General features: G+C 33.2%; 9 protein-coding genes across 18 annotated transcripts in view; 7 read left to right on the top strand and 2 right to left on the bottom strand.

Annotated features, from left to right (window-relative positions):
• The first annotated feature begins 9,335 nt into the window (after positions 1-9,335).
• LOC109167576 (probable helicase MAGATAMA 3) lies at positions 9,336-36,945 on the top strand. 9 transcript variants are annotated; one of them, XM_019316605.1, is made up of 10 exons: positions 9,336-9,558; positions 9,737-9,846; positions 10,194-10,754; positions 10,840-10,908; positions 20,259-21,596; positions 21,679-22,003; positions 22,080-22,341; positions 22,416-22,640; positions 22,733-22,805; positions 36,759-36,945. In XM_019316605.1, exons 2-9 carry the CDS (start codon positions 9,742-9,744, stop codon positions 22,791-22,793), a joined length of 2,946 nt encoding a protein of 981 aa, XP_019172150.1. In that variant the 5' UTR covers positions 9,336-9,558; positions 9,737-9,741; the 3' UTR covers positions 22,794-22,805; positions 36,759-36,945. The 9 variants fall into 9 exon arrangements, with proteins under 9 accessions (XP_019172150.1, XP_019172149.1, XP_019172155.1 ...); XM_019316604.1 differs by having other exon boundaries at positions 9,337-9,558; positions 9,652-9,846; XM_019316607.1 differs by lacking the exon at positions 9,336-9,558 and adding an exon at positions 9,581-9,655.
• Positions 36,946-50,922: 13,977 nt separating this feature from the next.
• On the top strand, positions 50,923-52,544 carry LOC109167515 (probable helicase MAGATAMA 3). Its single transcript, XM_019316537.1, has 5 exons — positions 50,923-51,351; positions 51,452-51,776; positions 51,846-52,065; positions 52,202-52,421; positions 52,521-52,544. The coding sequence occupies exons 1-5, from the start codon at positions 51,208-51,210 to the stop codon at positions 52,542-52,544; spliced, it is 933 nt and encodes a 310-aa protein (XP_019172082.1). The 5' UTR covers positions 50,923-51,207.
• Positions 52,545-52,632: 88 nt separating this feature from the next.
• On the bottom strand, positions 52,633-55,391 carry LOC109167514. The gene is made up of 8 exons (XM_019316536.1): positions 55,290-55,391; positions 54,414-55,193; positions 54,249-54,355; positions 53,870-54,188; positions 53,445-53,769; positions 53,089-53,350; positions 52,783-53,002; positions 52,633-52,683 (listed from the first exon to the last, which is right to left on the bottom strand). Exons 1-8 carry the CDS (start codon positions 55,389-55,391, stop codon positions 52,642-52,644), a joined length of 2,157 nt encoding a protein of 718 aa, XP_019172081.1. The 3' UTR covers positions 52,633-52,641.
• Positions 55,392-56,956: 1,565 nt separating this feature from the next.
• LOC109167513 (probable helicase MAGATAMA 3) lies at positions 56,957-60,379 on the bottom strand. The gene is made up of 8 exons (XM_019316535.1): positions 60,278-60,379; positions 59,559-60,107; positions 58,705-59,450; positions 58,163-58,571; positions 57,754-58,078; positions 57,416-57,677; positions 57,098-57,317; positions 56,957-56,998 (listed from the first exon to the last, which is right to left on the bottom strand). Exons 1-8 carry the CDS (start codon positions 60,377-60,379, stop codon positions 56,957-56,959), a joined length of 2,655 nt encoding a protein of 884 aa, XP_019172080.1.
• LOC109167512 lies at positions 60,378-67,925 on the top strand. The gene is made up of 12 exons (XM_019316533.1): positions 60,378-60,439; positions 63,860-63,989; positions 64,071-64,180; positions 64,227-64,461; positions 65,432-65,545; positions 65,639-65,965; positions 66,121-66,254; positions 66,315-66,633; positions 66,728-67,052; positions 67,147-67,408; positions 67,495-67,714; positions 67,814-67,925. Exons 1-12 carry the CDS (start codon positions 60,378-60,380, stop codon positions 67,853-67,855), a joined length of 2,280 nt encoding a protein of 759 aa, XP_019172078.1. The 3' UTR covers positions 67,856-67,925.
• Positions 67,926-71,305: 3,380 nt separating this feature from the next.
• On the top strand, positions 71,306-81,659 carry LOC109167575 (probable helicase MAGATAMA 3). Its single transcript, XM_019316603.1, has 6 exons — positions 71,306-71,458; positions 78,182-78,742; positions 78,854-80,017; positions 80,100-80,424; positions 80,503-80,764; positions 80,847-81,659. The coding sequence occupies exons 1-6, from the start codon at positions 71,342-71,344 to the stop codon at positions 81,466-81,468; spliced, it is 3,051 nt and encodes a 1,016-aa protein (XP_019172148.1). The 5' UTR covers positions 71,306-71,341; the 3' UTR covers positions 81,469-81,659.
• A 327-nt stretch (positions 81,660-81,986) lies between these two features.
• LOC109167511 lies at positions 81,987-85,810 on the top strand. Its single transcript, XM_019316532.1, has 7 exons — positions 81,987-82,200; positions 82,592-82,689; positions 82,892-83,467; positions 83,587-84,831; positions 84,909-85,233; positions 85,444-85,705; positions 85,804-85,810. The coding sequence occupies exons 2-7, from the start codon at positions 82,594-82,596 to the stop codon at positions 85,808-85,810; spliced, it is 2,511 nt and encodes an 836-aa protein (XP_019172077.1). The 5' UTR covers positions 81,987-82,200; positions 82,592-82,593.
• A 2,436-nt stretch (positions 85,811-88,246) lies between these two features.
• Positions 88,247-90,475, top strand: LOC109167578 (protein DJ-1 homolog D). Its single transcript, XM_019316617.1, has 5 exons — positions 88,247-88,357; positions 88,448-88,564; positions 89,067-89,507; positions 89,597-89,962; positions 90,055-90,475. The coding sequence occupies exons 1-5, from the start codon at positions 88,301-88,303 to the stop codon at positions 90,241-90,243; spliced, it is 1,170 nt and encodes a 389-aa protein (XP_019172162.1). The 5' UTR covers positions 88,247-88,300; the 3' UTR covers positions 90,244-90,475.
• Positions 90,476-119,600: 29,125 nt separating this feature from the next.
• LOC109167577 (probable polyamine oxidase 4) overlaps positions 119,601-123,560 on the top strand; it is a 5,125-nt gene continuing 1,165 nt past the window's right edge. The window contains exons 1-7 of one of the 2 annotated variants that reach the window (XM_019316614.1): positions 119,601-120,138; positions 121,067-121,182; positions 121,278-121,366; positions 121,584-121,697; positions 122,140-122,227; positions 122,330-122,518; positions 123,158-123,255. In XM_019316614.1, the coding sequence (XP_019172159.1) occupies positions 120,090-120,138; positions 121,067-121,182; positions 121,278-121,366; positions 121,584-121,697; positions 122,140-122,227; positions 122,330-122,518; positions 123,158-123,255 (743 nt within the window). In that variant the 5' untranslated portion in view covers positions 119,601-120,089. The remainder of the gene's footprint in view (positions 120,139-121,066; positions 121,183-121,277; positions 121,367-121,583; positions 121,698-122,139; positions 122,228-122,329; positions 122,519-123,157; positions 123,256-123,560) is intronic. The other variant, XM_019316615.1, reaches the window with a different exon arrangement.

Genomic DNA, 123,560 nt, shown 5'->3' with positions numbered 1-123,560 from the left:
TTGAGGGACCGGTGGATCCGCCGTACAGTTCTACGATTTGCAAGACCGTTTGGGGTACGATCAGCCCAACAAGGCGGTGGAGTGGTTGCGCAAGGCGGTTGGCTCCTGTTGGGAAAAATTCACTTCCTGTGATAAATGAAAATTACATAAACGAATGAACAAATACGAGATAATACACCATAGCTCAAAAATAAATATAACACATGGGACACACGATTTACGTGAAAAACTCTAAAATCACAGGACTCCAAAACTACAGGACCATCACCAACAAAGTTTCACTATAACAAATCTTGAGTATAAAGTTTTAGGTTACCACAGGAGCCAAACGTCCAAAAAAACATCAAATATATAACTCTAGACCAAATACATTTTTTGACATTCACATACTAAAAACAAATAATATCTCGTACTCAAAATATTCAACTATCACAAATAATATGAAAATGAATACAAATATCACGAGATTATTCCAGAGATGTCAATAACTTCAGTAAACGCATGGCAAAATGTACCAATAATGAAGAAGAGATAAAATGGATGTGTTTCTCTTCTCTCTGCACTGCCGAATGAGCCACCAAAAGGAAAAAAAATAGTTTTCCTTCCTTTTATATTGCTTACTGTCGAAATGGGAATTGAAGGAGGAAATTAGTTTTTTCACTTTTCACATGTTGCAGCTGAAATGCAAAAAGTGAAGATAAAAGAAAATTGATTTTGTTTCTGCCAAAAGGAATGTGAAAGCAAAGAAAATTTATCCCTTCTCTAGTTCTCTTCTCTCTGTGCCGAAGCAGTCTACACTCTACACTATACTGCCAACATCCAACCATTTCTCATCCCAATGCATTTGTATTAAATGCCATACTTCTTCTACAAGCTAAAAAGGATCAACATATTATATGGTTCAGAGATTAGAAATTGCAGACCAAACAAATATATTATAATGAATACAAATACAATTGATCCAAATTAAGCTATTTATCACATAGAAAAGAATCCCAACCCAACAGCCACATTATGCTATGCAACCGAATGCACCTTGCAAAGTACATACGGTTGCAAAACGGTGCCGTTTTAGTTAAAAAAACGAGCGTCCCACTTAAAGAAGAAATCAGGTTCGATTCCCGGCAGTAACATTTTTATATATCCAGAAATTCATAACTATATATCCAGAAATTCATAACTATATATCCACAAATCCATAACTATATATCCACAGTGAATGAATGAAGTAAAAATCCACAATGAATGAATGAATGAAGTAAAAATCCACAATGAATGAACTAAATATCCACAATGATTGAACTAAATATCCACAAATTTATAACTATATATTCAGAAATTCATAACTATATATCCACAAATTTATAACTATATATCCAGAAATTCATAACTATATATCCACAATAATACTATTGCCGAAAATCAAACCTGAATTTCTTTTTTTTTTTAAAGTGGGACGCACGTTTTTAATCAAAACAACGTCGTTTTGCATCGTATGCACCATGCGCATGGTACATTCGGTTGCACAGCATAACTATTGCCCAACAGCTTCCTCCCTTCACAGATGGGCAGCAGCTGAGCGACAAGAAGTCCAGCGGCGGCCTGTTGTCATAACAGAAACATTTAACGTCGTCATTTTACTCTACACATGATTAAAAGAGAAAAAAATATATTAAGTATAATAAGAATAATTCATGAACTAAATCTATAAAAGTCTTTAAAATTTTTGTTTGAATAGACCCCTAGCGTTTTGTATTTCCTTATATATATATTAAACTTTCTAGTGATTATATAAAAATTTGTAACTTATGATGCAATCTCACATCAATTCATTAAAAAGCATAAAATTAAAAGTGGTATTTTAATTTGGATCACACCGTCATTCATCTTTTAATTAACTTTGTACGATAAAATTAAGGTTTTGCAATGTTCTGAATGACAACGGTAATGAATTGTATTAAGAGTAATAAATGACAAGAATATAAGACTTAGGTGAGACTTAGGAAGACTAGGATTGTAAGACTTAGAGAGACTAGATTGAGAATCATAAGTAGACTCAAATACATAGACACAGTTCTAATACTCCCCCTCAAGCACAGGGTACAGATGTGACCTGTAGCTTGTCTCTAAGAAAAAAAAATCTAGGACCTGCTAAAGTTTTTGTAAATATGTCAGGAAGTTGATCTTTGGTAGAGATAAAGTTTACTTGAAACTCTCCCTTGGCAACTTTGTCTCTCACAAAATGATAGTCAATTTCAACATGTTTAGTGCGAGAATGAAAAATAGGATTAGCACACAGATATGTAGCTCCAAGATTATCACACCACATCCTTGGAACTGAAATCCCAGTGATGCTAATCTCACGTAAGAGGGAGAGAACCCAGATCATTCAGCACAAACACAGCTAACCCCTTGTATTCAGCCTTCGTATTCTTGCATACCCAAGACACAAGATTTAACCCAAGAAAACAGCATAACCACTGGTTGACTTACGATCATCATGGCAGCCAGCCCAGTCTGAGTCAGAGAAGACATGTAATTCTCTGGATTCAGATTTCCGGATACGTAAACCATAAGATAGAGTCCCTTTGACATACCTCAATACACGCTTGACTTGTTCCCAATGAGTGATCGTAGATTCGTAGGAGTATGCATGTGTTGACAAAGTTGATTGACTACAAAGGATAAATCTGGTTTGGTGATAGTAAGATACTGAAGAGTTCCAGCCAGACTTCGATATTGCGTAGGATCATCATATAAATCTGTAGAGTTAGCAAGAGATTTCGAAACAGGTATTGGAGTGGATAGAGGTTTGCAATAAGTCATACCAACACGTTTCAAAATATCCAGCATATACCGTTGTTGAGATAAAAGAATTCCATCACTACATTTAATGGTTTCAATGCCAAGAAAGAAACATGGTTCACCAAGATCCCTAATCTTGAAAGTAGTAGATAATTTTGACAATAAATAACTCACAAGATTCGGATCACTGCCCATCCATCACCAGAATGTCATCAACATAGACAAGAAGATAAACATAAGTAGAATTCTGAGAGTAATAAAATAGTGACACATCTGTTTTCGATGCCTGGAATCCAACAGATAATAAAAATGCATGAAGACGGTTAAATCAAGCTCTTGGGGCATGTTTCAACCCATACAATGATCTCTTCAACAAGCAGACATGATTGGGAAATTGAACATCAATATATCCAGGTGGTTGCCGCATGAAAACAGTTTCAGTCAAATTACCATTAAGAAAAGCATTATGAACCTCTAGTTGTCTCACAGTCCAACCAGAAGATATAGCTAAAGAAAGAAGCAACCTGACTATGGTTGGTTTTACAACTGGACTGAACGTGTCAAAAAAGTCTTGACTAGGAACCTGATTAAACCCCTTTGCTACCAACCTGGCTTTGTATCTCTCAATTGAACCATCCGCTTTTCTCTTGGTTTGAAAAACCCATTTACATCCAATCACATTTTGATCAGGTTTAGACGGAACCAGACACCATGTCTGATTCTGCAATAAAGCATTAAATTCCTCATCCATGGCATGGCGTCATTCCAAGTGTTTGACAACCTGTGTGTAACAAGTGGGATCAATGGTGCAAACCCAAGCTGTCAAAACTGTAGCAGGTGCGCGAGACCGGCTTCGTGTTTTCATGTCATGGGTGCAGACATTCGGCCGAGTCGACCGGCCCCGTGGGCGCCCGTGCGGACGAGTAGCCACCGAGATAGCTTGCTGCGCTGTCTCGGCTTCAATAGGCGCCGCTGGTCTGTTCAAGGGCTACCGGCAGCACTTGTTCGGTCCGAACCGGTGCAGTTGGCTGTGCTGGTTCGAATTGAGTATGAGTAGCGTGAGTGGTTACCATGGGATGAAGAATAGATGCAACCCATGGTTTATCATGCGAATATGAAATTTTCTGCACAGAAATTTTAGTAGCAAAGGGAAAAACAGCTTCATCAAATCTGACATGCCTGCACACGAACACCTTATTAGTCTGTAAGTGCATACATCTATACCCCTAAAAGACTCAGGATAACCAATAAAGACATATGGAGAGGACCTATAGGACATTTCGTGACGATTATAGGGACGAAGATGAGGATAACACAGACAACCAAAGACACAAAGAAAAGACAATGAAAGAGGAGATTTATGCAATAGAGAATGAGGACCGGAGTTATTTAAAATAGCATATGACATTCTGTTAATTAAATAAACCGCAGTTTCAAATGCAAAATTCCAAAACCTAGATGGAACAGACGCACGAGCCATGAGAGTAAGACTGGTTTCGATAATATGTCTATGTTTTCGCTCTACACAGCCATTTTGTTCGTGAGTATATGCACAAAACTGTCTATGATAGATCTCTAATTTTGTGAGAGAGGAATGCAACTTTTTGTACTCGGAACCTAAATCAGATTGGATAGATTTGATTTTATGAATAAAGAGTCTTTCAACAAGAACACGAAACTTCTCAAAGATATCATAGAGATCAGATTTCTGTTTCATTGGAAAATACCAAGTAAACCGAGAGAGATCATCAACAAAGAGAACAAAGTATCTATAACCATCAGAAGATAAGAGAGGAGCTGGACCCCAAATATCAGTATAGACTAAATCAAGAATGTTGGAACTAGAAGTATCAATACGTGGTAATGGAAAACGAGCAGATTTACCCATTTAACACGCATTACATAGACTATAACTACAATGAATAGCACTATTAGACCCACTAACCGTACAAAAGGGAAGAACACGATGGTGTGGATGGCCCAAACGATCATGCCAAACAGAAGGAGACGCACAAGCTGGAAGAAACGCGGAAGGTGACGAACTAGGAACTGGTAGTGTGTATAACCCACCAGAACTATTGCCCCGAAGAAGAATCTCCTTGGCGTTGATGTCCTTCACGACAAAAAAGGATGGGTGAAACTCAAAGAATACTTTATTATCAGCTGCAAATTTTTGAACCGATAATAAAGAGGTAGATAAAGTGGGAACATGAAGTATATTAGACAAATGAAACGACCTAGAGGGGTTATGAAAAGATGCATGACCAATATGACTAATAGGCAAACCTGTACCATCACTAACACGGAGTGTGTCATTGCCATTATATTCGTATGAGATAGAGAGTGCCGCTATATCCGGAGTCGCATGATTCGTTGCACCCGTGTCTGGGAACCAAGTATGAGAGTCCAGTGAAGAATCTGAAAGAGTTCCGTGGTAAACCATATAGCATGTGGATCTTTTTCATACCGTTTGTAACACGTATGTGCCGTGTGCCCAAAGTTTCCACAAAGTTGACACTTCGGTTGCCGTTCCTACCACCACGACCACCACCACCGCCATTCCCGCGACGGCCGCCATTACCGCTACGAGACTGCCCGGATTTCTGGACGGAAAAAGCTGTCGGCGACGGTCCTCCACTGCCGGCGACGAACTCCTCGGCACTGAGGAGGTCCAAGAGTTCATGAAGGGTCACCAATGTTCCTCGGACATTGAGAGAAGATACAAGACCCCGAAATTCAGGCCGCAAACCCCGAAATACGTAAAGGTTTTGTTCTTCAAGCGAAAGGTGCCGGTCTGCGAGAGTTAGATCCTCAATGAGAACCTGTGCCCGGCCGATATAATCAGTGACGGAAGCATCATCTTGTTGCAACGTCTGAAGTTGCCCGAGAAGGTTCAACGAGCGAGACCGAGACGAAGAGGCAAGTGCGGAGGTAACGGCAGTACACGCTGCACGGATGGTGTGATGTCCGATAGCCAAGGACATACTTCATCAGACAACGATGACATGAGCATATACAGAAGTGCTGATGAAGTGATGAGCCGTGGAAAAGGGTGGTTACGATTGAAGTAACCGATAAGAGAGGGGCATTAGAAACGGTCCGTTCAGAGGAATTGACAGATCCGTCGGCCATTGGATAGAAACCCTAACTAGCTGATACCAGATGAGAACTGTAATGAATTATATTAACAGTAATAAATGACAAGAGTATAAGACCTAGGTATATATACAAGAAGAGACTAAGATTGGGAATCATAAGTAGACTCAAATACATCGATAGAGTCCTAATATTTTGAAATGGGTGCACAACATACTGACGAGTAACTACATTTTATAAATTTTATATCTTACTTTTAATAATAATAATAATAATAATAATAATAATAATAATAATAATATATTATTATTATTATTATTATTATTATTATTATTATTATTATTATTATTATTATTATTATTATTATTATTGAAGATTATTTCAATTCGAATTCAAACTATTTTTTTTTTTTTTTTTTTTTTTGGAAATATAAAAAGATTCATTTGCCATAAACAAGCCAAACACCTTCCATTCTAATTTCTAAACAGTCCATTCTTAATTTCCACATTCCTTGCTTCTGTTTTCTGTGATGTTTCTGTATCGATGTTGAAAACGCGTGTACATACGACGAAAAAAAAAATGTGCAGTCTAAATTTGTAATTCCTCGCTAGTTGTCTCATAAATGCCCCATGCTTCCATACTAAGTTTTCTACTTAAAAAGTTGAATATTCAATTTTAAGCACGTCCACACTTTTGTCTGAAAGAGCATTTGAAATGTAGACATGACCAAGTATTAATGTGCACAAGAGATGTATCTACTTTGAACATAATTATCACATTGCAGTTGTCGATGTTCGAACATTAGTCTATTCTTCTAAATACTGCCTACTGAACCAGTGAGAATCCCGTGCAGACGACTTTCCTTAGATACAATTATACAAACATAAGATTGTGAAGTAAATTACAAGATATACCTCAATTGATTTATAAGTTCTCAAATATTTGTACTTTAGTACCCATAAGACCAAATTCATAAATTCATTTTTTGTTTTTTTTTTTTTGTCATGAGTAAGATTCTTATCCTATGTATTGACTAAGTTGTGCTTCATAAACATACGTCTTTATTATTGTTCTTAACAAATTCTTCATAGGAATACGTCTTTATTATTGTTCTTAACAAATTCTTCATAGGAATGTGAATCAAAATCATAGTTAGTATTTGGTTGATAACTTTTTAAAACACAACTGTGAGATTTGATTACCTTTTCAATTAAAAACCTCAATTCATAATTAAAAATTGAATGGTATCACTTCATCTTATTAGTAATATGATTTTTAAGTCTGCATGGACAACTCAATTGGTCGAAGGGGTGAAATTTGACATAAGAGACCAAGGATCAAGTCTCACCAGTGGCAATGTGTCACACCAACAGGGAATGGTGCACCTCTTTGCTTCTTCGATTTTGGTTTCTCTATGACAGCAAGCATTGCCACGTATGGCGTAGTGCTTCGTATAACCGATGGTGAGTTTGTCTCAGCTACTAACGACCACTTGTCGTTCTGCTCCAACGCTCTAATGGTGGAATCCCTAACTTGCAATGAGGCCCTCTCGTGGCTCAAAGACCATGGAGTAGCTGCTGTTGTTCTACATACTGACTTTTTGACTCTACACCGCTACCTTACTACCTCTACAATCAAGCCTAGGTCTCATGTTGGGATTGTGATTAATGATTGCTTGGATCTCATGTTTTCATTTATTGTTTGTTTTTTTCTTTTAGTCTCTACACAATTAAATTTAATTGCTCATACTTTAATTTTTAAAACCTATAATCATACGAGTTCTTTGTACTGAATTCTATCTCTCTTGACTTTATTTAAAGTCTTTTACAATAATCTATTTTAACCTTTTACTTTGAAAAATCACATTTCATTGGTTTCATGAAATTATAATTATTTTTTTCCTTAATTCCCTCTAACCAAACGCTCCACAATATAATTTGCCATGAACCGAGTTTTGCTAGGAAATTGTGAATGATAATTAAAGCGCGTGCAAAACGAAATGTCGCTATTTCACTGTATTTATTCCTCAACGACTAAGAAATCTAAGCTACATAAAGTAATGGCCTCACTATGTTCAATTCTTGTCCCACAAGTTTCTAAGCTCACTTCACGCTCATTGGATTGATTATTTTGAATGAGTAAATACTCAAAATGGTCCCTCGATTATAGCTAAATTCACAAATTGATCCTTGACTTTTAATTTTAACCAACTAAGTCCTTAACTTTGTAATTTTAACACGATTTGGTCCTCCGTCTATTTGACCATTTGTTGACTGTGATTTTTGAGGATATATATGTAATTTCATGGTCCATCGTCGATTTTTTAAGGTTCCAGTTGCATTTTCAGACCGCACTATTACATTTGAATCCACCGCCGGAAGCAATCTGCCAAATCCTGTCGCCTTTCTTCATCCTCCCTTTGGATCCAATGTAGTTGAGTTCGTACCACAGTGAAGAAGACAACATGTTTCCGAACTGGTGCAACGTCATCTTGGAGGCCTCCATGTGCTCCGGTGAGAGCTGCGGGTATTTCTGGAGATCGTCGATGACGGCGCGGGCGCGGGCGTTAATGCATAAGTGTTCGAAGGACCAAATCGTGTTAAAATTGCAAAGTTAAGGACTTAATTGGTTAAAATTGAAAGTCGAGGACCAATTTGTGAATTTAGCTATAGTTGAGGGACCATTTTGGGTATTTACTCATTTTGAATGATAGAGAAAAATTTGTATTCACTATATAAAAAAAAATAATTATGCATAAAATAAACTTTATTCATGTGTACTAAAATGAAAACATTCATAAGAAATAAATTATACTAAAAAGATCAAGTGCAATGCGCTCGATCAAAAAAATGTTTGTAAGAATTAAACTCGGGATTTTCTTGACATTTGTATCACATTTTTAATTAAGCTAAATTTAAATTACATCAGATATGATTCACGTAATCGGTAACCTCTTGCCAATTAATTTTGACTAGCTTTATTGAGATTAGAAGCACCAGTTCCGAATACAGCTCAAGTGGTTAACCATTTTTAAAAAATAAAATTAAAAATCAAATTTTAGTAATAATAATAAAAAAATTTGGAAACCTATACACAAATTAAGACATATACCATTATTTATCTCTTCCCCCTCTACAACTTAACAAAACTCACTAAATACAGAAATAAAAATGATAAATGAATTTTAATGGAGTAAAATATCTGACATGTGTCTTGATTTTATTAAAGAGAGAAGAAAATAAATTAATAAAAATTATAGTTCATATTTTTTAAAAAAAAATGAATCAAAGTGTACCATGTAAGCAGAAGTAAAAAATGTGGTGAAAGGTGAGAAAATATGGTAAAATGTGAGAGCATGGAGTATTAAAAAAGTTTAGTTTACTTTTCAAATTCAAACTTACCACCGAAGGCCTATAATAGCATGCATCATCTTAGGAATTGTTTGCTTCGCTACAGAGAAACTTTTATTTTTCTGTTTTCTTGTTGACTCGTCGTCAACCTGTGCTGAGCTGAGGCCATTCTTTAATCTTTAATCCCACTTTTCTTGCTCTTACACCTTTAATTTCTACGTTGTTTCTGCAATCCGTACGGGGTTTCCTTTTCCAAGTCACTGCCGTTTCACTTTCATTATATTACAGAGTTAAAGTTGCTTCAAGTGTGAGTACAATCTTTTGCCATTTTGTAATGCACTGTCGTTTCCTTATACTTGGGTTTTGCTCTGTCTGAAAAATATCACTGTTTTTTCTAAAGAAGAGGGAGTGGAAACTGAAAAGAACTGAGCTTTATGTGTATGGTGTGTCTGGGTAAGATTTGAATATTTGATTTGATCATCCAGGAACGATGGAAATTGCAAAGAAGAAACAACGTCCAGGGCACGGGTTGATTGATGCAGTGTTTTCTTGGTCTTTAGAAGACGTTATGAACAAGAATTTGTACAGAGACAAGGTTTGATTATTGCTTTGTCTTCTTTAAACTCATGCATACCTCTCAGTCTAAAACGCTAAAGTTTGCTGCTTTATTTGTACTTGATGATCTGTTTTATGTTATTTTCTCGAGTGTTTATAGAGCTTGTCAGATTGCATTCATTCACATGACTAAATACTTTATATAAAATTGTGGGTTTTTTTCTATTTAGTTTCTTGAAGTCACGTTTGATTTAAATTCTGTGTTTGATTCTCATGTATAAATTCTTGATCTTCCTCATGCTGGTAAGGTACTTTAAATTTGCTTTGATACCATCATGTTGATTTGCAGCTGTAAGTAATGATATGAACTAATGAACCCCCTTTTAGGTTAAAGAAATCCCAGATACCTTCATGTCCACGGATCATTACCTCAAGTCATTCATCAATCCACTTCTTGAAGAAACACATGCTGATTTGTACTCAAACATGATGAATTCACTCCGAAATGCCCCATCTTGTGAGGTCTTAGACGTGAAAATCTCTAAGGATTTCAAGCCTCCTAAAGATTTGTTATACAATATTCTCTTGAAGAAAACTAGAGAGGGTGATGGTGAGAGTAAACTACCGTATGAACCCGAGGCTGGGGATCTAATTGCATTCTCCGATGTGAAGCCTAAGCGTGTTGAGGATTTGAACAGACCGAAGATGTCCTATGTCATAGCTGTAATCCAGGGCAGGAAAGATGATGGTTCAGCAAGGTTTCCAATCTTGTCATCAAAACCTGTTACCTTCAAGAAAAAAATGGAGGGAGTGAGAGAGGGGGATAAGCTTTTTGTTGTTTATCTTACTAGTTTGACAACAAATATTCGCATATGGAAATCTTTGAATATGGACAAGGAAAGTGCTAACTTAAAGATTATCAAAACAGTGTTGCAAATTGATCCCAAAGTAAGATACTTCAATTCCTTCCTATTGTTTTATTTTTTTGCTTAGTTTCTCTTTGAATTGTAAATGGAAGTTCAAACATGTCCAGGATGAAGAAGGAGATTGTGGCCTCTGCACCTATAGAGGAACTCAAGCTACTACTTTATTGAACGCCAAGGCAGCCATACAAATACAATCCTTTGGATTAGATAATTCCCAGGAAGAAGCTGTTTTGAGCTGTGTAGAAGCGAGAAAATGTGTTCACCGAAGCTCTGTTAAACTGATTTGGGGCCCTCCCGGAACTGGGAAAACAAAGACAGTTGCCTCCTTGTTATCTGTCCTCTTCAATATGAAATGCAGAACATTGACTTGTGCTCCAACGAACGTTGCAGTCATAGGAGTTGCAAAGAGGCTTATGGAACTGGTAAGGGGTAGTCTCAAGTATGATAGTTATGGTCTAGGAGACATTGTTTTGTTTGGTAATGGGGAAAGAATGAAGGTGAATGATCACGAGGATCTATTGGAGGTGTTTTTGGATTATCGTGTTGATGCTCTTGCTAGTTGTTTGTCACCATTGGTCGGGTGGCAAGCAGGTTTGAATTGGATGATAAATTTGCTCGAGGAACCTGAAGAGCAATATCAGAAGTACATAGACAAAATAAAGGGTAAGAATGAAGAGAGTGATGATGAGAACATGTTGGAAGAGGAATTAGAAACAGGAAGCTCAAGTGGGGAACTAAGTAGTATTGCGGAGAAAGATGGTTTAATCACAGATAAATACTTGAACAAAACCAAGGGAAATAAGCAGCATTTGAAGAAGTTGATAGTTCAGACCATAAAGGAAAACAAGAGGAAAAGGATGAAAGATGAATCTTCTCAAAAGAAAAATATGTTAGGATCTAATGACAAAGTGGCCAGTTGCATTGGGGAGGTAACAATTTGGACATTTGAGGAGTTCGTTTTGAAGAAGTATAAATCTTTAGCGGAGCAATTAGACTTTTGTATGACAACCTTGTACACTCATTTGCCTACTTCCTACATCCCCCGAGAAGTAGCGAAGAAGATGGTTAGAGCACTTAATTTGCTTCAAACTCTTGGGGGACTGTTGAAAACTGTTGCTGAGATACCTGGAGGACTGAGAGATGGCCTTAAGGGGATTAAAGTTTCTCTGTCTAAGTGGAAGGAGCACATTCATGAATTGCAGATAACAAAGTCAGAATGTGTTATAATATTAAAACTTCTTCGTGGCAGCATTACACTCCCAAATTTTGCTGAGAACTATCAAATTCGAAGCTTTTGTTTGAAAAGTGCAGTTTTGATTTTCTCTACTGTCTCGAGTTCATCCAAACTGCACTCTGAAGGGATGACACCAATAGAGCTGTTGGTAATTGATGAAGCTGCTCAGCTTAAAGAATGCGAATCCACTATTCCTTTGCAGCTACCCGGTCTTTGCAACGCTATACTAATTGGAGATGAGAAACAATTGCCAGCAATGGTTCAGAGCAAGGTTTTGAAAGTTGTCTTAGCAACTATTTATTTTACAAGTTCATTAGTATTTTATAGTTAGCATCTAATGTATGTTATGTAATCCACAGATTTGCGAGAAGGCTGGTTTCGGGAGGAGCTTGTTTGAGAGGCTGGTTAAATTAGGACACAGAAAGCACCTCCTCAACATTCAATACAGAATGCATCCCTCAATTAGTCTGTTCCCGAATAAGAAATTCTACAAAGGGAAGGTAATGAATGGTCCTAATGTCAGAGACACAAGATATGAGAAGCGATTTCTCAAAGGAAACATGTTTGGACCATATTCTTTCATCAACATTAGCCAAGGGAAAGAAGAGCTAGATGAGAAATGTAGTAGTAAAAACATGGCAGAAGTTTCTGCAGTAGCTGAGATTATTGCTATGCTCTACAGAGGTATGTAATTTCTCTTTTGTCACCACTACTGCTCTTAAGTCTTATCTTTACCTTTGTGTTACTGATTTTCTTTTGCTCAATGATGGTAGAGTTTCTAGTTTCAAAACAAAGAGTCCGGGTTGGTTGCATATCACCATATAAGGCTCAGGTTTTTGCAATCCAAGAAAAGCTTGGCAAGAAATACAGCACTGATGTGGAGAGTGACTTCTCTGTGAACGTACGATCTGTAGATGGATTTCAAGGCGGAGAAGAAGACGTGATCATCATATCTACAGTTCGGTCTAATGGAAATGGATCAGTGGGTTTCTTGTCCAACTTTCAGCGCACGAATGTGGCTCTGACTCGAGCAAAGTACTGTTTTGCTTTCCTAGACAAATTAAACTGTTACTGAAATATAAGTATTAAGTTTTGTGCTCTTTTTACAGATACTGCCTTTGGGTATTAGGCAATGGTGCGACTTTGATGAATAGCGGTTCAGTTTGGAGAGAGTTAGTACTACATTCTAAGGTTCGCGGGTGCTACTATGATGCCTGCAGTGACAAGAACCTGGAAAAAGTGATTGCAGATGCATCTGATGAGTTAACAACCAAGTTGTCTGCAATGAGTCTAAGTGATAAACCTGGATCTTCTTCTTCTTTCAAAGCCTCTGGGTGAGCATTTAGCTTTAATAGCATCACTTTTTAGCTGTTTATGTTATTGAAACATCTGGTTCTGAAACTTGTTGCTAATGCATATCAGAAATATCAAGAATTTCAAGAAAAACAGAGCTTGGTAGCATCAGAACATGGTCAAATTGAAGACTGGTGTTTTGCTGACCAGTTTATGAAAGGGTATTATAATTTTATGATAAATGCTTGTAAAAAATTGTTACGTTGTTTTGAATGTAAATGGTGTGTGTTGCTGCATTTCATGTTTGGAAATCGAGTAATCTTAGAGCATTCCAATTGGAGTTTTTGAGAGATTTTGTTTACTCAAAAATCTCCATTAGGAATTTTCATTAATGAGAGCATAATAATTTAGATGAGAGAAGAAAGTTAGGAGCAATGTTTTTTGGAATAAAATTAAAAAGAAAATCGAGCATGAGATGCACGCAAAGTACCAGACATTTAAACGAAAACCTCTCATCATGGACCCCCTTGTCTGTGCACCGTTGTTATATTAGTGTTCAGAAAGAGAGCCGAGTGATCCGAGTTACGAGTCTGGATATTTTCAACCCAAGCTCCACCGTGCATATCGGTCAATCGCGCCGTTACCATCACCTTATCCAGTCTCTCCTCTATCCATCTATCTGTTCCACCCCCCCCCCCCTCCTTATCCCATGTGAACTGATGCCCTCTCATCGGTAATTGGAGCAAACCACAATTATCTATCGTTTCCCCAAAACCTCTTAGAAGACTATCCGGATGTGAGTTTCCCCCTCTCTTCTCTTGCTGATACAGAAGATCATTAAAGTCCCCCACTACGACCCATGGTAGTGCAGGCTTATCTTTCAAGCCACTCAACAACTGCCAGGACTCCCTCCGCCTACACCTCTGTGGATATCTAGAAAAACACGTCATACGCCATATCTCCTCCCTTATAGCAACCTCCACATCCACGTGGTTCTTCGAGTAACTCAACAGCCTAGCAGTATTATTCCTCCTCCATAATAGTGCCAAGCAACCCCCCCCCCCCTCCCACAACTACACTATCCACAAAGAACAAGCATTCAAAACCAATCTTAACACGTAGTCTCTCTGCATGCATTCGTCCCACTTTAGTTTCCATTAAGTAGACGAAATCGGGCTTCTTGCGGGACACAAGGTCTACTAACTCTCGAACTGTCCGTGGATTGCCCATGCCACGGCAGTTCCAGCTTATCGTACTCATGATGAGGGGTGGGCCTGAGCAACAGGACCCGCCGTAAACCCGTTTTTTGGCACCTCTGTCATTATCACATCATCCCTATCCACCCCCGAATATCCAACCTCCACATCTGCCTCCCTCCTCCTTTTCGATACTGCCACCACCGCCCCCTCACCTCCCCTCCCTACCCCCCGCTGTACGGCCTCCCCCTTACCAGAACCCGAAACTGTCCCCCTCTCTTCCAGCACCGCCGCATTCCTCCCCTTCCCCTCTAGCGGAATTAACCATGGCTCCCCAACTTGTCGCGGCCCCCGACTTCCACCACATGCCCTTAAATCAACCGTGTATGGGAATTGATCAGGAGTTAACCCCGACTTTCTTGTTAGCTTACAAAACTTATATGAGTGCCCCAATAAACCACAATAGAAGCAGAAGCTATGTAGTCGTTCATATCGAAAACTCACCCAGCAGCTCGTCTTATCCCGTTTAATGAGTTTCATTCTCCGTTTTAAAGGCTTGTCAACCAGGATTGAGACTCGGACCCTGTGAAACGTTTTCCATGGTGCCCCAGCAAAACGATCATCCACCTTAACAAACGAACCAATAAAATTGGTTACCTGCTCAAGAACCACATCTGATGTATAGCCCAATGGCAACTCATAAAGCTGCACCCACATATCCACAGAGTTAAGCTCGACCTCCGCTGGCCGAACTCCCGCCCTGACTTGCCGGCATACCAGGGTGTTATTATCAAACGATCACGGCTCTTCATCGAGCACCATCCGCATATCAGTTTCGTCGTAGAAGACAAACATGAATCTGCTCGGCTGAAACTCCGTAGTGTGCATTCCCCACACTAGTTGCCATACTGAAGCCATCATTTGCCTCATGTATTCAAGTTTGATTACCTTGGACGTCAAGAAACGCCCTACGCAGACCCACGACCTCTCCTCCTTCGCCGCTACCACACCGACTTCCTCCCCTACCGGTTCAAAACCGGCCTCCTCCTCCTCCTCCAACACCATGTCCGCCCAACACTGCGTTAGTCGTGCCACAGTTTCGTCCGTTCTGTCCTGCGACGCTGCTCCCACCACATCGTCATCAGCACACGTCGTCGCCATAGTAAGGAAAGCAGTCGTTGTTCGCCGTTCCTCCCTGTAGTGAAAATCCGGTGAGAAACCACCGTGAGAAAGCTCGGAGATCGCCAGAAACCATAGTAAAAAGACCAAAGCTCTAGAGAGAATTCCTAGAGAGAGAAATCAATAATCCTGTGGGCTTAATTGTGAATATAGAGTTATTTTAACCGTGACATTTGCGTAAATTTAATCCCTCACCCAATACAAATTTAATCTCTTCTTTTATTATTGAAGTGACATATTTGGTCTCTCAAAAACTTAATTAGTCACTTTATTAAGTACGAAGTACTTCATAATATATTGGCAATAGATTTAATTCATCAAATATGCTATTTTAAAAATTAGACTTTCCTTTTGAAAAGTAACAGTGATAACATTCTCAAGTTAGCTCTGTATATACATTATTTAAAAGAAGAGACCAAGATTCGAAATGCTCAGCAGCAGGGCAGTGTTGAAAACAATGTTAAAGGACCCCCTTTTCCTATTTTACGGAACAGGGAACACCGGAACAATTAAAAAGTTTATTTTTTTTTTCACTAAGAAAACTTAATAATAATGTATAGTACATTCTCAAGTTAGCTCTGCGCATAATTCTATATGAAATCAAAGAAACTATGGATACTTAATAGATACCGAAAGGAATACAAGATTTTTGAGGACGACAGCTCTACTAAAGAACTGTGCATGCATTTATGAACGCTAAGAAAGGAATACAAGGTTTATGAACTGTGATATATGTTTTAGGTTAAGGAAATCCCAACGACTTTCTTGTCCACAGATCATTACCTAAAATCATATTAGTATTAGGACTCTATGTATTTGACTCACATTATGATTCCTTATCCTAACCCTATGATTCCTCTTGTATATATTCTCCCATCTGTACCATTATCATTACATTACATTCAATACAATTTATTCAGTTCTCATCTGGTATCGAGCAGTTAGATGTTCATAATGTCTTTTTAAATGGAAATTTGACTGAAACTGTTTATATGAAGCAACCTCCTGATTACATTGATGTTAGTTTTCCAAACCATGTCTGCCTATTAAAACGTTCATTGTATAGATTAAAACAAGCTCCTAGAGCTTGGTTTAATCGTTTAAACACGTTCTTAATATCAGTTGGATTTCAAGCATAAAAAACGGATGTCTCTCTATTCTATTATTCACAGGATTCTGCTATGGTTTATCTATTGGTTTATGTGGATGATATTCTTGTAATGGGAAGTGACCAAACTCTAGTGACTCATTTACTGTCAAAACTGTCTACCACTTTCAAGATTAGAGACCTTGGTGAACCAAATTTCTTTCTTGGCATTGAAACTATTAAATGTAATGATGGAATTCTACTGTCTCAACAACGATATATGAATGACATCTTGAAACGTGCTGGAATGGCAGAATGCAAACCTCTTTCTACTCCTTTATCCATTTTGAAAAATGTTCCCTTTAGTGCAGACTTATATGATGATCCTACACAGTACAGGAGCCTAGCTGGAACACTGCAATACCTCACCATCACACGACCTGATTTATCTTTTGCGATCAATCAGCTATGTCAACACATGCATGCTCCTACAATTTCATATTGGGAGCAATTAAAGAGAATTTTGAGGTATGTTAAGAGAACCGTCACTTTTGGTTTACGAATCAGAAAGTCTTCTTCAAAAGAGATTCATGCATTTTCTGATTCTGACTGGGCTGGCTGTCCGGATGACCGAAAATCTACAAGTGGATTCGCTGTGTTTCTTGGCTCTAATCTTGTGTCTTGGGTCTGCAAGAAACAAAGAACTATTGCTAGATCTTCTACTTAGGCAGAATATAAAGCTCTAGCTGATGTTTGTGCTGAGGTAATTTGGATTGTTTCACTGCTGCGAGAAATCAAAGTACCAGGTATCTCTATCCCTAAACTATGGAGTGGCAATCTTGGTGCTACATATATGTGTGCAAATCCAATCTTCCATGCTCGTACCAAGCACGTAGAGATAGACTATCACTTTGTTAGAGATAGAGTTGCTGCTGCCTGCTGGAGATATTCAAGTCAACTATAATCTCAACAAAGGATCAACTTGCAGATATATTCACAAAAGCCTTGCCTAGTCCCATATTTTCTTTTCTCAGAGACAAGCTACATGTTACTAGTATACCATGTGCTTGAGGGGGAGTATTCGGACTAGTATTAGGACTTAATGTATTTGACTCACATTATGATTCTCTATCCTAGTCTCCCTATGATTCCTCTTGTATATATTCCCACAGTCTTGTACCATTGTCATTACATTACATTCAATACAATTTAATGAATTTATTTAGTTCTCATCATCTATCCCCTTCTTGAGGGGAAATGACTGAAATATGAACCAAGAAATATGTATTTTCAAAATTATGACGCCGATTGAAAGTTGGACAAAAATATGAAAAAGACATTTAAGAAATGCATTTGATGTCAGAACTGGTCAAACACAATCATAAGTGGGACTTGAGTCTTTTTTTTTTTTTTTTTTTTTTTTTTTTAAATTTGGTCGACGTCGACCACGTACCCGTTCGGCGGGAGCTTGGGGAGGAAGAGGAAGCTGGCTTATTTTGGAGGACATACAAAAATTTGTATCTCCTATAAAAGAATGTGCATGAAATAAATTTATTCATGTGTAACTAAATGTAAACATTTATGAAAAGTACATAGTATTAAAAAGATCAAGTGTGATGCACTTGATTAAAAAAATATTTGTAAAAATCAAACTTGTGATTTTTTTATATCTGCATATTCAACGATCGAACTCTTGACCTTTTATTAATAAAAATAAATGAGTCTTTTTGACTCAACTACACTCCTTCCAAATTATATGTCTTGATTTTATTGGAAGGAGAAGAAAATAAAGTAATAAAAGTTATAGTCTATATTTTTTAAAAAAATTCATTTTTTGTGTACAACGTAAGCAGAAGTAAAAAAAAAAAAAAATGTGGTAAAATGTGAGAGCATGGAGTATTAAAAAAGTTCAGTTTACTTTTCAAATTCAAACTTACCAGCGAAGGCCTATAGTAGCATGCATCATCTTTAGAATTGTAGACTCGTCGTCAACCTGTGCTGAGCTGAGGGCCTCAGGCCATTCTTTAATCCCACTTTTCTTGCTCTTCCACCATTAATTTCTACGTTGTGTTCTGCAATCCGTACGGGGGGTTTCCTTTTCCAAGTCACTGCCGTTTTGCTTGAACTGTGAGTACAATCTTTTGCCATTTTGTAATGCACTATCGTTTCCTTATACTTGGGGGTTTTGCTGTGTCTGAAAGGCGATAGATATCACTGTTTTTCCAAAGAAGAGGGAGTGGAAACCGAAAAGAACTGAGCTTTATGTGTATGGTGTGTCTGGGTAAGATTTGAATATTTGATTTGATCATCCAGGAACGATGAAAATTGCAAAGAAGAAACAACGTCCAGTGCACGGGTTGATCGATGCAGTGTTTTCTTGGTCTTTAGAAGACGTTATGAACAAGAATTTGTACAGAAACAAGGTTTGATTCTTGATTTGTCTTCTTTAAACTCATGCATACCTCTCAGTCTAAAACGGTAGCGTTTACTGCTTTATTTGTACTTTTTTTGAAAAGCTTTATTTGTACTTTATGATCTGTTTTATGTCATTTTCTTGAGTGTTTATAGAGCTTGTCAGATTGCATTCATTCACATGACTAAATACTTTATATAAAATTGTGGGTTTTTTTTTTTTTTTTTTTTTTTTTTTTTTTTTTTTTTTCTTGATGTCACGTTTGATTTAAATTCTGTGTTTGATTCTCATTTATAAATTCTTGATCTTCTTCATGCTGGTAAGCATGTAAGTACATTAAATTTGCTTTGATATCATCAAGTTGATTTGCAGCTGTAAGTAATGATATGAACTAATGAACCCCCTTTTAGGTTAAAGAAATCCCAGATACCTTCATGTCCACGGATCATTACCTCAAGTCATTCATCAATCCACTTCTTGAAGAAACACATGCTGACTTGTACTCAAACATGATGAATTCACTCCGAAATGCCCCATCTTGCGAGGTCTTAGACGTGAAAATCTCTATGGATTTCAATCCTCCTAAAGATTTGTTATACAATATTCTCTTGAAGACAACTAAAGAGGGTGATGATGGTGAGAGTAAACAACCGTATGAACCCGAGGCTGGGGATCTAATTGCATTCTCCGATGTGAAGCCTAAGTGTGTTGAGGATTTGAACAGACCGAAGATGTCCTATGTCATAGCTGTAATCCAGGACAGGAAAGATGATGGTTCAGCAAGGTTTCCAATCTTGTCATCAAAGCCTGTTACCTTCAAGATAAAAATGGAGGGAAGGGGAGAGGTAGATAAGCTTTTTGTTGTTTATCTTACTAATTTGACAACAAATATTCGCATATGGAAATCTTTGAATATGGACAACGAAAGTGCTAACTTAAAGATTATCAAAACAGTGTTGCAAATTGATCCCAGAGTAAGATACTTCAATTCCTTCCTATTGTTTTATTTTTTGCTTAGTTTCTCTTTGAATTGTAAATGGAAGTTCAAACATGTCCTGCAGGATGAAGGAGATTGTGGCCTCTGCACCTATAGAGGAACTCGAGCTACTATATTGAACGCCAAGGCAGCCATACAATCCTTTGGATTAGATAATTCCCAGGAAGAAGCTGTTTTGAGCTGTGTAAAAGCGAGAAAATGTGTTCACCGAAGTTCTGTTAAACTGATTTGGGGCCCTCCCGGAACTGGGAAAACAAAGACAGTTGCTTCCTTGTTATCTGTCCTCTTCAATATGAAATGCAGAACATTGACTTGTGCTCCAACGAACGTTGCAGTCATAGGAGTTGCAAAGCGGCTTATGGAACTGGTAAGGGGTAGTCTCAAGTATGATAGTTATGGTCTAGGAGACATTGTTTTGTTTGGTAATCGGGAAAGAATGAAGATGAATGATCACGAGGATCTATTGGATGTGTTTTTGGATTATCGTGTTGATGCTCTTGCTAGTTGTTTGTCACCATTGGTCGGGTGGCAAGCAGGTTTGAATTGGATGATAAATTTGCTCGAGGAACCTGAAAAGCAATATGAGAAGTACTTAGACAAATTAAAAGATAAGAATGAAGAGAGTGATGATGACAACATGTTGGAAGAGGAATTAGAAACAGGAAGCTCAAGTGGGGAACTAAGTAGTACTGAGGAGAAAGATGGTTTAATCACAGATAAATACTTGAACAAAACCAAGGGAAATAAGCATTTGAAGAAGTTGATAGTTCAGACCATAAAGGAAAACAAGAGGAAAAAGATGAAAGATGAATCTTCTCAAAAGAAAAATTTGTTAGGATCTAATGACAAAGTGGCCAAATGTCAAAGAGGAAAGGATCGCATTGGGGAGGTAACAATTTGGACATTTGAGGAGTTTGTTTTGAAGAAGTATAAATCTTTAGCGGAGCAATTAGACTTTTGTATGACAACCTTGTACACTCATTTGCCTACTTCCTATATCCCCCGAGATGTAGCGAAGAAGATGGTTAGAGCACTTAATTTGCTTCAAACTCTTGGGGGACTGTTGAAAACTGTTGCTGAGATACCTGGAGGACTGAGAGATGGCCTTAAGGAGAGTGAAGTTTCTTTGTCTAAGTGGAAGGAGCACATTCATGAATTGCAGATAACAAAGTCAGTATGTGTTGTAATATTAAAACTTCTTCGTGGCAGCATTACACTCCCAAATTTTGCTGAGAACTATCAAATTCGAACCTTTTGTTTGAAAAGTGCAGTCTTGCTTTTCTCTACTGTCTCGAGTTCATCCAAACTGCATTCTGAAGGGATGACACCAATAGAGCTGTTGGTAATTGATGAAGCTGCTCAGCTTAAAGAATGTGAATCCACTATTCCTTTTCAGCTACCCGGTCTTTGCAACGCTATACTAATTGGAGACGAGAAACAATTGCCAGCAATGGTTCAGAGCAAGGTTTTGAAACATGCCTTGCAACTATTTATTAAAGAAGTTCATTAGTTTTTTATACTTGGCAATTGATGTATGTTATCCACAGATTTGCGAGAAGGCTGGTTTCGGGAGGAGCTTGTTTGAGAGGCTGGTCAAATTAGGACACAAGAAGCACCTCCTCAACATCCAATACAGAATGCATCCCTCAATTAGTCTGTTCCCGAATAAGAAATTCTACAAAGGGAAGGTAATGAATGGTCCTAATGTCAAAAACATTACATATGAGAAGCTCTTTCTCAAAGGAAACATGTTTGGACCATATTCTTTCATCAACATTAGCCAAGGGAAAGAAGAGCTAGATGAGAAATGTAGTAGTAAAAACATGATAGAAGTTTCTGCAGTAGCTGAGATTATTGCTATGCTCTACAGAGGTATGTAATTTCTCTTTTGTCTTAAGTCTTATCTTTACCTTTGTGTTACTGATTTTCTTTTGCTCAATGATGGTAGAGTTTCTAGATTCAAAACAAAGAGTCCGGGTTGGTTGCATATCACCATATAAGGCTCAGGTTTTTGCAATCCAAGAAAAGCTTGGCAAGAAATACAGCAGTGATATGGAGAGCGATTTCTCTGTGAACGTACGATCTGTAGATGGATTTCAAGGCGGAGAAGAAGACGTGATCATCATATCTACAGTTCGGTCTAATGGAAATGGATCAGTGGGTTTCTTGTCCAACTTTCAGCGCACGAATGTGGCTCTGACTCGAGCAAAGTACTGTTTCGTTTTCCTTGACAAATTAAACTGTTACTGAAATATAAGTATTAAGTTTTGTGCTCTTTTTACAGATACTGCCTTTGGGTATTAGGCAATGGGGCGACTTTGATGAATAGCGGTTCAGTTTGGAGAGACTTAGTACTACATTCTAAGGTCCGCGGGTGCTACTATGATGCCTGCAGTGACAAGAACCTGGAAAAAGTGATTGCAGATGCATCTGATGAGTTAACAACCAAGTTGTCTGCAATGAGTCTAAGTGATAAACCTGGATCTTCTTCTTCTTTCAAAGCCTCTGGGTGAGCATTTAGCTTTAATAGCATCACTTTTTAGCTGTTTATGTTATTGAAACATCTGGTTCTGAAACTTGTTGCTAATGCATACATATCAGTAAAGTGAAGAATTTCAAGAACAACAGAGCATGGTTTTCGAGCAATGGTGGACGGGGCTGAGGATTGTTTTGAAGACTGGTGTTTTTCTGATCAGTTTATGTAAGGGTATTATAATTTTATGATAAATGGTTGTAAAAAATTGTTACGTTGTTTTGAATGTAAATGGTGTATGTTGCTGCATTTAATGTTTGAAAATACATAGAGGAATCTTAGAGCATTCCAGTTGGAGTTTTTGAGAGATTTTGCTTACTCAAAAATCTTCATTAGGAATTTTCATTAATGAGAGCATAATAATTTAGATGAGAGAAGAAAATTAAGAGCAATGTTTTTGGGAATAAAAATTTAAAAGAAAATCGAGCATGAAATGCACGCAAAGTACAAGCAAATAATGTACTAATATGGTGAGTACCAGATTTTAGTCTTCTCACTTAATCACTTAATAAGCTGTTAAGTCATTGTTATTTTTCCATTGTCACGTCAAGTCAAGAGTATGGGTGCCCTAAGGGTGTAAAAATTTCATCTTTTTGTGGATAAATAATGTACCAATGTGTACATTGAATACTTGAGAGGTTGTGAGGCTAGCGAGGGAAACTTACAAAGATAAACTCTTGAGAGATTTGAACTCTAGGGAAAAAAAGACCCAACCCAACATAGCACAATAATATTGTAACTAGGTCGGGATAAATTTTGTCCGGTTTCGATCGATTTTTAATTAATAATTAAAATAATTTAAAATTTAAAAACTTGACACTTTTAGTCTTTTAATTATGAATTTTGTGGCGTTCATCATCAAGAGAACAAGGTTGTAGATTTTTTTTTTTTTTTTTTTAGCTCATCCCACTTACAATAAGAATAACAACTAAACGGAGATAGTTGTTCCACCCTGAGATTAATGATCTTACTTGTGGAGGACGCAATAGGTGTTGTTACCCCTAAACACGTAGTTACGTGAGATTAGTGTGTTCATTTTGGGTTCCTGTGACAACCCAAAATTTAATTTTATAAATTCAGTTTTAAGAAATCTCAAAATTGTCATTTTCACTCCATAAAAATTTTTGCAATGAAATCGGTGTTAAAATTAAATATTTTGAGCCATTTTAAAATAAATTCAACATCGGAACATGATTTGAAACAAAAATTCTTAATTCTCAGGTACATTGCGTGCCAAATTTGGAACTGAAAATTCAATCTGAGTGAAACCGGATGAAATCTGAGAAGCTTAAATCAAGTGTGTATCTAGAAATTATTTTTGAGAAATTCATTTTCAACCCCAAACTACTTTTAAAATCCTGATTTTGGACCATGGTGAACCACAATCATCCAAGAACTTTGCTTGATTCATCTTTTAGCCAAGTTTTACCTTTATACCCTCAACCAATCATTGGGTATCATCCTAGGGTTTTGAACTCATATAAAAGGAATAGTAAGCTCATTTTCCTTCCTGATTCCACTCTTTGCTTCCCCCAAACATTAGCTTTGCAAAACGAAAGAGAAGAAAACACAGTAAGTTTTTCCAAGCTCTAGCCTTCCATTCCTTCAAGTTTCCTTCTACTCTATCTCTGAGAACTTAGTAGTAAGATGGTTGTGTGTTTTGCTTGAGATGTTTAGGAGGTGAAGGAGGGTGTAACTAGCTTGGGAAGAAGGTGCAGTGGAATCCCAGCCAAGAGAAGAGGTCTACAAAGGTATAACCCCATGGACTCTCAAAACTATTTTAGACTCTGTGAAGTCATTGTCTGTGCTTGAAATGAGTAGAAATGCTAGAATAATGTTGTGTGTGAGCTAGTAACTGATCTATTGTTGAGCTTTGATGTGTTGTTGAAGATTTGGAAGTGTTTATTTGCTTGAAAATGTCTTATAGGTGAAGAAGAAGCTCACTAGTGCACAACACAGTGTGCACCAGATGAGGCACGGATCTAGCCAATGGCCCTTGGGAGGAGCCGTTGACTAGGGCCATGGAGGAGCGGCCCTAGGCCACCGCTTGGCAATTCCAGGCGGTGGGGCTCATCAAGCCTCGCCACAAGCCCCGCTAAGCAGAAGCTGTGCAGTGGCCGGGCCCTTGTGGCTCAGCTACGTGTCGTACACTCGCGGGCTCTTGAGGCTCGGACACTCGAGGCAGTCATGATGCACGTTTATAAATTGATTTCATGGAATTTGGAGTATAATTGAGCATTATGTGATAGAAATTGTGAAGAAGAATGTTACATAGGTTGTTTGTAAATGCTTACAGTGAAGGAAAATGCTTGAGTGTTGGTTTTGGCTATTCATTTGAGTAGCATGAAAATTATATGAATGTTAGACAATGAAATATGATCAATATTTGTTAAGTTTTGCTAGAAAAGCATGCTTAGATGTCTAATTGACTTGTTGAGATTATGGCCAAGAATATCACAGTGTACAGAGCATTATTATAGTAAATGAGTTTATGTTGTACATTTTGAGCTCAAGATCATGTTGAATACTTGCTAAGTGTTTGCAAATGAAGAATTACTAAATTATGATTTATGAGCATGTTTATAGAATTGTTGCGAATCCACAGTGAAAAGATAATTGAAGTTCATTCTACAGTAAAGTGTATATTTGAGCATACGATGTAAAATGCATAAGTGGCCAACGTGAGCCTAAGTATTATTTTCAAAAACTCATATCTGTTTTAGAAAGTCATTATCTTGTTGCATTGAGAAATTGTTGAGAAGTTATGTGCATAAGTAAAGAAGTTGCATGAGATATATATGCTATCTATTGTGAGGCAAATAGAATTTTGGAGGCCCGTTAGGACTATGTCCTTTCGGAAGAAAAGAGATAAGATCGGATAGAACCGACAAACAGTGAAGGAAAGAAAGCAAAGCAAGAAACGGACATTGCGATCCGATATGAAGTAACGAGGTAGATATTCTCGAGTTACTAGGTTAGAAACTGCCCGTAAGGCTTGAAATCCTGGTCAGGGGGTGTGCACGCTGATAGTTCAATACCTGATTCCACAAAGTTTGAGAAAAGAACCAAGAGAGTGGTTTTACGGGCGAGATGAGTATTTGGCCGACTAGATGCCGAGCCTAGATAGGTCTATCCACCTTATGGTGAAGTCCTACCTCGCCTATGATTAAAGAAAGCAATCGAGTCAAGAGACTCAAGAGAAAGAAAGTGAGTCATTGTGACTCTAAGAAACATCCACAAGAAAATGAATTCTTTTACAAAAGAGTGTATATGTATATTTATCTATGCTTATACTAAAAGCATCATGTTCATTTTTATTGCATAAAGAGTATGATTGCACTAGATTGCATAAAGAGTATGATTGCACTAGATTGTATATTGAGTATATGATTGCACTAGATTGCATAATGAGTTTATGATTGATTGTATGTTGAGATTATATGATAGCACAAGATTGCTTATTGAGCTATGCGTTAGCATGAGATTGCTACTGAGATATTATATAGACTTGAGGTTATTGATAAGTTAAGTATATGAAAGTATGAGCTTAATGATAAGCTAGATAATTGTGAAAGCATGCCTATTTGATAATTAGGTTGCAAGCATTTAGAAACCCTGTTGAGCATGATTAATAGTTATTGAGTGATTGAGAATGCTTGATCTAAGTATGTGAACCAAATGTTTTCCAAAAGTATATACTGTAGTACTTTACAGGGTTGAGTGGAGTTATACTTAGCTTCGTGCTAACGGGTTTTATTTTCTACTTGTTGTTTGTTAACCCTTTTCAGGTGAGTCCAGTTCGTAAGAGAGAGTTCGAGTTAGACTAGACTAGCATTAGTTAATTTTTGTAATCTAAACTCTTGATGTTGATCTACTATTTGAGATTTGTAGTTGACTACCCTTATTTTTTATGGTGATGGACACCGGGGTTTTATCCCCTAGTTATTGAATGTTAGTAAAAGTTTTATGTTTTAGTTTTCTACCTTTGCATGTGCAATTACTGTGAAGGGTAATTGTTGCGGTAACACCTCCTTTGAGTTGTTTATTAGTAATGTTTATTCCGCTGCCTTAACTTACCTTTCGAGGTTATGTTTGTTAAATAAGTTTAAGAAAAGTGGAGTGTTACATTTTCCCTTATCCCTTTCGACCCAAAAATTATGACCTTTGTGTAAATTTAATCCCTCAACCAATGCAAATTAATCTCTTCTTTTATTATTGAAGTGACATATTTGGTCTCTCAAAAACTTAATTTGTCACTTTATTAAGTACTTCGTAATATATTGACATTAGATTTAATTCATCAAATATGCTATTTTAAAAAATAGACCTTCCTTTTGGAAAGTAACAGTAATGACATCAAACCACCACACTCGGAATAGGTCAAAAAAAAAAAAAAAAAAAAGCCCTAACATATATTCTTATACCTTAAATTTAAATTACATTACGGAAAAAAAATACTAATATCAAATAACTTGAAATAAAATTTACTAAGTTTTTAATAATATTACGTAGTACATACACAATAATAATCACGAAAAAGACACCAAAAGGAATACAAGATTTTTGAAGGTTCAGATTGGTTTTCCATCCTGTCTTTACAGCCCATTACCTTCCGGAGAATGGAAGTGGGAGCTAAGCTTTTTGTTGTTCATCTTACTAGTTTGACAACGAATGTTCGCATATGGAATTCTCTGAATGTGCACCCCGAAGCTTCAGAGTTAAAGTTGATTAAAACACTGTTGCAAAGTCATCCAAATGTAACTTGTTTCCATCTTCCTTTTCTTTTCGTTTTATGTTTATAGATTTAGTATATCTTTGAATACCAAATAAATTAAAAGTTCATACATCATGTCCAGGATGGAGAAGGAAATTGTGGCCTTTGCACTTAGAGAGAAACTGAAGAAACTGTGTTATTGAATGCTATTCATTCCCTTGGATTGGATGATTCCCAGGAAAAAGCTGTTCTGAGTCGTGTAAAATTATTATATAATTATTGTTGATTATATTTTAATTAAATTTCTATTAATGGTAAATAATATATATATATATATATATATATATATATATATATATATATATAGAGGCACGCACAATGCATCAATATATGTGACCGGGTACTTAGATTAGTATTATAAATATTTTATTTATTGTAAAAATAAAGTATAAATTATATCAAAATTGTTTACAGTCCTAGATCAGAGAATTATTTAGCTCATAGTTTAGCTTTGTATGTTTCTAGTCAGTCTGCTATTATGTATTGGGACTCTGTCCCGCCTCACACTATTTCGCAGTATTTTGAATAAATGCCATGACGACTCTTTTCAAAAAAAAATATATAAATTTTGTTAATCTCTATAGTTTTCAAATATGATGATTAAAATTTTACTACTTTAAGGAATTGCGATTTGCTTAATATAATTTGAACTATAACTTGTAATTATTTGCATTTATAATTTTTTTTTGTGGGCATAAATTTTCGCGCATCGCGTTTACAAAATGCTAGTATTATATATAAATATTATAATAATTAATAATTTCAACTCTTCAAGTTCTCATACCTCAACTCTAATTCGTAAGTCCCAAGATTTGGTGTTTTAATAATTCTTATTTTTCAAATATTAACTATGTAGATAGATGATTCTTCATATTGTCATTAACAAAACACTTCAAGTGGCACTCCAAGTGAGCCAATTGAACAAGCGGTCAGACAAAAAAGAAAACGTTCAAATAGTGAACTTCCCCCAAAATCGAACTCTATGGTTAAACCGAATGGTTTAAAGTTTTTTTAAATCGAAAAACGGAAACCCAAATCGAAACCGAAAAAAATCGAATCGAAACTCGAAACGTCCACCCCTACTATTTATAGTCTAATTAAAAGTCAAAGAATAAAATTTGGTAAATATCAGTGGTCAAGGGAACATTTTTGAAATTACTTGGCAGAAGTGTCAAATAGGCTCATCTACCACTGCGAAGTGCTCAATTCCCACCACGAACTAAATTAAGTGACAAATAGGCCCATCTACCAGCTAAATTTGTTCAATTGACTTTTTTTGCAGGTTGCTAACAGGTTACCTATTCAATTATTAAAAAATAATATATATATATATATATATATATATATATATATATATATATATATATATATATATATATATAATACACACACACAAATCTACTACTCACCAACTGGTAACCTCAAAGGCAAAAGCAGAAAAGTTTGACTATGGCTTCTCTCATTTCCCTAACTCCATCTCATCTAAAGCATCTAGGGTTTACATCCTTTACATTCAATCAGGGAGAAGGCTGAGATGCAACTCACATAAGTTTTTTTGACTTTTTTTTTTTTTAATAACAAAATTGCCTTGCTGAGACATGGAAATGCAAAAGGTTGATGTGGCATATACCACAACAGGAGGTGAATAGTGCAGTAAAATTATGTAAGGGAAAGGGGAATTTTCCCCAAAAAATTACACATTTACATAAGAATTTTGACATAATAGTGTAATCTTCTAATCCTAGGATAAAGTCAAATACATGTGAATTAAATAGAAATCAATGAATTATATACATAAAATGTAAATGTTAGTTTACAGCAAAATAAACAGAAACATAAAGTTCATTCCTTAAACTCGCATAGTTACTAAGCAAATATTGAAAGCTAAATCCTATTACCTCTGGGTTCCGGCAGCACCGAGGAGGTCTCCCTCACTCCGAGCCGCCACCGCAATCAACCTAAGGCCATGGCTGTCTAGGGACGGTCATGGCCGTCCATGGCCGTTTGGAACGAGGACGGCGGCCTCGTTCCAAGCCGTTTGAGGTCCAGATCTGGATCTCATGTTTAACAGTCGTGGATGTTCGACTGTCCTCGCCGGACAGCCACGATTGTCTATGAAATACCAACTACCAGCTGTCCGGTGTGGACAGCCGGTGGCTGAAATTTTTTTTTATCATATATATATATATATATATATATGTGTGTGTGTGTGTGTGTGTGTGTGTGTGTGTGTGTGTGTGTGTGTGTGTGTGTGTGTAATAATAATAATAATTGAATAGGCAACCTGTTAGCAACCTGCAAATAAAGTCAATCGAACAAATTTAGCTGGTAGATAGGTCTATTTGACACTTAATTTAGTTCGTGGTGAAAATTGAACACTTAGCAGTTATAGATGAGCCTTTTTTTTTTTTTTTTTTGAAAGCTACTGGTTCTATTACATTGTAGTATCTGTTCATATACTTTCTCAACCTACTGAAATACAAAGAACCAATAACGCCTCCACTGAGGCTTGAACTCATAATCTTCCAATTGGAAGTCCAACTCGGATACCATTAGACCACATAGTCCTGGTACTTCTGGCAAATTACTTTTACTATATTAATATTATACAATATCATTTTAACCTTTATTTCTTTCTTTCCTCTCAAGTCTCAATTTCCTATCATTCTATTCTTTCTTACCAAATAATGTAATCTAAATTTCACTTTATTCTTTTTTTATGGAAATATAATTCAATTCCTCTTTAATTCCCACCTTCCAACCAAACGTCCCGCACTATAATTTGCCATGAAGCGAGTTTTGCTAAGAAATTGTGAAGGGTAATTAGAGAGTGTGGAAATCGATGTCGCTATTTCACTGTTTTTATTCCTCAACGAGGATCGTTATGTTGTGCATCCATATGCACCATGCATGGTGTATACATATGCAAAAACGACGTCGTTTTTGACGTCTAACTTAAAAAAAAAAAAAAAAAATCGGAATTGTACAACTACACATCCATAATTTCATCACATCCATAATTTTATAACTATACATCCAGAATTACATAACTATACATCCAGAATTGCATAACTACACATCCATAACTTCATAACTATAAATCCAGAATTGCATAACTACACATCCAGAACTTCATAACTACACATCCAAAATTGCATAACTATATTTCTAGAATTGCATAACTATACATCCAAGATTTCATAACTAAAAATCCAGAATGAATGAACTAAAAAATGAATAACATAATATTATGGTTGGGAATCGAAACTGATTTTTTTAAAATAGGACACACGTTTTGATGCAAAACGACGTCGTTTTTACATCCGGATGCATCATGCACGGTGCATACGAATGCACCATGCGCGATACATGCGGATGCACCATGCACGGTGCATACGAATTCACACCATAATTTGCCCCTCAACGAATAAGAAATCTAAGCTACATAGAGTAACGGCCTCACTATGTTCAATTCTTGTCCCACAAGTTTCTGAGCTCATTGGATTGATTATTATTTACTTAGTTTTGAGGACATACAAAAATTTGTATTTACTATATATAAAAGAATATGCATGAAATAAATTTTATTTATGTGTACTAAAATGTAAACATTTATGAAAAGCAAATAGTATTAAAAAGATCAAGTGTAATACCTTCGATAAAAAATATATTTGTAAAAATTAAATTTGTGATTTTTTTATATTTGCATCACATTTTTAATTAAGCTAAATTGCATCATATATGATACTAACAATTCCGAATACGGCTCAACTTGTTAACCTATTCAAAAGAATTTAGGGTGTGTTTGGAAACCTGGAAAATGAGTTCTGGAAATCATTTTCTAAGTTTCCAGTGTTTGGATGTGCCTGGAAAATCAAGTCAACGGAAATCATTTTCCGTTGACTTTGGAAAATAGGCTTGTTTTGGAGGAAAATGACTTCCCCTTTTTTTGGGGGGAAGTCATTTTCCAACTTTTACACCAACATCACACCACCACCAACATCATCAACACCATACCACCATCACCACCACTATTGCCGCCGCCACCACCACTATACCCCCGCCACCATCACACCACCACCACAACCACCACCAACACCGCAACCACTACCACCACCACCACCACCACCATACCACCGCCACCATTGCCGCCGCCACCACCACCACATACCACCGCCACCACACCACCACCTTCACACCACCACCGCCGCCACCACCACCACCATACACCGCAACCACCGTCGCCGCCACCACCACCACCACCACCGCAACCACGCGACCACTGCCACCACCGTCATACTACCACCACCATCACACCAACACCACTACCGCCGTCGCCGCCACCACCAGCATACTACCGCAACCACCGTCGCCGCTGCCACCACCATACCACCGCAACCACCGCCACCACCATCACACCGCCGCCGCCACCACCACCACGACCATACCACCGCAACCACCACCATGACCATACCACCGCAACCACCACCACCACCATACCACTGCCACCACACCACCACCTTCATACCACCACCAATTATTATTATTATTATTATTATTATTATTATTATTATTATTATTATTATATAACGAATAAAACCACTACCACTACACCACCACCACCACCATAATATTTTTGATATATTATTAGTTTTTTTTTTTTGAAAAACTTAGCTATTTTTTATTATATTTAAAATTAATATTATATTGTTATATATTATTATACATGTTGTAATATTCTAAATAAAATAATTAAAATGTTTAATTATACAATTCTACTCATTTTCCAGAAAATGAACCAAACACAGAAAAACAGTTTTCCATAATGCAACCAAACACTGGAAAGGAAAATGTTTTCCGGAAAATGACTCATTTTCCAGAAAACATTTTCCAGAAGTCATTTTCCTGCTTTCCAAACGGACCCTTAAAAATTCAAATTTTAGCAATAATCATTAAAAAAAAAAGTAATTTGAAAATGATGGATTTTAGCAATTCAATCTAGTCAAGGATCAAACCTTTGACCTTTGATTAATAAGGATGGATGAGTCTCTTTCACTCAACTATATCCCTTTCAAGTTATGTCTTGATTTTATTGGAAGGAGAAGAAAATAAAGTAATAAAAGTTATAGTCTATATATATTTTTTAAAATGAATTTTTTGTGTATCACGTAAGCAGAAGTAAAAAAATGTGGTAAAAAGTGAGAAAGTATGGTAAAATGTGAGAGCATGGAGTATTAAAAAAGTTCAATTTACTTTTCAAATTCAAACAATCAAACTTACCAGCGAAGGCCTATAATAGCATGCATCATCTTTGGAATTGTTGACTCGTCGTCAACCTGTGCTGAGCTGAGGGCCTGAGGCCATTCTTTAATTCCACTTTTCTTGCTCTTCCTCTACGTTGTGTTCTGCAATCCGTACGGGGGGTTTCCTTTTCCAAGTCACTGCCGTTTTGCTTTCATTATATTACAGAGCTAAAGTTGCTTGAACTGTGAGTACAATCTTTTGCCGTTTTGTAATGCACTATCGTTTCCTTATACTTGGGGTTTTGCTGTGTCTGAAAGGCGAAAGATATCACTGTTTTTCCAAAGAAGAGGGAGTAGAAACCGAAAAGAACTGAGCTTTATGTGTATGGTGTGGCTGGGTAAGATTTGAATATTTGATTTGATCAACCAGGAACGATGGAAATTGCAAACAAGAAACAACGTCCAGGGAACGGGTTGATCGATGCAGTGTTTTCTTGGTCTTTAGAAGACGTTATGAACAAGAATTTGTACACAAACAAGGTTTGATTCTTGATTTGTCTTCTTTAAACTCATGCATACCTCTACTAAGTCTAAAACGGTAGCGTTTACTGCTTCATTTGTACTTGATGATCTGTTTTATGTTATTTTCTTGATTTGTCAGATTTCATTCATTCACATGACTAAATACTTTATATAAAATTGTGGGTTTCTTTTGTATTTAGTTTCTTGAAGTCACGTTTGATTTAAATTCTGTGTTTGATTCTCATGTATAAATTCTTGATCTTCCTCATGCTGGTAAGGTACTTTAAATTTGCTTTGATATCATATATGTTGATTTGCAGCTGTAAGTAATGATATGAACTAATGAACACCCCTTTTAGGTTAAAGAAATCCCAGATACCTTCATGTCCACGGATCATTACCTCGACTCATTCATCAATCCACTTCTTGAAGAAACACATGCTGATTTGTACTCAAACATGATGAATTCACTCCGAAATGCCCCATCTCGTGAGGTCTTAGACGTGAAAATCTCTATGGATTTCAATCCTCCTAAAGATTTGTTATACCATATTCTCTTGAAGACAACTAGAGAGGGTGATGATGGTGAGAGTAAACAACAGTATGAACCCGAGACTTGGGATCTAATTGCATTCTCCGATGTGAAGCCCAAGTGTGTTGAGGATTTGAACAGACCGAAGATGTCCTATGTCATAGCTGTAATCCAGGTCAGGAAAGATGATGGTTCAGCAAGGTTTCCAATCTTGTCATCAAAGCCTGTTACCTTCAAGAAAAAAAAGGAGGGAGGGAGAGAGGGGGATAAGCTTTTTGTTGTTCGTCTTACTAGTTTGACAACAAATATTCGCATATGGAAAACTTTGAATATGGACAACGAAAGTGCTAACTTAAAGATTATCAAAACAGTGTTGAAAATTGATCCCAGAGTAAGATACTTCAATTCCTTCCTATTGTTTTATTTTTTGCTTAGTTTCTCTTTGAATTGTAAATGGAAGTTCAAACATGTCCAGGATGAAGAAGGAGATTGTGGCCTCTGCACCGATAGAGGAGCTCAAGCTACTACTTTATTGAACGCCAAGGCAGCCATACAATCCTTTGGATTAGATAATTCCCAGGAAGAAGCTGTTTTGAGCTGTGTAAAAGAGAGAAAATGTGTTCACCGAAGTTCTGTTAAACTGATTTGGGGTCCTCCCGGAACTGGGAAAACAAAGACAGTTGCCTCCTTGTTATCTGTCCTCTTCAAGATGGAATGCAGAACATTGACTTGTGCTCCAACGAACATTGCAGTCATAGAAGTTGCAAAGCGGCTTATGGAACTGGTAAGGGGTAGTCTCCTGTATGATAGTTATGGTCTAGGAGACATTGTTTTGTTTGGTAATGGGGAAAGACTGAAGGTGAATGATCACGACGATCTATTGGAAGTGTTTTTGGATTATCGTGTTGATGCTCTTGCTAGTTGTTTGTCACCATTGGTCGGGTGGCAAGCAGGTTTGAATTGGATGATAAATTTGCTCGAGAAACCTGAAGAGCAATATCAGAAGTACTTAGACAAAATAAAAGGTAAGAATGAAGAGAGTGATGATGCCAACATGTTGGAAGAGGAATTAGAAACAGGAAGCTCAAGTGGGGAACTAAGTAGTACTGAGGAGAAAGATGGTTTAATCACAGATAAATACTTGAACAAAACCAACGTAAATAAGCAGCATTTGAAGAAGTTGATAGTTCAGACCATAAAGGAAAACAAGAGAAAAAAGATGAAAGATGAATCTTCTCAAAAGAAAAATTTGTTAGGATCTAATGACAAAGTGGCCAGTTGCATTGGGGAGGTAACAATTTGGACATTTGAGGAGTTCGTTTTGAAGAAGTATAAATCTTTAGCGGAGCAATTAGACTTTTGTATGACAACCTTGTACACTCATTTGCCTACTTCCTACATCCCCCGAGAAGCAGCGGAGAATATGGTTAGAGCACTTAATTTGCTTCAAACTCTTGGGGGACTGTTGAAAACTGTTGCTGAGATACCTGGAGGACTGAGAGATGGCCTTAAGGGGATTCATGAATTGCAGATAACAATGTCAGAATGTGTTGTAATATTAAAACTTCTTCGTGGCAGCCTTACACTCCCAAATTTTGCTGATAACTATCATATTCAAAGCTTTTGTTTGGAAAGGGCAGTCTTGCTTTTCTCTACTGTCTCGAGTTCATTCAGACTGCACTCTGAAGGGATGACACCAATAGAGCTGTTGGTTATTGATGAAGCTGCTCAGCTTAAAGAATGCGAATCCACTATTCCTTTGCAGCTACCCGGTCTTTGCAACGCTATACTAATGGGAGACGAGAAACAATTGCCAGCAATGGTTCAGAGCATGGTTTTGAAACTTGCCTCTATTTATTAAAGAAGTTCATTAGTTTTTTATAATTGGCAACTGATGTATGTTATCCACAGATTTGCGAGAATTCTGGTTTCGGGAGGAGCTTGTTTGAGAGGCTGGTTAAATTAGGACACAAGAAGCACCTCCTCAACATTCAATACAGAATGCATCCCTCAATTAGTCGGTTCCCAAATCAGACATTCTACAAAGGGAAGGTAATGAATGGTCCTAATGTCACAGACACAATATATGAGAAGCGATTTCTCAAAGGAGACATGTTTGGACCATATTCTTTCATCAACATTAGCCAAGGGAAAGAAGAGGTAGATGAGAAATATAGTAGTAAAAACATGGCAGAAGTTTCTGCAGTAGCTGAGATTGTTGCTATGCTCTACAGAGGTGTGTAACTTCTCTTTTGTCACCACTACTGCTCTTAAGTCCTATCTTTACCTTTGTGTTACTGATTTTCTTTTGCTCAATGATGGTAGAGTTTCTAGATTCAAAACAAAGAGTCCGGGTTGGTTGCATAGCACCATATAAGGCTCAGGTTGTTGCAATCCAAGAAAAGCTTGGCAAGAAATACAACACTGATGTGGAAAGTGATTTCTCTGTGAACATACGATCTGTAGATGGATTTCAAGGCGGAGAAGAAGACGTGATCATCTTATCTACAGTTCGGTCTAATGGAAGTGGAATAGTGGGTTTCTTGTCCAACTTTCAGCGCACGAATGTGGCTTTGACTCGAGCAAAGTACTGTTTGTTTCCCTAGACAAATTAAGCTTACAAACTGTTACTGAAATCACCATATTTGTATATCTTCACTCTTTCTTTTTTTGTGATCCTTTACAGATACTGCCTTTGGGTATTAGGCAATAGCGCGACTTTGATCACTAGTGGCTCTGTCTGGGGAGAGTTGGTACATGATTCTAAGGCCCGCGGGTGCTACTATGATGCCTGCAGAGACAAGAACCTGGAAAAAGTGATTGCAGATGCATCTGATGAGTTAACAACCAAGTTGTCTGCAATGAGTCTGAGTGATGAACCTGGATCTTCTTCTTGGTGAGCATTTATTTAGCTTTAATAGCATCACTTTTTAGTTGTTTATGTTATTGAAACATCTGGTTCTGAAACTCGTTGCTAATGTGTATCAGAAACGTGAAGAATTTCAAGAACAACTAACAGAGATTGGTAACATCATATCAGAACATGGTCAAATTGAAGACTGGTGTTTTGCTGACCAGTTTATGAAATAACATTTTTGAATGTAAATGGTTACGTTGTTTTGAATGTAAATGGTGTATGTTGCTGCATTTCATGTTTGAAAATACATATATAGAGTAATCTTAGAGCAATCCAAAATGGAGTTTTTGAGAGATTTTGCTTACTCAAAAATCTCCATTAGGAATTTTCATTAGTGAGCATAATAATTTAGATGAGAGAAGAAAACTAGGAACAATGTTTTTGCGAATAAAAATTTAAAAGAAAATCAAGTACGAAATGTACGCAAAGTACCAGGCAAATAATTTAGTAATGCGGTGGGGGGTATCAGACATTAGTCCCTCTTACTTAATGAGTCATTGAGTCAGTGTTATTTATTTCTCCACTATCATGTCAAGTCGCGATGTGGAGGCTCGCGAGGGAACCTACAAAAATAAAGTCTTGAGAGATTTGAACTCTTGGAGGAAAAGACAAGAAAGACCTAACCCAACATAGCACAACAATATTGTAAATTTGTAACTAGATAAATTTTGTCCGGTTTTGATCGATTTTTAATTAATAATTAAAATAATTTAAAATTTAAAAACTTGACCTTTTTAGCCTTTCAATTATGACTTTTGTTGCGTTAATCATCAAGAGAACAAGGTTGTAGATTTTTTTGGCTCATCCAGCTTACAATAAGAATAATAGCGACAAAGAGATAATTGTTCCACCTGAGATTAATGATCTTACTTGAGGAGGACGCTATAGGTGTTCCTACCCTGGACACGTAGTTACGCGAGATTAGTGTGTTCCTTTCGGGTTTCCCTTAACCCTTTCGATCCAAAAATTATGACATTTGCGTAAATTTAATCCCTCAACCAATGCAAATTTAATCTCTTCTTTTATTATTGAAGTGACATATTTGGTCTCTCAAAAACTTAATTAGTCACTTTATTAAATACTTCGTAATATATTGGCAATAGATTAATTCATCAAATATGCTATTTTAAAAAATAGACATTCTTTTTGGAAAGTAACAGTGATGACATCAAACCACCCGTCTCGGGGCAGGTAATAAAAAAAAAAAAGGCTGTAACATATGTTTTCATACCTTAAATTTAAATTACATAAAGAAAAAATACTAATGTCAAATAACTTGAAATAAGATTCAGAAGTTTTTAATAATATTACATACACAATAATAATCATGAAAAAAAATATTCTAAAAAAAAATCATGAAAAAAGATTATAAGTGCTTTATTAAATGTAAAATCATCAATAACCGCATCAATCCATTTATAAATAAATAATTATAGTTTATAAAAAATGAATATACAATGTAAAATCAAATAAACTTACAAACAATAACATTGTTATCATAATAAATAATAAATTAATTATTGTTTGGAGATGTATAATACATTCTCAAGTTAGCTCTGCGCATACATTATTTGAAAGAAGATACCAATATTCAAAATGCTCAACTGAATGATCACGAGGTTATTGTTTGTAGATAATAGAGTTAATTACCAAAATGGTCCCTTGACTATAGTGAAATTATCAATTTGGTCCTTGACTATTTTTTTGACCAATTAAGTCTTCAATTTTAAAAATTTTAACCAATTTGGTCCTTGACTATTTTTTGACCAATTAAGTCCTCAACTTTAAAATTTTTAACCAATTTGGTCCTCCGTTAGTTTTTCCGTTAGACTTCCGTTAACTTGGGACCAAATTGGTAATTTTGATATAGTCAAGGGACCATTTCAGTAATTAACTTTAGGTGTATGCAATTCGATTCGGTTTTCCTGAACTAAACGGTACCAAACATTAAAGTAATTACCCGTACCGAACAATTCGGTTAAAAATTGATTGGAAATACCCTTTGATTTTATTTAAAATTTAAAATATAATAATAATAATAACAATAATAATAATAATAATAATAATAATAATAATAATAAAGAAGTAAATCCAAGTCCCTTGATGCCTCATTTACCGTTCAACCGAACTGTATTCCCTTTATTATTATTATTATTATTATTATTATTATTATTATTATTATTATTATTATTATTATTATTATTTCTAATCATTTTTTAAATACGATGATTAAAATTTTACTATTTTAAGAAACTAGTATTTGCACCCGTGCGATGCACGGAATTGATTTGTTGTAATATATTAAGAATATATGAATCGATATATAATTATTTAAATTAGAACATCAAATATTATATAGTGCAATTAAATATATGGTTTGGATCGTTTATATATTTTGATGGTATCATTGCTTGAATTTGTGCAAATAATTGCTCAAATTAATAGCTAATGTCTAGATGTACGCATACGGTGCTATAACTTTGAAGATTTTATTTATCATTGTTTAGAATTTTCATAAATTAGTAAAATGTGCTCGTTCTCTAACAACTCAGTTATAGAAATGAATTGGTATCCTTATTCATTTGTATGGAAGATATATTTTTTTGTCCAGATATATAACAATTTTTTCATTTAAAAAAAAAAAAACTTAATATCACCGATTATATTTACACATTATTGAAACCTCTTTGTAGACGACATTGGTAGTGACAACACAATCCTATTCATCTTCGTCTAGAGCTAACACCTTCAATCCATCAGGACGGATTACTTGGATTAAAATATATAATGGTAGAATATTACTCGATTAGTTATCCTTTTATATTTTCAATCAATTAGTGATATCGGATTCATTTTCAGCCAATTATTCTTTTTTATTTTCAGTCAATTAATCAATTAGAATATCAAATGTAGTGATATTTTTACCTAATTTTCGTTCCATTTTTAATTGATGATGTAGAATTGTAGATATTATTATTAAAATATTTCCGTTTCATTTTTAATTCACCTTTACTATTGTTTAAAATATGCATTTACTATTGATAATGTAGAATATTATTATTGAAATATTTTTCTCCAATTTTTAATTTTCATTCCATTTTTAATTAAAATGCAATGATCTGGTCATTTTTTTAGTCAATTATGGAGCATTTTTTTATTTGCAGTCAATTATTAATATTCATTTCCTTTTAAAATTTTCAGTCAATTAGTAATATTAGATTTATTTTTAGTCAATTATTTTTTTTATTTTCAGTCAATTAGAATATAGATGTATTAATATTTTTACCTAATTTCCGTTACATTTAAATTTGATGATGTAGAATATTATTAATGAAATATTTTCGTTCCATTTTTAATTTACATTTACTATTTTTAAAAATATGCATTTACTCCTTCATGATGTGAAATATTATTATTGAAATATTTTCTTTCTATTTTTAATATTCATTTACTTCTAAACAAAAAAAAAAAAAAACAAAAAAACAAAAAAACAAAAAAAAAAACAAAAAACTTTGGACTTCTCACTCCTTGCCCACATTGATGGCAAGCAATTATGTTTGTAAACATTTTCAAGAGCTCATTTTTCCAAACATTTTCAATATGAGATTAAAATGATCCCACATCATTCTTCTTATTTTTCTAATTTTAATTTTATTTTGTATATCGTTTTGTTTGGATGATTATGATGATGATGATTATTATTATTATTATTATTATTATTGACAATTTTAAAAAATTGAGATTGAAAAATTCACCAAAATTTTAACAAATTCGTCATTTTAACAATTTATCTTTAATCAAAACACCAAAAATATTATTTAATAACTTAATAATTTGCTCTAAACTGCTAAAAACTAAAACAATACATACATTTTGGGTTAATCTTTCCCAACCCACTAATAATTAATAAATAATAAATAATGAATAAATAAATAAAAACTAAAATAAGAAGACAAATCTAAGGTTTCTTAAATAAGAACCTTTTAATTTCTCAATACTTGCGACATTGATGGACAAACAATTATGTTTGTACCTCTTATATAGAGGAGTTCAAGAGCTTATCTTTTCAAACATTTTCTATGTGGGATCAAAATAATCTCATATCATTTACAAAGGGACGGGCTCCCCTTTGTCTTTTTTTTTTTTCTTTTTTTTTTGTTAATTTTAATTTTATTTGGATTATTATTATTATTATTATTATTATTATTATTATTGTTGTTGTTGTTGTTGTTGTTGTTGTTGTTGTTGTTGTTGTCGTCGTCGTCGTGTTGTTGTAATTTGATTATTTGGCAAATTCGACAAAATTTTAACAAATTCAAATGTTTAACATTTTATATTTAATCAAAACACCAAACATATTATTTAATAACTTAGCAATTTGCTCCAAACTGCTAAAAACTAAACCAATACATCTACATTTTGGGTTAATCTTTCCCAAACCCCCTAATAATTTTTTTTTTTTAAAAAAAACTAAAATAAGAAGCCACTAAGATAAGGTTTATTAAATAAGAGTCTTTTGACTCGTTGGGCTTCAATAGGTGAACATATATTATATGTAACAGGTCAATCGAATAGTTATGTTGTGGAACCGTGTCCACCTTGCAAGGTGGACACAATTCTATGTTAATAATTAATGAATTATATGTTCATAATTATAAAGCTATATATTCATAATTTTTGAACTTCATATTCATAATTATTGAACTCTATATTCACAATTACAAAACTATATGTTCATAATTACTTAATTATATATTCATAATTATAAAGTTATATATTCATAATTTTTGAACTTCATATTCACAATTATTGAATCTCTATATTCATAATTATATAACTATATGTTCATAATTATAGAACTATATATTCATAATTATGAACAATTTTGGAACCGTGTCTACCATGCAAGGTGGACATAGTTTCACATCATAATTTGTCGGGTCAATAGTCTCAAAAATAAAACATGAGCATTTGGACTTCTCAATACTTGCCCACATTGATGGTCAAACATTTATGTTTGTAAGAGGAGCTCAAGAACTCCTCTTTCCAAACATTTTCAATGTGGGATGAGGAGCTCAAGAACTCATCTTTCCAAACATTTTCAATGTGGGATCAAAATGATCTAGCATTATTTACAAATGGAGCCCGTGGATCCCTTTTGTCTTCTTTTTATTATTTTTAATTTTAAATTTAATTTTATTTTGTATATTGTTTTGTTTGGATTATTATTATTATTATTATTATTATTATTATTATTATTATTATTATTATTATTATTATTATTATTATTATTATTATTATTATTATTATTTGTAATTTGATTATTGATAAATTCGCCAAAATTATAATAAATTTGTCATTTTAACATTTTAACTTTAATCAAAACATCAAAATATCAAAATCAAAATATATTATATAATAACTCAATAATTTGCTCCAAACAGCTAAAAACTAATACAACACATACATTTTGGGTTAATCTTCCACAACCCCTACTAATAATAAATAAATAAAAACTAAAATAAGAAGACAAAGTTAAAGCTTCTTAAATAAGAACCTTTTGACTTCTCAATACTTGACCACATTGATGGGCAAGCAATTATGTTTATAAGAGTCTCATTGCTCCTCTTATATAGATGAGCTCTCTCTTTTCAAACATTTTAAATGTGGGATCAAAATGATCCCACATCATTTACAAAGGGTGCCGGTGGCTCGCCTTTGTCTTTTTTTTTTTTTTTTGGTTAATTTTAATTTTATTTTGTATATAGTTTTTTTTTTTTTGGATTATTATTATTATTATTGTTGTTGTTGTTGTTGTAATCTGATTATTTGGCAAATTCGTCAAAATTTTAATAAACTCGTCTGTTTAACATTTTATATTTAATCAAAACACCAAAAATATTATTTAATAACTTAGCAATTTGCTCCAAACTGCTAAAAACTAAAACAACTCATATACATTTTGGGTTAATCTTTCTCAAACCCCGTAATAAATTTTAAAAAAATTAAAAAAAAAAAAACTAAAATAAGAAGCCATTAAGATAAGGTTTCTTAAATAAGAGCCTTTTGACACGTTGGGTTTCAATAGGTTGAGGAAGTTTACATGTTACAGGGTCAATCGAATAGTTATGTTGTGGAACCGTGTCCACCTTGCAAGGTGGATACAGTTCTATGTTTATAATTACTAAACTATATGTTCATTATTATAAAGCTATATATTCATAATTTTTGAACTTCATATTCATAAGTACGTATTGAACTCTATATTTATAATTACAGAACTCTAAATTCATAGTTACTGAACTATATGTTCATAATTATAAAGATTTATATGCATAATTTTTAACTTCATATTCACAATTATTGAATCTCTATATTCATGATTACATAACTATATGTTCATAATTATGTTCACAACACTATGTTTATAATTATAGAACTATATGTTCATAATTTTTTGAATTATATATTAATAATTATGAACAATTTTTGAACTGTGTCTACATTTCAAGGTGGACACATATCCACAGCATAATTTGTCAGGTTAATAGTACTAAAATAAAAAAATAAAAAAATAAAAAAATAAAGTCTTTGGACTTCTCATACTTGCCCATATTGATGGGCAAGCAATTATATGTTTGTAAATGCCCCTCTTATATAGAGGAGTTTAAGAGCTCATCTTTCTAAACATTTTCAATGTGGAATCAAAATGATCTCACATCATTTACAAAGGGAAGCCACCTTTGTCTTCTTCCTTTTTTTTTTTTTTTTTTTTTTTTTTTTTTAATTTTAAATTTATTTTGTATATAGTTTTGTTTGGATTATTAAATTTGTTGTTATTGTTATTATTATTATTGTTATTGTTATTGTTATTGTTATTATTTTAATTTTATTTTTATTTTTTTATTATTACATTATTACATAGGATTTTTATTATACTTGAACAATAATATTATCAATTATATTATTATATTATAGAATATAATACCATACATAATGTTACCAATTATGCAATATTACCAATTAATAGATTTTTTTTTTAATTTCCATTAGACATTTACTTACCAAATAAGCTTTACTACAAAAGTTTGGGCGGGAAAATGAAATTGGATGATTTTGTTGTTTTTTTTTTTGAAAAGGGATGATTTTGTTTTTATATAATAATAATAATAATAATAATAATAATAATAATAATAATAATAATAATAATAATAATAATATATAATATATAATATATATAGATTAATTATTACCATAATACTTAATTTATAATTCTGATTTTAAAATTCTTCTTATTATTATTAACATTAACATTTGATTAGTTTTATAAAAAAATGTAAATTTTAAAATTTGTATGAATAAATTTAAACTCTAATCCGACGCATTTCCTTATATGATTGTATAATTCATTTTATATACACATAATATTTATTAAAATTAAAATAGGAAAATTCTATAATATAATTTCATTAATTATAATTTATATTGATAGATTTATAATTAAAAAGTTACATTTAAAAATTTAAAAAGTTGCATTTAAATTTTGCATGATTATTATAGTGCATAAGTGTATGTATGATTAGAAATATTCATGTTTTGTTAATTTAATAATTTCATTTCTTTAATTATATTTTATATTTTATTAATTGTAATTTAACTAAATTGTCACAAATATTTCTAGGGAAGAAATCTTATATTTCTCAATTTCTTTAATTATATTAATTATAATTACCAAATATTGTGACAATTACCATAATAATTTCATTAATTATATTACTTATATTAATTATAATATTTGTAATAATATCTTCCGAAATTTAAATACATTACCATAATAATCACACAAAATAATGAAAGAAAAATTATCAAAATAATTATCTTTAATAAAAATAAGGAAATTATATTAAAAATTAATTATATATTAAGATAGGTATAATTTTTTTCATGCCAATATATTATACATTAAGTATAAAAATATATATGTATATAAATTACCATAATAATTACACCGAAAAAGGTAACAATATATAATTATTAGGTAATAATATTAATAATTAATTATTAAGGTAAGTATAACTTATTTTGTACTAATAATATTATCCATTATATATATATATATATATATATATATATATATATATATAATTTTATATTGATAACCATAGTCTATGTATATACTTTAAGAAAATATTCATTATTAAAGATTAAAGATGAGATATAATTTAAAAAGTAAGTTATTTATTAGATTACCTAATATAATTGTCTTACTAATTGATTCAATGCTACTATGTATAATTCATATATTTGAAAACTTTTTAAATCGAAATATCCATTAATTGCCTTAATAATTAAAATAATTGTTAGTCAATCAATATTCAATAGTACTAAAAGTATTATTTGAATTTGGAATAAGGGTCAAATAGGCCATCGAACTGTATACGATAAAACAATTAGGCCATTGAACTTAAAAAATCAACAATTAGGTCCCTAAACTAATCAATTTCAAACAATTCTTTCAATTTGAAGGTTTCCAACAGGTCAACAGGTCATCTCCCAAATTAATTATTTTTTTAAAATATAAATTTTTAAAATTAATTATTTTTAAATTAAATTTAAAAAAAAAAAACTGGAATCCAGCCGGAGACGGAACCAGTTTTTTTTTTTTTATATATATATAATTTAAATAATTAATTTTTAAAATTTAAATTTTAAAAAATAATTAATTTGGAAGGATGACCTGTTGACCTGTTGGAAACCTTCTAATTGAAAGAATTGTTTGAAATTGATTAGTTTAGGGACCCAATTGTTGATTTTTTAAGTTCAGTGGCCTAATTGTTTTATTATGTACAGTTCGATGGCCTATTTGACCCTTATTCCTTTGAATTTTTATACATAAGATATAATATTATTAAATCAAAATAATTAAAAATAATGTGTCCATATTACAAAAAATTTTATAATAGTAATTTTTATTGCATAATAGAATTTGACAATTATTAAACATTGTTTATGGTAATTATTGTATGACTTTTAATACTAAAATTATTAGGTAGAATTTTTATAATTAAGGTATAATATTCTTAAGGTAAAATATTGCTTATATATGGTTTACCCGTATTAACCATCACTATATTAAATTAATAAATAATTCTTTTAATATAATATATTATTAAATCTAAACATATGATTAATATTTATTCAATATTATTACGGAAGTATTACAATTATAAATTTTACTCCGTATTAAATTTTAAATGGCTTAGCATATCGAAGCAAACATGGTAAGTCAATAACATTATTTTACATTAGTAAAGTGATTTTATATCAAGAAATGTCAGATGAAGAATAAAATCAAAATAATACTCTATTGAAAAAAAAGTCACAGTACTTAATCATTTTTTTCCTAAAAAAAAAAAAATTTAAATGGCAAGAAAAACGTCTTGAAGGGAAAGACAAACTACTCTCTTATTACAAAAAATGTACACTTTAAAAACGGAGAAATTGAATCGAAACAAAGTCCAATGCTTTGATATATTGACAACTAAAAAATGCTTTTAATTTCATTTTGGTTTTTATTGTATTCTTTGTATGGTTCCCTCTATAAGTCTATATATATTTACATATACACATAATTCGTCCCTCGATCATAAAACTTTATCATCTTGATGAGCAAGGAACTCTTTTGCTTCCCGATCAATCTTTCTAGATCTGTATCTTCTCCACAAAAAAAAAAAAAAAAAAAAAAAAGACAAAAAAAAATATATCAACATTTTTTCTTATGAACCACTTTTGTTGTTTAAAAACCATAAAATACAAAAAAAATAAAAACAAAACAAAACCCAAAAAGAAGAAAAAATAAAAGAAACTAAGATGATGAAAACCTCACCAATGTAAATCACGTATCAACCTCAACTATGGAAGATCACATGATGATTAGAAGTCTATTGCTTCCCGGTCAATCTTTCTAGATCCGTATAGTATCTTCTCCACAAAAATAGACCAAAAAAAAAGAATATATCAACATTTTTTCTTACGAACCACTTTTGTTGTTTAAAAATAAAAAAATACAAAAAAAAAATAATAAAAACAAAACAAAACCCAAAAAGAAGAAAAAATAAAAGAAACTAAGATAATGAAAACCTCACCAGTGCAAATCACGTATCAACCTCAACTGTGGAAGATCACAGGATGATTAGAAGTCTATTGCTTCCCGATCAATCTTTCTAGATCCGTATCTTCTCTACAAAAATAGACAAAAAAAAAAAAGAATATATCAACATTTTTTCTTACGAACCACTTTTGTTGTTTAAAAATCAGAAAATACAAAAGAATAAAAACAAAATAAAACCCAAAAAGAAGAAAAAATTAAAGAAACTAAGATAATTTAAACTTCACCAGTGCAAATCACATATCAACCTCAACTGTGGAAGATCACAGGATGATTAGCAAAAATCAATAAAATAATTAACCTTAGTTGGGGTTGTGTATGGTCATATAAGGTGTATTTATACATAATGGATGAGATCAAAAGGGTCTAGTATTGAAATTATAAAATGGTAAGAGATCTCAAGAAAGGTAAAATCTTTAATATTATTAAAATGCCATATTTGTCTAAATATTTGATATTACAAAAATGCCTCTAAGTTTTGGGGGGAAAACTTGGCTAGGAGGATTTTACTTTTATATATATATAGATTGTGAAATATAATTTGAACTATAACTTGTAATTATTTGCATTTATCATTTTTTGGCATAAATTTTCGCGCATCGCGTGTACAAAATGCTAATATTATATATAAATATTATAATAAATTAATAATTTCAACTCTTCAAGTTCTCAGACCTTAACTCTAATTCGCAAGTCGCAACATTTGATGTTTTAATAATTCTTATTTTTCAAATATTAACTATGTAGATAGATGATTCTTCATCTTGTCATCAACAAAACACTTCAAGTGGCATTCCAAGTGAGCCAACTGAACAAGCGGCAGGCAAAAAAAAGAACGTTCAAATAGTGGATTTCCACCAAAACTGAATCGAATTGAAACCGAACATTTTCAAACCAAACCGAACTCTATAGTTAAATCGAATGGTTTAATTTTTTTAAAACCGAAAAACGAAAACTCAAATTGAAACCAATCATTCTATTCTTTCTTACCAAATAATGTAATCTAAATTCCACTTTATTCATTTTTTACGGAATTATAATTCATTTCATCTTTAATTCCATCTTCAACCAAACGCCGGGTAATATAATTTGTCGTGAAGCGAGTTTTGCTAAGAAATTGTGAAGGGTAATTAGTGCGTGTGGAAACAGATGGCGCTATTTCACTTGCCCCAAAAAGTTAAATCATCAACCCTAAAGGTCCCACACTCCGATCTGACAGAGCATGTGAGAGTATGTAAATCACGGTGACTTAATAATTCAGTAAACAGAGTTAAATACCGGTGCACACAAGAAATCTGATGTCGCTATTTCATTGTATTTATTCCTCAACGACTATGAAATCTAAGCTACATAGAGTAACGGCCTCACTATGTTCAATTCTTGTCGTGCAAGTTTCTGAGCTCATTATTATTTACTTATTTTTGATGAGAGTGAATTCCATTTTTGGTCCTACTGTTATAGGGGCGTTTTCAATTTCAGTCTACTTTAATTGTTTTTGTCACTTTACAACCACTGTTATTGAATGTGTTCCACTTTTAGTCTACCGCTAATATTTCCGTCAAGAGACCGTATAATCAAAGTGTATTTTGGTCTTTTTTATGTTTGTCTCTTCTCTTTTAATTCAGGCGCTTTGTCCCCCTCCTCCGATATTCGAAGATGGCTCTTCGAACAACGAGAATGGGAATCCAAGGCTACATCGTCTCATTCGTTCCAACATGGGCCGGCGAGGTTTCTTAGGTTTTAGGTTTAATGTTCTCATTTCTTTAGTCAAACATAGTCTTGGATGAGAAGAAAGATCAAAATACCCCTAGATTACACGGCCTCTTGATGGAAATACTAACGGTAAGACTAAAAGTGAAACACATTCAATAATAGTGGTTATAAAGTGGCAAAAAAAATTAAAGTAGACTAAAATTGGAAACGCCCCTATAACCGTATGACCAAAAATGGAATTCACTCTTTTGATGACATACAAAAATTTGTATCTACTATAAAAGAATGTTCACTCATAAATTTTATTCATGTGTACTAAAATGTAAACATTTATGAAAAATAAATAGTATTAAAAAATCAAGTGTGATGCGCAGTAAATATGGTAAAATGTGAGCATGGAGTATTAAAAAAAGTTCAGTTTGCATTCAAAAAAAAAAAAAAAAAAAAAAAAAAGTTCAGTTTACTTTTCAAATTCAAACTTACCACCGAAGGCCTATAAGCATGCATCATCTTTGGAATTGTAGACTCGTCGTCAACCTGTCCTGAGCTGAGGGCCTGAGCCCATTCTTTAATACCACTTTTCTTGCTCTTCCTCGACGTTGTTTCTGCAATCCGTACGGGGGGTTTCCTTTTCTAAGTCACTGCCGTTTTGCTTTCATTATATTACAGAGCTAAAGTTGCTTGAAGTGTGAGTACAATCTTTTGCCATTTTGTAATGCACTATCGTTTCCTTATACTTGGGGCCTTGGGGGTTTTCCAAAGAAGAGGGATTGGAAACCGAAAAGAACTGAGCTTTATGTGTATGGTGTGTCTGGGTAAGATTTGAATATTTGATTTGATCATCCAGGAACGATGAAAATTGCAAAGAAGAAACAACGTCCAGTGCACGGGTTGATCGATGCAGTGTTTTCTTGGTCTTTAGAAGACGTTATGAACAAGAATTTGTACACAAACAAGGTTTGATTCTTGATTTGTCTTCTTTAAACTCATGCATACCTCTCAGTCTAAAACGGTAGCGTTTACTGCTTTATTTGTACTTTTTTTGAAAAGCTTTATTTGTACTTTATGATCTGTTTTATGTCATTTTCTTGAGTGTTTATAGAGCTTGTCAGATTGCATTCATTCACATGACTAAATACTTTATATAAAATTGTGGGTTTTTTTTTTTCTATTTAGTTTCTTGATGTCACGTTTGATTTAAATTCTGTGTTTGATTCTCATTTATAAATTCTTGATCTTCCTCATGCTGGTAAGGTACTTTAAATTTGCTTTGATATCATAATGTTCATTTGCAGCTGTAAGTAATGATATGAACTAATGAACCCCCTTTTAGGTTAAAGAAATCCCAGATACCTTCATGTCCACGGATCATTACCTCGACTCATTCATCAATCCACTTCTTGAAGAAACACATGCTGATTTGTACTCAAACATGATGAATTCACTCCAAAATGCCCCATCTCGTGAGGTCTTAGACGTGAAAATGTCAATGGATTTCAATCCTCCTAAAGATTTGTTATACAATATTCTCTTGAAGAAAACTAGAGAGGGTGATGATGGTGAGAGTAAAAAAGCTATGAACCCGAGCCTTGGGATCTAATTGCATTCTCCGATGTGAAGCCTAAGAGTGTTGAGGATTTGAACAGACCGAAGATGTCCTATGTCATAGCTGTAGTCCAGGGCAGGAAAGGTGATGGTTCAGCAAGGTTTCCAATCTTGTCATCAAGGCGTGTTACCTTCAAGAAAAAAATGAAGGGAGGCAGAGAGGGGGATAATCTTTTTGTTGTTTATCTTACTAATTTGACAACAAATATTCGCATATGGAAATCTTTGAATATGGGCAATCAATATGCTAACTTAAAGATTATCAAAACAGTGTTGCAAATTGATCCCAAAGTAAGATATACTTCCTTTCTATTGTTTTATTTTTTGCTTAGTTTCTCTTTGAAGTGTAAATGAAAGTTCAAACATGTCCTGCAGGATGAAGGAGATTGTGGCCTCTGCATCTATAGAGGAACTCAAGCTACTACTTTATTGAACGCCAAGGCAGCCATACAAATACAATCCTTTGGATTACAAATACAAGGGAAATAAGCAGCATTTGAAGAAGTTGATAGTTCAGACCATAAAGGAAAACAAGAGGAAAAAGATGAAAGATGAATCTTCTCAAAAGAAAAATTTGTTAGGATATAATGACAAAGTGGCCAAATGTCAAAGAGGAAAGGATCGCATTGGGGAGGTAACAATTTGGACATTTGAGGAGTTTGTTTTGAAGAAGTATAAATCTTTAGCGGAGCAATTAGACTTTTGTATGACAACGTTGTACGCTCATTTGCCTACTTCCTACATCCCCCGAGATGTAGCGAAGAAGATGGTTAGAGCACTTAATTTGCTTTAAACTCTAGGGGGACTGTTGAAAACTGTTGCTGAGATACCTGGAGGACTGAGAGATGGCCTTAAGGAGATTGAAGTTTCTTTGTCTAAGTGGAAGAAGAAGCACATTCATGAATTGCAGATAACAAAGTCAGTATGTGTTGTAGTATTAAAACTTCTTCGTGGCAGCATTACACTCCCAAATTTTGCTGAGAAGTATCAAATTCGGAGCTTTTGTTTGAAAAGTGCAGTCTTGCTTTTCTCTACTGTCTCGAGTTCATCCAAACTGCACTCTCAAGGGATGACACCAATAGAGGTGTTGGTAATTGATGAAGCTGCTCAGCTTAAAGAATGCGAATCCACTATTCCTTTGCAGCTACCCGGTCTTTGCAACGCTATACTAATTGGAGACGAGAAACAATTGCCAGCAATGGTTCAGAGCAAGGTTTTGAAAATAGTCTTGCCACTTAGATTTTTTTTTTTTTTTTTTTTTTTTTTTTTTTTTTAAGTAAGCAGCTAATTAATGTATGTTATGTTTTCCACAGATTTGCGAGAAGGCTGATTTTGGGAGGAGCTTGTTTGAGAGGCTGGTTAAATTAGGACACAGAAAGCACCTCCTCAACATTCAATACAGAATGCATCCCTCAATTAGTTTGTTCCCAAATAAGAAGTTCTATGATGAGAAGGTCATGAATGGTCCAAATGTGATGAAAATAGGATACGAGAAGCGATTCCTCAGAGGAAACATGTATGGATCTTTTTCTTTCATCAACGTAAGCCAAGGAAAGGAGGAGCGTAATGGCAAAAGGAGTAGTAAAAACATTGCAGAAGTTTTTGCAGTAGCTGAGATTGTTGCTATGCTGTATAGAGGTAATTCCTCATCTCATCTATTTCTTAGTTTTATCTTACTGATTTTCTTTCGTTCAATGATGATGGTAGAATCTCTAGCTTCAAAACAACGACTTCGCGTTGGCTGCATTTCACCATATAAGGCTCAGGTTTTTGCAATTCAAGAAAAGCTTGGCAAGAAATACAGCACAGATGAGGACAGCAAGTTCTCTGTGAATGTTCAGTCTGTGGATGGGTTTCAAGGCGGAGAAGCAGACGTGATCATCATATCTACAGTGCGGTCTAATGCAAGGGGAACCGTGGGCTTCTTGTCCAACTTTCAGCGAACAAATGTGGCTCACTCGAGCTAGGTAGGTAACAGTCCTACCATGTTGTAGATTCATCTGACTGACAGAACTGTTAATGAAACATCATTATTTTTGTGTGTTCAATGTTGTGTTCCCCAGATACTGCCTTTGGGTATTAGGCAACAGTGAGACCTTGATCGGTAGTGGTTCAGTTTGGAGGGACTTAGTAATGAATTCTAAGGCGCGCGGTTGCTACTACGATGCCTGCAGTGACAAGAACCTGGAACAAGCAATTGCAGATTCATCTGATGACTTAACAACTAATCTTTCTGCATTGAGCCTTAGGGATGAATCTGGATTTTCTTCCGAATCCTTTTTGGTCAGCAGCTTTAATTTATATATAAACTTCACTTTTTAGTTTACATTGTTGTTGAAACATGTTATTCAGAAACTTGCATGTTACTGTCATGTTTATCAGAAATGGGAGGACCTTCTCACTTAGAGCTTGGGTTTCACTTAAACGAGGATGTAACCAGCAGAATCGACAAGTTCAAATTGAAGAGAATGAAGACAGGCCGGTCTTATGGTTACATCCTCGTTTATGTGAAACCCAAGCTCTGATTCAGAAGGTCCTCCCATTTCTGATAAACATGAGAGTAACATGCAAGTTTCTGAATAACATGTTTCAACAACAATGTAAACTAAAAAGTGAAGTTTATATATAAATTAAAGCTGCTGACCAAAAAGGATTCGGAAGAAAATCCAGATTCATCCCTAAGGCTCAATGCAGAAAGATTAGTTGTTAAGTCATCAGATGAATCTGCAATTGCTTGTTCCAGGTTCTTGTCACTGCAGGCATCGTAGTAGCAACCGCGCGCCTTAGAATTCATTACTAAGTCCCTCCAAACTGAACCACTACCGATCAAGGTCTCACTGTTGCCTAATACCCAAAGGCAGTATCTGGGAAACACAACATTGAACACACAAAAATAATGATGTTTCATTAACAGTTTTTTCACATAAATTAAAGACAGTTAGTTAGTTACCTAGCTCGAGTGAGAGCCACATTTGTTCGCTGAAAGTTGGACAAGAAGCCTACCAATCCCCTTCCATTACATCGCACTGTAGATATGATGATCACGTCCTCTTCCCCGTCTTGAAAGCCATCAACAGATCGTACATTCACAGAGAAGTCACTGTCCATATCTGTGCTGTATTTCTTGCCAAGCTTTTCTTGGATTGCAAAGACCTGAGCTTTGTATGGTGATATGCAACCAACACAAAGTCTTTGTTTCGAAGATAGGGATTCTACCGTCGTTGAACAAAAGAAAATTATTAACACGAAACTAAAGACGAAAATGAGTATGCATGTGACAAAAAAATAAAATAGAAATTAAATTACCTTTATAGAGCATAGCAACAATCTCAGCTACCACAGAAGCTTCTGCCATGTTTTTACTACTATGTTTGCAATCAAGCTCTTCTTTTCCTTTTCTTATGTTGATGAAAGAAAACGGACCAAACATGTTTCCTTCAAGAAATCGCTTCTCATACCCTAAATTTGTGACATTAGGACCATTCATGACCTTCCCTTTATAGAACCGTCTATTTGGGAACAAACTAATAGAGGGATGCATTCTGTATTGGATGTTGAGGAGGTGCTTTTTGTGTCCTAATTTAACCAGCCTCTCAAACAAGCTCCTCCCGAAATCAGCCTTCTCGCAAATCTGTGGATAACATAACATGCATACATTAGTTGCTAATAACTATAAAATACTAAAATAAATAGTTGCAAGCAAGCTAGCTAAGACAACTTTCAAAACGAACCTTGCTCTGAACCATTGCTGGCAATTGTTTCTCATCTCCAATTAGTATAGCATGTCGAAGACCGGGTAGCTGCAAGGGAATAGTGGATTCACATTCTTTAAGCTGAGCAGCTTCGTCAATTACCAACACCTCTATTGGTGTTATCCTTCCAGCGTGCAATTTGAATGAACTCGAGGCAGTAGAAAAAATCAAGATTGTTTTATTCAAGCAAAAGCTTCGAATTTTAGAATGTTTTGGGAGAGTAAAGCTGCCACGAAGAAGTTTCAAGATCACAACACATTCTGATTTTGTTGCCTGCCATGAATCAAAGTGAATATTCCTCCTAGTCCCCTTAAGGCCATCCCTTAGTCCTCCATTTGCCTCACCGACAGTTTTCAACAATGCTCCTAGAGTCTGGAGCATGTTACATGCTCTAACCATCTTTTCCACTATTCCCAAAGGGAGGTGTGAAGTAGGCAAATGTGTGTACAAGGTTGTCACAAAACTCTAATCGCTCCGCTAATGGTTCATACTTGTTCAAAACAAATTCCTCAAATGTCAAAACCGGTGCCTCCTCATTAGTACAATCCTTTCCTTTGGGACACTGAACAACATTACACTTGATCACTTTGTCATTAGATCCTAATAGATTTTTCTTTTGAGAAGACTCATCTTTCATCTTTTTGTTCTTTTTCTCCTTTAAGTTCTGAACAATCAACTTGTTCAAATGCTTATCCTTCTCCTCAGCACCACTAAGTTCTCTCCTTGAGCTTCCCATTTCTTGTATCTTCTTCAACTCTTCATTCTTCCATTTCATTTCATCCAAGTATTTCTGATATTCCTTTTTTGGTTCCTCAAGCAAATTTATCATCCAATTCAAACCTACCTGCCATCCATCAAATGGAGACAAACATCTAGCAAGCGCATTAACACGGTTATCCAAAAACACTTCCCGTAAATCCTCATGATCATCAATCTTCATTCTTTCTCCATTACCAAAAACAACAATGTCTCCGATACCATAACTATCATAACGGAGACTACCCCTTACCAGATCCATAAGCCGCTTCGCAACTCCTACAACTGCAATGTTGGTTGGAGCACAAGTTAAAGTTCTGCATTTTATATTGAAGAGGTGAGATAACAAAGAGGCAACTGTGTTTGTTTTCCCAGTTCCAGGAGGACCCCAAATCAGCTTAACAGAATTCCGGTGAACACATCGTCTTGCTTTTACACAGCTCATAACAGCTTCTTCCTGGGAATTGTCTAACCCAAAAGAGTGAATGGACTTCAATACAGTATCTTCTATTCCTTCTTGGGAACAAAGGGCACAATTTCCTTCATCCTGGATATGATTAAACTTTCATTTAGAATTATATTAAACCAGAAAAAAACAACAACAAGGATTCTGCTAGCTGCAAAATGCAGAGAAGACGCAAACCTTGTCTCTGTACAAGTTTCTGTTTATCACGTCTTCTAAAGACCAAGAAAACACTACATCCAGCAAGCCCTGGTCTTGACGTTTCTTCTTTGCACTCTCCATCATTCCTGGAATCTAAGATCAAATCAAATGTTCAAATTCCTGGGATGAAAGAACGAGCTTGATGGGGTCAATGAAGGTGATGGTGGGGTTCAGTGACGAAATAAGCAAGAATGGATAAAACGAGCTTAGAGTTGAGTGAGGAAAGTGGAAGCTTATGTAGTTATGGGAAAAGAGGATGAAATAATGAAGTAACTACTTTATGGTTGGGTTTCTTAACCGTCGACCCGACGTTTTGTTTCCCGCGCCCAAACTATCCTTTACAATTTCTTACCAAATCTCTATGTACCCAGTACCCGGTATGAATGTGATTACCTGAATTACATTCAATTTTAAATTTTCTTAAATTATGTTCTTCTTATATCTATGAATAAGAGTCAAATACATCGCTACACAGAATTTAAGATGTAATTAGACTATTATGTAGTTGAATAACTAAAGCTTTTAAAATTATACAATCCATTACATATAATCTGAGTAGCATGCATGTTATTATTTGATATGTAGGTGAAAATTTTTAAAAGAAAGCACTAATAATAATTTTCTTTTTTTTTTTTTTTAAACAAGGTCTCCGAATAGTCATAAATGTCAAAAAAAAAATAATAAATAAAAATTTGGACAATCATAAATGTCTTCATTCAACAAAAACTTATTGGTTTTATTTTTATTTTTAAAATTTTAAAATTGTGTGCTCAAACTAGTACAATTTTAGACCAAATTAGTGATGCCAAAAGAAAATTACACAGATACCTAATTAACGATAACTTTTACTAAATAAGTAAGATTATAACTTAAGTGTACTTTTTGCTGAATAATAGAGTTTTTATGAAAATTTACAATTAGAAAACTTACACCATTTGAAAAAAATTATTTGACCATTTTTCTTAAAATATTACTATGTATGTTAATTTGAGGAATAATTGTTTATTGAATACAAAATTTTTATTACTGAATTTAAAAACTTAAATTGGTTAATATAATGCATCATTTCAACATAGTAAATATCTTTATAGCATTTTTTGTCCATTAAACAAAATCCAACTCGAATATGTATCCTTTTGAATTAGACTCATTCAAATAATCGTTTCATTAATTTTGGCACCAATTTTTAATGACAAATAAATTTAACCATCCATTATTAATTCTATTTTGTTTTCATAAAATTAGAAAACTAAAGAGCATATATAACCTTATCAACCGAAGAATGGTTAAAAACTTAAAATCGACCTAATCAGGCATTTTCCTTCTCCTTAATCAGCTCAGTTTCAAAGTTTGATATTTTCTCCTAAATATTACCTTGAACCAGTAAACTCTCGTACAGGCAAGCATTTTCCTATTTGACAGGGAGTATATACCATATAAACACTTAGCATTGCACTATAGTAATAAAATATTTTAAATATTAACCGGCATCTTAACAAATACATAATATTGTCTGTCATGCCTTTTAACATTCAAGTGCACAAAAATTAGTTTTCATACTAAAATTCATTAAAACAAAAACAAAAGGTGGTCATCATAAGACAGGCCTGTCTTCATTCTCTTCAATTTGAACTTGTTCTGCTGGTTTAAGTGAAACCCAAGCTCTGATTCAGAAGGTCCTCCCATTCCTGATAAACATGACAGTAACAATCAAGTTTCTGAATAAGATGTTTCAACAACAATGTAAACTAAAAAGTGAAGTTTATATATAAATTAAAGCTGCTCACCAAAAAGGATTCGGAAGAAAATCCAGGTTCATCCCTAAGGCTAAATGCAGAAATCTTAGTTGTTAAGTCATCAGATGAGTCTGCAATTGCTTGTTCCAGGTTCTTGTCACGGCAGGCATCGTAGTAGCAACCACGGGCCTTGGAATCCATTACTAAGTCCCTCCAAACCGAACTGCTACTGATCAAGGTGTCACTGTTGCCTAATACCCAAAGGCAGTATCTGGGAAACACAACCATTGAACACACAAAAACAATGATGTTTCATTAACAGTTCTGTCAGATGAATCAACAACGTAACATTGTAAGACAGTTAGTTACCTAGCTCGAGTGAGAGCCACATTTGTTCGCTGAAAGTTGGACAAGAAGCCCACGGTTCCCCTTTCATTAGACCGCACTGTAGATATGATGATCACGTCTGCTTCTCCGCCTTGAAACCCATCCACAGACTGAACATTCACAGAGAACTCACTCTCCTCATCTGTGCTGTATTTCTTGCCAAGCTTTTCTTGAATTGCGAAAACCTGAGCCTTATATGGTGAAATGCAGCCAACACGAAGTCTTTGTTTTGAAGCTAGAGACTCTACACCATCATTGAACAAAAGAAAATTAGTAAGAAATAGAATTAGCACGTCGTAATAGATCTGAAGAGGAATTACCTCTATACAGCATAGCAACAATCTCAGCTACTGCGAAAACTTCTGCAACGTTTTTACTACTGCTTTTGCCATTACGCTCCTCCTTTCCTTGGCTTACATTAAAGAATGAAAAAGGTCCATACATGTTTCCTCTAAGGAATCGCTTCTCATATCCTATTTTCATCACATTAGGACCATTCATGACCTTCTCATTATAGAACTTCTTATTCGGGAACAAACTAATTGAGGGGTGCATTCTGTATTGAATGTTGAGGAGGTGCTTTCTGTGTCCTAATTTAACCAGCCTCTCAAACAAGCTCCTCCCAAAATCAGCCTTCTCACACATCTGTGGAAAACATAACATACATTATTAGTTCCTAACTATAAAATACTAAAATAAATAGTTGAAAGCCAAGACAAGTTTCAAAACCTTGCTCTGAACCATTGCTGGCAATTGTTTCTCATCTCCAATGAGTATAGCATGGCGAAGCCCGGGTGGCTGCAAAGGAATAGTGGATTCACATTCTTTAAGCTGAGCAGCTTCATCAACAACCAACACCTCTACTCGCTTAAACACTTTAAGGTGATCAGGCAATTTCTCTGTTGGAATCATAAATTCAGTGTGCAAAGTGAATGAAGCCGAGGCAGTAGAGAAAATCAAGACAGCTTCTTTCAAACAAAACCGTCGAATTTCAAACTTCTCAGAAAAGTCTGGGAGAACAATCTCGTCACAAAGAAGTGTCAGTATTGCAACACACTCTGATTTTGTTGTTTCCAATCCCCACCTAGAAAAAACAAAATTCATTCCCCTCAAGTCCATAGATCCGTCTTCCAGGTTTCTCAGCAACAGTTTTCAACGATTCTCGTAGAGTTTGAAGCACAGCAAGTGCTCCAACCACCATCTTTACTACTTTTAAAGGGAGGTATGAAGTAGGCAAATGAGTGTACAAGGTTGTCAAACAAAACTCTAACCGCTCCGCCAAGGATTCATACTCGTTCAAAATGAATTCCTCAAATGTCCAAACTGTAACATCTCCATTGCAATCATCTTCACTACTACTACTACTACTAGTATTTTCTTCTATTTCTTTCAAGTACTTGTTATATTCCTCTTCAGGTACCTCAAGCAAATGTATCATCCAATTTAACTCCACTTTCCAACCATCAACTGGTGACAAACACTGAGCAAGAGCATCAACACGATGATCCAGAAACACATCCAGTAGATCCTCATTATCTTTGACCTTCATTCTTTCCCCATTGCCACACAAAACAATGTCTCCTAGACCATAAGTATCGTACTGGAGAGAATCACTATGCCTTATCAGTTCCATAAGCCGCTTCGTAACTCCTACAACTGCAATGTTTGTTGGAGCACAAGTTAAAGTTCTGCATTTCATATCGAAGAGGACAGATAACAAGGAGGCAACTGTCTTTGTTTTCCCAGTTCCAGGAGGACCCCAAATCAGCTTAACAGAATTTTTGTGAACACATTGTGCCGCTTTTACACAGCTCAAAACGGCCTTTTCCTGGGAATCATCCAATCCAAGGGAGTGAATAGCATTCAATAACACAGTTTCTTCAGTTTCTCTTGATTCTACACGGCTCAGAACAGCGTTTTCCTGGGAATCATCCAATCCAAGGGAATGAATAGCATTCAATAACACAGTTTCTTCAGTTTCTCTCTGAGTGCAATGGTCACAATTTCCTTCTCCATCCTGGAAATGTATGAACTTTTAATTTAGTTGGTATTCAAAGAGATATTAATCGATAAACAAACAAATAAAACATAAAATGATAAGAAAAGGAAGATGGAAACAACTTACATTTGGATCACTTTGCAACACTGTTTTTATCAACTTTAAGTTTGGAGTTTCTGGGTACACATTCAGACAATTCCATATGCGAACATTCGTTGTCAAACTAGTAAGATGAACAACAAAAAGCTTAGCTCCCACTTCCATTCTCCGGAAGGTAATGGGCTTTGAAGACAGGATGGAAACCCAATCTGAACCTTCATCTTCCTTGCCCAGCACTTCAGCAATGAGATAAGGTGTCTTTGGTCTGTTCAGATCCTCACTGCGCTTAGGCCTCACATCAGAAAACGCAATCAGATTTCCAGCCTCTGGTTTATATGGTGTTCTTGCCTCACCATCATCACCCTCTCTACCTGTCTTCAAGCGAACTTCGTAGAACAGATCTTTAGGAAGCTTGAAATCCTTAGAGGTTTTAACATCCAAGACCTCACAAGCAGGGGCATTACGGAGCGAGTTTATGTTTGAACACAAATCCGCACGTGTTTCTTCAAGAAGTGGATAGATGAACGACTTTAGGTAATGATTTGTGGACAAGAAAGTCTCTGGGATTTCCTTAACCTAAAACATATATCACAAACCAGCAGCACAGTACAGAGCGAGTGAATCACAAAGTTTGAATCAAAACGTGCAATCTGACAAGCGCTTCACATGATCAAAGTACAAATAAAGCAGCAAGCTTGCCATTTTAGAGGTATGCAGAAGTTTAAAGAAGGGATAGCAAGACAAACCTTGTTTCTGTACAAATTTTGGTTCATCACATCTCTCAAAGACCAAGAAAACACTGCATCAGTTAAGCGCAGCCCATGACGCATCCCCTCTCTAGTTTCCATGGTTCCTGGATGGAAGGAAGATTATCAGATCAAATCAGCGCCTGAGAGTGTCTCTGATCTGTACGTAGTAAAAGCAAGCAATTCTAAAGATGATGCATGCGATTATGCATGGAAACGTGAAGAAGAATGAGAGTGAATGAGGAATTAATGTGGAAGCTTATATAGTTGTGGCCGGGGAAATTAAAGAAGAAATAATCATGTAAATGACGTTTCGTTTTCCGGGCACGCCTTCACAGTTTTTTAGCGTTCATAAATGCATGCACAGAGCTGTCGTCCTCAAAAATAGGAAAAGGGGGTCCTTTAACCCACACTGTGGCTGCTGAGCATTTGTAACGTTAGATTGTTCTCATCTCTCAAATATTAATCAGTAAATAAGTCTGTGCAAGCCACATTCTTGATTTATCATATTGTCAGATGAGAACTGTTCTCTGGAAAATGAATGTGTAAACACAGGTATCATCATATGATCAGGAAATGTGACTAATACTTGCATGGGCAACTCAATTGGTATTATGTGTGAAATTTGTCCCAAGAGACTAACGATTAAATTTAGCCTCTATTAATCAGTTAAGTCATTATGATTAACCCATCCATAAACTGTTGGGTTGGGATGTGAGGGCGTCTAAACTTAGTGACTCAACCTTGTGTCACAAGGAAATGTGACTGATAACCAGAAAAGTTAGTCAACTAATTATTTCAATAATCACAAAATTTTAGATTTAAATTTTTATAGAGTTGTCTATTAAATTCATCTCATTATGGTCATTTGCAAGTTAACCACCAGAGTTCAACCGGCAAATTATTATGTGGGCCCGCCAAAAAATTCACAATTTATATAGTGTATGTTCACAATTTACATATTCAATATTCACAATTTTATATACTAAATGTTCACAATTTACATACTGAATGTTCGCAATTTGAATTGTGAATATTTAATATATAAATTGTGAACATTCATATATAAATTATGTATTTTGATCCAGGTCCTCAGCATAACTATTGATATGTGTTATACATTAGGCTTTGTATTTATTCATTTATTAATTGTGTTTTATTTATTTATTTAGATGAATAAAAGAATACTAATGATTATCTTCCCCACACAGATATATAGAAGTCGGTTTTGGTGCGGGGAGCGCCTCAGGTGTGGGTGTGGAGTTTAATCAGAGCCATTGATCTTGTTTAAATCAAGGTCCAGGATTACCAAAAAAATTTTAAAAAAAAAAATGCGGTGGTAATTTGGTAATTTTTACATCTAAGTCAAATTTAAGTTGTGTAAGTTTTGTGCTTAAGGTGCGTGAGATTTATGCTTAAGGTGCGTGGGTTTTGTGCTTAATGTGTGTGAGTTTGTGCTTAAGGTGCTTGAGTTTTGTATTTAATGTGAGTAGTTTTTAAAACTTAAAGTGTGTGGATTTTTTGCTTAAGGTGCGTGAGATTTGTGGTTAAGGTGCGTGAGTTTTGTGCTTTAATGTGCGTGAGTTTGTGTTTTAATGTGCGTGAGTTTGTGTTTAAGGTGCGTGGGTTTTGTGCTTAATGTGTGTAGTTGGTAAAACTTAAAGGCAAATTATGTTGTGGAACCGTGTCCACCTTGCAAGGTGGACACAGTTTCAAAATTGTTCATAATTATGAATATATAGTTCAAAAATTACGAACATATAGTTCTATAATTAAGAACATAGAGTTGTGAACATAATTACGAACACATAGTTCTGTAATTATGAATATAGAAATTCAATAGTTGTGATTATTAGTTCAAAAATTATGAATATATAGTTAAGTAATTATGAACATATAGTTCAGTAATATGAACATAGAGTTCTGTAATTGTGAATATAGAGTTCAATAATTATGAATATAAAGCTTTATAGTTATGAACATATAATTCAGTAATTATGAACATAGAATCGTGTCCACCTTGCAAGGTGGACATGGTTCCACAGCATAACAATTGAACTTAAAGTGCGTGGGTTTTGTGCTTGAGGTGCGTGAGATTTGTGCTTAAGGTGCGTGGGTCTTGTGTTTAATGTTCGTGAGTTTGTGCTTAATGTGAGCTATTTTAAAATCTTAGGTGCGTGAGTTTTGTGCTTAATGTGTTTTGTTCTGTGCTTAAAGGTGCGTGATTTATGTACTTAAGGGGAGTGATTTGTGTTCTTAAGGTGCTTTGTTTGTGTGCTTAAAGTGCGTGGTGATTTGTGTACTTAAGGTGCGCCATTTTAATGCTTAAGGTGCGTCCAACTGCACGAGAAACCCACTCACGCACCTGAACCCTTCCCCCCCCCCCCCCCCACACACACACATATATATATATATATATATATATATATATATATATATATGTATACATATATATATATGTATACATATATATATGTATACATATATATATATATATATATATATATATATATATTAACTACAATAAAGCTATATGGTTTGTGAAGTAATTAATGTTACAATTATTATGTTATTATAAATATAAATAAAAAATAGAAAAAATAAAAATATTTTAAATTGTTTAATATAATAATATTTTTGAGCTTCCATTGGTCAAGTATTTATTATTTTTATAGAACACAAAATTACAATTAAAATTAAAATTAAAATTTTGTATGGTTAATATAATCTCTAATTATGTACATATTCAAATAAACTTATAAGAGAATTTACATAATTACATTGATTTATTCTTAATTGTATTTCATCTATATTATAATTTTCACAATACAAATAATAATTAAGATAATTACATTTAGAAAGCAAATTTCAAATTTTGTAGGAGTAAATTTAAACTCTAATTGAACACATTTTTTTATATGATTATATAATATATTCTTTATGCACATGTCATTCCATAAACCCACATGTCATTCTATAAGCCCAAGACCACTTTTTGTGGAGATAATTCAAATGGATTTTTTTCTTTTCTTTTAAAAGTCCTAAGTTTAGAAATCCAGGAAAACTTTAAAGACTCATACGATATATACATTTATATATTTAAATTTTTATTTATGGCTCAAATGATTTTTTTTTTTTTTTAATTCTGAAGTTCAATAATTGACCCACGGCCCGCATCATTTGTTTTCTTCATCCCTTCTCGCTTCTGCCATTTCTTTGAAGCATTTGAGAAGATAGAAAAATACACTCCACAATCTCTACCTGTAGAAGGTGGTTCCTTAATGTCTGGCTCCATTTTTTCTACCACTTTCCATGATCCTTCTCTTTTGTTTTATATTATTATATTAAACAATTTAAAATATTTTTATTTTTTCTATTTTTTTATTTATATTTATAATAACATAAGTTTTCCCCGTGCATCGCGCGAGTGAATTACTAGTGTGTGTGTATATATATATATATATATATATTAGGTTCTGGTGCGGTTGGCACCAAAGTTTGAAACTCAGCAACTACAGATTAAACCTTTAAGGAGAAAAAAAAATGCTTGATTACTTCCATTTGGACAAATGTCAATTACAGATTAACCAAGTACAGCCACTTCATTTCCTTAGCTCATCCTTATTCAGCTGAAAGTGTGGCATTGGCATTTATGGAACATGTCTATAAGTTACATGGGTTGCCCAAAGACATTGTAACTGACAGAGATAAGGTATTCCTTAACAAATTCTGGCAATGAATCTTCAAACAGCTACAGATTCAACTAAGTATGTCCACTGCATATCACCCTCAGTCAGATGGCCAAGTTGAGAGGGTCAATAAATGCTTAGAGACTTATTTGAGAAACATGGTGTTCAGCAAGCCAAAAACTTGGGCTAAGTGGCTACACTTGGCTGAATATTGGTATAATACTAATTTCCATTCTTCCCTATAGTGCACTCCCTTTTAGGCTCTTTATGGTTATAAGCCACCTATATATGCTAACTCTGGGAATGGGAACAATAGTTGGAGAAGATGAGTGGGTTGCTGAAATAGAGGCCTTGCTAGCAGTGCTTAAAGACAACTTGAGTTTGGCCCAACATAGGATGAAGCAACATGCAGATAAGAGAAGAAGTGAGAGAGTTCTACAAGTGGGAGATTGGGTGTATTTGAAAGTTCGGCCTTACAGACAGATCTCAGTAGCTGTAAGGACCAACATTAAGCTTACTGCTAAGTACTATGGACCCTATCAAGTCACTATGTTGAAATAATGCATTATATTTATATTAACCAATTTAAGATTTTAAATTCAGTAATAAGAACACACCAAATCATCATTTACTAAAATGTATAATTTGTCAAACAATTATTTCTCAAATTAATATATTTAATAATATTTTAAGAAAAATAGTCAAATAACTTTTTCTCAAATAGTGTAATTAAGTTTTCTAATTGTAAATTTTCATAAAAATCCGCTTAATCAACAAAAAGTGCACTTAAGTTATAATCTTACCCATTTAGTAAGTTATCGTTAATTAGGGATGTGTAATTTTCAAAGGTATCACTAATTTGGTCTAAAATTGTACTAGTTTGAGCACAAAATTTTAAAATTTTAAAAATAAAAGAAAAACGATAAGTTTTTGTTGAATGAAGACAATTATGATTGTCCAATTTTTTTAAAAAATTAAATTTATTTTGACATTCATGATTATTTGTTATTGAAGCAAGAATGTAGTTGAACGAATACAATATGGTGACGGAATTTTTTTAAATTTTTTTTGAAAGATTCATTTAATGATAGATGGTTCAAGTTTTTAAAATTTATTTTTTCACGCTGTTATAGTTTTAGACCGAATTATCACTATTTCTGGACAAAAAATGTAATTCAGGTAATCATACATAGAGATTTGGTAAGAAATTGTAAAAAGGATAGTTTGGGCGCGGGAAACGAGACGTCGGGCCTCGACGGTTAAGAAACCCAACCATAAAGTAGTTACCTTATTATTTCATCCTATTTTCCCATAACTACATAAGCTTCCACTTTCCTCACTCAACTCTCAGCTCATTTCATCCATTCTTGCTTATTTCGTCACTGAACCCCCCACCATCACCTTCATTCAGCCCATCAAACTAGTTCTTTCTTCCCAGGAATTTGAACATTTGATTTGATCTTAGATTCCAGGAATGATGGAGAGTGCAAAGAAGAAACGTCAAGACCACGGCTTGCTGGATGTAGTGTTTTCTTGGTCTTTAGAAGACGTGACAAACAAAAACTTGTACAGAGACAAGGTTTGCGTCTTCTCTGCATTTTGCAGCTATCTAGCAGAATCCTAGTTGTTTTTTTCTGGTTTAATATTATCCTCTTGTTTTTTGGTGTTTTAGGTTAAGGAAATCCCGGATACCTTCTTGTCCACGCATCATTACTTCACCTCATTCATCTATCCTCTTCTAGAAGAAACCCGTGCTGATCTCTACTCAAACATGACAAATTCACTCCGCAATGCCCCGGCTTGTGAGGTCTTAGACATGAAAATGGCTAAGCATTTCAAACCTCCTAAAGATTTCTACTACAACATTCTGTTGAAGACAACTAGGGAGAGTGATGGTGGCAGTAAACAAGTATATGAACCAGAGGTTTGGGATTTAATCGCCTTCTCTGATGTAATGCCCAAGTGCATTGAGGATCTGAACCGACCAAATATATCCTATGTTATAGCTTTAGTCCTAGGAAATATAAATTATTGCACAACAAGGTTTCTAGTTTTGTCATCAAAGCCCATTTTATTATTCCACAATAACTATGGGAAGAAAGGGAGAAGGAGAGATAAGCTTTTTGCTGTTCATCTTACTAATATGAATACAAGTATGAATCATTAGCGGAGCGATTAGAGTTTTGTATGACAACCTTGTACACACATTTGCCTACTTCACACCTCCCTTTGGGAATAGTGGAAAAGATGGTTAGAGCACATAACATGCTCCAGACTCTAGGAGCATTGTTGAAAACTGTTGGTGAGGCAAATGGAGGACTAAGGGTTGGCCTAAAGGGGACTAGGAGGAATATTCACTTTGATTCATGGCAGGCAACAAAATCAGAATGTGTTGTGATCTTGAAACTTCTTCGTGGCAGCTTTACTCTCCCAAAACATTCTAAAATTCGAAGCTTTTGCTTGAATAAAACAATCTTGATTTTTTCTACTGCCTCGAGTTCATTCAAATTGCACACTGAAAGGATAACACCAATAGAGGTGTTGGTAATTGATGAAGCTGCTCAGCTTAAAGAATGTGAATCCACTATTCCCTTGCAGCTACCCGGTCTTTGCCATGTTATACTAATTGGAGATGAGAAACAATTGCCAGCAATGGTTCAGAGCAAGGTTCGTTTCGACAATTGTCTTAGCTTGCTTGCAACTATTTATATTTAGTATTTTATAGTTAGCAACTAATGTATGCATGTTATGTTATCCACAGATTTGCGAGAAGGCTGATTTCGGGAGGAGCTTGTTTGAGAGGCTGGTTAAATTAGGACACAAAAAGCACCTCCTCAACATCCAATACAGAATGCATCCCTCTATTAGTTTGTTCCCAAATAGACGGTTCTATAAAGGGAAGGTCATGAATGGTCCTAATGTCACAAATTTAAGGTATGAGAAGCGATTTCTTGAAGGAAACATGTTTGGTCCGTTTTCTTTCATCAACATAAGAAAAGGAAAAGAAGAGCTTGATTGCAAACATAGTAGTAAAAACATGGCAGAAGCTTCTGTGGTAGCTGAGATTGTTGCTATGCTCTATAAAGGTAATTTAATTTCTATTTTATTTTTTTGTCACATGCATACTCATTTTCGTCTTTAGTTTCGTGTTAATAATTTTCTTTTGTTCAACGACGGTAGAATCCCTATCTTCGAAACAAAGACTTTGTGTTGGTTGCATATCACCATACAAAGCTCAGGTCTTTGCAATCCAAGAAAAGCTTGGCAAGAAATACAGCACAGATATGGACAGTGACTTCTCTGTGAATGTACGATCTGTTGATGGCTTTCAAGACGGGGAAGAGGACGTGATCATCATATCTACAGTGCGATGTAATGGAAGGGGATTGGTAGGCTTCTTGTCCAACTTTCAGCGAACAAATGTGGCTCTCACTCGAGCTAGGTAACTAACTAACTGTCTTTAATTTATGTGAAAAAACTGTTAATGAAACATCATTATTTTTGTGTGTTCAATGTTGTGTTTCCCAGATACTGCCTTTGGGTATTAGGCAACAGTGAGACCTTGATCGGTAGTGGTTCAGTTTGGAGGGACTTAGTAATGAATTCTAAGGCGCGCGGTTGCTACTACGATGCCTGCAGTGACAAGAACCTGGAACAAGCAATTGCAGATTCATCTGATGACTTAACAACTAATCTTTCTGCATTGAGCCTTAGGGATGAATCTGGATTTTCTTCCGAATCCTTTTTGGTCAGCAGCTTTAATTTATATATAAACTTCACTTTTTAGTTTACATTGTTGTTGAAACATGTTATTCAGAAACTTGCATGTTACTCTCATGTTTATCAGAAATGGGAGGACCTTCTGAATCAGAGCTTGGGTTTCACATAAACGAGGATGGGTCTGAGGAAGTAACGAGCAGATCGAACAAGTTCAAATTGATGAGAATGAAGACAGGCCGGTCTTATGATGATCACCACCTTTTGTTTTTGTTTGAATGAATTTTAGTATGACTAATTTTTGTGCACTTGAGAGTTAAAAGGCATGACAGACAATATTATGTATTTGTTAAGATGCCGATTAATATTTAAAATATTTTCCGTATCAATTATGAAAATGTTTGCTTACAATGGCTTAGCTCACTAGTTCAGTATGTAATATTTGAGAGAAGACATCAAAATTTGAAACTCGACAACTGCAAATTAAATAAGGAGAAGGAAAATGCTTGATTACCTCCATTGGACAAATGTCAATTTTAACCATTCTTTTGTTGATAAGGTTGTAATTTGCTCTTTAGTTGTCTAATTTTATGAAAATATATAAGATAGAATTAATAATGGATGGTTAAATTTATATGTCATTAAAAATTGGTGCCAAGATTAAAGAAGATTATTTGAATGAGTAACTCAAAAGGATACATATTCGAGTTGGATTTTGTTTGATGGACAAAATATGCTATAAAGATATTTACTATGTTGAAATAATGCATTATATTTGATGTAGTAAATACGAGGTATATTATTAAATACAGAATGTATTATATAACCTACGATCCCTAGTCGGGCGCCTGGACAACGCCTAGCGCTTAGGCGGGCGTCAAAAAAACAGTGATAGATTTGCAGTTTGACAATTTTAATGAGATTATTTTCAACATTTAATCAAATAACACATCCAAATAAATGAATTATTAATGATAATTCATAAGTCATAACATCAAAACAATGATTTTCAAAAAAAAAAAACATTAAAACAATATTAAAAATTAAAAATACTCAAATACTTCAATCATCCAAAGATTCAAAGTATCAAACTAGTCTATGAGTGTATATATGTCATATTATATATATGTATGCGCGCGCGCGCGCACACACACATATAATAAAAAAAAAAAATAGACCGAGCCGATCGGATTAACTCAATCGAAATGGACGAGTTAACTCGACTAACTTAGACGCTAGGCGGACGCCTAGACGGCCAGTAACCTAGGCGGGCGCCTAGGGGGGAAATCGCCACGGTCTAAAGGCGCCTAGCGCCTAGACCGATTTTTACAACCAGGACTCCAATAACACTACTAATGACATCAAACCACCATGTCCGATCCTATCATTTTATAGGTCCGGGGCAGGTCAAAAAAAATATACCTACCTGAATTAACTTATATTTTTATACCTTAAATTTATATTATATAACAAAAAAAAATACTAATATCAAATAAGTTGAAAGAAGATTCACAAGTTTTAAATAATATTACATACACAATAATAATCATAAAATTTTTTTTAAGTGCTTTACTAAATGTAAAATAATCAATAAGTGCATCATTCCATTCATAAATAAATAAATAATTATAGTTTATAAAAACGAATATACAATGTAAAATCAAATAAACTTACAAACAATAACATTATTATTATAATAAATAATAAATTAATTATTAATAAAAATTAATAAAATAAACTTACAAATAGGGACGGAGCTAAAAAATATTCTTGATTCGAGATGAGAAATCAAAATACCTCAAAATGTAATAAAATATTCATAACAAAATATGAAAAATAATTAATTGGATAAAATAGTTCAAATAAAAAAGACATTATATATTATACATCTCCTATAATTATATTATTATATTTATAAATATGTTTTTCTTTTAGCTGGAACAATTTTCAAATTTTTCTAAAATAATTTGAATACGATTGCACATAATAGAAACTTCTATATTACATTGACTAAATGATTCATGAAAAAAAGTAAAATATCATTTAATTTTTAATAATTAATCAAGTTAAATAATTTTTATAATTAATAACTCATTATAAGAGCTTACAAAATAACACATGTTATCAATATAATTAAGTACTCCCGTATTAAATTATTCAGCTATACAATTATACAATTAATATTATAAATTAATCGTACAAATCAAAATTTTATATCCTAACATGTAAGTCATTTATTGAGCATATAGTCAAAAGGTTGGAAACCTGAGTATAACAACCATGTTTTATACCTCTACTTCATCTTTAACTAAAAAAAAAGTTAATTTTAACTTTGGTCTAGATTTATAGGTGATAGTTAACTTTTATTTTTATTTTTATAATTAAAATATCTACTTTTGACCATAGTATTATTGTGACATGATTATTTTTTATCATCTATCAACAAAATAGTTCAATATTGTTAAATAAAGGGCTGGGCATCAATTATTAGGTTCAGTTATTCATTAACTTCTTTCCAACATCAATGTAACATCTATTAAAAATTATACAGAGCTCGATTTGAGGATTTTAGATGTACTCAAATAAAAAAAGAATTGTGAATTTGAGAATTTTAGGCGTATTTAAATAACAAATTATTTTGTCACATCAAATTCAAGAAGTATAATGGTATTTTCACCTAAAGTTTTGACTTTTTTTTTTTTTTTTTTTTTTAAATTATGGATTTTGAAAATTTTGTCACACTTATTGCTCTTTATGAGCCATTTTCCAATTTGTCTTTTTATGTTACTGATCTTATGATTTTTTTTCTTTAAAAAAAAAAAAACTTGTAGTGAGTTGCATTTTTTACTTTTAAGTATTTTTCAACTTTTTGCGCAAAGAGAGTGTTGTATGCAAATCTATTTTTTTCATTAATATTCTCATTTCATCAACAACATGTTACTAGCAATATAATTGAATTTAGTAATACTAAAAAAAATAATTGAATAAGGTGTTTTATTTAACTAAAAGTTTAAGTTTATAGATACTAAACTACACATTTATATTTATATATCAGGTGAATTTTTCTCATTGAAATGGACATTCATATTAATATTGTATTATATATGCTCAAGTGCTCAACATTAACTAAACGATTATTTCTTAAGAAATTGTGAAAACAAAACGTCATTTCACTGTATTTAGACCTCAACGATTAAGGAACCCAACGACAAATTAACGAGTCGTCTTCTTTCCCAACAACGTTAGGCTTCCTCCAATGTGGCTCTTCTGTATATATATCTTAATCGCATCGGCTTTGCAATTCTGTGCTACACACACACTCTCTCTCTCTCTCTTTGTAAATCACTGAGCCCAGGTCATTCTTCACTCTTGTATTGCTTTATCTATCTACTGATCAGTTAGTTGTTTCCGTACGGAGACACTGCCTTTTTGCTTTCATTTTAGATATAGAGAAAACGTTAAAGAAGTGGGTTGTCCTGTGTGTATAGTAATCTTTCTCTATTTTGGAATGCACTGTTGTTTACTTCAACTTTGGTTTTGCTCCGTCTGAAATGCATGCAATATAATGCGAAAGAAGAAGATAAGCTAGTGGAGTGAACTTAAGCTTTAATTTATGTATGTATCTGATCGAACATTTGATCTGATCTAGCTTCAAGGAATGATGGAAACTGCAAAGAAGAAAGGAGGGAAGAAACGTGAAGGGCGGGGTTTGATCGATGTAGTGTTTTCGTGGTCTTTAGAAGACGTGATGAACAAAAATCTGTACAAAGACAAGGTTTGAGATCCAGTTATTGCATGCCCCTCAGCCTCAGCGCATGCCCCCCGTAGATATGATGAATTGTGTAACAACAACACAATGTGTTCACCCAAGTTCTGTTAAGCTGATTTGGGGTCCTCCCGGAACTGGGAAAACAATTAATTTGCTTCAAACTCTTGGAGCATTGTTGAAAACTGTTTCTGAGACACCTGGAGGACTGAGAGTTGGCTTTAAGGGGACCGACGCTGGAGGACTCATTTCTGCATTTTCGACAGTAAAATCAGATTGCGTTGCACTGTTAGAACGTCTTCGTGGCAGCATTAGGCTCCCAAATTTTTCTGAAAAGTATGAAATTCAGAGCTTTTGTTTGAAAAATGCAGTCTTGATTTTCTCTACTGCCTCAACTTCATCCAAGTTGCTTGCCAGTACCCCAATTGAGGTGGTTGTGATTGATGAAGCTGCTCAGCTTAAAGAATGTGAATCCACTATTCCATTGCATCTACCCGGTCTTCGCCATGCTATACTCATCGGAGATGAGAAACAATTGCCAGCCAGGGTGCAAAGCAAGGTTTTCACTGCAGCCTAGCTAGCTTAGCTTACAACTATTTGTTTTACAATCCAGTTTTTGAACTTATAGCAACTAATGAATGTATGTTATCCACATATTTGCGAAGAGGCTGAATTTGGGAGGAGCTTGTTTGAGAGGCTGGTTAAATTAGGACACAAGAAGCACCTTCTTAACATCCAATACAGAATGCACCCTTTTATTAGTTTGTTTCCAAATAAGAAATTCTACGATGAGAAGGTCACTAATGGTCCTAATGTCACCAACGAAAGATATGAGAAGCGATTTCTCAAAGGAAACATGTACGGACCATATTCTTTCATCAACATAAGCAAGGGAAAAGAAGAGCTTGATGACAATTGTAGTAGTAGAAACATGGCAGAAGCTTGTGCAGTAGCCAAGATTGTTGCAATGCTTTGCAAAGGTCTTTTTTCTTCCCCTTTTTATTTTTGTCACCTGCTGGTTTTGGTGTTTTGCTTTAATTTGTTTAATGATGTAGAATCTCGAGCTTCGAAACAAAGAGTCCGTGTTGGCTGCATATCACCATACAAAGCTCAGGTCTTTGCCATCCAACAAAAGCTTGGCAAGAAATACTGCACAGATGTGGAGAGTGAGTTCTCGGTGAATGTACGATCTGTAGATGGGTTTCAAGGCGGAGAAGAAGACGTGATCATCATATCAACAGTTCGGTCTAATGGAAGAGGAGCAGTGGGGTTCTTGTCCAACTTTCAGCGCACAAATGTCGCCCTGACTCGCGCTAGGTACTGTGTTACAATGCAAGTAAAATCAGTGTGTTATACTGTTAAGTATGCATTATTATTGTCCATTTTTGTTGGTGTTTTGCAGATACTGCCTTTGGGTTCTGGGCAACGGTGCGACCTTGATCAATAGTGGTACGGTTTGGAGGGACATTGTCGTAGATTCTATTACCCGTGGCTGTAACTATGATGCCTGCAATGACAAGGACTTGGGACAAGCACTTGCATATGTGTCTGATGAGCTAACAACAAAGATGTCTGCAATGAGTCTTGGTCATAAACCTGCCTTTGGGTGAGCTTTTAATTTGGCTGCTTTAGTAATACCACATTTTTTTTTTTGTAAACCACGAGGTGGTTTCTTTGTCCATTTAACGGTCTAGGTTCACCCGACTAATCCCGTTAGCTCCGGGAGACATGAGAGCTGGTCCAAGGAGAATTATCACTTGTAGAATTGGCTGCTTTAGTAATACCACATTTGTTTTTACATTGTTGAAACATGTGGTTCAGAAACTTGTTTCTCATGTAGTGTTTCAGAAAGAAGAAGAATTTCGAGAATAGAGATCGGTTTTCGTACAAACATAGAGGGGATGAAGAGGATGTAAGAGCAAAATCAAAAGTTCCATTCGAACATTAATGTTGAGGAATTTTAGTATGACTTCTTTTGTACTACTTCGAAAGTTTTATCAGACTGTCTCGTCCATATATCGTGCACTGAAAAATGAATTTGGAGCACCGTTCTTTGGATGTAATTTAAATGACTTTTGTGAATTTTTTCTTTTTATTTTCATATCTTTTAAACTTTCATAAACTTTGTACGACTCCTTCAAAATCTGTATGACAAAAATTTATAATTTTTAAATAATTTTTCATATTAAAAAATTTACAAAAGTTATTAAAATTTTAAATTTAATATATCTCTACATTGCATAATTTCTATTAATGCATTATTTTATACAGTTTTTATAATACATGATATAAATTGTCAAACAGGTATTGTGTACCAAAAGAGTGCACTGTGGAACTTGGTCCACGATATAAATTGCCAAACAGGTCATTTTGAGTTGAATTGCTTGAGTTTGTGTTGTTTAGGAACTCTTGCATTTTTTTATTTTTTATTTTGAGTTCAATGACCTAATTGGAGTTTGGTGTACCGTTGAGTGACGTATTTGACCATTATTCCTAATTACTCTAAAGTAGATGAAAATCATTCAAAAATTTAAAACTATTTCCTTTTTGTGAAAAATCCAACTCAACACAAATACATATATTATAATAATTAATAATGAACATATGGCTACATAAAATTAAAATTAATTGTCTTCAATAAAAAAAATAATAATAATACTATAACTCTGCTACGAATAACAATTAATAATAGACATATGATTAAATAAAATAAAAAATAATTGTATTTAAAATTTTATTAATGTTGCAAACAACAAGAAGAAATAGCAGCAACAAATTATGTTGTTGTTCACAACACAAATTTCAATATATATATATATATATATGTGTGTGTGTGTGTGTATAAAAATAAAAAGTATATGAATATGTATGAAAGATTGAAAGTTATGTAACGTAGAGTAAAATTTGACAGGAATTGATGAAACGCTTGTCTGGTTCAAATAGGGAAAAAAAGTTCGTAGAGAAAGTTGAAAAGTTTGAAGTTCGAGGGTCGTATTTTAACTATTTATATTTGTGAAAGAAAAATCTACAGAAATATTAATCTGGTAGAGTCTATAAAAGTTAATAAATTTTTGAATACCAGTAGACTTTTAAAGACTCCTTAAAAGTCTGAATCAATTACCAATATATTTTTAAAGACTTTTAAATAGTCTTTAAAAGTCAAGATCGAATACCATTAAATTTTTAAAATCGTTAAAAGTTTAAAAATTTATAAAAATATTGATTGAATACACCCCTAAGTTATAGGAAAACTGAGTGTAATGTGACAAAACAATCAAGCATTTCAAAAAGGGAAAATGACACTTTTTACCACAAAGTTATATACTTATAGCACTTTTTCCCCCTCAATTATTTAGGTAAGCACATTAGTCCCCTCAATTATTTTAAAAGTGGTGTTTTTTCCCCCTGATATATTAAATTGACATTTATACCCTTAAAGTAAACATTTTATTTATTTTACTTCTCTAACTTATTGCGTATATGTAGGGATAACCACAGTTCGGTTTGAATTGAACCGGATACTAAAGCAATCGAATTAATAGTTTCCGATTATGATTCAGATCTAGAACCCAATATTTAAATGTCAATTTATTAAAATTATGTATCAAAAAAATTGAGTCTTGAACCGTGAACCCGCGATTTCGGATCCGATTCGCAATTTTGAACCGTCTTTATTTTAAAATTTTATTTTGTATTTTAAAATAGTCTAAATTCAACAATAAATGTATTTTATTTTTTCAGTTCAGAATATAAACCGTCCGTTCCGGTTCATGATTTTAATAAACTCTAAATATCGGATTTCGATTCTAAATTGTAATTGGAATATTTCGGTTTGGTTGCTATAGTGTTTGTTTGGTTTGAACCAAATTATGGTCATAATTTGTTGAAAAAAAAATAAATGAAATATTTATTTTAAGGGTAAATATGTCCATTTAACATTTCAGGGGGGAAAACAGCCACTTCAATAATTCAGGAGGGAAAAATGCTATAAGTATATAACTCAGGGGGAAAAAGTGTCATTTTCCCTTTCAAAAAATATGACACTAAAAAAAGTTGGACAATTTTATGAAAAAGACATTTGGGACATGCGTTTGAGGTCAGAAACGCATGTCCCAAATGCATTTGAAATTTATTTATTTTTTTCAAATGCTGACCACAAACACAAGTGGGAATTGCGTATCTCGAATGTATGTATTATACAGAGGTCCGAGAACAACGAATGGAAACATCTACAACACCGATCCAACTTTCAATCTTCAGGTCTAGAACTTCCGGACCTGCGAAGAGCTCAATTTCTTGACTCCGAGCTTGTGTAGTCCTTCGTCTATGATTGATTTCCGAATTACTTTGTATATTTTCCAATGTTGCAAAAAACGTTAGGCGCCAAGGAGGCCTAGGCGCCGATTTTTTATTTTTTTATTTTTTTTTAATTAAAAAAAATTTTAAAATTAAAAATTTAGTACTAAAACATAAGGTTTCCATAGTTATTTCTTAGAAACTATTTACAAAAGTGGTTGTAAAATTGTTCAAAAGATTGTTTAAACCATCTAAACACATAAAAAAAAAAACTAAAATTAAGAGCTAAAGAAGCATTTTTTTTTTGAGAAATTAGTGGACCAAACCGCCTATGACGAAAAAATACGCGATTTGAAAAAAAAAATTGTCCAAATCGGACAACCGAGTCAAAAGTTATGCCTTTCGAAACTTTTCTGACAATTTTAAAAAAAAAAAAAAAATCGCTGAATCGGCCGATTAGGCGGTCTAGACGGTCGCCTAGCCGGCCGGCCGCGGAGGAGGCCGCCGAGGCCATTCCTCGCTGCGGCCTCCTAGCGCCTAGCGCCTAGGCGCCGATTATGGCGCGATTTTTGCAACATTGATATTTTCAAGCACTCCTTGGCGTATCCAAATGAGATCATGCACTCGGCAATCAATCTCAAATCCGCCATCGCAATGCTCGACGCATCTTCAACTTCGGCTATGGAATCGCCGGCGGCCCTGTTTCATCCTCCTCGTCGTCAACGTCGTAATCAGATTGACTGGACAGAGTCGAGGCACGTGAGACTGACGACCGGGTGGTCCACGGACGAGCTTGAATGCTCCATCTCCAAAAACTGCATCGCTTTCTGCAGATTATACACACACATGATGAACTCCTTGTCGGGCCTCTGTATAATACATACATTCGAGATATGCAAGTGGGAATTGCATTTGATGTATTTTATACATCAAATGCAATTCCCACTTGCGATTGTGGTCAACATTTGAAAAAAAAAAAAATTTAAATGCATTTGGGACATGCATATCAACACATGTCCCAAATGTCTTTTTCATAAAATTGTTCAACTTTTCGAGTGTCATATTTTTAGAAATGCTTGATTGTTTTGTTACATTATAGTCAATTTTCCTAAGTTATATAAACTTTAAAAAGTAGAACTAAAAATAGTAAAAAGTTATAAAAACTTTTAAAATTATATTGTAATAGGACCAGTAACATTCAAAAAAAAAAAAAAGTATTAACTCACTTGTCTCTTATTTTTGGTAATTAACTCTTTAACCGGACTTCTCAAAAAAAAAAAAAAAAAAAAAAAAAAACTCTTTAACCGGAAGCTAAACACAAAGTGTCCAAGTAATACTTTATTGTCCATTTGTTTCCGGGAAGCCTCCCAGAAGAACATCATGTCATCCGCAAAGTAAATAATAAAAAATAATAGTTCTTTTGATGTATTTCTATCACTTTTAATATAAATAAAAATTAATGCAATATTTTTCTAGAGAAAAATAATATTTTTAAGAAAAATGTATTGTTTTTTACATTTAATTATTATACAACACAATTTTAAAAAAAAATAAAAAAATTGCCTTGCCAGTTTCCCACCCTTTCCACCAGACTACCAGAGGCCTACAACATCATCTTTGGAATCATTGACCTTTGCTACAGAGCTGTTTCTTGTTGACTCGTTGAGTCGTTGTATATTCTTTAATCCCACTCTTCTTCTTGCTTTATATTTTTCTCTGTATATTCTGAAATCCGTACACATTTTCCTTTTTCCAAGTTACTACCTTTTTAGCTTTCATTTACTTGGGTTTTGCTTCGTCTGGAAGGCAAAAAATATCACACTTGTTTTTTTAACAAAGAAGGGGAGTGGGAACTGAAAAGAACTGAGCTTTATGTGTAACTTTTGGTTAGGTAGATATATTTGAATATTTGGTTTGATCATCCTGGAACGATGGAAATTGGAAAGGAGAAACAACGTCCAGGGCAAGGGTTGATGGATGCAGTGTTTTCTTGGTCTTTAGAGGACGTGATGAACAAGGATTTGTACAGAGACAAGGTTTGATTCTTGCTATGCCTTCTTTGAACTCATGCATTCCTCTTAGTCTAAAATGGTAAAAAAGTTTGCTGCTTTATTTGTTCTTGATGATGATCTGTTTTATGTTATTTTCTGGAGTGTTTGTACTTTGTACAGCTTGTCATATTGCATTTCATTCAGATGACTAAATACTTTATATAAAATTGTGTGTTTTTTCTATTTAGTTGTTTGAAGTCACGTTTGATTCTCATGTCTAAATTCTTGTAAATTTTATTGATCCTCTTCATGTTGGTAAACTTGCAAGTACTTTCAGTTTGCTGTGGTATCATGTAAGCTTTGCAGAATTGCAGCTTAAGTAATGATATGAAACACTTATTTCTTGTCTCATTTAATATAATCAACTTGGTTTGTGATGTTTTAGGTTAAGAAAATCCCAGATACCTTCATGTCCACGGATCATTACCTCAATTGTTTCATCAATCCACTTCTTGAAGAAACACATTCTGATTTGTACTCAAACATGACAAATTCACTCCGAAATGCCCAGGCTTGTGAGGTCTTAGATGTGAAAATCTCCAAGGGTTTCAAGTTCCCTAAAGATTTGGTATACGATATTTTCTTGAAGACAACTAGAGAGGGTGGCGATGATAGTAAACAACCGTATGAACCCGAGGCTGGGGATCTAATTGCATTCTCTGATGTGAGGCCCAAGCGTGTTGAGGATTTGAACAGACCAAAGATGTCATATGTCATAGCTGTAGTCCAAGGCAGGAAAGATGATGGTTCAGCAAGGTTTCCAATCTTGTCATCAAAGCCCGTTACCTTCAAGAAAAACATGGAGAAAGGGAGAGAGGGAGATAAGCTTTTTGTTGTTTATCTTACCAATTTGACAACAAATATTCGTATATGGAAATCTCTGAATATGGACAAGGAAAATGCTAACTTAAAGATTATCAAAACAGTGTTGCAAATTGATCCCAAAGTAAGATACTTCCTTCCTATTGCTTTGTTATTTTATTTTCTGTTTGGTTTTTTACCTTACATAAAACTTAATATCTCTTTGAATTCTAAATGGAAGTTCAAACTTGTCCAGGATGAAGGAAATTGTGCCCTCTGCACCAATAGAGGAACTCAAGGTACTGTTTTATTGAATGCTAAGGCAGCTCTACAATCCTTTGGATTAGATAATTCCCAGGAAGAAGCTGTTTTGAGCTGTGTAAAAGCAAGAAAATGTGTTCACCGAAGTTCTGTTAAGCTGATTTGGGGACCTCCCGGAACTGGGAAAACAAAGACAGTTGCATCCTTGTTATCTGTCCTCTTCAATATGAAATGCAGAACATTGACTTGTGCTCCAACGAACATTGCAGTCATAGGAGTTGCAAAGCGGCTTATGAAACTGGTAAGGGGTAGTCTCCAGTATGATCCTTATGGTCTAGGAGACATTGTTTTGTTTGGTAATGGGGAAAGAATGAAGGTCAATGATCACGAGGATCTATTGAATGTGTTTTTGGATTACCGTGTTGATTCTCTTGCTAGTTGTTTGTCACCATTGGTGGGGTGGCAGGCATGTTTGAATTGGATGATAAATTTGCTTGAGGAACCTGAAGAGGAATATCAGAAGTACTTAGGATATGAAAAAGTCGCCAAATGCAATGTTGTTCAATGTCACAGAGGAAAGGTAACACTTTTGACATTTGAGGAGTTTGTTTTGAAGGAATATGAACCCTTAGCGGAGCGATTAGAGTTTTGTATGACAACCTTGTACACTCATTTGCCTACTTCATACATCCCTTTGGAAATAGTGAAGAAGATCGTTAGAGCACATAATTTGCTTCAAACTCTTGGACCATTGTTGAAAACTGTTGCTGAGACATGTGGAGGACTGAGAGATGCCCTTAAAGGGATTAAAGTTTCTTTTCCTAAGTGGAAGAAGCACATTGATGCATTGCAGACAACAAAATCAGAATGTGTAGTAATATTAAAGCTTCTTAGTGGCAGCATTACTCTCCCAAATCTTTCTGAAAACAATCAAATTCGAAGCTTTTGTTTAAAAAGTGCAGTCTTGATTTTCTCTACTGTCTCGAGTTCTTCCAAACTGCACTCTGAAGGGATGACACCAATAGAGGTGTTGGTAATTGATGAAGCTGCTCAGCTTAAAGAATGTGAATCCACTATTCCCTTGCAGCTACCCGGTCTTTGCCATGCTATACTAATTGGAGATGAGAAACAATTGCCAGCAATGGTTCAGAGCCGCGAGGTTTTGAAAGTTGTCTTAGCTTTCAACTATTTATTTTATTTTATAGTTAGCAACTAACTAATGTATGTTATGTTATCCACAGATTTGTAAGAAGGCTTATTTCGGGAGGAGCTTGTTTGAGAGGCTGGTTAAATTAGGACAGAAGAAGCACCTCCTTAACATTCAATACAGAATGCATCCCTCAATTAGTCTGTTCCCAAATAAGAAATTCTACAAAGGGAAGGTAATGAATGGTCCTAATGTCAGAGACACAAGATATGAGAAGCGATTTCTCAAAGGAGACATGTTTGGACCATATTCTTTCATCAACATAAGCAATGGAAAAGAAGATCAAGGTGATAAAAGTAGTACTAAAAACATGGCAGAAGTTTGTGCAGTAGCTGAGATTATTGCTATGCTTTTCAGAGGTAATTTCTTTTTTGTCCTTAGTACTGCTCTAAACTTTAGTCTTGTGTTGCTAATTTTCTTTTGCTCAATGATGGTAGAATTTCTAGATTCAAAACAAAGAGTCCGTGTTGGCTGCATATCACCATATAAGGCTCAGGTTTTTGCAATCCAAGAAAAGCTTGGCAAGAAATACAGCACAGATATGGAGAGTGAGTTCTGTGTGAATGTACGATCTGTAGATGGATTTCAAGGCGGAGAAGAAGATGTGATCATCATATCTACAGTTCGGTCTAATGGAAGTGGAGAAGTGGGCTTCTTGTCCGACTTTCAGCGAGCAAATGTGGCTCTGACTCGGGCAAGGTACTGTTTTGTTTTCCTAGACAAATTAATCTGACAAACTGTTACTGAAATATAAGTATTAAGTTTTGTGCTCTTTTTACAGATACTGCCTTTGGGTATTAGGCAATGGCGCGACTTTGATCAATAGCGGTTCAGTTTGGGGAAACTTAGTACTACATTGTAAGGTCCGCGGGTGCTACTATGATGCCTGCAATGATAAGAACTTGGAAAAAGCAGTTGCAGATGCATCTGATGAGTTAACAACCAAGTTATCAGCCAGGATTCCAAGTGATAAACCTAGCATGTTTTCTGCCACCACTCAGAATGATAAGCCTAGCATGCTTTCTGCCACCACTCCAAATGATAAGCCTACCAAGTTTTATGCCACGAGCCCAAGTGATAAGCCTAGCACGCATTCTGCCACCACTCCAAATGATAAGCCTACAAAGTTTTCTGCCGCGAGCCCAAGTGATAAGCCTAGCACGCATTCTGCCACCACTCCAAATGATAAGCCTACCAAGTTTTTTGCCGCGAGCCCAAGTGATAAGCGTAGCACGCTTTCTGCCACCACTCCAAATGATAAGCCTAGCCAGTTTTCAGCTGGGAGTCCAAGTGATAAATCTATACATTCTTCCAAAACCTTTTGGGGAGCTTTTAGCTTTAAAACTGCCATTCTTTCTGTTGGTATAGTTACTTGTTTGGCGTATTTGTCAAAAAGAAATTGAAGAGGGCAATTTGTGTTGTTAAAGGAAAAGTTCTGGTGAATCATCCTCAATCAAGAATCAAAAGCAAATTTCAGTTGAAGGTGCTATAATAGATCAGCAACAGTGTATGGAGTTAAGTACTCGTTTGTTTGTATGCTTAATGATTGAACTACTTCATTCTGAACTAGTGCCTCGTGGATTTAACCGCCTTAGTCACGTTTGATTCTCATGTATAAATTCTTGTAATTTTATTGATCTTATTCATGTTGGTAAATTTGCAAGTACTTTCAATTTGCTGTGGTATCATGTAGCTTTGCAAAATTGCAGCTTAAGTAATGATATGAAACACTTTTTTCTTGTCTCATTTAATATAATCAACTTGGTTTGTGATGTTTTAGGTTAAGAAAATCCCAGATACCTTCATGTCCACGGATCATTACCTCAATTATTTCATCAATCCACTTCTTGAAGAAACACGTGCTGATTTGTACTCAAACATGACAAATTCACTCCGAAATGCCCAGGCTGTAGTCCAAGGCAGGAAAGATGATGGTTCAGCAAGGTTTCCAATCTTGTCATCGAAGCCCGTTACCTTCAAGAAAAAACATGGAGAAAGGGAGAGAGGGAGATAAGCTTTTTGTTGTTTATCTTACTAGTTTGACAACAAATATTCGCATATGGAAATCTCTGAATATGGACAAGGAAAGTGCTAACTTAAAGATTATCAAAACAGTGCTGCAAATTGATCCGAAAGTAAGATTCTTCCTTTCCTATTGTTTTGTTATTTTATTTTCTGTTTGGCATTTTACCTTACATAAACCTTATCTTTTTGAATTCTAAATGTAAGTCTTTGAGAAAGCTTGTGGAAAGAGGAAGAGTAATAATTAAAAAGATGATAGAGCATATTCTATAAAGATGAAAAGAAAATACTAAACTGATTTGCTAAGAAATTGGTTTGTCCTGTGTGTACATCTTTCTTCATTTTGAAATGCACTGTTACTTACTTCAACTTTGGTTTTGCTCCGTCTGAAATGCATGCCAAACATATTCCATCTTCCAGGGACTGGAAACTGGAAAGAACATAAACTTTTTGCATCGTGGTTAGCTACATATTTCTCAACATTTGATCTCCCTCATCTTCCAGGAATGATGGAAACTGCAAAGAAGACAAATGGCCTGATCGATACAGTGTTTTCGTGGTCTTTTGATGACGTGATAAACAAAAATTTGTACAAAGACAAGGTTTAAGTCTTGCATGGTTCCAGAGCCTTTCAGATTGCATTCTATTCATATGTCTAAATACTTGGAATATACTCACTTCTTGCTGATTTAAAATTCTGTGTTTTTCTACTATATTTGACTTAAACTATGTCTCATGTTGATAAACTATGAAATGAATCTTTTTACTTGTCTGATATAATCCACTTGGGTTATGATGTTTTAGGTTAAGGAAATCCCAGATACCTTCTTGTCCACATATCATTACCTCAATTCATTCATCTATCCACTTCTTGAAGAAACGCGTGCTGATTTGTACTCAAACATGACAGACTCACTGTTTAATGCCCCGGCTTGTGAGGTATTAGGCTTGAAAGTGTCTAAGGATTTCAAACTTCCGAAAGATTTCTACTACACCATTCGGTTGAAGACAACTAGAGAGGGTGGTGGTGGGAGTAAACAAGTATATGAACCAGAGGTTGGGGATTTAATCGCGTTCTCTGATGTGAGGCCTAAGCGCATCGAGGATCTGAACAGGCCAAAGACATCCTATCTCATAGCTGTAGTTCAAGGCAGAGGGGATGATGATGATGATGATTATGATGATTGGTTTCCAATCCTGTCATCGAAGCCCATTACCTTCCAGAAAAAGGATGGTGGGAAAGGGATGGAGGGAGATAAGCTTTTTGTTGTTTATCTTACTAGTTTGACAACAAATATTCGCTTATGGAAGTCTCTGAATATGGACCTGGAAAGTCCCAACTTAAAGATGATCAAAACAGTGTGGGGAATTGATTGGAATGTAAGATGTTTAAAATCTTTCCCTTTTATCATTTTTATGTTTTACTTGTTTGTTTGTAGCCATGTTTAAAGCATAATAATACCTCTTCGAAATCTAAATAAAAGTTGAAACATGGCCAGGATGACAGAAATTGTGCCTTTTGCACCCAAGAAGAAACCGAGGGGACTATTTTATTGAATGCTAGAGCAGCCATTCACTCCTTTGGATTGGATGATTCCCAGGAAACGACTGTTTTGAGTTGTGTAAAAGCCAGGCAATGTGTTCACAGAAATACTGTTAAGCTAATTTGGGGTCCTCCTGGAACCGGGAAAACAAGAACAGCTGCCTCCTTGTTGTATGCCCTCTTCAATATGCATTGCAGAACTTTGACTTGTGCCCCTACAAACAATGCAGTCATAGGAGTTGCAAAGCAGCTTATGGAACTGGTAACAGGTAGTCTTCATTATCATAGTTATGGTCTCGGGGACATTGTTGTTTTTGGCAATGGAGAACGAATGAAGATCGAGGATCACGAGGATCTGTGGGACGTGTTTCTTGATTATCGTGTTCGTGGTCTTGCTAGGTGCTTGTCACCCGTGGTCGGGTGGCAAGTTGGTTTGGTTCAGATGATAAGTTTGCTCGAAGAGCCTGAAGGTTCATACCACAAATATTTATTATTTGAGTCGATAAAAGAGAAGAATGAAGAGAGTAGTGATGAGGAACAAGAACCAGGAAGTTCAGCTGGGGAACTAAATAAAGACTTGAAGATAAATAAGCATTGGAAAAAGTTCATTATTCAGAGCTTAAAATGGAAAAAGAAGAAAAAGATGAAAGAAGAGTCTCCTCAACCTTGTCACAGTGGAAAGACAAGGATTTGGACATTTGAGGAATTCGTTTTGAACAAGTATAAATCCTTAGCGGATCGACTAGAGTTTTGTATGACAACCTTGTACACTCATTTGCCTACTTCCTACATCCCCCTGGAAGTAGCGAAGAACATGGTTAGAGCACTCGAGGTGTTTCGAACTCTAGGAGCATTGTTGAAAACTGTTTCTACAGAGACAAAGCACATTGATGCATTGCGGGCAACAAAATCAGAATGTGTTGCAACATTACAACTTCTTCAAGGCAGCTTTTGGCTCCCGAATTTCTTTGAAAAAAATCAAATTCGGAGCTTTTGTTTGAAAAATGCAGTCTTGATTTTCTCTACTGCCTCGAGTTCATCCAAGGTGTACACTGAAGAGACACCAATTGAGGTGGTGGTGATCGATGAAGCCGCTCAGCTTAAAGAATGTGAATCCACTATTCCCTTGCAGCTACCCGGTCTTCGCCATGCAATGCTATTTGGAGACGAGAAACAATTGACAGCAATGGTTCAAAGCAAGGTTTTGATTCTTGAAAGAAACTATTTACTTTAGAAGCTAAGTTGGTGAGCTTTTTATATAATGTATGTTATGTGCAGATTTGCGAGAAAGCTAATTTCGGGAGGAGCTTGTTCGAGAGGCTGGCTAAATTAGGAAAAAAGAAGCATCTCCTTAACATTCAATACAGAATGCATCCCTCAATATGTTTGTTCCCAAATAGGAAGTTCTATGAAGAGAAGATCATGAATGGCCCTAATGTCACAAACTTAAGCTACGAGAAACGGTTTCTCAAAGGAACCATGTTCGGTCCGTATTCTTTCATCAACATAAGCAAAGGAAAAGAAGAGCTTGATCACAAATATAGTTTTAAAAACATGGCAGAAGCTTCTGCAGTAGCTGAGATCATTGCTATGCTTTACAGAGGTTATTTTTCTTGTCTTTAATTCTTTGGTTTTGTTGAGCATATAGCCATTAATGTGCAATCCAACTATCAGCTTAGACTTTTAGTTGAGATGGAGCACATGTTTCAATTTGGTATCAGAGCCAGACCAAAGGTCATTGGTTTAATCTCAGCGCCACCCATAAGCGACTACGGTCCACGTGTTGAGCATATCTTCTGTTCAATGATGGCAGAATTTCTAGTTTCAAAGCAAAGAGCTCGTGTTGGCTGCATATCACCGTATAAGGCACAGGTTTCTGCAATCCAAAAACAGATTGGCAAGAAATACAGCAGTGATGTGGGCAGTGAGTTTTCGGTGAATGTACGATCTGTGGATGGATTTCAAGGCGGAGAAGTAGATGTTATCATTTTATCTACGGTTCGGTCTAATGGAATGGGAATGGTGGGGTTCTTGTCCAACCTTCAGCGAACAAATGTGGCTCTGACTCGAGCCAGGTACTGTTTTGTTTCCTGGACGAATTAAATCTGACAAACTGTTAGTGAAATATCAATGTTGTTTGTGGTGTTTTACAGATACTGCCTTTGGGTATTAGGCAATAGCGCGACTTTGATCAATAGTAACTCTGTTTGGAGAGAGTTAGTACTAGATTCCAAGGAGCGTGGATGCTACTATGATGCCTGCAATGATAAGAACTTGGTAAAAGCAATTGCAGATGCTTCTGGTGAGTTAACAACCAAGTTATCAGCAAAGATTCCAAGTGATAAACCTAGCATGTCTTCTGCCACGAGCCCGAGTGATAAACCTAGCATGCTTTCTGCCGCCACTCCAAATGATAAGCCGACCATGTTTTCTGTCTCGACCCCGAGTGATGAACCTAGCATGCTTTCTGCCATGACTCGAAATGATAAGCCTACCATGTTTTCTATCACGAGCCCGAGTGATAAACCTAGCATGCTTTCTGCCACGACTCCGAATGATAAGCCTACCAAGTTTCTAGCTGGGAGTCCAAGTGATAAATGTATACATTCTTCCAAAACCTTTTGGGGAGGTTTTAGCTTTAAAAATGTCATTCTTTCTGTTAGTATATTTGCATGTTTGGCGTTTTTGTGTGTGGTGTCATTTCCTCTCTTCTCTTGCATGTTTAATCTTTTCCATGTGCCTTAGTGTGTGGTAATATTCGCGTACTGTTAGGGGAGTATATTTGTTGTTTCTGCAGTAGCTGAGATTATTGCTATGCTTTACAGAGGTTATTTTTCTTGCCTCCAACTGCTTCTTCTTGTCTTTAATTATACTTTGGTTTTAGCAACTTTCTTCTGTTCAATGATGGCAGTCTCTAGTTTCAGAAACTTGTTACTCACTTATGTGTTTCAGAAATAGAATGATATTCAAGAATACAGCCTGGTTTGTGCATATGATTGACATCGATATCAATAGATACTTTATATAATTTCACATAATACAAAATATATACAATAATAAATGTACCTTTATTTTAATCTTACTGGCAGTTTTTTATCAAACAAAAATTGTCAATTATTTTGTTGGAAACCTTTTTTTAGATAATTAACTAATATTCATTTTACTTATTAACTCAATATTTTAAAATTTGAGGGATGATTATGAAACTCATATTCATGAATTAGGAAAAACACTAACCCAAAATAGATAATATTTTTGAACATTAACCCAACACAGATACTATTTTTCCTGATTCAAAAATATCACAATTAACTGCAAAAGAGATAAAAAGCCCAAAATATAGAAGCGATACTTGCATATGCGAATGAAGAACCAGAGAAGAAAATAGAGGATTAAGAAAATTAGGATTTTAAATTTTTACTTCAAAATTCTTACATGTAGTCCATGTAAGATAATAAGAAAAAAAATATAAATACACGTGACATCCAATCAGTGCAAACCTGTTGTCAACCTGCTAAAAATATTTGTTTTTTTTTTTAAAAACACCTACAAAAAATATTAATTGCTCTTTTTTTTTTTTTTGGGTTCATGATGAATTTAGAAGTTATTTGAGTTCAATGACTTAATTGATATCCCTAAATAGTTTAATAACCTATTTGTACCTTTTCCCAAATAAAAATAACGGGAGCCAAAATAGTATTTTTATCTCTATTATATTACTATATATAGAAATGGGCGGTTGCTAAGGTGCGATGTTTTTCTTCTTAAGGTGCGTGGTTTGTGTGCTTAAGGTGCGTCAGTGTTGAAACTTAAGGTGCGTCAACCTAAAGTTTAAGGTGCATGGTTTTTCTTCTTGATGTGTGTTATTTTCCTTTTTAAGGTGCGTAATTTGTATGCTTAACGTGCGTCAATTGTGTGAAACTTAAGGTGAGCCATTTTAAAACCTTAGGTGCGTGATTTTTGTTCTTAAGATGTTTTGTTTGTGTCTTTAAAATGCGTGATTTGTGTACTTAAGGTGCTTTGTTTGTGTTCTTAAGGTGCATGGTTTGTGTACTTAAGGTGCTTTGTTTGTGTTCTTAATGTGCATGGTTTGTGTACTTAAGGTGCGTCATTTTAATGCTTAAAATGCGACAACCGCACGAGAAGTCATCCCCGCACCTGAACCTTCCCTATTAATATATATACATATATGATTTATATTTATTAAAAACATAGGTGGTAGGGGCCAAGACCCCATATCTCACCATGTAGCTCCACCACTGAACAACTCTAAGTAAGCTAGTTAGACGGTTAACTTGATAATTACAAAGTTAGAAATTTGATTCTTAGTAAACGCGATTGCTGATTAATTATGGACACAATTGACCACGATCATAAAGCCATAAAACAAAATTAGAAGTTTGATTGTTACTAAAGGCGATTGCTGATTAATTATAGGCGATGTTTATCGAACGTGAAACTACTGGCAATTCTCCCAGCTATGGCAGGTGTCCGTGACACCGTGAGTCTGTGACGCAACCTTAAGGCTATTTCTGTCATTTCATTCGTAGAAATTCAAGAAAATTCGAAGTCTTCGTGGCTTCGCCATCAGTAGATACACAGTACAAAAAGACGAGGCAATCTGGGAACCTCCTCCACAGTCCACATACACACAAACAGAGCTCTCAAGAATGGCGAATCCCAAAAGGGTCCTCTTGTTATGCGGTGATTATGTCGAGGATTACGAGGTTGCGAATCCGATAAAGCGAATTGCTTGTACTAATTGATTTTTTATTAATTTTTAAAAATTTTCATGGGAATGAAATGATTGATTGCAGGTTATGGTTCCGTTCCAAGCACTCCTAGCTTTCGGAGTGGCCGTTGACGCCGTTTGCCCCGGCAAGAAAGCCGGCGATATTTGTCGCACTGCTATTCATCAGCTTGCTGGTCACCATGTATGTATATACTATATTATTTCGATTAATTTCATTAAAAACAAACAAACAAACAAAGAACATAAAACCTATGTGGTATATATGAGTATTTACATTGTCATCTCAGTTTGTGCATTTTACTTGGTATAGTGTGTGTGTTAGGTAGAAATTGAATTACAGCATAGAATACCTATCCACTATATTGTTGAACTATAGAAATTAAGCTAGAAATTATGAGTATTAAACAGGTTTTAAGTATTCTTCTTAATTCTTTAGTTACTTGAAAATAGTTTTGCATAAACAGGTTGCCAAGAAGGAATATTTTCCTTGTTTTATTCACCTGGGTGATAATCTTGCACATAAATGAGATGTAATCCATGGAATTTTGAGATTCTTAAGTGGTCTTGTAGTTGGTAGTTATTCTATTTCCATATCTGAAAGGGAGTGAAGAAACAGATAAGTTTAGGATTTAGTTGCAGATTTTATGGATGTTACTAAGCATGCCTTAATTTTAATGATATAGACGTATTCTGAGTCCCGGGGTCACAACTTCTCTCTCAATGCAACTTTTGATGAAGTTGAAGCGGGCAAATATGATGGATTGGTGATCCCGGGAGGACGTGCCCCGGAATATCTGGCTAATGACAAATCTGTCCTGGAGTTGGTTAAGAAGTTTGTGAGCTGTAAAAAGCCAATTGCTTCTATTTGCCATGGACAGTTGATCTTGGCTGCAGCAGATGTAGTCAACGGCCGAAAGTGTACTGCTTTTCCTCCGGTGAAACCTGTACTTATAGATGCCGGTGCACATTGGGTAGAGCCGGAGACATTGGCCTCGTGTGTTGTTGATGGGAATTTAATTACGGGGGCAACTTATGAAGGGCATCCGGAGTTCATCCGCCTTTTTGTCAAGGCACTCGGGGGCAACATAACTGGCTCTGGCAAAAGAATTCTGTTTCTCTGTGGGGTAAGCTGATGGTGAATCGGATCATAAGGTCCTTGTAGATTTGTGGATGTGGGTTGAACTTAAAGACTTTCTGATTTCATTTGTTTTAGGATTTTATGGAAGATTATGAGGTGGCGGTTCCTTTCCAGACCCTCCAAGCACTTGAGTGTCGAGTCGAATCTGTTTGTCCTAAGAAAAAAGCAGGCGAAAAATGCCCAACGGCTGTTCATGACTTTGAAGGCGACCAAACATATAGCGAGAAGCCCGGTCATGACTTCGTCCTAAATTCTAGTTTCGAAGATGTTAGCAGCGCTTCGAGCTATGATGGGCTTGTTATTCCTGGTGGCAGAGCCCCAGAATATCTGGCACTGGACAACGATGTTATCAAATTGGTGAAGGAGTTCATGGAATCTAAGAAACCCGTTGCATCAATCTGCCATGGCCAACAGATTCTGGCTGCTGCAGGCGTTCTCAAGGTAATGCCATTTTCTACACGATTTATAGTGCCTTCCACTTTTACATATAAAGATGGACCGTTATATTCAACTGCGCGGGATTTGTAATGCAGGGTAAGAAGTGCACTGCATACCCCGCGGTGAAACTCAACGTGGTTCTTGGAGGGGCGACATGGTTAGAGCCAGAGCCGATAGATCGTTGCTTCACTGATGGAAATCTGGTGACAGGCGCGGCTTGGCCAGGCCATCCCGAGTTCATTTCTCAGTTCATGGCACTGCTTGGAGTGCGTGTAGCGTTCTAAGTTTGCGGTATGCGTTCTATGATGTCTCATATCTCCTTACCTTTACATGAACCCAATTAAAAGAAGGGCTAGTGTGAAACTTTCAATGACGCCTGTCTCTATCTGTAACAAAAGAATAAAACTTTTTATTTCGGTTTTGGTGTTACTTTGTGTTCGCTCTTGTTCTTGGCTCAGTGTATACACTTTCTTGTTTTATGTTTCTTTGATGGAAGTGTTTCCACTGTTCTTCTGCGATCAAATGGATAGCTTGGTATGATGTATTTGACAAATGGGTGCATACAAGATACTCCGTCATCATCAACTTTTATTTTAAGATATAAATTCCTGCACACTTATTGGGGAAAAAGCATTGATTTGGTTCGGTTAAGATGGTTCAGTTAACCAAATGCACACCCCTAATTTAAAGGTTATTTTGGATCAAGCCATCAAGGTAAACCTTAGTACATTATATAATTTATCATTCATCCCACCCTTGCCCCAAAATAAAGTGAAAGCTTTGATTTTTTTATATTTGTCAAAATAGCGGGCTTTGGTGGGACGGGTTATGTGGACCAATCTTCCTATATATAAATATATATGTATGTATTATTAGTTAGTACATTGTATAACTAATTTGTCACATTAACTATTGACTTATTAAGTGTTTGCAAATTTTAAACTTTGAATTAATTTTGTGTTAGTTATCTATTTATTTGAACTTATTAGTTATTGTTAGGGCTAATTCAGAGCCACAGAATTGGTGACGTAAACCTGTAATCTTAAAAGCCCTAAACCCAATGGATATGCTTCTTCTATAGGCCTATAGCTTAGTGAGATCAGTAAATAAGAGTAGTCATGAATTGGTCAATTCACCACTAACTTTAAAAAAAAAAAAAAAAAAAAAATTGTTCAATCATATAATGTCACATCAAATGTGAAATTTGAAAGAAATATATACGAGGAATGTATAACATTACTCAAAATAAAATTTAAAAAAAAAAGTACAAAAATTTTAATCTAATAAAAAAAATTAATTATCCAATCATATAATGTTACATCATATTATCATAACATGAAAATTGAAATGGAAATACAGGAGGGATATATAACATTACTAAACAATTAAGAATTTTCAAAAAATATTTCTCCAATCATATACTGCGATGTTAGAATGCAAAAATTGAAAAAGGAAAATATAGGAGGGAATATATAACATTGATAGTACTAATTGCCACGTAATGCGGTAGTTAAATAAACACGAGACCAATTAAAGCAATTAAATAATTTTTATTGATCACAATGAAGGCCTGCGATGTTAGAATGCAAAAATTGAAAAAGGAAAATATAGGAGGGAATATATAACATTGATAGTACTAATTGCCACGTAATGCGGTAGTTAAATAAACACGAGACCAATTAAAGCAATTAAATAACTCTTATTGATCACAATGAAGACCCTAAGTACAATCTAAATGGTTGCTCTGAGTACCGACTGACTGCGGTCGGGATTCTCTAACAACAACCTATCGATCGTCCAAAAGTCCTTCACACTGTCGCTACCGCGGGTATTTATAGTCGCGAAGCCGGAGACACAAATCCGGCCGTCCGGCATGCCTCCCACGTAGCAACCACGTATCGCCTTCCCGGGTGCCCTGTCTGTCAACGCGTGGAGCCGCCACGTGTTCCTCATCAGCTCTCTCGCTAAAGGGCTACCACTCGGTGGTCGACACTGCCGGTCAGGTAACTCCCGGTCAGACTCCGATCGGATTCTTCACAAGAAACCCGACCTGTATCCTGCAAAGACAAAAATAAAAGGACAAAGGCACGTAACACTTGAAATCCTGTCTTACATCACCGCGTTAGGCCGATGAATCTATGAGTAGATAAAGAAATAACACAAGTTAGATCTGACTCATGTGCCTGTGACTTAACGTGGGATTCGCTGGATGCTTGTTCTTTTGTTTTTTTGCAAATCACACTAACTATTTGTATGTATGCTGTCCTCAGTCCATTATATTCTATTTGTATAATGAATTTATACTTTCTAATTTCCTTAATCATAAATTTTATTTTATTTTTTTGCATATAGCATTAAATACCTTCATGCTAATCTGGATTCGATCTGAAATGTGCCTGCAAATTTTGAAATTAAATACAAAAATTGTAATGCATAATGTTATTTTATCTTAAATTTATCTCCGTACATATTCATCACGGTTTAAGTACTTGTGTGGTCTATATATTACGTTGAAATCCATTGACATCAACTATATCACTTCATCATACTTACATGTTAATTCAAATATTATTTTAAGAAGTTTCGTAAGAAAAATATTTTGATAAAAAAAATAATTTAATCTATATTGATAAAAATAAAAATGAAGATTAAATTTTAATTTATTCTGTTTTTATTTTTAATAATTAAAATTTTTAAATTTATATTAAAATACATGTAACTTAATTTATTCAAATAAAATAAATTAAAATTTGCAATGCATAAATAAAATTTTACTAATGTTAACCTTTTTTGATAAACTAATAAGAAATATGCATTTTAAAACAAAATATAAAAATGTCTAACAAAAGAAATAATAATTTGAATGCTAAATGTCAAAAATGATAGTCTAAAATTAAATTTGTAATTGCCACAAAAAAAATAAAAGATCTCTGGCAAAATTAACTCAATAAAAATGTATGTTAATGGGGAATATACCCCGGGTTCAGACTCCTCATACGCTCCGCACTCCTACTTGGATCGGGGTCAAACGGTTCAGGTCCCAGTTCACGGGTCAAGGTCAACCCGCCAACCCTTGACCCTATATACAGGGCTTATGCTTTTGGTTGATCGGATGGACCTGATAAGGGTAGTTATGCCATTGATCGGAGTCCACCTTGCAAGGTGAATCCAGGTTATATTCACAATTTTTGAACTTTATATTCACAATTTTAGAAATGAATATTCACAACCAATAATTTTAAAAAAAAAATATTGAAAACAACTTAGCATGTATTATTCATTTATGTAATTGTGAATATAGAGTTCTTTAATTGTGAATGTAGAGTTATGAAATTGTGAATATATAGTTATGAAATTATGAATATAGAGTTTAAAATTTGTGAATTTAGAGTTTAAAAATTGTGAATATAGAGTTACGTAATTGTGAATTTAGAGTTATCTAATTTTGTGTATTGAGATTTAAAATTGTAAATATTCAATTCTAATATTGCAAATATAGAGTTCAAAAATTATGAAAATATAACTCAGATTCACCTTGCAAGTTGAACACGAATCCACAACATAATTTGGCACCTGATGACGAGGAAGTAAATATGCTTCTTTTGACTTAATTGTAATTCCTAATCGACAATGCGTAACCAAGTTAGGCACGATTCTGTATTTCTATTTCGGCTTACTTGTTAATTAGGCACGACTTTCCATTTTCACAACTTGGTGGTCCACTTCCTCACTAATCACAGATATTTTATAGTATCACTATAATAAGTGTCATAGAAAAATGTGAATTAGGATTCATGGAACACGAAATGTATAGCGACAACATCATTGGTTTTGGAACCAATGAGGTAGTTTAAGTGATAAATGAGTTCTTTTTGAAAAAAAATTTCGAGATAATTCGAGTTCGATTTTTACAAATGACGAGTCTTCTTAGATATGCTATCGTGCCTCTTTGAACGAACAAAAATTAGTCGAGTGAATCTAAACGGACAGAAAAATACCCAGTCCACCTCATAATTTAAAAAAAAAAAAAAAAAAAAAACACCATTGCTTCCGGTATCTACAAAATTTTCTAAAATCTCATATTTTAGCCATTAAGTAGGCGCACTTTGGGGTTTAGCCGTACATCAAAGTTGAACGGAAGATTAAAAATTGCATCTCATTGTTTCGAAGGGCTTAACTCAATGATTCAAAGGTGGTCATTTTGAAAGTTTTGTTAGATATAAGTCTTGTTTGGTAACATAATTAGCTTATAAGTCAATTTTGATTTATTTGATCACTATTAACTGTTTGAATTGGTTAAACAGTCAATATAAATGTTTAATTAATTAGCTTTTTGTAACAACTGATTGCTCCAAAACAGTAAAATTCAAAAAAGTTGATCAAAATAGCTTTTTCGATTAATTTTTTGAGAAAGTCATTTTGTATGTAATTTGCTATCAGCTAACAACCAATTTACAAAACATCTTTCTACAATCAGCTAATAATATTAACTAGTCAAACTCACTAATTCAATCCGCTAACAGCTACTTACCAATAAATACCCCATAATTTACTCACGATTTATCTCATCTAACACCATTAGCCTATAAAAAAAATAATAACAAAGAAATAGGGTTACAATGGATGGACACGTCATTTTTATCAACCACCATTTTTGATGTTTTGTGAGTGAGTGTTCCGTTCCAGTCAACAATTGCTGATCCGTTGCCTCCCTTTCAATTCATGTCCAACATGTGTTTGTACTTTTTTTTTTTATCTCCGTGATATCGTGAACAATATGCCCCACAAATAATTTACAAAATTTGTTATTCAAACGTAAATTATTCATTCCTTAACTCGATCAGAAATTTATTGTTTGTCAAAAAAAAAAAAAAAACTCAGCAATTTAAGATGGTTAGCAAATAAATTATCACTAAACATAATAAGTTTCAATTCAGGTTATGTCCCTGATTTTATGTCCGTTTTTCTGTTAATTTTTTGTGCCTTATGTTTTAAATGTTGTACTACATAATTTTTTAGACAAAAATATCCATGCCGTTATAACTTCTGTTATCTTTTCACATTATTATTACCATGCATATGCATACACAATATTATTTTCTTACAAATGTAACTTTTGCAAATATCCACGAGATCGAGAGAGTGCTGGCAGTGACATTTAATCCTTTATGTGAATTGAATTTCTTCATGATTAAGACAACAAATTCTTCACGTTGAAAATGCAGTACTTGTATGGTTGTATGCAACATACAAAGATTTTTGCAAAATTCTTATTATCAGTGTTGCAAAAATTACGCCTAGAGATCAGACAGTGGGCCTCTTAAACGCCTGCTTAGGCGCTCTAGGCGCCCTAAGCAGTCCCCAGACGTCTAGAGGGTGCCTAGTGATTTTTTCAACATTACTTATTACACTGACAATCTCTTGAAATACTGTCTTACATCACCACGTTAGGCCAATGAATCTATCACTAGATAAAGAAATATCACAAGTTAGATCTGACTCATGCGCCTGTGACTTAACGTGGGATTCGCTGTATGCTTGTTCTTTTTTGGCATTTTGAAATCACACTAACTAGTTGTAGGCAAATTATTATGTGGACCACCAATATAATGTATATTTTTAATATATTAAAAATATATTATTTGTATATTAAAGGTACATTATTTAATAATATATATAAAATAATACATTTTTAAAAAATGTAATGTATGTATATAAATATTATATTTTTAATATGTTAAAAATGTACTTTTTATTTATGGTCCACACAGTTGTGTGTACCATAATTCATGTAATAATGATTGCTATTTGTATGTATGCTGTCCTCATTCCATTATATTCTATTTGTGTAATGAATTTATACTTTCTAATTTCCTTATTCATAATTTTCTTTTCTTTTTTTTTTTTTTTTTTTTTTTTTTTTTGCATATAGCATTAAATACCTTCATGCTTATCTGGATTCAATCTGAAATGTGCCTGCAAAGTTTGAAATGTTATTTTATCTCTTGAAATAATGTTATTTTATCTCTTGAATTTACCTCTATATTCAGACTCTATACACCACTAATATATAACATTAATATAAAATGTTTTAGCATATCCAATTTTATAATGGTATTTAACAATTCTTTACAATAAAATAATAGGATAAGATTGTGGTAAAGTGGTAATAATTGTCCTTTTCCTTTTTAAGATAAAATCACTAAATTGAACAAAATATTATACTACATGGATCTCAGATACTTTGACAGTATATTCACTTTTTAATGTGATAATGATTATTCTTATATTATGACACACCAACAAAGTTTGAATTACAAAAATTATAGGTTTTATCACTCAAATGTCAACAATTGGCTAAGTATACACTGCCGCCTCCCGTCATGACCTTAAGTCAAGCGACAAACTAAATACACTAAATCTCGGGTGCTTAAAATTATTTCTTTATATTCACGTCTTGATGGTAATAATAAAATAAAAATGTATGTAATATTTCACAATGCAAAAGCAAGACAGACACTTTTAGAGCATCCTCAATAGTGTGAGGTTTTTGAGGAGTTTTTGCATGTGTGACTAGAAAAGAAAAAATGAGAATAAAGAAAAAAAAAAGAAAACAAAATTAAAATTTGAAAATTTAAAGAATTAAAAAAAAAAAAAAAAAAAAAAAAAAAAAAAAAAACAGAATTACGCATCCAGGCGGGCACGAGAGTTGTTGTGAGGCGCAACTCTCTTCTTTAATGGTGGGACTCACTCATTACCAAAATTTTCATTTTTGCATAAGAACCTCACCCTTTTTCTCTCTTCACCCTCTCTTATCTACTTTGTTTATTTTTTATTTTTTTAAATTTTTTTTTTAATGCTATTGACTCTATTAAAATGCAGTAAACTTCGTTAGGGATGCTTTTAAGCTTTTGGTCGGCCGGATAGACCTGATGATGAAGAAGTAAGGGGGGTGTATTCAATCAAGACTTTAAAAGAGTTCCAAAGACTTTTAAAGCGATGAATTTTAAATGACTTTTGTAGACTTTCCTAGAATCTTTTAAACTTTTATTAACTTTGTAAGAGTCATTAAAAATTCATAGGACAAACATATATAGACTTTTAAAAACTTTTTCATATTAACAAGTCTACAAAAATTATTAAAACTCTAAATTGAATACACTCTTACAAAACATTTCATAACTTTTATTAATACATTATTTATAATTCTCTTATAAAAATATATTTTAAATTAGTGTATTGCAAAAAAATAAAAAATAAATATTGATTGTCACAAAATTAGAGTATATTATACATAATAAGAATCTCTCAAAAAATTCAACTTAACACAAATATATATATTAATAATTAATGAACATATAATAACGTAAAATTATGTTAATTATTTATATATAAAAAATTAAGTATATTAATGCTATTGGTTATAAAAAAAAATTATAAAAGATTTCTGCGAGCAGCAAGAATATTAATTCTGCGTACTGGTTCACAGCAGCAAGCAAATTTGCTGCGAACAGCAGCAAAATAAAATTGCATAAAATATAATAATAAAAAATAATTATACATTATTATGAAAAGTTTGAAACGTACCGTAAAATTTGATAGGATAAAAATAAAAATTGTCTGGTTTAGATAGAGGAAAAAGTCTGTAGAGAAAATTGAAAAGTTTGGGGTTGGAGGGTCGGATTTCATCTATTTATATTAACAAAGAAAAAGTCTACAGAAATCCTATTCTGATAGAGTCTATGAAAGTTGATAAATATTTGAATACCAGTAGACTTTTAAAGACTCTATAAAAGTCTGAAACGAATACCGGTATACTTTTAAAGACTTTTGAAAAGTCTGAATTGAATATTGGTAAACTTTTAAAGAATTTTTAAAAGTCTAAATTGAATACCACCAAACTTTGAAAGGCGTTAAAAGTCTTTAAAACTCTGGATTGAATGCACCCCTAAATATGCTTCTTTTCACTTAATTGTAATTCCTATTCGACAATGCGTAACCAAGTTAGGCACGATTCTGTATTTTCTATTTCGGCTTACTTGTAATTAGGCACGACTTTCCATTTTCACAACTTTTTGGTCCACTTCCTCACAAATCACAATTATTTTATGGATTATAAATTGCATTACATTGTTTGGAAGGGTTTAACTCAATGATCCAAAGGTCATTTTAAAAATTTTGTTAGATATAGGTTATATTTGGTAACATATTTAGTTTATTAATCAATTTTAATTTATTTGATCATTATAAATAATTAATATAAGTGTTTAATTAATTATTTTTTTATAATAACTTATTGTTCTAAAATGTTAAAATTTAAAAAATTGTTCAAAGTAATTTTTTGATCAGTTTTTTTGAAAAAGTTATTTTGCATTTAATTAGCTATTAACTAACCGCCAGTTTACCAAATATATTTTTACAATCAATTAATATTATTAACTAATCAAACTCACTAGTTCAATCAATTAATAAATATTTACCAATAAATACCCCATAATTTACTCACGATTTATCTCATCTAACACCATTAGCCTATAAAAAAAAAAAAAAACAAAGAAATTGGGTTACAAATGGATGGACACATCATTTTTATCAACCACCATTTTTGATGTTTTGTGAGTGAGTGTTCCGTTCCAGTCAACAATTGCTGATCCGTCGCCTCCCTTTCAATTCATGTCCAACATGTGTTTTTACTTTTTTATCTCCGTGATATCGTGAACAATATGCCCCACAAATAATTTACAAAATTTGTTATTCAAACGTAAATTATTCATTCTTTAACTCGATCAGAAATTTATTGTTTGTCAAAAAAAAAAAATCAGCAATTTAAGATGGTTAGCAAATAAATTATTAATACAGTGTAAGCAAAACACCATGTGTTAAGATGACATTTCTGTGATTTTTCTTGAGAAAAAATCACAAGATCGAAGTATTTGGTGGTGCGGTATTTAAAAAATTATTTTTATATTTGGAAACCACCACATCAGCCTATTTTCAGGTAAGCAGGTAATTTTGGATTGAATTGCAATTTGTGTTCTTCAAAGGTCCAATTGTATTTTTTTTTTTTTTTTTTTTTGAGTTCGATGACCTAATTGAAATTTAGTGTGCAGTTGAATAACTTATTTGACACTTAATAATAATAATAATAATAATAATAATAATAATTATTATTATTATTATTATTATTATTATTATTATTATTATTATTGCAAATTAAATAATTTAATTTTTTTAAAAAAATGGTCAAGTTTCAAATTTTATTATGATTGATAATAATAATTTATTAAAAATTAAATATTTAAAAAAAAAATTAAAAAGCTTGCCGTCAAGCTTTAATTTTTTTAAAATAATAATAATATTATTACTATTATTATAAAATTAAAATTAAAATATTAAAAAAAAATCTTGGCTGCCAACCGTCACGGCGAGGGCGGGCCAAGCTTTTTTTTTTTTTTAATAAATTATATTTTAATAATAATTATAATTATAATTATAAATAATAATAATAATAATTATTATTATTATCATTATTATTATTATTATTATTGGCATTATTATATGAATTGCGCACCATGTCATCAAATCATATTGATGTGACATTCTAATCACCTTTTAACTTGGAAGTTATATGCAATAACAAGTTAAATGAGACTAATTACATTATTTTAAAGTTCAAGTGTCTAATTGATTTTTTTTTTTTTTAATTTGAAAGCTTAATTGCGCTTTCATTAATAGTTCAAACTTCAAAGACTTATTTGACCCTTATCCCTTAAATATTATAAGACACATTTAAGAAAAAAGAGTAATGTTACCCACAATTCTAAATTTTCCCCTCCTCTCTTAACATGATATTTTTTCATTATATAATTTAATTTTTAATAATAAATTAATAGAACTAATCAATTCTTGACACCTAATAATTATAAATCAGAACAAGAAAAATTTTAAGAGATAACATTTTTAGAGAAGAACAATACATTTTTCCTTCTAAAAATATTTTATTACAGGAGTACTTTTGGATAATGAGGGGTAAATCCCAACGGGGCCATTAGTTACTACTCTGTATATATGAAGTCTTTGTCTTATTATCTTTTTTTTTTTTTTCCCCTATTCAAACATACTTTCTCAACCTAATGAAGCACATAGAATCAGCAATACCTCCGCTAAGGCTCGATCTCATAACCTCTTACATAGAAAAAGTCACTACGGCTCTGTTTGGCAAACCTAGCTGAAAAGCTATAAGTTAGGAGCTGAAAGTTGAAAAGGAGCTGAAAGTGAAAAACTATAAGCTCGGAGCTGAAAACTAAAGAGCTGTTAAGCTAGCTGTTATGATTGAAAGTGTTTGGTAAAATTAACTTTTTGATAAGCTGATAAATGTAAAAAGACTAAAAAGGACATATTCTTAAAATTTAAATTAGTTTGTTTACATATTTAAATTTAATATTTTTTCTTTTTAAAAAATTAACATTTTGAAATAAAACTATTAGCATAATCATGATCTAGCATCTCATAATGAAGTATCAATATTGTTGCAAATCTAATAATAATAATAATAATAATAATAATAATAATAATAATAATATTTGCGGTGAAAGCTGCGGATAAAGGAGAAGAGAAAAGAGTTTTAATTGGGAAGGATAAATTATGTAATTTCTTTAAAATAATAAAGATAAAAATGAAAAAAATGTTAGGAAGCTAGAAGCTTATTTTGAAACGCTACCTAAAGTAGCGTTCCAAAATAAGCTCTTATTTTAAGCTAGGAGCTTATTTTGAGAACATTACCAAACAGAGCTTATAGCTTATTAGTAGCTTAAAATAAGCTATAAGCTCCTAAATAAGCTCTGCCAAACAGAGCCTACATGTCATCTGAGCACAAAATGTTTGTCTTATTATCTTTAGTGTAAACTACAAATAATTGACTAAGTGGTTTGTAGTTTGCTGATATCGGGTTACTCCTCTAAGTGGGAGGTGTAAGGTTTTGAACCTCAATTGAGGCAAATAATGTGTATATGTAGGGTATCTCTTTCTTTATAATAATAATAAAAAAACTACAAATAATTGTTAGAAAAGATAAGGAAGAAAGGAGGATCATCTCATTCATCGATACATTCTCTACAAGATTACAAAGTATATATAATCTATATTTGACAGCTATTACATAACATTCCATAAATACTAACCTGTTACAAATCATGTTATTAATGCCAGAATAATGTCCATAATAAGATTTTACAACAATATCGCCATTAATACGAACAAAAAAACCATCTTCAATTTTTTCATATAAAAAAATCAAATAATATCCACCACTATGGATGAACAAAAAAACCATCTTCAATTTTTTCATATAAGAAAATCAAATAATATCCACCGCTATGGATGCCCTCATTCCAACCATCTAATGATGTAAGAGACATGTCAGAGATCTATAGAACTATTACAGCACGTTTGGTTTACAGAATGAATTTTGAGGTAATAGGAATGCTATTCCATAAGGAATGGAATAGGCAAGGAATAGAATAGGAATTGTATTCTATTGTTTGGTTCGCGGAAGGAATAGACTTTAGGAATTATATTACAGTGTTTGGTTGATTTAAGAAATAGAAATGAAATATGCTTTAAAAGACATAAATACCCTTATAAAAATATGTGATGGTGGCGATGGTGGTGGTGGTGGTGATGGTGGTGGTGGTGGTGGTGGCGGTGGTGTTGCTGGGTGGTGGTTCTGGTGGCGGTGGCGGTGGTGGTAGTGGCGGTGGTGGCGGTGGCAGTGGTGTGGGCGACGGCGGTGGTGGTGACGGTGACGGTTGTGGCAGTGGTGGTGGGGGCGGCGACGGTTGTGGCGGTGGTGGTGGTGGTGGTGGCGGTGGTGTTGCTGGGTGGTGGTTCTGGTAGCGGTGGTGGTGGCAGCGGCGGCGATGGTGGTGGCGATGGTGGTGGTAGTGGTGGTGGTGGTGGTGGTGGCGGTGGCGGTAGTGGTGGTGCTGGGGTGGTAGTGGTGGTGGTGGCGGTGGCGGTGGCAGTTGTGGGGGCGACAGTGGTGGTGGTGACGGTGACGGTTGACGATGATGGTTGTGACAGTGGTGGTGGGGGCGACGGTGGTGGTGGTGGTGGTGGCGGTGGTGCTGCTAGGTGGTGGTTCTGGTGGCGGTGGTGGTGGTGGCGGCGGCGGCGATGGTGGTGGCGGTGGTGGTGATGGTGGTGGTGGCAGTGACAGTGGTGGGGGCGGTGACGGTTGTGGCGATGGTGGTGGTGGCGGCGGCGGCGATGGTGGTGGTGGTGGTGGCGACGACGGTGGTGAAATAGGATAAATTTATATATAGGATAATAAAATTAGGTTAAAGAAAGGGGTAAAAAAGGAAATAGATTCTAAAATCTATTCCTGAGCGTTCAGTAATAGGCTAATACCAGGGGGGGCCCTAGTAATAGCTATTACCTTATTTGAGGTAATAGGCTATTACCAGGAATATTATTCCTGGTAATAGAAATGGTTACCAAACAACGGAATAAGCCTATTACTGAGAATGCTATGCCATTCCCGGCCTATTCCGTGAACCAAACGGGCCATTAAGGTTAACATTATCCATACAAATTTCTCCCATCTTCAAAAATGATTCCCATTTTCACATCATCTAATTTACAAATTATTTACTATTCACACTACATCCCTACCAATCTAATCTATTTTTAAAAATAGACCCTAATATCACATTATTTTAAAACATTAATAAATAAATAAAATAAAATAAAAAACAAACAAAAGTACATAAATAAAATAATTTTTTTTAAAAGGTACAAAGCTGCCGCAGCAGCTGCTGCTGTGGCAGCTTTGTACGATGCAAATGGATTGCCAATTTGCATTACTTCCAAACTAGTATTTGCACCCGTGCGATGCACGGAATGGATTTGTTGTAATATATTGAGAATATATTAAGGGATATATAATTATTTAAATTAGAACATCAAATATTATATAGTACAATTAAAGATATGATTTGGATCGTTTATATATTTTAATGTTATCATTGCTTGAATTTGTGCACATAATTGCTCAAATGAATAGCTAATATCTAGATGTACGCATGCGGTGCTATAACTTTGAAGATTTTATTTATCATTTTTTAGTATTTTCATAAATTAGACAAATGTGCTCGTTCTCTAACAACTCAGTTATAGAAATGAATTGCTATCATTATTCATTTGTATGGAAGATATATATATATATATATATATATATATATATATATATATATATATATATATATATATATATATGTCTAGATATATAACAATTTTTTCATTTAAAAAAAAATAATATCACTGATTATATTTACACATTATTGAAACCTCTTTGTAGACGACATTGGTAGTGGCAACACAATCTTGTTCATCTTCGTCTAGAGCTAACACCTTCACTCCATCAAGACGGGTTACTTGGGTGAAAATATATAATGGTAAAATATCACTCAATTAGTTATCCCTTTATATTTTCAGACAATTAGTAATATTAGATTCATTTTCAGACAATTTTTTTTAAAAAAATTTTCAATCAATTAGTTAATTAGAATATCTAATGCAGTGATATTTTTACCTAATTTTCGTTCCATTTTTATTTGATGATGTAGATATTATTATTGAAATATTTCTATTCCATTTTTAATTTACCTTTACTATTGTTTAAAATATGCATTTACTATTGATAATGTATAATATTATTATTAAAATATTTTTCTCTAAATTTTAATTTTCATTACATTTTTAATTAAAATGCAATGATCTGACCATTTTTTTAGTCAATTATGGATCATTTTTTTTTTATTTGCAATCAATTATCAATATTCATTTCCTTTTATATTTTCAGTCAATTAGTAATATTAGATTCATTTTCAGTCAATTATTGTTTTTTTTTTTATTTTCAGTCAATTAGTCAATTAAAATATAGATGCAGTGATATTTTTACCTAATTTTAGTTCCATTTTAATTTGAAGATTTAGAATATTATTAATGAAATATTTTCGTTCCATTTTTAATTTACCATTACTATTTTTTTAAAATATGTCTTTACTATTTGATTATGTAAAATATTATTATTGAAATATTTCCTTTCCATTTTTAATTTTTCTTTTTTTTTTTTTGAAAGTCATTTTTAATTTTTCTTTACTTCTCTCAAAACAAAAACAAAAACAAAGAAACAAAAAAAAAAAAAAAAAAAGACTTTGGACTTCTCAATACTTGTCCACATTGATGAGCAAGCAATTATGTTTGAAAGATGAGATCAAGAGCTCCTTTTTTCAAACATTTTCAATGTAAGATCAAAATGATCCCACATCGACGGGCTCCTGTTTTCCTGTTTGGACGGGCTCCCTTTCGTCTTTTTTTTTTTTTAAATTTTATTTTGTATATCGTTCTGTTTGGATTATTATTATTATTATTATTATTATTATTATTATTATTATTATTATTATTATTATTATTATTATTTGATTATTGAAAAATTCGTCATTTTAACAATTTATCTTTAATCAAAATACCAAAAATATTATTTAATAACTCAGTAATTTGCTCCAAACTACTAAAAACTAAAACAATACATACATTTTGGGTTTATCTTTCCAAACCCCCACTAATAATAAATAAATAAATAATACATAATAAATAATAAATAATAAATAAATAAATAAATAAACAATACATAATAAATAATAAATAAAAAATAAAAAAAAAAAACTAAAATAAGAAGACAAAACTAAAGTTTCTTAAATAATAACATTTTGACTTCTCAATACTTGTCACATTGATGGGCAAACAATTATGTTTGTACCTCTTATATAGAGGAGGTCAAGAGCTCATCTTTTCAAGCATTTTCACTATGTGCATAATTATAGAACTATATATTCATAATTTTTGAACTTTATATATTCATAATTATGAACAATTTTAGAACATTGTCTACCTTGTAAGGTGACCACGATTCCACAACATAATTTTAACAAATTTGTCATTTTAACTTTAATCAAAACACTACAAAAATTATATAATAACTTAATAATTTGCTCCAAACTGCTAAAAACTAATACAACACATACATTTCGGGTTAATCTTTCACAACCCCCACTAATAATAAATAAATAAATAATAAATAAATAAAAAGACAAAGTAAAGGCTTCTTAAATAAGAACATTTTCACTTCTCAATACTTGCCCACATTGTTGGGCAAGCAATTATGTTTGTAAGAGGGGCAATGCTCCTCTTATATGGAGGAGCTCTCTCTTTTCAAACATTTTCAATGTGGGATCAAAATGATCACACATCATTTATAAAGGGAGCCCGTGACTCCACTTTGTCTTTTTTTTTTTTTTTTTTTTTTTTTTTTTTTTTTTTAACTTAATTTTATTTTGTATATAGTTTTGTTTGGATTATTATTATTATTGTTGTTGTTGTTGGTGGTGTGGTGGTTATTATTGTAATTTGATTATTTGGCAAATTTATCAAAATTTTAAGAAATTTGTGTGTTTAACATTTTATATTTAATCAAAACACCAAAAATATTATTTAATAACTTAGCAATTTGCTCGAAATTGCTAAAAACTAAAACAACTCATATACATTTTAGACTTTTCAATATTTGCCCGCATTGATGGACAAACAATTATGTTTGTAAGAGGAGCTCAATAGCTCATTTTTCCAAACATTTTCAATGTGGAATGAAAATGATCCAACATCATTTACAAAGGGGAGCCCGTGGCTCCCTTTTGTCTTCTTTTTTTTTTTTAAAAAAAAATTTAAATTTTATTTTGTATATAGTTTTGTTTGTTATTTATAGTTTGTTGTTTGTGTTAATTAATTAAAAAAAAAAGTCTTTGGACTTCTCAATACTTGCCCACATTGATGGACAAACAATTATGTTTGTAAGAGGATCATTGCTCCTCTTATATACAGAAACTCTCTCTTTTGAAACATTTTCAATGCAGGATCAAAATGATCCCACATCATTTACAAAAGGAGCCCGTGACTCCCCTCTGTCATTTTTTTTTTTTAAATTTAATTTTATTTTGTATATAGTTTTGTTTGGATTATTATTATTATTATTATTATTATTATTATTATTATTATTATTATTATTATTATTATTATTATTATTATTATTATTATTATTTTTGTTGTTGTTGTTGTTGTTATTATTATTATTGTTGTTGTTGTTGTAATTTGATTATTTGGCAAATTTGCCAAAATTTTAAGAAATTCGTCTGTTTAATATTTTATATTTAATCAAAACACCAAAAATATTATTTAATAACTTAGCAATTTGCTCGAAATTGCTAAAAACTAAAACAACTCATATACATTTTGGGTTAATCTTCCCCAAACCCCCTAATAAATTTAAAAAAATAAAAAAAAAAACTAAAATAAGAAGCCATTAAGATAATGTTTCTTAAATAAGAGTCTTTTTGACACGTTGGGCTTCAATAGGTTAAGAAACTTTATATGAACATATACTACATGTAACAGGGTCAATTGAATAGTTATGCTGTGGAACCGTGTCCACCTTGCAAGGTGGACACATTTTTATGTTAATAATTACTTAACTATATGTTCATAATTATAAAGCTAAATATTCATAATCTTTGAACATCATATTCATAATTATTGAATTATATATTCATAATTACAGAATTCTATGTTCATAGTTACTGAATTATATATTCATAATTATAAATATATATATATATATATATATATATATATATAATTTTTGAACTTCATATTCACAATTATTGAATCTCTATATTCATAATTACATAATTATATGTTTATAATTATGTTCACAACACTATGTTCATACTTATAAAACTATATATTCATAATTTTTGAACTATATATTCATAATTATGAACAATTTTAGAATCGTGTCCACCTAGCAAGGAGGACACGATTCCACAGAATAATTTGACGGGTCAATAGTACTAAAAAAAAAAAAAAAGTCTTTGGACTTCTGAATACTTGCCCACATTGATGGGCAAACAATTATATATGTTTACAAGAGGAGCATTGCTCCTCTTATATAGAGGAGTTCAAGAGTTCATCTTTTCAAACATTTTCAATGTGGGATCAAAATGAACCCACATCATTTACAAAGGGGAGACACCTTTGTCTTCTACTTTTTTTTTTAAAAAAAAAATTTTAATTTTATTTTGTATATAGTTCTGTTTGGATTATTATTATTATTATTATTATTATTATTAATTTAATTTAATTTTATTATTATTACATTATTACATAAGATTTTTATTATACTTGAACAATAATATTATCAATTATATTATAGAATCTAATACCATACATAATATTATCAATTAATAAATTTTATTTTATTTTCATTTGACATCTACTTACCAAATAATCTTTACTACAAAAGTTTGGGCGAGAAAATGAAATAGGTTGATTTTTTATATATAATAATAATAATAATAATAATAATAATAATATATAATATATAATATATATATTAATTATTACCATAATACCTAATTTATAACTTTAAAATTATTATTATGATTTATTATTGTTGTTGTTGTTATTATTATTATTATTAACATTAACATTAACATTAACGTTTTATAAATTCTGTGCAATTTATATATACACTATGCATAAATTTCAAATTTTCTAGTATAATAATATCGTCTTCTCATATATATATGAAATATTATTAATTGTATAAAATATCTATCTATATATATAAATATATATATATATATATATATATATATATATATATATATATATATATATATATATATAATGGATGATATTACAGAAATGATCTTAAATTTTGAGGGAGACAATTTGTCAAGAAAGATTTTAATTTTAATTATATATAGATATAGATATAGATTTCATTAATTATACTAATTATAATTACCAAATATTGTGGCAATTACCATAATAATTTCATTAATTATATTATATTAATATTAATTATAATATTTGTTCTCTTCTAATATTTAAGTACATAACCATAAAACTACCATAATAATTACACAAAAAGAAGGAAAGAAAAATTATGAGAATAATTACCTTTAATAAAAATTAGGAAATTATATTAAAAATTAATTATATATTAAGGTAAGTATAATTCATTCATTTTGTGTCAATAATATTATACATTAAGTATAAAAATATATATTTATATAAATTACCATAATAATTACATCGAAAAAGGTGACAATACATAATTATTAGGCAATAATATTAATAATTACATAGTAATTATTAAGACAAGTATAATTGATTTTGTACTAATAATAATATACATTACGTATGTATGTATGTATGTATATATATATATATATATATATATATATATATATATATATATATATACTTTTAATTATATTTTGATAAGCATTGTTTGTGTATATATTTTAATAAAATATTCATTATGAAGGGGATATAATTTAAAAAGTAAATTATTAATTAGATTACCTAATATAATTTTCCTACTAATTGATTCTATGCTACTATGTATAATTTATATATTTGAAATTTTTTTAAAGCTAAATACCTATGAATTGTCTTAATAATTAAGATAATTTTTAGTCAATCAATAGTTAATAGTACTATTATTTTAAGTTTTTTAAAAATAAGATATAATATTATTAAACCAAAATAATTAAAAATAATGTGTACAATTTATTTTTTTTTGAAAACCAAAGGAATTTTCATTTCCTTCTTGAAAATAATGTGTACATATTACCAAAGATTTTATAATAGTAATTTTTATTGCCTAATAGAATTTGTGAATTATTAAACATTGTTTATAGTAATTATTGTATGACATTTGATACTAAAATTATTAGGTAGAATTTTTATAATTAAGGTATAATATTACTCTTGATAAAATTGCCACATTGGCAAAATCTATTACTATGTTATACACATTAAAAAAAATCATATTTGTCCAAAAATGCAGTGAGATTTCAATCTTAAAATAAAACATATCATTAGAAAAGAAAGAACCACAATATTTGAGCACAAATCAGCACTTACTTAGTACACTAAATATGTAATTCGTTCCACAATTCCGTTTCTTTGTATGGTTTAGGTACTTTTTTTATTCATTATATTGAAATCAAATTTATTTAAAATAATGTGTCCTCAATATAAAATAAATTATACTTGTCTGAATAATTATTTATTAATATAAATTTACAATTATAAATTTGTATAACAAAAAACATATAAACTTCTGGTTAAAAAAAAAAACAAAAGTCTCTCAATTTCCTTTTTCTCTTTACTCACTATCACATTCTCACTCTCTCTAGAAAATGACTAAGTAGGATGAGAAAAGGCATTCATCTACAACGTCCTCACACCTCAATTCGATTTAGCTTTTGCTTGATTGCTCTTTTGCCCAGCGAACCACGTAAACCCTTAACGCTGCTTGTTAAAAAAAAAACATAGAAACTTGAATGACATGTACAAATCTCGAAGTCAACATACTAACTCTAAATTTTAAAAAATATTACAAAATTATCAAAATTACCGTCTTTATCATCCTCGATCGCATCTCTACAATCTTCCATAAAAACTAAACCAATAGAGTTATGTTACAAATGCTCTTCCTCCTCAATTTCCTTTTGTTGAAGTAGAGCCTCCTTAAGTATCTTCAAACTCATACCAGACGATATAAACTGCAAAACATATTGAAGTACGTGAGAATATAGTTAGAAAAATGTAGAAAATTTATACAAAAAGAAAGCAGAGAGATGAGTCTGAGATTCTTTGATTGAAGAAGCTCTTGTATTTATAGGTAGAAAATACTAATTCAAAAGGAAAGTATAATAATTTATTTATTTAAGAGAAAGTATAATAATTTATTTATTTAAGGTAATAACATATTTATTATTATTATTATTATTATTATTATTATTATTATTATTATTAATTAATTTATTTAATTTTCATTTGACATTTACTTACCAAATAAGTTTTACTACAAAAGTTTTGGGGGGAAAATTTGTTAGGAGGATTTTACTTTTATATATATAATAATATATAGATAGATTGGCAATCCAAACAAGCAAGAAAAAGAAATATAAATGGTATATAATTCCATTATATACCATTTATATCACATCACTTTGTCAATGAATTCTTTGCAGGATTTATTCAGCCTAAGGCTACCATTATCCCTGTAAATCTTTCAGACTCTTAAAAATGGATTTCACTTTCACATCATCCCATTTACAAATCATCTACTATTCACACTACATTCTTAGGGTATCCTCAATAGTTGGAGATTTTACCCCACATTTTGGTGGGCCTCAACATTCACCTCATCATCCACTATCTCACTCAATCACAAAATATCTTCTTCCCATTAGTTTTAAATTTTTTCACAACTTTTTGTGGACCCACTATTTTATCTCCATAGTTTAATTATTTATTTATTTTAGGACATGAATCCTATGCCAGCCACGTGGGGCTGAAACCATCAATCTTCTCCCACTTTATGGAGTCACATCAAACTATGCAAGTGGAAGGACACTTTAAGCTGACAAAATTTTTCATTTTGCAGGAAGAAGAATTCATCAAAATCTCCCCTCCCCATTTGTGAAAAGCTTGACAAAGAAAATTATACTGTTCCAAAATCTCCCCAAAACCCCCTTTTGGAGATGCCCTTACAAATCTAATCAACTTTCAACATATTAAAATAACATTATTATTTATATTAAAATATTAAAAATTAAAGAAAACAATAAAAAAAAATAAAAAGTACAAAAGTTGCCGCTTGTCATAAATTAAAAAAAAAAAAATTAAAAGCCCAAATTGGCTGGAATAATCTCAGCCTAAGAGACTAACTTTAGCGTGGCGGGCTTGGCGGGATGGCACGCAAGTTAGCCAATATTTTAATAAATATTACGGAATAAAAAATTAGTTAATTTTTGTTTTTGTTTTTTTTTTTTTACTTTTTTTATTTTATTATTTTTACGTGGGAGAAAATTGTAATTTTCTCTAAATTTAATTTGTATGCCTCTTTGAGTCTCGGTGAACATAAACTTTTTTTTTGAAAGCAAAAAGAGACCGTTATAGATTATTGAAAAAGAGCTGAAACAAAGTTTGGAGGGACAGAGTTACATTATAACGAACTAGTCTGAGAGACTTTAGACGCTAAAGTATGAGCAACTAAATTTAACTGTTTAGAAATTAAATTGAAAGAACAAGTAGTAAAATAAGACAAGAGATTCAAACCATCATTAATAGCAATCCCAACATGAGGTCTAGATGATGAAGGCACGACTACAACAATTTAAAAGATCATTATGTTGGTCCAAAAATTATGAAGAATGAAGAAGGTCTTAGAAGGCTCATTGTACCTGATCATCATTGAAATGAAGTCATGTAGTTATTTTAGTTAATTAAAATGCATTTATGTTAAATTTAATACTAGATGACTCTTAACTCTTTGTTTTCCCTTTGAAAGTTATATGTCGTGGTCTATTTAAAGGCTAAACACAATCAGATGAAAGAAATGCTAAGGCATTTTGTTTTCTCACATGTCATTTGGCTCATGTGATTTGGGAGATAGTCTTTTAGGCTTATCGAGATAATACCAATTTTGTGGTGTTATCCATTCCTTGACACCTAAAACCAAAGTGTGACGGAAATATCTTTATAAAACACAAAAAAATCCCTTTACCAGCCTCAACATCAGCCAAATTCCATCTCCAACACCTCAAACCATAATGGTTGTTCCTGCTGTTTTGGTGAGGAAACGATCGAGCAATCGAAGGACGCTTTGGTGAATTGATTTGTGAATTCATCCCCAAAAGATCCGTATCACTATACCCGACAGAAGGAGTAGTCAAGAAGCAATGAAGAGCTGAACAATTCGTGTGAAGCACTACTAATGCAATACCACGATCCTTAAGTCACGAGAGAGCTTCCTTGCAAGCGAGGGACTCCGCCATGAAGGCGTTGGAGCAGTACGGCAGAGGTCCCTTGATAGTGGCTACAAATGCACCGCCGGCTGTGAGGAGAGCAGCTCCAAACGACGCTGTGTTGTTGGACGGGAGGAAACCAGCATCGACGAAACACAGGAGGGCGTCATTTTCGGAAACAGGTTGTGAACATAAACTTTATATCCGCAGATTACAAATCAAATTTGAAAGAAACTTTTTTGTTGTCTTCATCTTACTCCTCATTCTCTTTACATTCATTTTTTTTCTTTATCTTATTATATGAAAGAAGTCAAAGGCCGGTAAAATAGTTAGTTATAGGCTAATTTTGAATTATTTTATTATTATTAGGTTTTTTATTTGGTTAAAAAATTAATATAAGTGTTTAGTTAATTAGCTTTTTATAATTTTAAAATGCTAAAATTTAAAAAGCTGCTCAAAGCAACTTTTTCAATTAGCTTTTTGAGAAAGAAAATTATACCAATAGCTATCAGCTAATCGCTAATTTACCAAACATCTTCCTACAATCGGCTAATGTTATCAACTAGTTATACCATTCAATTAACCCAATCAGCTAACAGCTACAATCGTTATGCTATGGACCCGTGTCCAATATACATTGTGGACACGGAACGGTGCCGTAAGTGGCACCGTTATCTTCCACCATTTTTTTCAAAATTTTAGACCGCTTCGTTATAGGAGCATATGTTCATAATTTTATCACTATATGTTATAATTGTAAGTTCATAATGTTAGAGCTCTGTGTTCATAATTCCATAATTGTACATTCATAATTTCATAATTGTACATTCATAATTCCGTAACTGTACATTCATAATTCAATAACTGTAAATTCATAATTCTCGAAGCTCTATGTTCACGATTTTAGAGCTCTATGTTCATAATTTTATCACTATATGTTCATAATTGTAAGTTCATAATGTCAGAGCTTTGTGTTCATAATTCCGTAATTGTACATTCATAATTCCGTAATTGTACATTCATAATTCCGTAACTGTACATTCATAATTCAATAACTGTACATTCATAATTTTCGAAGCTCTACGTTCATAATTTTATCACTATTTGTTCATAAGTTCATAATGTCAGAGCTCTGTGTTCATAATTTCATAATTGTACATTCATAATTTAAAAACGAATAACGTCGTTTTGGACTCGTGTCCACAATGCATAGTGGCTGATAGTTGGATTGCACATTAATGGCTATGCTCACACGCCCCCTCACGTGTGCGGTGGGTTCCAAGCAACACGTGAACCGGCAACACGTAATTGCTGAGATTCGAACCCATGGCCTTTGGTCTGGCTCTGATACCAAATTGAAGCATGTGCTCCATCTCAACTAAAAGCCTAAGCTGATAGTTGAATTGCACATTAATGGCTATGCTCACAGACACGAGTCCACAGCATAATTTGCCCTAACAAGCTAACAGCTAACAACCATTTACCAAACAGGGCCAAAATATTTAACATTTTGAATTGGTCACAAAAAATTTCAAAAAAAAATTAAAATTAAAAAAAAAAAAAAAAAAAAGAAGAAGAAATTGATCAGTTTTTTTTTTTTTTTTTTTTTTTTTTTTTTTTAAGACCAAATTGATCAGTTTTTTACTAGTTAAAAGTTATGGCGGGATTTTAAAGCATGTAAAATGGGTAACATGGTCTCAAATTTTAGAGGGTCCCGTATTTATTTTTGACTTAGCTACTTAATTTAAATTGGAAGTGAATTGAAGTAAGAAGTGTGATTTTTGCATTCAGGTGTTACATCCTTCATACTTATTTAAAGTAACAATTATATATTTTACGATATTGATTTTAAAAATTGTGTTTATAATTTTAATATAGCCTAATTTCTTTATAAGAACGAGATCACAAAAATCCAAACAATCCGCCATGAAATAAAAATAATCAATTTGTCAGCAGCTACATGAAAACTATACATGCACATGCGTATGTTATGCAGAATTTGTGCTTGCCTAAAATGATACACGATACTCTCGACATTATATCACATCTATAAACTTTTCTATGAGACTATGAATAATTTATTATCATTGTCTATAAAAAAATATGTTGCCAGCTAGATGGTACTTATCCAATCCAAAAAAAAAAATGAAAAAAATTGTATTATGTTAGACTAGTTCTTCTTCTCCCAAAAGGTTGAATCCCTAACCTTAAGGGTCTCCCACACTCCAACCCGATAGAGCATATGAGAGGATATGCTAGAATAGTTTTTTTTTTTTACGTGTTTTGCACGAATGAAATAATGCCAAAATGATTATTTTTAAAATAAGTATTTCAAAGTATATCAATGAAATATTATATCGGAGATGTTCATGCATAGGTAAATAAATATTGAATTTGTTTATTTATATCGGTAATTTAAAGTTTAAAGTATATAAATGCAAGACAATATATGAGAGATTGATTTTATTGTCACTAAAATAAATGTTTGCAACTTTGTAATAACGCTAGTCTAAATACTTAGTTTAAAAACGATTGTCAAAATAAATACTACTTTTGGTTTAAATTTATCTAATTCTTCTTAATTCTCTTTTGGGTAGCATTGTTATTGTTTTAATCTTCAGTACATGTCCTCTTTTTTTTATTGGTAGTGTGTCATGTGCAATTGGTTTACTAGTGGTAGCATAGATGGATTCATCGTGCAATGGGATTATGATGTAGGAAGTTTTAGATTTGCATTGTTGTGTATATGATGGGATCTTAGTTGTACTATTAACACTTTATCTTACAAGCACCTATTGATATTTGGTAGTGGTAGTTTTTTCCTACATGTTTCATGCGTTGTGAGATGTGTGTCGTAGGTTATCATGTGAAAGTATTGAACAAAATATTAATATTTATTATATTTTTATAAAATACTTGGTAAATAAATATATATAACATATTTTGTATTATAACTTTGATATTTAATTACAAGATAATGTAAAAAGAAGACAATAGACAATGTAGTTAATATAATAAATTAATAAATTTGAAGGTAATGAATCTTTGAATTGTAGAAAATAAAGATATTATAACTAATGAAATTATATCTATTTTTAAATTTTTTATAATGAATAGCTTTTTAAAATGAAGGCATTATAGATATCTAATTTTAAATTAATTAAATGCATATGTATTATTTTTTTGTTGTAGCTACTGCTTTATTTAATTTAACTAGTAATTCACTCGCGCGATGCACGGAAAAAAAATTATGTTATTATAAATATAAATAAAAAATGGAAAACTAAAATATTTTAAATTATTTAATATAATAATATTTTTGAGCTTCCATTGGTCAAGTATTTATTATTTTTATAGAATACAAAATTACAATTAAAATTATAATTATAATTATAATTATAATTATAATTTTGTATGGTTAATATAATCTCTAATTATGTGCATATTCAAATAAACTTATAGAGATAATTTACATAATTACATTGATTTATTCTTAATTGTATTTCATCTATATTATAATTTTCACAATACAAATAATAACTAAGATAATTACATTTGGAAAGCAAAATACAAATAATAACTAAGATAATTACATTTGGAAAGCAAATTTTAAATTTTGTATGTGTAAATTTAAACTCTAATTGAACACATTTTTTATATGATTATATAATATATAACTATTTTATTTTTCAAAGGTATATTTTTTATATGATTATATAATATATAGCTATTTTATTTTTTAAATGTTGTGCTTTTTTTTTTTTTTTTTTTTTTTTTTTTTATAATAAAGGATGTTGTGGCATTAATTGTAGCATTAATTATTTTCCAAACCATATAGCTTTATTATATAAAGGATAAGAGTAATAAAGTGGCGTGCATACTTTTCATCAACAATAATGAAATCATTGATTTTTTTTTTTTAATTTACATTCGTAGTTGAGACAAATTATTTTGAGAGTTTGTCAATAGATGATGACAATAAATAATTCAAATTATATAGTTACTATAGATATCGTTATAATGATATAGTAAAAATTAACTTACAAATTTTATAGAAATTTGCATGCATTGATAAAATTCTAATGTGTAAACTTGTTCAATTGGAGCCAGTGAGATGTCAACATTGTCAATTCAAATTCGAACCCCATCTGTTAAACATATACTACGAATGTGTTAAAATATATGGAGTATTAAAAAAATAAATACAATATAAAATTTAACATAAGCTTTAGTTACTTTATAAATATTATACTATTATTTTTTGTACCAGGCAAAATTATTCTTATATCATTGTCTGACCTGCGCGACCTAATTACAAAGTTGTTGATCAGAAATACAATTACACATGGACTCTAAAATGATAGGACCATTTTTCAAAGAATTGACAATGTTACATCCCACTCAAAGTGAACAAGTTTATACATCATTCTCATAATTTATCAATGTATGAAAACTTCTAAAAAAATTTATAAGTTAATTTTTATTTATCATTATAACAATATTTATTGTAACCATATATTTCGAATTATTTATTATCATCCTCTATTGACAGCAATTGTAGCTATTATCATTGACAAACTTCCAAAATAATACTCCGTATGTTTGAACAACGAACGGAAATTAAAAAAATTATTCATTATAAAAAATTTAAAAAGAGATATAATTTCATTAGTTATATTATCTTTATTTTCTACAATTCAAATATTCCTTACCTTTAAATTCATTAATTAATTATCTTCACTACATTGTCCATTATATTTTTTTTACATTATCTTGTAATTGAATATCAAAGGTATAATACAAAATATGTTATATATTTATTTACCAAGTATTTTATATAAATACAATAAATATTAATATTTTGTACAATACTTTCACATGATAATCTATAACATACATCTCACAACACATAAACATGTAAGGGAAAAAGTACCACTACCAAATATCGATAAGCGCTTGTAAGATAAAGAATTCATATAACAACTAAGATCTCAGTCATATACACAGAATGCAAATCTAAAACTTCCTACACCATACTCTCATTGCATGATGATGCCTTCTATGCTATCACCAGTAACCCAATAGCACATGGCACACTACCAATAAAAAAAAAAGACATGTACTGAAGATGAAGACGATGACAATGGTACCCAAAATAACATTAAGAAAACTTAGAGAAATTTAAACCAAGAGTAATATTTATTTAGACTATCGCATTTAGAGTAAATATTTAGACTAGCGTTATTACAAACTTGCAAACATTTATTTTAGTGACAATTATAATAATTCTCTCATATATTATTTTGTATTTATATACTTTGAATTACCGATTTAAATAAACAAATTCAACATTCAATTACCTATGCATGAACATCTCCTATATAATATTGCATTTATATATGCTTTGAAGTACTTATTTAAAACTAATTATTTGGTATTATCCCATTCGCGCAATGCGCGTAAAAATACTAATTTTTTAAAATATGCTTTAACATATCTGTAGTATATGTTTAACAATTATGCCAATTCAAATTGGGATGGGTTCGAACCTAAAATATTTCTTGTAAAAATTAATGAGTAAGTTAAAAATAATAAATAGTTAACGGAATATTCTGTTACTAAAGTTTATACTAACGGAATTTAAATTATTTAAAGGAAGAAAATAATTTAAGGGAAGAGTTTTATTTCAGAGCATTATAATTATATTGACTATCTTAAAATGTGATAGTTATAAATTCATGTATTACATTTTCAGTAAAAATATTATATAATTGAGTTATATTGTACATATGACAGTATCACACAATTTTTATTTTTTTTTATTTTATTTTTTTGTATAAAATATACTCCGTAATTTGTTGTTATCAGATTATAAATTTTTCCATTAATCAATTAAGATAACATATTAAAACTAATCATGTTTCCATCTAATAAAGATCTTTAAAAAAAAAAAAAAGAAGAGTCAAATAGGCTATTTAAGTGCACATTAAAGTGCAATTAGGCTATCGAACTCAAAAGAAATGCAATTAAGTCCTTAAAAAACACAAATTCATACAATTAGATTCAACATGACTTGTTTAGCTTAAACTTTGCTGATGTGACGGTTGTCGAATTTTAAAAATAATTTTTAAATTAAATAATTAATTAAAAAAAAACATAGTCCGATACGAATTGTCTCCGGTTGGCTTCGTCTCCTTGGCCATGGAGAAGATAAAGAGACCTTCATCTCCTAGCCATGGAGACGAAGAGCTTCATCTCCTGGTCATAGAGATGAAGGGCTTCGTCTCCTGCCATGGAAATGATATCAGCCGAAGACGATGGCCGTGCTGTTTTTTTGTTTTTTTTAATTAATTACGGAGTATTTTTTAAAAATTATTTTAAATATTATGTTTAAAATTTGCACAACAGGTAAACATGTCATTTTGGACCTTATTGTATGAGTTTGTGTTGTCTAGGGACTCGATTATATTTTTTTTGAGTTTGATGACCTAATTGCACTTTAGTGTGTAGTTGAATGACTTATTTGACATTTATTCAAAAAAAAAAAAAGAAAAAAAGTAACCCCAATCAGTATGATAAGAGATCCATGCTTGCAACCACAATGTTATGGGTTAAAATTCTTACCCCTATGATTTGAGTCAATCAATTATAACTAACTTAGGTTAGCTTACTTTTTTTTGATCATTTAAGTCACAAGATGAGATTTACTTACACTCAAACACGTTAGTAAAAAAAAAAAAAAAAAAAAAAAACTGGTCGTGGAATATTCAACGAATCAACGAGCCGAAGTTGCGTAGAGGGAGGGAAATTGGCAAACTGCAATTTGCATTTTGCTTTTGCAGGCCGCCGACATCCATCCATCAAATATCGGAGGGCTGAAATTCCAAAATGCCCCCCATCATGCATTAATCGTTGCAACTTGCAAATAGATAGTTAGATACCATGATGCCCCGCAAATTATGCTGTGCAACCGAATGCACCTTACAAGGTGCATACGGTTGCAAAACGGCGCCGTTTTGGTTAAAAAAACGCGCGTCCCACTTAAAGAAAAAATCAGGTTCGATTCTCGGCAATAGCATTTTTATATATTCAGAAATTCATAACTATATATCCACAATTTCATAACTATATATCCACACTGAATGAATGAAGTAAAAATCCACAATGAATGAATGAATGAAGTAAAAATCCACAATGAATGAACTAAATATCCACAACATATGATTGAACTAAATATCCACAATGAATGAACTAAATATCCATAATTTCATAACTATATAACCACAATTTCATAACTATATATCCATAATTTCATAACTATATATCCACAGTGAATGAATGAAGTAAAAATCCACAATGAATGAATGAATGAAGTAAAAATCCACAATGAATGAATGAATGAAGTAAAAATCCACAATGAATGAACTAAATATCAACAATATATGATTGAACTAAATATCCACAATGAATGAACTAAATATCCATAATTTCATAACTATATAACCACAATTTCATAACTATATATCCACAATTTCATAACTATATATCCACAATAATGCTATTACTGAGAGTCGAACCTGATTTTTTTTTTATAAGTGGGACGCGCGTTTTTAATCAAAACGACGTCGTTTTGAACCGTATGCACCATGCGCATGGTACATTCCGTTGCACTGCATAACTATTGATGATGCCCATGTTTCGCTCTATATATTAGCGATCGCCGCCCCTCCACGCCTCCACACCAAGCGTTTGTTCGATTAGAGCGGCGGTCCAATTGCATTTTGCGGTGCGGCTCTCAGAGAGAGAGAGAGGGGAAAGAAATACAGAGACGCAGACGATCTTTGGAAGAAGTATCATCGTGAAATCGATCTATGCAAACGGGGAAAAACGCAGCGGCGATCGTGGGAATCAGGAGACGGTTAATCGTAGGAGGTGCACCTGATTATGAGCTGGTTTGATAAGTTGCGCTGCTCTTCTAATCTCAGCCGCGTCATTGCCGGCCTTCTCATATTCATCCTTTTTCATTCCTTTCAATTAGTCTCCAATTTCTTGCTTCCTATACACCCGTAAACTCCACCACCACCAAAACGTAATTCTTAGTTTTTTGTGAGTCCGAAACTCAAAATTTCGCGGATCGTATCGAATTCAACACATCGGTTTTGTCGGCTCGCTGCACGGAAATTTTCATGGATATCAAAGATGATGATTCCAGCTCAAATACAAATTTCTTCAATGGTTAGTATGACAGTTTTATATGCCAAATTTCAATTTCCGGCTTAGCCGTAGAAATGAATGATATTTTTAAGTGGACGTTCTGAATCATTGTTATTAGTTGTAAATTAGATGCATTTGTTATATACTACTGGTTATAATTACCGTAATTGTTAGTCGGAGTAGTTATGTTTAATAAAATCCAATTAATTGGTATTCGCGCATACTTGTTCCACTGTGATTGCTTAGAAAGCACATATAAATTTCAGAATTTTTGAATGCTATAAATGGAAGGAATTACTGGGTGTGAAATTTACCTTTATGCTTTATTTGAAAAATCAAAATTGTCCAGCTAATGCCTGCCAGATGAAAGTGCACTGTTACAATTTGCTGGTTGTATTTGGTAGTGTTTGCGAAGGTGGGGGGAAGGAATTCTGTCTGTGTTTAGTTGCAAAACTGTTACATGGGTGTCTAATTTCATGGTCCTGGGAGGGGATCATAGTTCTCATTATAGATCATGATCATCATAGTTTTTTATCTTAGCATCTTAATGTCTAAAATTGAGACCGGCACTTGATTATATTCTACCACTGCATGTGTCTTTCTGGTAGTGACTGAGAAACATGAGAAATACAATAATCTCTGCATCCTGTTTTGAAGTGTCTAACCAGCCATGAAATCCTACCTGTTTGTTTCTCAACCAATCAACTCTTGTCTTCCTTATGAGTGCAAAGTTTCCCTTTTATCTGCATGTCTGATGTATTATATTATATTTATGTTCATGGTTGGGTGATCTCTACTTTTAGAGATAAATCATGGAAGACCAAATGTATGACTTTGTTCTTATTAGTTACTCGTCAATACCAAGGTTGCTTATGGTCTGCTGTGCTTTTACATCTATTTTGTAAAGAGTTTCATTCTTTTTTCTGATGTATTGCTGTTTGGTTGATAGGTACATTTACCTCCCACATTGGCAGGCAATATAATTCTTCTCCATCTGTAATTGTAATTGGTGGAGGTATTTCAGGCTTAGCGGCTGCACGTGTCCTCCAGAATGCATCTTTCAAGGTAGGTTGAATTCATTTATCTTATCCTCATTGGCTGGAAACTTACTTTATTTGGATCAATTTCACTGTAACAAAGGCTATATGGTATTGTACTAGGTGATATTGCTGGAATCAAGAGATAGAATTGGTGGGCGTATTCAAACTGACTACTCCTTTGGTTGCCCTGTTGACATGGGAGCATCATGGTAAGTGTTTCTATTTCAGAAGTTTTGTCCAGAATGCACTTTTCTGCATCTTTACATGTAGGTTCAATGAGCTTGGTTATATAACTACTATTTGATTTAGTTAGAAACAATAAATACTGGATATTTTGTGTTCTGGTGTGCTCCTTTTTATAATTGTTGGCCTCAATATTTTATTATATGATAGATCACTACCTTAAGAAAGCATATTTTGTTTCAGGCTACATGGTGTTTGCAATGAGAATCCTTTGGCTCCAATGATAAGGCGCTTGGGCCTCAACTTATATCGTACTAGTGGTGACAACTCTGTACTGTATGACCATGATCTTGAGAGGTAACTTACCTTTCACCAGATCATCTAAAAATCAAGATCAGTATATCATTAATACACTATGGTATCAGTGCATCACTTATGCACTTGTGGATCATCTCAGTCAAAGTTACATTGACATTTAATTATTATTATTATTATTATTATTTACTTTTTTGGTGATTCAGTATCAGTTTTCTTACTTGAGAAAGTACTCTTTAGTTGCTATACGCATAGGGTGGCTTAAGCGTAACAGATTGATACAGTAGCTCTCTGAGCTAAGATTTGGTTTAGGTCTGGAACAGATTTCAGAGTGATACTGGGAAACATGATTATGGAATTGAGAATTAATCTTGCTTCATCTTTAACTTAGTTTTTACACCTTAGGTTATTTGCACACTTGCACCACTATTTTAGTCTGCTACACATATAATCCAATGTCTGATATATATGATAATATTTGCAGTTTTATGCTCTTTGGTATTGATGGCAAGCAAGTTCCTCAACGGACAGTTGTTGAAGTTGGAGATGCATTTAGAAAAATTCTCAAAGAGGTATGCTTTCCTTGAATTATTATTTCCATTTTTTACTTTCATAATCTTCCCTGTGCTGCTTTCTTAGATTAATTGTGATAATCCATTTTTTGGCTCCTATAGACTGAGAAAGTGAGGGATGAACATAGTCAAGACATGTCAGTTCAGCAAGCAATATCAATCGTACTGGGCAGATATCCAGAACTGAGGCAATATGGACTTGCCGACGAAGTGCTGCAGTGGTACATATGCAGAATGGAAGCATGGTTTGCTGCAGATGCAAACTCAATATCTCTGAAGACTTGGGATCAGGCAAGTTACTGTAAATTGTTTATTTTTTATTATATTACAATATGATGATTGTATCCCAAATTGAGGTAGTTCCATAGAGTCTAAAATTCATGATTAGTTGGCAGAAAGGCCAAACTTCTCTCAGCCTCACACTATTTAAACCTATGGGTCCATAGTTGTTGAGATGTTAGCCTGTTTTGTCAAATAGCCCTGGCTATTATGACCACCTTTTGGTGCAACACTTGAGATAAAGGAGGATGGAATTTTGTTAGGAATCAATTTGGAAGCTTGCTTATTTGCTTCTGCAGTGCTGTTTTTATTTTGAGTTTTGTTTTGTTTCTTTTCCTTTCTTTTTCCTTTTTTTCTTTCTACCATTTTTGTTACACTTTTTTCCTTTCGGTAAAGTTTATATAACCTTCTCGAGGAAATAAAAAATCTAGGAGTGAGTGAATATTAATCCAGATTTCAGAATATTCATAATTTATACATGTATGCCTGTTAAGTATAAAGTATGTCTTCTATTGCCAATGCTAGCTAGCTTTTGATTAAGTGCTTACAAATTCCATGTGCAGAAAAGAGTATGGGATACACAATATATTTTCAATAAATATGATTAGTCCTGCATGAGTGCTTATATGATAAATGGTTCATTATGTGCAGGAGAATGTACTTTCTGGTGGTCATGGACTAATGGTTCAAGGTTATTACCCTGTAATACAGGCTTTGGCTAAAGACATTGATATCCGTTTGAATCACAGGTATGCCTACATAATGCAGTTGTGTCTTTCTCTTTGGCCTGTTCATAGGTTTTGCTTGTTGTATTGAGTTCCAATAGTGGTTTGTATTACTCATCTAATTTTTCTTTCTTTTCGTCACATCTTCTCTTCTTCTACTGTTTAATATATTTTAAGGTCTATTTATGATGTACTTTGAAGTCCTCTGCCCTACTTACTATCCTCCTCCTACCTGCTTCCTCAAAATATTAATCAATAGAAAGGAAAACCAAATGATGAACTCAAAGTAGTTAGGATATTAGCTATCTTTTTATGTTGAGATTTAACTT

This window comes from Ipomoea nil, unplaced genomic scaffold, assembly GCF_001879475.1.
Source record: "Ipomoea nil cultivar Tokyo-kokei standard unplaced genomic scaffold, Asagao_1.1 scaffold3169, whole genome shotgun sequence".
NCBI lineage: Eukaryota > Viridiplantae > Streptophyta > Magnoliopsida > Solanales > Convolvulaceae > Ipomoea > Ipomoea nil.
Note: the sequence above shows the minus strand (reverse complement) of the source record. Positions and strands in the feature narration are given on the sequence as shown.

Excerpts from the sequence above, each read along its gene's own strand:
- LOC109167512 (XM_019316533.1), top strand. The coding sequence starts at position 60,378 with ATGGTTCCTGGATGGAAGGAAGATTATCAGATCAAATCAGCGCCTGAG. Across the intron at positions 60,440-63,859 it reads CCTGAGAGTGTCTCTGATCT|ATTAACCAAGTACAGCCACT; the intron begins GTACGTAGTAAA and ends TGTCAATTACAG. Across the intron at positions 65,966-66,120 it reads ACCGACCAAATATATCCTAT|TATGAATCATTAGCGGAGCG; the intron begins GTTATAGCTTTA and ends TATGAATACAAG.
- LOC109167513 (XM_019316535.1), bottom strand. The coding sequence starts at position 60,379 with ATGGAAACTAGAGAGGGGATGCGTCATGGGCTGCGCTTAACTGATGCA. Across the intron at positions 60,108-60,277 it reads AAAATTTGTACAGAAACAAG|GTTAAGGAAATCCCAGAGAC; the intron begins GTTTGTCTTGCT and ends TATATGTTTTAG. Across the intron at positions 58,572-58,704 it reads TATGAATCCTTGGCGGAGCG|AAACCTGGAAGACGGATCTA; the intron begins GTTAGAGTTTTG and ends ACTGTTGCTGAG.
- LOC109167515 (XM_019316537.1), top strand. The coding sequence starts at position 51,208 with ATGACACCAATAGAGGTGTTGGTAATTGATGAAGCTGCTCAGCTTAAA. Across the intron at positions 51,777-51,845 it reads TGTTGCTATGCTGTATAGAG|AATCTCTAGCTTCAAAACAA; the intron begins GTAATTCCTCAT and ends TGATGATGGTAG. Across the intron at positions 52,066-52,201 it reads AGGGGAACCGTGGGCTTCTT|ATACTGCCTTTGGGTATTAG; the intron begins GTCCAACTTTCA and ends TGTGTTCCCCAG.
- LOC109167576 (XM_019316605.1), top strand. The coding sequence starts at position 9,742 with ATGGAAATTGCAAAGAAGAAACAACGTCCAGGGCACGGGTTGATTGAT. Across the intron at positions 22,004-22,079 it reads TATTGCTATGCTCTACAGAG|AGTTTCTAGATTCAAAACAA; the intron begins GTATGTAATTTC and ends CAATGATGGTAG. Across the intron at positions 22,342-22,415 it reads GTGGCTCTGACTCGAGCAAA|ATACTGCCTTTGGGTATTAG; the intron begins GTACTGTTTCGT and ends CTCTTTTTACAG.
- LOC109167575 (XM_019316603.1), top strand. The coding sequence starts at position 71,342 with ATGATGGAAACTGCAAAGAAGAAAGGAGGGAAGAAACGTGAAGGGCGG. Across the intron at positions 71,459-78,181 it reads AAAATCTGTACAAAGACAAG|GTTAAGAAAATCCCAGATAC; the intron begins GTTTGAGATCCA and ends GTGATGTTTTAG. Across the intron at positions 80,425-80,502 it reads TATTGCTATGCTTTTCAGAG|AATTTCTAGATTCAAAACAA; the intron begins GTAATTTCTTTT and ends CAATGATGGTAG.
- LOC109167578 (XM_019316617.1), top strand. The coding sequence starts at position 88,301 with ATGGCGAATCCCAAAAGGGTCCTCTTGTTATGCGGTGATTATGTCGAG. Across the intron at positions 89,508-89,596 it reads GAATTCTGTTTCTCTGTGGG|GATTTTATGGAAGATTATGA; the intron begins GTAAGCTGATGG and ends CATTTGTTTTAG. Across the intron at positions 89,963-90,054 it reads CTGCTGCAGGCGTTCTCAAG|GGTAAGAAGTGCACTGCATA; the intron begins GTAATGCCATTT and ends TTTGTAATGCAG.
- LOC109167511 (XM_019316532.1), top strand. The coding sequence starts at position 82,594 with ATGATGGAAACTGCAAAGAAGACAAATGGCCTGATCGATACAGTGTTT. Across the intron at positions 84,832-84,908 it reads CAGCAATGGTTCAAAGCAAG|ATTTGCGAGAAAGCTAATTT; the intron begins GTTTTGATTCTT and ends TGTTATGTGCAG. Across the intron at positions 85,234-85,443 it reads CATTGCTATGCTTTACAGAG|AATTTCTAGTTTCAAAGCAA; the intron begins GTTATTTTTCTT and ends CAATGATGGCAG.
- LOC109167514 (XM_019316536.1), bottom strand. The coding sequence starts at position 55,391 with ATGGAGAGTGCAAAGAAGAAACGTCAAGACCAGGGCTTGCTGGATGTA. Across the intron at positions 54,189-54,248 it reads CTCCAGACTCTAGGAGCATT|GAATATTCACTTTGATTCAT; the intron begins GTTGAAAACTGT and ends GGGGACTAGGAG. Across the intron at positions 52,684-52,782 it reads TTTCTTCCGAATCCTTTTTG|AAATGGGAGGACCTTCTGAA; the intron begins GTCAGCAGCTTT and ends CATGTTTATCAG.